This window comes from Micropterus salmoides, unplaced genomic scaffold, assembly GCF_014851395.1.
Source record: "Micropterus salmoides isolate LMB-PRFRI ecotype aquatic unplaced genomic scaffold, ASM1485139v1 Ms_hic_scaffold_1, whole genome shotgun sequence".
In the NCBI taxonomy this organism is placed as follows: Eukaryota; Metazoa; Chordata; class Actinopteri; order Centrarchiformes; family Centrarchidae; genus Micropterus; species Micropterus salmoides.
In genome coordinates, this window is record NW_024040040.1 from 15,654,868 (window position 1) to 15,799,046 (window position 144,179).

The following is a 144,179-nucleotide window of genomic DNA, read 5'->3' on the forward strand; positions in this document are numbered from 1 at the left end:
TTTGAAAATACTCTAAATGTAAGACATTAGCAAAACACAGCTAGATTCAACCTAACTCTTGGAAACAGTCCTAATGGCACCAAGACAGGAAGCAGCCTTTAAAAATGCAATGTGCAAAATTTTATCTTGAGATAGGAAGTGTACTGTCATTCCTGCCTTTCGATTGATAATGCTCCCCAACAGTGTTTCTTCTTGACGCATTTCCTATACTGTAGCTTTTAACCACAAAGTTGGCCCTCTGGATAAAAGGGGAGAGAAAGTTTTTCATCTTGTAGCAGCTGAAGTGACTCACCCCTGCACCCCTTCAAACCGTCACCCACTTCCCCCTCCTAACTCCCCTCAAGTCCTTTCTGCTCGTTGTGCTTTTTTTCTGTACTGTATTAACACACCCGTGGTGGGGAAAGCCAGGCGTGCTATTGTCTGATTGGGGGGCACTGTTGGCCGTGGACAACAGCCGACCAATAAGAGGACCCCCTGCTGCGACAGCTGCCGTGCTGTTTCACTGATCTGTGGGCATTCCTGCTCATTAGCAGCCTTTGTTGTTCATTCTGTGTGTATGTGTGTGTGTGTGCGCATGCATTGATGGGTGATGAACTGACTGTGGCAGGTAATGTAAGAGGAAGAAAATTAATATGCATGAGACTTCCTGGACAGCCAGAAAATATGTGTGAGGGCATCTTTGTGACTGGAAACAAACTGCCTGTTTGTGCACAGCAGGTCCACCGAGCATAAACTTATCAGCACCTTTTCAAATGTCATTGCTTTGAGGCTCTACCTGGGGTCAGGCGTTTGCTCTCTTGTTTTCACAGCATGGGTGCTGAAAAATGAGCTTTTGACTTTTGGGACGTCCATGTGGAACACACACACACAGGCCCAAATCTGTCCCTCTTACCTCACTTTTTGCTCCTCGCCAAGTGCCAGCATGCAGCCATATTTGGACACAAATTAACTCCTGTTTTCTGTTCAGGAATTTACCCAATCTGGCCCCTTATCTCCGGTAATCGAGGCTATGATAAAAGACTTTACGCTCAGAAGTGCATCGTTCAGGGAAGAGAAAGAAGAAGAAAGTGAGAAATAAATGATGAAACATTTTGTTCTCCACGTAGCTCCCAGAAACAGACACTATCTGCTGCACTCTTTTGCAGAAAGGAAAGAGGAACTCTCATTAAGATCTTATATATTATATATTTACTTAGTGCTGAACTCCATTCATCTTTAACATTTTTTTGGTGAGATTCTGACTGAAAGTTCCTCTTATCAGGTGCTAAGAATGTACCAAGAAACAGTAATTAGAGAAAGTTTGTGTTGCAACACATAATCCACCTCAAACTCTGCTGGTTTTTGGATTTACACTCAACTTTTAGGGCAGGTATAATAGTTTTCAAACGTGAGGTCAGCTCTAAAGAATGTGGGCTGTCCCTTCCTTTGTTACACTGAAACCAGTCAGATAACCTTCCCATTACAAGGACAATATGTTACCACATCAAGAGGGTTTTTTTCTCCACTGTCCCTGAGCTGAAGAACCACAGTTTGTTGTACAGAGAGCAGTCATTGTTTCAGGAATGTGGAGGGATGGTGTGTTTATAAAGGCGAGGACAGCAGCCTGAGAAGTAAGCCAGCAGCATCTAACTTGTCAAGAACAGGGTTTTATTTCACTATCCATATAATATATCAGCAACTACATGTATTGCTTCCACATATTTACTTTAAACCCTTGCTTTTCATTAAAATCATATCCTATTCACTAGATATCTCTGTTATATCATTGTGTTTATTACTACTTTATCATACATCATTAAAAAGAAAGAAAGTACACCTCCAAATGTGTGCTGTTTTCACAGTAATATGTCACCCTGTTTGTTGTCAGTGTGTGGGCGCATTAAGAGTCGAGGTAGTTTCAATGCTGCTGTGTTTTGCAGGGTAGCTTAATAGGCAGCCAATCAAAAACCTGCTTGACACTGAGCTGTGGTTGTTTTGTTTTAATTGGCTCATGGTCAAAGAGCATGCTCAGAGACCCTAGAGACAAACACTAAGAGCAAACAAGTTTTGCTTCTGTATAACTGAGGCAAGTGTAATATTGTACTTTTATTATTATAAGATAAAACTTTTATGATATATTATACTTAAAGGTTACCAGTAAAGTGTAGCAGGTGAGTATTTTAACCACTGAGAGCAATGCATTGCGTGTCAGACCCATAGACTGTGTATAAAAAGGTCAGACCTTGCTTGACCATCTGACAAACACTTCGATTGAAGCTTACTGACTGACACCTTAAAGTCTTAACACTCTCTCAGCTAGGTGGCATAGTGGTGCAGCAGTTAGCATTGATACTTTGGATACTTTTGGTCCGTTTTACATAATTCTCTGAAGTACAGTGCATTGTGGGAGTTACACTTCTAGTAAATTACAGTAGGCTTCCTGTCCACCTGGTTGTCTTCAACGTGCCTCATCTTCCTCGGTCCTTTTATCTTATCTGCACTGTATTTTGGACTCTTGAATAGGTGCAGAAATTGATATCTTAGCCTCCTGTATGGTGCATTTTACAGCACAAATTACTGACTTTAGAAATAACTTGTCCCACTGGCACAAAACCCAAATGCTACTGCAGCTCTTTAATGTTTTATCCATGTTTTGTTATGAATGGCTTTGCTAAGGTCCTGTTGTGTTGTGATAATTAATGCTTTGCCAGTTCTCAGTGGGAAGGCACCAGGCAACAAAATGGGCTGAGAAATGATAACAGGGAGGAAGAGGACAACAAATAGGTGCAGATAGAGAAGTGAGAGCGACCTTTCTCCTGCCTAAACCATCTACACTTCTGCATTCACTCTCCCCCGAAGAGGAAGTGGGAACGCTGACTTCCTGCTGCATGCAGAGGTGGGCGGGCCTTTCTGTACCTCCAGTCCTTACCCAGAAACCCTTGTGCGAACACATACAGCAGAAAGACAGGAAGTGTGACCCAGGTTTGATAACGGGGGGCGGCTATTTCTGAAAACGGCGAGCACAGAGCAGACAAGGAGGTGTCTGTTCTGTTTCCTGTTGGTTGTTTTGTCAGATGTGAGCGGCTGAATGTGTCTTTATGTGTCAAAATGAACTGTTTGTGCTGTGAGGTCGCAGCGCTGAATCAGTGACAGACAAAGAACCCTCTACATGAGCTCAGAGATGATTTTCGATGTGTGTTTTTTGCAGCTAAAATCCTTATTCCTTTTGTTCTTATCACCCAGCAGAGCTCCAAATCATTATTTCTTTGCATCTCTGCAACTAAAGAAGAATACAGCTCAGTAGAAAGCTATTGGAGGCCAGAAATGTGTCTGTGTTTACTTGAAGGAAAAGACTTCAGGCCTCAAAATGGCTGATCTGATAGCCTCCAGGTACTGTTATTCAGCTTTTGTTGCAGGCAAGCCGAGGCTGCTGCCGTCTCCACATCAGTCTTGGTTTGATAAAAACCTGATGTGGAATTTTGGCCCTTGCCACCTCCTTCCTTCCTTTTTGCTTCCCTGGGATGCCAAATAAGGCCAGTTTGCCACATCTGCTGAAATTCGAGGTCTGCACTCGCTCAGAGTTTTGGCATCTTGCTCTGACTAAAAGAATGAGAGAAAGTGTGTGATTGCCCTGCTGACTTGATCCCCTTCTCTTACTATGAAATGCATGACATCATCTGGTTTCTCTCCCTCCTCCCCTTTCTCTCTCTCTCTCTCTCTCTTTCTCTCTTCTAACTTTCCCCTCTTTTTTCTGTTTCCTGCCTTTTTTTAATTCGCATGTTCGCTGTTATGTAACCATGTTGAGGCAGCCAAAGTGAGATTGTGAACCTTTGCACTGCGTGGAGAAACATTTCCCCTTTTCCACCCCTGGCCACAGCTGCTGTGTCTCACCGACTGTCAGTATCAGAGTACACACAGTTAACCCAAGAGTCTCCGCGCTTCTTTTCCTCCTTAGGAGGAGGTTGGGTGCATAAGAAGCAATTTATGCTCACAAGAAGGTTAATTGCTTGTAAAATTAACCATGTGTTTTTGCTTTTATAGATAATTATGAAAAGACACTCGCTAAAAGTCATTAAGTCAAGCTTTTGGGCATCAAATCAAAAGTTAAAAGTTATTGTTAATGCAAATCAATTTTATTAGCTTTTATTTTGAGGAAAAGTAAAAAAAAAGTCCCAAAACAAACATGTGGGTTACACTATTTCAGCCCTGCTAGTAAGTGTTTCCACTTGATTTGAGTAAAACATGCTTTCATGCCAGACTACATGACTGCCATCTTCCTGTTAACTGTTACTTCCTCTAAGCTGTGAACCAGCACATTGTGTGTTTTTGTTTTGCTAAAGTTCCCCTTTTGGAATGAGACTAGTGATACATGTTGGCTGAAAGCGAGGAAGTGAGATGCAGCGTTGCGGTTTACCTCAGATCAACCAAGTAACAAAGGACTTCAGTTCAAAGCCAAGGGGGAATGAAAAGATCATGACCTGCACTCTGTCTTTAGATGTCCCTGCTTAAGAGTGTGTATGTGTTTCATCATGCCAGCCTCATTGTAAGAGCAGCTTTTACCCTCCGAATCCACTGTTAGCTGCAGAAAGGTTTGAAATTCAGTGACTGCCACCTCCGTAGTTGTTTGCGTACCACACCACAGATCTCACATGTTCAGCGGTTGAGAGGTTAACTATTTGCAGATATAACATGACTGGTGGACAGCACCAGCTTTCAGACCGCCAGTCATCACATGTGTGTAGGGTGTGTGTTCATACTGAGCAACCAAAGCTGAAATTTGAGTTAAATTACAGAAAACATTGCATCCTTTTTAGCGTCCTCCTTTGCTAAAGTTAGAGGGACTGAAACTACGTTTTGGCTCTGGTTCTAAAGAATGCCGAGACTTGAGTCTATAGCCATGCTAGCAGCTACTGAAGCTGTACTTAGGCACAGCTTTGAGCTAAATGCTAACATCAGCTAACATGCTCACAATTACAATGATGTTTAGCAGATATTATGTTTATCTTGTTCGCCATTTTAGTTATGTATGTTAGCGTGCTAAGATTTGCTGACGAGCATTCTTTGATCATAAAACAAAATTACAATTTTGAACTGATGATGGTGCTAGATTTCATGGCATTGCATAGTCTCGCTTTAAACCCTGCTTTGCTTACGTGTTAGCACTATGAAGCTAATGAAAGCTAAGATTTTTCAGTCTTTATTTTTGTTTAGACCAAAGAACTGTTGGTGTGATTGCACCCTTTTTGACACCTAATCTGTTCATAGCTTTTTCTCATAACACAATTTACACTAAACAGTGTGTGTTTGTGTATGTGTGTGTTTACTGAAGCATAGAGAGGTGGTGACTCCTGCTCTAAGTTGGCTATTAATATTTTTTTGCCACATGACCAAGCAGGAATTTGAGGAAGCGTGTGAGAGCATGCACATGAACACATGCAGTAAATGTGTCTGTACATTCCCATGGCTTGTGCCCAATCACAGTCTGCACACACACCTCATCCCACACCTTTTCTCCCTTTTTTCTCCCTTAAACTCCCTCTTTTCAGATATGTCAGCCCTGCGGCTAACAATTCTGATTATCCTTATCATGAGTCCATCAGACAGCCGAAGTAGAGGACGAGGCGCCGAGAAGAAATATGGAGGATGAAAGGCGGGGGGGAGGTTCTAGTTTATAAACCCTTGGTAGATCTGCAGGGAAATAAGAGGAGCAGTGACGTGGGGGAGGAGAAAGAGAGAAGAGGAAGGTGAAGATGGAAAAAAGCACAGGAGAGGTTAGAAGAGAAGAATAAAAGGTAGAAGGGGTTAACAAGTGTCCTGTCCGCACACACTGCAGGCCCATGAATCTTAACTGTGGGATATCTGGAATTCAGACTCAATCACCCAACGGAAATTACCAGAGAAGTGGGGGAAGAGAAGGGGGAGATCGCAGGCCAAAAATGTAAAAAGGAGGGTACATACTGCCTCTGTCCTTTCCGTTTTGGAGAAAGGACTTTGTGCACAAGTTTGATTGTACCATTGTACAGAGATGAATCCTTTTCCTAGTCTTAATTCTCACACCAAAACTTCAAAATGCGAAAGAGATTAATCATTATCTAATGCAGGGGGCCTTTCTCGTGTTAAACAGCAACAGAATCATCTCAATTATGTTTTAGAGGAATTTATACCAAAGTCGATCCAAAAAGACTTGATCACTTGCTGCTGCTTCATTTCTGAGTGAGAGAAGATATGGTACAAAACAGGTCACATTAGACAAAAGGGTTCTCTTACAATGGTAATTTACACACAGGTCGACGCCTTTACAGACTAAAGCACTTTCAGCTTTTATCTTCAATATTCTTGATCCCACCTTTTTAAACCTTGTCATACAGGCAAATATTTAACTATGTGTACACAGTGTGGTTACAGCTCTTTATGAGGTAGGAGGGAAGCTATTTATGAATTTATATGAGCTGGAATCTTTGTGGAATTGTGATTCCACCAGGGTCATGGGCAAAAATCAAAGAACGCACTAGCATGTAAAGTTTGGTTTGAACCGTGTTTGTTTTTGTATTTGGTTCAAAAGTCACATGACTCACAAGAAGCTTGTTTCCTGCACAGAGAAGTCTGGTAACCAAAATTAAGGGAGATCTGATTCCAGTAGTAGTAACTGTGTTTGTGTTAATTTCACTTTCTTATGCTTTGTTCTTCAAACATGTTGCTGGCTGCCAGGTGTGAGCGTGTGTATTTTTACCCATAAATCCTTGCATCATGGGGGTCATTTTGGACATATTTTTCAACAATGCTCACTTAGAAGGACTAAGACTGTTGTTGGAGTTACTTGGTGCCACTTTACTGCTGTCGCCTTTACACACAGCTGAACCAAACGAAAGAGCAGTGAAGAGCCTCTCACACCTGTGCACATTTTGCACTGTGATCACATTACAAATGTCCACTAGATGCTGCACAACTGTGAGCAACTTGGGAGGAAGTGGTTATTTGTAACCAAGGTCCGCTGGTGGTGGATTTCCCATAAGGTAGAGCATGTGTCCAGTTGATGTACCCTTGTGTGTGTGTGTGCGTGTGGGAGAGAGAGGGGGTTTCATGGGAAAACAAATGTGGTGATTCACTGTGGATAATTATTGCACCAAAGGAAACATATGGTTGTAACCACAGAGGATTGGTAAGTCACATCCTTCAGAGCAAAGCCATATGTGTTAGTATTAAAATCAATACTCATGCTTTCTTTTTGTGTATTAGGTCACTGCCTTTGGTATAATTGGGTTAACAGAGCTCATTAGTTGAAGATAAACTCAATAAAATGATTTCAGAGCTTACGGTTGGAGGATGCAACTTTCCTTTGAACTATTACCAATAGAAATGTTGCATCACATTACCAGAAGCGTTTTGAAATTCAGACACCAGAAGCAACATCAACTGCACTGTTTCCCCATAAACAGTGCAGTTACTGTATCTCACGATATGACTCCACTGCAGAGCAAATCGCAAACAAGCTGATATCAGTTGTACTTCCTTAATGCTTACGCCTATAAGAGCTTTATCAGAAAAGGACAATATTATGATCAACCAGAGCAGACACTCAACACACTAGTTTTTGTGGTTGCATGTTTAATAAGTGTCATTTCCTACATGAGGCGGTGCAAGACTGTTGGTAGATACTTTGTCTAGTTTATAAACCCTAAAATAGGAACACGAGATACACAGAAACCTTTCAGAGTGTCAGTCAAAACAGAATGAACATTGTGTAAAAAAATACAGAGGAGTGAAACAATACAAAAACAAAAAACTCCAGTCATGTGTGATCACACTCAAGGTCATGATCGGTGGGAGTGATGGGTAGAAAGCAGCCAGGCAACACGCCTTCCCCCACCCCACCCTACCCCCGTCACACACAAACTGTCTCACGCACACACACCCTGTCAAGAGCATTAAACACAGATACAAACCACAGCCTTCAACAGTCTCTCACGTGTGCTTTTGCAGCAGCTGCGCCATCCTGAACCTCTGATGTGTTAGACAACATCAAGAAAATCCCCATCAGCATCATACCTAATAACATCCAATTGAATAGAAACACAGTAAGGGACTGTACAAAATTACTGGGGTGGGGAGCAAGGTTAAATTATATACTTCTTTTTTTATGTTGCAAGATCCTCCACAACATTATTAATATTTCATTCCGACCCTACCCTTGACTTTGTTAAAACTGCAACACCTTCCCCCCAGAAACTCAAAATAACACAATACTTTGTGATGATGATCAGAGACAAGGTTGTTGTCATCTGCATATGGCAAATCACTTTCATGAACCATCATTTGTAACTGTTTTATTCCTTCCTCCTTATTCCTCCTTTGTCAATCATGCAATGGAATGCTGAAATATAGGTGTTAAAAAATAAAAACACTTTCAACTCCCCTTATAATCCTCCCCCCTAATAGCTTGTATACAGTCCCCAAGTGGGTTGAAAATTGCACTCACAGAGCAACAATGAGAGACAAAATGTTGGTACAACTTATGCCTGACCATTTGTGTGAATACATTTTATCCTTTTGTGTTGCTTGATGTGCACACACACGCACATTCATACAGCACAACACACCGGGGTGGCTGGGTGTGTGTGGGGGGGTGGGCTTGCAGGGACTTACCATGTTGTCATGAATGTCTGCCCATGAAGAAACTGATAACTTAAACAAGAAGGCCTCCCTCCTCAGGATTTCTCAAACTCAGGGCGGGGTAGTGCGTGTGTGTGTGCGTGCTTTTGTGTACACGCCATCAAGTGTGGTGTGGTCTGCAAAAGAGGCGGGGACAACAAAAGCAGGATGTGATACAGCAGGACTGAACTTCCTCATACAGCCCCAGTGGAATCAGCACAGTGCAGAGAGCGCCACCTCTTGGCGAATGGGCGACACGGTTGTGCGTGCTGGTAAAATTCCATTCCCACAGATAAGGAGCGTACAAGTGCACACAGGCCGCAGTGAAATTATTTGATAAGATCCCAAGAAGCCTTGTAAGTATTTTCGGGAATTCCAGTCTTGTGTGGTTGGAGAAACAAAAGGCAAGGGGCCTCTTGTGTCGACTCCTGAAAGAGGAGATTTTATGTCTTTTTTTTTGTCTCTTACATGTTGCTGGACCCCACCCCTCCCAATACACACACATAGAAGGAACACACAGTTTGAGGTGGGGGACCCCTCACTCCACAAAATCCACTTAACAACAGCCAAATAAGCAAACAAAGAACACCACAAACAAAAACATGAATGTCCAACATTGCACATAGCCGGATACACTGACAGTAAAACTCCTTAAGCCAGCACACTTGTGTTCGGAAAGAAAAGTTAAACATTAACGTTGCTAAAAGCCTCCTGTAAGCTTTGACTTCCATCTGGGGTTTTAAAAGCTGCGGTTTGAAGACTTGAGAGCCAGAAGCTATTATGCGAAGAGACACCATATCAATTTTCCCCCAGGACATCCACCACCATGCCCCCGGCTGCATAAATCTTGAAAGCACATTTTTAATATAAGATTAGGGTGATGTCATACCTTAGGTTACATAATGGCACACTGCTCATCTATTTATATGTCACAAAGGTATTAGTGTCTGAATAATAAGATATAGAATTTGACTGGGTGTACTTTAAATTAGGGTGCTTCTATTAAATGTGCTTCACTGAATAAAATGTAATTTTGATATATATATATATATATATATATATACCTCATTCATACACAAAGGCAGCCAGCTTTCTCAGTGGAGTCTTGCCAAAGGGACATTTGTATCATAGATTACAAACTGGACACCAACGTGTCCATGTTGACAACTATTGGCAAATCCATCAGAAACTTCAGCGTAGATTTGAAGACAATGCATCCTACATAGGCAGATTAATTTAATCAAAACGTCTTTTAGCGTAAAAGCTCTCCTAAGGGACTGTATGAAAATGTTTTTAGGGCGGGGTCAGAAAAAGAGGAGGGGTGTGTATCTTTTCCGTTTGCTCAATGGAGGAGAGTAGAGCTAAAATGAGTTGATTAATTGATTAGTCAATTATACTTTAATTATAATTTCAGTCTTTATGCTGATGCTGTAATACCCGGCGTGAGCGATGAGTGTTGTGTGAGTGAGGGGCATGGCGTGAGCGGTGCTACTGTATGCAGCTGGACGTTATTGGAAAAACGACCGTATAGATCTATTATTAGATTAATATGACCCATATTTAAGTTTTTTGAAAGGCCGTGACCCCTAGTGGTTAGAGAAGCCAGGTGACGTAGTATAAAGAGCGACAAAGTCAATGTAAGGATTGTGGTGGGGTGGATGGGTGTGTCAGGTAAACTCAGGACTTATGTACTTATTTTAACCCAAACCCAAATGGTCTTTTATGATGTTTTGGGACAATGGACAATCTAAAAAAACTATTTTGTTGTTTATTTATGAGGACGTGTTGGAAGGAAACCCACTGAGGAAGTTTTTAAAAAGTGAAAACATAAGCCCCCCATTACAGCCCCCCTCCCCACCTTATTACTTTTCATACAGTCCCTAAACTGTAGTCAGTTTTTGCTGCCATATTCAGTGACATTCAAATGATGTTAAATGAATACATGTGTAACTTTTCTACCACCCAGAGTTTCAATATTTTCATCCACACACGTCGCTCTCAAGTGTGTGATTATATCAAAGTATCTCATTGGCTCTGAGGACATAATAACAACTACCTGCACACTACTCTGTCCACTGTAGTGGTTTTGACGCACGGAAACATTTCTTGTCGTAGATCCACAACCATGAATTATCCTAAACACTCATTCATCTTCTTCTGTCAAAACATATAATTGCGCAACAGCTGAAAGGCTTGCCTCATCTTGTTGTGAATTCCACTCTTGAATTCTTGTCTGGAGGCCGTATGGCTGTTTGTATGCAATGACTGCGTGTTTCTGCATGCCGAATCCAAACATCTAACTGTGTAGCTCCCGCAAATCCTCCATCAGTATCACAATCATCCAGAAAAAAAGTGAAGTATAGCCATAATCACACAGATTAATCCATGAACACTCTTGAGATTATCTATTTATTGTATACTTTAATCCCTAGGATAGTAGGTTACACCCTCGCCTCTTCCTATGCTTTGATACAGACATTAATCCATCTTTGTTGTTACTGTCAGCACAAAGAAAAGAGTTGTGAAAATACACAGAAGTCCAGCCTGGTTTCTGAATTGGAAACAACCTGAAAAGCCAAATGCACACATAAATCCTTACATAAAGAGCTAATCCAACTGTACATTTTAGACAAATTGCAGAGCACAGCAGCAATTTGTCTATTATATTAGTGGTGATACAATGCAACAGATTTAACACACCACAAAGTACCACAGTGCAGGGACAAGGACAAGATTCAGCATGACACTCCTTTACTCAGGCTCATATTTGAAACTTTGCATTAATCACCATTCCTTAAAATTATCAAAATAACTTTTAGAAAAACAAAAATGTAATAAGAAAAAGTGTTATACATGTAAAAGTCTGTGCTCAGCTTCAAGTACATGTACTTGTGACTACCTCAAACCCCTACTGATCACACTGAGCGTCTAATTCTGTGAGGCTACACCACCATCTAGAGGTGAATTCAGGCAATGTCCCGTTTTGAAGACAGATTCAACATGGCTGCTCCCTTGTCGACGTTTTTAGGATTACTGTCTGTAGCTGCAAACCATGAGGAAGTTCAGGTAAACCAACACAAAGACAAAGAAATTAATATTTTAATATGTTGAATGCTGCTAACTGACAAGTAGCAAATCAGGAAAACAACACAGTCACTATCAAGGGCTTGTGCATTAAGTTACACATCTTTATTGGTATTTTTCTTAGGTCTGATAGTTAGGTGTTAATTTACTGTTAAATTACCTTCCATCTTTCTTTGCAGCCACCATGGATGTAAAAGAAATAGTCCACTGTGCTCTGCAGATAGAGAAATGCTGTGCAGACAGAAGCTATGGGAACATCTTGACCCTCCTCAGTGACCTTGATAAGTTGCACGTCACAGCAGAGCAGCTAGAAGCGACGGACGTTGTTAAAGTTCTTTACAGGCTCCTGAAGACCTGCTCTGATGACGGCGTGAAGAAAACCGCAAAGAGCTTGTTGTCCAAGTGGAAGAGACAGTACAGCAAAGATACACAGGGTGTGAAATGCACAGAGGAAAGCAAGGATCCTAAGCTGAGTTGGGTCTCTGTACCAGACAAGGCTGGGGATGGAGGAGTATCCAGGCAGGGGGATTCCCACTCTGGTTCAGCACAGACATGTGACAGTAAGGTGAAGTGTGTGAAGTGTGCAGATGAAGAAGCATCCTCCTCATGTGCAAAAGATGAGCTCCAGACTTTGTCTGTCACTGCAGAGAGCGCCTCTGCATCCTGTAGTTTCTCATCTGTAAGATCCAAATGTGTTCAGCTCCTTCTTACTGCTCTCATCCCTGAACTTTCTGATAAAGACAAGGCTGCAGAGCTGGCAAGAGACATTGAGGAGCAAATCCATGAGCTCCACAAGTCCAGCCAGGTCAAATTCAAAGCCTGTGTGAGGAGCAAGGTGGCCAACTTGAGGAATCCTAAAAACAAACATCTTCGTCAGGGCCTCCTGAGCGGCTTGCTGTCACCTGAGGCCTTTGCACGGATGTCAGCAGAGGAGATGGCCAGCGCAGAGCTCCGGCAGCTGAGGAAGGAGTACTCATCTCGTGGTGTGAGCGAGAGGCAGCTTCCTGAAGGGGTAGAAGGGACCCAGACGCAGAAGATCCGCTGCAAGAGATGTGGGGGATCAGACTGTAGGGTGACTCAGGTGTCCAGGGGGGCCCTTTTCTTGCCTGCGTGGGTGAGGCAGGGCGGCCCTGATGAGGACGCATTGACTTTTGTGACCTGCAGCACTTGCGGGCAGCAATGGTACCACAGCGGCTGGGTTTGCCTCTAAATTCGGTTTATCGCTCGGTCTAAAAAATGCCAATAAAATGGTGAAAAAAGCACTCACGTTTACAAATCCATATTGCTTTTATAGCTAAAACTGTTAGTCGATTAATCAATCTGCAATATTTTTGATAATAAATTAATCGTTTAAGTAATTTTCCAAGCAAAAATTACAAATATTGACTTGTTCCAGCTTCTCATATTAGAATATTTGTTTGTTTTCTTTCTTTTTTGATACAAAACAGAATCAGTTTGGATTTCGGACTGCCAGTCGGACAAAACAAGACATGTAAAGGCGTCAAATTGCATTCTGGGAAACTGTCAGGAGCAGTTTTTTGCATTTAAGTGACCAAACATGTGAATGTTTAATTGAGGAAATTATCAACAGATTAATCAGTAATTAAAATATTTGAAGGCAGTCTGACTTTTTATTTTTGTTTTCTGATGCCAGATTTATAATAGAAGGATTAAATTGTTACAAATGATGGATTGGATTAGAGGGTCATTTGTCGTATTTTCTCGATTAATTGATTAATCATTTGGTCTATAAAATGTCAAAAATGGTAGAAAAAAATGCCAATCACAATTTCCCAGTGCCCAAGTTGACATATTCATATTGCTTGGTGTGTTCCAGCAACTGTCCATATCCCATGAATAAATAATAAAACGGTTTACTGTCATAGAATACAACAATAAACCAACAAATATTCACTTTTAAGCTGAAGCCTGTCAATTTTTGGCATTTTGGCCTAATAAAATTCCAAAATGCCGGTGGAGTAAAAATCATTTTAGCTCCACTGATGTTGTGCTGTTTTGTGTCGCGTATTTTCTATAACACTGAAACAGGAGTAATGTTGAGAGGAATGCAGAGTAGAAACAAAGGGCAGAGCGTTCTGACAGGATGGACAACGTACTTGTGATTTAACCAAGAAAGGTTTGAGGATGTATCTAGCATGCTATGCTTAAAGTGCAGTACTGTGTGACTGCCTACTGAAAAGCTGAAACGCTGCCTATTGCAGTCGGATACTGAAACCACAACTTTTACAGAAGTAGCTCTCGTCATCTTCTTCCCACTGAATCATTTCCTGTCCAGTTCATCTATACTTACAGTGACTCAATTAACTGCTTTTCCTGGTGTCGTTTTCTGCCCTTACACCTGGCTCCTCTTTCTTATATGAACATTTTCCACTCAGAGGAACAACGTAAAACCACTGACATCATTAACTTTGCCCTCAGTAATCATCATTTTGATATTATAGAAGAAAGTGTTTCCGTTCCACTTATTGTATGTCATACTTGATATGAACACTTAAATTAGAAGACAAAAAAGAAGAAGAGAACATGCCCCTAGCCACCTATGATATCCCAGTCATTTGAAGCAATCTAGTTCAAGTGGATGAGACATGTGATCTTAGAAAACAGTGAGCATGTGAGTCAGTAATCTGCCCTCCTGAGCAGCCTCAGGCGTGGATATCCCATGATCCTTCACTCAGTCGATGTGGCAGAAAGATTCATTTACACATCAGCGTGACATCATATTGGTGGGCGTTAACTATACAGGCCAAAGTTTAAATCAGTGATTTTTACTATCAGTTGGAGATAATTCAGGAGAAAGTAGTCTTCTAAAGGCTAGTTGTAATCTTGTGACTGTGTGAAACCAAAATATGTGCAGTGTACTGTAAGATGTGAGTTCTGCTTTTATGACGCATTTATGTGGGTCCTCATTTTTTAATGAAACCTTTCGAGTGAGACGTGCATTTCATTGTTTCACATGACAGGATTTTACCTTTTATTTCACCATCATGCAAAAAAAGCTGCTTGAAGTGGACATATTTGATTCTCTTTTTTTCATGTTCCTCCTGTGCTAATTTTGTTTAGTGAGAACATTTCCTGGTTCAACACAACCTTCTGTTCTAGTTTTAAAAGGGCAAATCGAGGATATCCAAAGATGAAATCCCCTGTAATGGAAGTCCCCCTCTCCTGGTTGTTAATGGTTGAGCTGTGATATCTTGTCAGTCATATACAGTAAGAGTGTGGCTGCTTGGTATCTCAGCACCGTGGCTATTCTCTGTGTTGTGTCTCCTTTTACATGTTCCCTATCTTATGAGTGTTGTGTTCCACTCTTCCAGTCATGGTTGCCTGGCAAATCAGTGCTCTGCAGCCATTTGTCTTTTCTCTCTCTCACATACACACAGATACAAACAGACACACTGCAGACAGAGATTTGGGAAGTTGGAGTTAATTTGGGCTCTTTAGGTAAATCTTAAATGACTTTTAAACCTGCAGAAATGCATAAATTCAGATAATCTTTGCTCATTTATGCAGTGACAGTGCACAAGGAATATTGTAATATACAGGAGGTTACATTTCTAGGTTGCAGCAGGCTGTCAGGTCCTTTAAAATGGTTTCTAACATTTTTGACCTGCTTTTGACTCCTTAGAAACACATTGTGTGCATTTGTGTGAGCCATATGTTTGGAGGGTCCCAAACCCATGTTAGGAAATATTTTCAATTTTTATAGATGGGCGTTTTTAAACGTGTGCTTACTTGGTCTCTCATAAACAATAGGAGAGACAAACAGAGTAGGCAAGTGTTTCCAAAAAGATGGACAATGCACTTTAAAATACGCGCTGACCGCATCGCAGAAAGCGCATGATGAGAGGAGGCGTCAGTCGGGTCATGTGAGCGTCATCAGCGGCTCTGGGGCCGGAGAGCAGTGGGGACTCCTCAGTGCCATGTCACCGGCTGGCAGCAGCACCCTGTTGGGGTGGATGAGGGGGTTTTAACCGCAGCAGCCGGGCAGTGACCGCAACACAGACAGGTACGGTTAGTGAGATGGCAAAAATGTAATTTCAGCTGCACAAATTCTCACTTTCTGTCGTTTTAACCGTTCAGTAAAGTCGTGAGTGTTTAACTGTTAGCGCGCCCATTATCGGACAGCTATAGTTTATGGGAATGCTTCCATTATTATTGCCTATTGACGGAGACTAAACACAAGTAACCAGCATTCGGTATTCAGCCATGTTAATGAAAGTGCAAGCTAGTTTTGAGTCATAAACGCATCTGTAACGTTATATAAGTTAATGTATGCTAGCTAGGTAACTGAAATCGATCAGGCGAGTCTCCTGGTTTTGCTTGAGTAACTTGAGTCACGGTTAACTATTTATATTTTCTAGTGTGTTGTGTCACCATCACTGTCATGCTCGTCCTTAAAGCTTTACATTTTTAATAAAAGTGGTGAAAGACACTAAAGTGGTTGGTAAAGAAGAATAAGTGGTAAAAACATGGAAAATGGCAAAATTGGACTAATGACTGTTTACTAGCTAGAAAGAAGTTTCCAATTTAACTGAACTGTAAAAGGCTGTTTTCGACTGTTATCGTGACAACTGTTGTTTCCATGTTGGCGGTGCTATAAATCTCATTTATTGATAAGGAATATTGGCTCACACAGCTCAGTTGGTGTGTCTCTGAAAGGGCAAATTATTAGCTTATTGGCTTTTAAACGTTAATGGACAAATTATATTTTGTAGGTTTATATTAAATGTGGTTGTTGAAAAAAATATAAATTATTTTACGGGAAATAACCATAGACTGTATATAAAAAGGAAATAACCCAAAGAGCAGCCTTGGCCTTAAATAGTAGCATTCTGCTGAATGAAGCACATGACTTTTGTGTGTGTGTGTGTGTGTGTGTGGCCATTCATTGCTGCTTTTTTTTTTTTTTTTAAAGTTACTTTCTCCAGAAGAAATGACAGGAGCAGCAGTACAGTCTGTGTTTAAAGGTCCCAGGACAAAGACATCATTTAAAGTAGAATAACGTTTCCTAACTAGCAGTGGGTTTGGCCAGTTGTGTCCTAATTGGCTGCAGACTGCATGCACAGTGACAATAGTAGTACTGTATATTGTTTTTGTAACATAGATACATAATCCTGAAGTTAGGGAAGTAAGACTATGGAATGATATCTTAAACTTTCGGTCTTAATGTTGAATATTGATTTATTTAAACATTTCCAGCTTTACTCAACATCTTTATAGTAATTAGTTTGAATGTAACCAAGAAAAGCTTCAGGCATTACTAAGGCATTCATGGAATTTTTAATTTAAAAGTTACTAGACCTTACAACTAGAACTGCATGGATTAGTTGATTAATCAATTGACAGAAAAATAATCTATGAAACTATTTTGATTGTTGATTAATTGTCTTAGTTATTTCTCATGAACAAAATGCCAAATGTACACCGCTTCCAGATTCTCAAATGTGATGATTTCACGCATTTCTTTGTCATACATGATAGTAAACAGAATATTTTTAGGTTTTGTACTGTTGGTTGAATAAAACAAGACATTTTTAAACCTCAGCTTGAACTGTGGGAAATTGTAACGCAAATTTTTCAATATGTCTGACATTTTATAGACTAAACCATTAACCAAGAACATAATGTAGTGCATCTACTGCAAAAGGAATAAACCACAAATGTTTTACAGCCGTGTTTTATACATTGACGTACATATTTGGTGGTATTCCTTTAAGGCAGTTTGTCTGCACACTGCTGTAAACTTGGGCATAGACGCATAACATTATTATCAAAGTTTCATTCAAAACCAGTAGTTGTTATCCAGATACTGCATGTGCCCAAACACTCTTGTTGTGGTGACAGCCAGTGACAGATGAGGTGATCTTGGTCATTTAACAAAGCTACTCCTCGTTTCCCATTTAAACCTCGCTCTAGGGAAGACTTTACTACTTTTTTTTTGTTCTGCTTTGTGGGTGGAATGCCTGCCATTTAGCTTAACACTGGCATGTTAAGTATGCAAGTGTGGTACGTGATTACATTTGTGCTCAAATCCTCACTTTTCTTTGCAGCTAAGTCTGTGAGTGGGTGAACTGCTTTGGCCACTTTATGATCTGCAAAGTTTAATTCTCTCTCTCTCTCTCTCTCTCTCCTACAGATTGTTGACAAAATGCTGATATAACGGTGAGGAACCTGTTTAAAATCTTCTTTCTGTTGACCATGTCGAGTTGCATCCCTCATGGACGACTCCCTGGTGATTGGTGGCCACGTGATGTAGAGCACCGATCATTTCATGCACAGCACGTTACACACAGTGTAGGAAGTTAATTAGTTGCAAAGTCTAGTGAGTGAGCTGTGGCTTTTTAATAGGATTAGCTAGTCGACTGACTTTAATTAGCTCCCCTCACTGTCGAGTGTGAGGGAACGTGTAGTATTATATGCGGTATGAGCTGCCTAGAGGAAGTGTGTGATGAAGTGAAAGTTGATTGAGAGCAGTTTGTTCTTATCTCAAGCTCGACCACGTCTGCGACGCCAAAGGTACAAAGCAATTCCTGAAGGAATACCGACACACCCAATCCTTCAGGCCAAGTTATTTTATTATGTTGGCTCACAGTATTTTCATATTGTATGATAAAGACCCGTATCCATTCGAAACCATTTGCAAGTAAAATCAGTTATTACGTCTGCTTAACTTCAGTAGCTGTGTCCAAAGTTCAGTTCAATTTTATTTATATTGCTCCACTTCATAACAGATGTGATCTCATTGCACTTTTCATAGAGCAGGTCTAGATTGTACTCTTTGTAATATCATTTGAGTCCCACCATGAGCAAGCACTTAGCGACAATGGCAAGAAGAAAAAAAAATCCTTTTAGGAGAGGTCCTCACACAGTACATACTCATACTCATGAAAGGCATTAGTATGCAAACAAAATATATTGTAACTGCACTATTATAACTTTACTGTTCGTTATTGCCAAATACTTGACTCAGTCAGAAAGTTCTTCATTAATTTTGTTGTGCTATTCTATTATCTTGAGTAGATTTGTTTATGTAACTAGAGCAGGGCTGCAACCAAAGATTAATGTCATTATCAGTAATCTGCTGATAATCTTTTCTATTGATCCATAAAAGGTCTGAAACCTTATAATGTAATTTTGCACATCCCGAGGTGATGTTTTCATATAGCTTGTTTTATTTAAATTTAAGAATCCAGGATATTGGTTTGGCTTACAACTATTTTGATAACGAATGAATACATTTAGTAATTTTTCAAGTGGAACCCCCCCCCCCCCCCCCCCCACTCATTACAGCTTTTTGAAAGTGATTATTTGCTGCTTTTCTCTGTTTTTTTCATTGTAACATGTTTATATTTTAGTTATGGACTGTTGGTCAGACAAAATAAACAATCTGTAGACAGCTGTACTGTTGTATTGCGCTCTTGCTTTTTAAGCTGAGCTTTTTTGTGCTCCTCAGGTGAAACTACTTTCTCTATTGCTGGTGTCTCCAAACGTCCCGTGCTCCAAAGTTGGCCTGACCCGGCTCCCTGCAGCTATGATGTCCCAGTCAACTCTGCTGAAGGTGATCCTTCTGGGTGACGGCGGCGTGGGTAAATCATCTCTCATGAACCGCTACGTCACCAACAAGTTTGACTCGCACCTCTTCCACACCATCGGCGTGGAGTTTCTCAACAAGGAGCTGGAGGTGGACGGCCACCACGTCACCCTGCAGATCTGGGACACGGCGGGCCAGGAGCGCTTCCGCAGCCTCCGCACGCCTTTCTACCGCGGCTCTGACTGCTGCCTGCTCACTTTCAGCATGGACGACGGACAGAGCTTCCACAATCTGGCCAATTGGAAGAAGGAGTTCACTTATTACGCTGACGTGAAGGACCCTGACAACTTCCCCTTTGTGGTGCTGGGCAACAAACTGGATGTGCCTGAGCGGCAAGTGTCAGGGGAGGATGTACGGAAGTGGTGCCGCGAGAATGGCGGCCACCCGTACTTTGAGACAAGCGCCAAGGAAGCTATAAATGTAGCGTCTGCCTTTGAGGAGGCGGTGCGTCGCATCCTGGCGTTGGATGACAAAGTTGATCACCTCATCCACACCAACACAGTGGACTTGCAGAGGAAGAGCCCCCCTGACCCCACCTGCTGCTGAGCTGAGTGCTCAGTGTGAACCTCCGCATGTGATGCTTCTGCAGTTGCCACATACTGTATGGGCTTGAGTGTGATTTGTAACAGAGGAAATGGTGTAATGATGCATTCAGCTAAAGTTTGACAAGGATCAGTATTTGCCATCAAATGCTGATACTTTTAAGACCAAAACTGACAATATAAACAATAAGTTTTTTTTCATCACACAAGGGACACAGAACTCTCCACCTGCCATTTCCCAACCCTTATCATGATTGCAGTTGGTCCTTTAGAGGGATATTATTATTATTTTATACAAAGCATTGTAAATTAATAAAATGACATTTCTGATACTGTATATCTTATTAGCCTTAATAGTTATAGATTTGTTTGAGGTCCAATGCCTTTGGGGTTATGTCATCAAATGGATTTCTTTGATAAAAGCTAAACTACGTCAGCTCTAAAGTAGTAACATGTCTCTAAAGGTCAAAAAACTGTTTTCACATTACTGACGCAGCTGTGGCTAGAAGTTGAAGCCCACAAAAAGAGAAGTCCTGAGATTGTTTTATGCCTCTAGAAGCAGATGCAGCAGAAACTATATAACCACGGTTACAGCTAAAATATTGTGACTTAACATGTGACTGTCCTTAAACACTCCAGTAACCCACAACTTCAACGTTAGAAATACAGGATTGGAATGTGCTAACACTCCTAATTTATCTTCCTTTTTTAATAAACAAACTAGCATTTGGAAACAACTAAATCTAAGTTATAAGTGATGTTAAAAGGTTTATATTTCACTATAGATTCATATTTGCAGTTATTATAGGTTTAAAAACACAAAATTAAATTTTCCATCAATAACTCAACCTCTTGACATACAGCATAAATGAAGGTGCTTAAAAATGTATGTGGTTAAACTAATTACAGGAACCTCTGTCTTTCTGTGGTGCAGATTTTATAGGGTTAATCATGTGATCAACTAGATTTATTAGTTAAAAATGTTGATTTTAAAATTGGTAATACCGGTGATGCCATGATGTAATATAGTGTTTCTCTAAGGAAGAAAATGAGCAACTCAAAGTTGTTTTTATGTAACTAGATAGCTGTTGAACTTGCTGAAGTTGTTTATTTTTGGCATTTAAATGAAAGTGGAGCACACTGCTGAACCTGAAATTGAAGATTTGAATAACTAATTACTCTGTGGCCTGTATGATCTTCATTAGCACTGCCTTCCTATAAGGCAAATGACTTGCACCATTTTTTACACTGGAAATAAAACAACTGCCAACAATGAAACTGGATAAAAATGTGTCCTTTGTGTTAGTCACATTTTTTTTTATTTGAAACACAGCACCCTCTTTGTCCACTAGATGGCGCCCACATATCAAAAGTCAAAGAAATTAACCAGTTTGTGGCTTCACAGTAACAGTGGTTATCTGTTCTATCCATCTAAAATATAATTTCTGTACACAGAGACAGCTGCTTTTACTTATTGGCCAGGTTGAAGTTGGGCAGATCTTTTCTGGGAATAATGTCGGCTCATCAAATCAAAAGTTGAATAAAAAGTATACTGTGTTTCTACAGAAGGAGCAAAATTGATTGGAGAATGAGGGAGCTGTCAATCAAATACAGTCTGCCCACACATTTGTGATGAGGTAGAAAGTGAAATCACCTGTGTGGGTGTACAGTACAATGGGTTTTCAAACGTCCTCAGAGAAGTTCAGTCTGCAACTGTGAGTACTCAGTAGTTTCACAAATATTAAGACCACATCTTGATTATTTATGTCAAACATCCTGTAGAACTTCTAGTGACTTTTTGAGAAACCAACATCCATTTCCTTGGAAGTGAGTTGACTAATTTGTCTATTAAAAGTTTGCTCCATTGTGTCGACACAGGTGGCATCTAATTAAGACCATTAGCATCAGCTATTGCAAAAGTTGCCTCTTGATTACAGAAGACAAAGGGTGCCAAACTTCCAAACTAGGGTTACAATAAAAATGTGCTTATATAAGAAATAAGTTTTGCGAGCTTAATAATAAGTTGATTTATACATTTTTTAGGTAACTATTTACCAAGCAAGTAGAGCTGAAAAGATTATGTGGTTTCCAAAAAGTCAGTCAACAGACAATGTATCGGCTAATATTTGATTAAATATTTCACGCAACTTCTTGCATTTAAAAAACTGCTGCTTTTCCCTGTCTTACATTATAGTAATTTGTAAAATCTGGGTTTTTTTGATGTTTCAATAGGTATTTTTCACTATTATATGATGTTTTAGAAACCTTAAATAGATAATTCAAGGAAATCCCTAGTTAGTTCTACAGCAATACATTGTATATTATAGCTTTGATTTGAATTATTGGAGTGTTAGCATAAAAAGGAAAAACCAAAGTTCAAATCACTTCAGAGACCCAAACACAAGAACGAGACAGGAAACAACGGTGTCACGATAATAAAAAATATCGGTTTTACTAGAGAAGGTTACAAAAATCATCACTATATAGGAGTCATAGAACTATTTCCAACTTAAAAAATAAAACCATAATGAAACACCTACAGGGACTACAATGCCATCAAAGTACAATGGAGTTTTCTTTAGAAAAGAGTGGATGGAAGGGGGGTGGTGGAGGAGGGGGGCAAACACCGCCTACCATAGTTGTCAGTACAATTGACTACACATCACCTGAAAAACTGCAAAGACACAGTCATGTCTCCTTCATGCAAATAACGAGGAAACAACAACACCCTGACACGCATTGTCTTATAGGAAATTGAAGTTTGCCTTTACATCAACCTGCTGGCAAAGCACGTATATTTATCAAACATAACACACATGGCAATATAGTCCTTTTTTATACAGAATAGACAGCTGCACACATGGACAATACTGACATGCTTCATCTCATCAAGTTAAAAAATGTGTCTTCTTCAGTGTTTTTTTTTTTAGGGTAAACTAACCAGTGATGATCAATATAGAATATAGTTCATGATACTTAAACAATACCTGATTATAAAATTAATGTATGAAAATTCCTGACTTGTGTTTATCCAGAGTGTAAACATCCAAAACAGTCTCTGTGGCTCATATGAGAGGCATGATGTTAAAAAGAAAATAAAAGAAAAAGTGACTTTTTCTTCTCAACTCACAAGTTGATGAGTCACTCATTTGGCTGGTCATCGAGGAAAAAAAAGCACAAACAAATTCCATAAAATCATTATTACTGAATCACAAGAAGAGCTCAGTTGCCTAAAACTGATAAAACATTAAAAGTCCATCCATTTCCATATTTATTTTCACATTTTGAAATGTATACATCACAAGCACCTCAATCCATCATATCATATCATGACTGCACTGTATCCCTCTCACGACATATCATTTAAGATGTTACATTACAATTATTATATCAAATGCAGAACTAGTATTTGAGTGCTAAACACATATCTCAAAGGGTACATTTACATATTTGTGGAAAAAAATAATATAAGAGCATGGCGAAACACTGATTGTGTTCTCCCCGTTTTGGGAGAGGTGTAATTCGAAATCTTTTAGGGTGATTCAGCTATTTACAGGTGAACTTCATCGGCAAAAGGAGGACTTTTAGCAAATGACAGAACTGTTTTTTACTGTATAATTCATACAGGACAGCGTACCAATCTGGTAAGGATTAGTGTTCAGATGGTGAAGCTTTGGAAAAGAACACAACTGGCTAAAATCAGATTTGGTTTGATACCTGAGGTGTGTCTTCTTGAAGTTAAAAGACCGTGACAGATTTATCTTTTATTTCTGCTGCCGCTGGTGATGAGTGTAACAAAAACCATAAAGGTCTTAATAGAAATAGTTTGACATATTGGGAAATGTACTTATTCAAGTTAGATGAGAAGATTGTTACCAGTCATGTTCGTGCGGTAAACATCAAGCTAACACAGCTGGTTAGCTTAGCTTAGCTTAAACACTGGAAACAGCTAGCCTGGCTTTGCCTGCAAAGCTCATTATTTAATACAATATATCTTATGTGTTTAATTTACACAAAAACCAAAGTGTAAAAACAACAAGGTGTAGTTTGACATGGGGGTTATCGTTAATGGAGCCTTTATAAAGAAGCGGCGCAAAGAAAGGTGTGGCTGATAACCCCTCATAAAACAGCAAATTTTTGTTTTGACACATCAGTTTTTGTGTGAATTAAACAAACAAGACATAAAATGTTAATTGGTGAGTTTAGATGTGGTAATAGGCAGATTTCATTACATATAAACAGAGCAAGGCCAGTTTCCCCCTGTTTCCAGTCTTTATGCTAACCTAAGCTAGCCTGCTGCTGGCATTAGCTTATCTATATTTATCTTAATCTCCTCATTTAACCCTTGACAAGAAAGCAAATAAGCGTATTTCCCAAAACTATTCCTTTAATAAAAGTTTGCTACACCTCTGGTCTTAAATGAACAGTTAATTACTCTGCAGATAAATAAACTTTCATCATGTAAATGCACAATAATCCTTGAGATACCACATGATGACTTTTAGGTATTTCTGTGAGAGAGGGTTGGCTGGGGTGCTTTGTGTTTTTAAGGGATTTTCATTCTCCCTTATTTTTTTGTTTTGTAATAGTGCAACAACTTATTGAGCATTAGCAATAAAAAGTTTAAAATGGAGAAAAAGTAAAGGAGAAAAAACCTATGAGCGCAAAAACTTTAAGAAGAAATCAATAATCATAATAATACCTGGCATACTTTTCAGAGTATTAAAAAAAAACACAACATTCGTACAAATTCGCACAATATATTCATATATATATGCATATAAAACACCAAAAACGAAGGAAGTTGGTCGCTGCCTGGCTTCCCTGTGGCTGAAGCAGACGTGAACAATGTTTTTTTAGGCTGTTAGGAGCTGTGTGTCGATAGGCTGTGCTGGCTCAGGGCGCGAGGCCATCACAGCCGGGCCATGTTCACATGAGCCGCCGGCCAATAGCACGGGGCAGGAGACGCTTCTGAACTGATCTACCAACCTGAGCTCCACCCACAGCGGACGAGCTCTCCCGATCTGAAGCAACTGCCTCCGTCTGGGCCTGTCGCTTCTCCTGATCTTCTATTCTCTTCCCTTCTGGTGGGAGCCCACAACTCAAACATCATGGAAGGGAAGAGGATGGAGAATCAGGAGGTTGGGGGACTATCAAACATGACCGAGGTGGTTTGTTTTAACGGAGAGAAGGACGGGTGCTGGGTGTTGCAGGGTGGGGGGTTGAGGTGTGGAGAGGAGATGGGTGTTGGCGGGAGTGGATCGCTTGTCCTTATGAGTAAGAGGAGGAGTTCTGGCCCTCCTTGGAACGTGCCTCGGCCTCCAGGTCCTGGTCATCCTTGGTCTTGATGTCCTGGTACTCGTGCGTGGAGACAGCACTCTTCAGGTAGGCCCAGTTGGCCGACAAAATCATCAGGTAGTGGATCTGAAGAGAAAGCAAGATGTTTTCTTCATTTTAATGCAGTGGATGACTCGTGTCCCAATTCGATACTACATATCAATATAATGCAGTATGTTGTATATACTAATTGTCACAGTATGCCGTTGCAGTTTTTATAGAAGAAATCAACAGACTCAACTGTTTTTCTTACAGAAAATTGCAATACAAGCATAATGTACCCCATTCAAACTACTGTTATGTCCCAGTTCCATACTATGTACTAATTTTAAGCTGGTTTGAAGTATGTGGTGTGTTCACCCTGGAAAAGGGACTAAATGTATTCTCAAAACAGAATCCATGATGCTTTATTTTCTTTGTGCTTTTGATGGAAACTATACTCCCACAATGGAATGCACAAAGCTGCTAACAGATGGAAAAAATTAGAACCAATGGTGGATGGTGTTCAAACAACTCCACAGATACTTCCAGGAACATTAAATAACTATGGAATTTTTGGAAAATTGCTTTCTCTTTGAAGTTCAATTGGAGTGACTTTCCAACGTTGCAGTTTGATTGAGGTCTGCACATATTATATAATTTCCTACTAGTATAAAACAATAAAGTGTGTTGATTCTTTGTACACTAACTGCAATAACAGTTTACTATAATGATTAGCATATAGTACATACAGTTACAGAAGGCAACTTTTTATTACAAAAAAGTTATACTTTTCTATGATCTTCCTTTATTCATTGACTTGTGGGACGAGTGTTTTTAGTGTACTTAATACTGACCTTTTTGAGTATACTTAATTTAGTCACCGTGACTCATGCTTCCAGGTGATTCCACTAATTATCTGTTAATGAAATCACCTGGTAGTCTTCGTTTGGGATGAAAACCTGGGTTGAATTCAGCAATGCTCAAATTTAACAAAATAATTGTTGAATAAAATAGGTTGTCTAATGGCACAAAACTGCCTTTTTGACTAATTGACTCAATCACAGCCAAAATAGAAGAGGTGATTTCACAAAGTTATAGTCCTACTGAAATCAGGGTAACAATATGGGTACAGTTAGCAATGCTCAAATGTAGCAAAATAGTTGTTAAATATAAAGCATATGAGAAAACCACAACAATCAGTTTAAATACACATTTAATGGTGCTAAATATTTTCATTGAAATGCTTGGGGCAAATATAGCAATGGTCAAATGATCCAATTTGACAAAATGACAAGTTTATTCACCGTTATGAACAAAAATGACAAAACAAATCTCTTTTTCTTCTCCTAAATAAGTTAGCTGGAAAACATCACAGTGTAGTGGGCTGCCAGGTGACCCAACACAACATCTGGAGTGGTGTTTGAAGCTTTTTTTAGTATCTCCATTTCCCTGGACATGATACAAAACAGTCCGCCTCTGCAGCAGAGTAAAACACTGACCCCGTCTACACACACTCACACAGCAGAGGCAGGCTGGATTTCAGCCCATAGGATGACATACTGACAAACGTGAGAGGCGGGGTTGCTATGGAAACAGATAAGCACACCATGGCAACGTGCATATTTTGAGAAGCACATTATCGGTGGGATCATGAGCAGCTTACCAATGCGATGACAGTGGCACCAGCGCCGGCAAACGCAACGATGTAGAGGTGGTAGGACAGGTAGAACTGTGGAGGAGAAAACGAAAATTAGTGAGGGAGGGGAAGATAAAACAGAAAAGAAAAGAAAAGGTCAGTGTCCTCTCACCTCGCTGGTGTTACAGATATCTCCCAGTGTGGACCCACAAGCTTTTCCCGGTGTGGCGTTCCAGGGAATAATACCTACAGGATCAGAGAGATGAAACATCACAGGATGGCCGCTTTCTCATCTGAGACAAGAAGCTTTTTCCTCCCCCGAGACTATGATTGAAGGCATTATGAATTAGGCTCGGATAAAGATTAAAGGAAACAGGGCTGCTGCTGTCCAGGCCTGTGAGCCTCTACTACAGGAAAAGTATGAGTCAATTTCGATTTACTTCTTTGCAGTGATGATGAACATTTTTGGTTAGCATAGACTTATTATAGGCTATATTTGTTCTTTTCTTTTTATTCTTATCATTAATATTGTCATTATTGCATATTGCATAAACCTATCTAAACCGTTCACTCATCAACTGTATTAAAATAATTTGATGACTGCTAGTAACTGGTGTTAATATTTCATACAGTATAGTACACTGCCAATGAAGCATATGCGATCCTGATCCTACTTTGTAAGCGGGCCAGCTGTCCTTCAAATGTGGGTCACATACTGTACATTAGGCTATCAAACAGATAACCAGATATGCAATTACAGGAGAGCATTACCGTGCTGTAATACTTCAGGAAGGTGGATTTTCATAGAGATCCAATCAGGCTCTCAATAACCCAAATGTATATATGTTTGACCCCTTCCTGTTTAGAAAATTATATTTAAAGCAAACCTGAGATAGTGATAAATATCTTTTAAGAATTTATAGGGACAGAGGGCAGAGAAAAGCCTTTTGAATCATACTGTAATATAAGTGTATAATGGGTGTATTTATAATGTGCTCAGTTCAATACACTCAGCGTTTTTTCTGCTACAGCCTTTCTGGTACAAGCACTATGGTGGCTAATGTTAGTTAACTTGAGAGTAGCTTATGTTAGCTTATGGCTAATGTTGGGTAACTTTACATGGATATAATCATTAGCTTATGGCTAATGTCAGCTAACTTTTGAGAGACATGGCACGTAGGATGCCTAAAGATGGCTGTAGTTTGTAAAATGTGGGCTTCTTTCTATATTTTGCTTTCCTGCAGTAAAACCTGGGTTACATGTGACAAGCACCAGGAAGTTTTTTTATGTGCGAAGTCTAAAGCTTTTATTGCCGAGGCTAGCCTTCATGTTTGAGCTGATTTGCCGTGATCAGGGGAATTTCTCTTAAACTTTGAAGACATGTAACACAGCATGCAATCTGATCCCTGAAAATAAAAATGCCTGGGGGATATGCAACATGTTATATTTAATATTATTTATTATTTTTTGTGTGGTTTTACACTTCTATAATTATGTTTTGGCAGCTAATTTTAAAAACAGCTTTGTTAGCAAATAGTAAAGTGCTTCTCACTTAACGGTAGACCATTCAAAAAATCTAAACCAGTGGTTCTGAAGATAAAGAATGGTTTGACATTACACAAGCAGGAAATTGAGCCTCATAAATTTGTGTATAATCCATTACTAATATTTTACTGTAAAACGGTGGTTTTGTAAACCCATTTATCAAGGCCCACCTGTCCTCCTAGTTCCTGCACACCTGATCCAATTAAACTCTGATGAAAATGTGTCATCTTTAATTATATCAGGTGTGCAGAATCAGAGCAGGGGCAAAAATAGAAAGGACAGGCTGGCCTTGATGATTCAAGAATGAGCTGAGAAACACTGCTTTGAGGCTACCAATCTTCATAACAATAGTTTGTGGTATTTATTAGAATGAAATGATAAACACTTAACACTACTAGGGAAAAACCTACCCCGTGAGACCGTATCACTGTTCAGAAACAGCTCTTGATTCCTTAGATTTCGCAACATGACATTATGTTTGCCATATTTCTAATCCTTATTGAAATGTGATAGCCGAAGAAATGAATGAACCTTAATGATAATTTTCAGCTTTTGATGTTGTCCCCTACAGTCATTTTGTGTTTGAAGTATGCGAACAATCATATATCGACAAAAACAATTTTTGATTTCTGATTCGAACAAAATTTACTTGTTCGAATCAGCCACAACTTATGTGTCAATATCTCATGTTGGTTTTGTCAATAATTACTTGAGGAAACATGGTATACAGAAAAGGTAAATTACAACACTGCTGGAATGAATTAAATGTCGCAAACTCAAACTAATCAATGACTGTACTGGGATGTAGGGGGGACAACTCACCGTACTGCCTGACATCCACACAGATGGAGTCAGGTGAGGTGATGTTGGCGTCAGGAGACTTCATGGCAGCACAGGTATTCCACATGTTGAAGAAGAGGAAAACGGGTATCGCCGTGAAGCCGAATATGGCGAGGAAGGCCAGAGCCAGGATGTAGGTCAGGAACATGAACTGAGGAGAGGTGAAAAGAAAGGAGATTTTTATTTTGTCTTGAGTTGCATATAGGTTAATATTATTCCTTTAAGACCTTCACCCACCACATACACAATACACACCCAGAGTCTGTGTTTGAGCTAATGTTACTGGACATCAGCAGCAATTAGACTAATCAGGCTAGAAAGGACAAACTGTGCCAGAGTTACCCTCAAGGGCTCAAGTGTGTGTGTATGTGTACACAAGTCATTGCACGTCTTTCTTATGAGTCTGTGTGTGTCCATAAATGTGAGGTAGAGGTGTGTGAATGTGCCTCTGCAGCATTTTCATGATGTCCCTTGTTCTGGCTTCTAAAGCATTATGAATGACTGTTTAGTGTTAATTTTTTTCTAAGCCTGTAAACACTATTTTAAGCAACAACATTATAAAATACACATCAAAGTAATTAAAATCTCATTTTTAATTTGGCGTGTAACTGGGTCAGTGGGTGTGATGATTTGCCGCAGCTGCATGTAGTTGTGTGTGTGTGTGTGTGTGTGTGTGTGTTTGTGTTTGTGTGCGTGTGTTGACATACGAAGGCAGTAATGCAGCGACCACAGGCGGTGGTCTTAAAATCGCTCTGCAGCTCCTTCTTGATGGCGCTGGTGGTGTAAAAGCCCTCAGCCAGCAGGATGATGGCGTAGACGAAGAAGAAAGAGGCGATGCCGTAGATGATGTACTGAAAGATCTGAATCCTGAACACGCACAGAAAATAAAGGACAATGTTAAAAATCAAACCAATTATACAGGGCTTTTAAAGCTGAATGTGGCAAAGTTGCATTTTCAATCTAAATTCAATACACTCAGTGTTTTGTGTTTGTTCTGGTATGAGCAGTAACTGTACAAGGTGCCTAATGTCAGCGACGTATGACCGGTAGCTTATTTTGGCTAATGTTGGCTAACTTTAAAGAGATATGACTGGTAGCTTATAGTAGCTGTTAGATAACTTTAGTCAAAATAATGCAAACATCTTATGGTAAATGGTGGTTAACGTTAGAGAAATATGAACAGTAGCTTATGTTAGCTAACATTAGCTAACTTAACAGAAAGATTTATAAGATAAAAAGATAATTTATGATTTGTTGAACAGCAGACACTTATGGTCCGTGTCTGCTGTTCAACAAAAGTTACTTAGCGTTTCTTTAACATAACAATCTCACATTGTGAAGCTTTAAATTATTTAATTGAATAGATCCTTCATCCAGTATGGTTTACAGTAGCTCAAACAGTGTCTCGTTGGGAATCTTCCCTGTGACTGCAGCATCCATTTTGAAATAAATGGTCCAAAAAATATCCTTTTGACAGATGACATGTTGTAAACGCCTCCTTACATTATTTTATTTTTTCAGAATATCTGTACTATTTCTGTAAATGCGCACTTGAGAGACATTTACTAGTTTAAGGCGATTCTGAATCATCATAGAAGATAATGTGGGTGGCTCTTCTCCACAGATTTAATAACTGCAGGGGTAGTAGGCCTACCAAAGCTTTCTACTGAAACCATTAATAGTCTCATCAGTGACTCATCTTTTAAACGTTTATTGAGACATCATCCTCCTTTCAGTCTTTTCGAAAACTTACTGTAAAGCATGTAAGCTGTTATGTGTTTTAGTGCTTTAGTGCTCTATTTCATTGATAAGGAAAGATTGTGCAGTGTCATATGTTGTCAACTGGCCCACAATGAACTTACACCATGGCCAGGTTGGCATGGTCGCTTGTGTCCCTTGAGAAGTGGTTCTCCACCATGGTCAGGGTCCCGGTCAGGGCCACGTGGCCGCAGCCGCAGAACAGGGCCACGCCTGAGAAGCAGAGGATGGTGGCCACCAGGGAGGCGTAGGGCACCCCGCCCAGACACTTGATGCAGCACTCGAAGCATCCTGCAAAGGGAGGCAGAGAGAGAAAGCTTAGCTGTAGGAAACTAGAAAAAAATGCTTTAAGGAAGATATGAGAAAGTCAAATTTAAAAGTGCAAACCAAATGTATGATGTAAACCAAGCAGGAGCAGAAACAGAGCAGACTGCTGCAACGTGACACCTCATAAAGTGGCTTGATCGGCTCTGGTGATGACACTCACTGCAACTCATAATGGCCTTCTGTCCACTGCTGTTTAACTATTGCTCATGTCTAGAAACCTGTGTAAATGTTAGTACTGTTTGGGCTGAATCAAGCATGTGTGACCTGTGTTAGCGTCACCCTTGTCTCACTTGGGTCTACAAGAGAAGACAACACTTCTCTGTGTCAGGCATGTCGAGTGGCTAATCATAGCATCTTCTACAGTTAGTGTGCATTCAGTTTGAGCTCAGCTAGGAGTGCTAAATATTATATGTAAGCTGTGCTACATGCTCACATCACACTGCTCCAAAAAACTACTCTACTCTCCCTATTGTCCCAAAAGAAACATTTCAAAACCTTTTTTTCTGAGATTGCATGAATAACTTATAACATAAACAAATAACTAGCTATTGCTAGGACATTTAAGTGGCACCGTGTTTAGATCTGTAGCCTACCTCTAAAATACTTAAGACGCCTTTACTGTTAGGTGGTGTTACTCTTGCAGATGAAAGTAAATATAAGACATGACATAAGATGTTTTGCCTAATTTATTCTTAGTTTTAGTGAAATAACAAATCCAATGCAAATGTCAGATAAGATGAGAAACTGAAAGAGGCTAAAACTGGCCTGCACACCTTGCACATAGTTTCATGTTTCTCATTTTTCACAACTCCAGAATGATGATGACTGATGGAAATTTATCCTTTGTGCCTGAGCAGTTTCTACAGAATGATGATTATGATAAATTTGTACATTTGTTTTCCATTAACTGTGGCAGCGCGTGAAGCTTCCCAAGTGAGTTTTGAGCTATATGTGATACAGGTACAGGAAACTGCACATAGTCAAGAGTATGAAGAGGAATGGGAAGGAGGGAAGATAACACATTGTATTGAGCACAAGAGTCGCATCTTATATAACACCTGTTTAAAAATAGCTCCTCCAGCAAAGCAGGAAGTTACTTTGGAAAAAAAAGAAGACAAAACTGTCTTGTGTGTGCTACTTTGCTGTTTCCATAACAACCCGCTCCAAGTGCCAACTCTGAAGCATTTTTATTAAATCTTCAGAGCTTTTCTGAAACTGAACATCTCTATTTGTAAAGCCTTGAATACATTGTTGACCGTGTTCAGGCCAGGTAGTGTATGCTTGTGGACAGCTGTTATTGATGAGTTTAAAAGAGCAGATTGATTTCAACCCTACTGAGGGGAAGGAGAATCATCAATATCATCACTGCTGGGGAAAGTCGGTTAGCTCACCACGTTGGTACAGAATTAAATTTCTCAACAATTTAATGGATTGCCATGAACATTTTTAGAGACATTCATGGATATCAGGCGATGAATTCAACCGACTTTGGTGACTTTTTCTAGTTTTTTTTCCTGTAGCGTCACCATGAGGTTGACTTTAGTGGTATTTAATGAAATGTCAACTATTGGATGGTTTGCCATGATGTTTGGTACACACATTAATGTTCTCCTCAGATTCCATTGTAATAGGTGCGTTTGACTTCATGTGGGAATGTGATGTATGCTGGACTCAACATAAGGCATTCCAGTTAAAATTATTGTCTGACTTTCGCCAGCGCTGCAAAACGTCACAATGTCACATGACATAAAAACCTTGCGCAAACAAGGCGGCTGCAGTTTTCTAAGTCTGGCGTCCCCAGTTGCTTTTCTCAGTCATTGTTTTGAGCTCACAGTAAGCTCACCCACTCTGCTGGAAGTAAAATGTGTCAGACTCGACGGCAGTGTTTTTATACCTTTTATCAGACTTAATACAGAACTCTTTTATCCGATAAGAACTGTTTTGTTCTGTTTACTTGTAGTGCCCTCCTTTTGTTGTTAAGGCCAGTTTTTTAGGTTTCTGACCGCACTGCGAGGTCATGTGCCGACACATATAGAAAACACCTCTTCTCCGTGTCTGAATGAATGAAAACCCAAGCCATACATCTAAGATGACACTGCTCCCCTCCAAAGTGTGCTGCTACTGCTGAAGACGGTGTTGCGTAATCGAGCGGAGGCTCGTTGCATAATAGATCCAAATCCTATTAATGTTAATGAAGGAAGCGGGCTGATGGAGAGGTGGAGCTGATAAGGCTAGATGGCTCTAAAATCCTGAGCCGAGAAACAGGCCAGGCCTCGAGGGGGGCAGCAATGGTCGATACAATGATGACTGGGAGGCTGTTTAAAAGCTGCTCTGCTCTGACACTCCATCCTGCTATAAAAGGTCAATCTCAACAGGTAATTTAGACTGTTAGTCTTCCTGTCCTCTTTTTTTAATTTAGAGAAGATAATAAAACCTGCCACTGAGAAGTAATAATCCTGCTTTTTCAAATGCAAATCAAGAATTTCCAGGTGACGTTATCTTGACATTCATGGACTTGGACTATAACTCCTTTCATATTGGGGAAAGGAGCCTCTTAGCTTAGCTAATTTGTTTTAAGAAAAAAATGAACTTGAATTTCAGATACATTCCAACAGTGAATGAATGGTTTATATTATTTCCGCTGTTAACTCTTCTCCCTGGCCCCATGCAGCTTCATGGATGAAATAACAGGTTTCTTTTAAATATTGAACACTCCCCTCATCTGCTTCGCCTGTGGCTATGACTTTTTATCAGCCTCCGTTTTAAAGTGTGCTAATGGGCAACAGACAGACCGAAGTGGTCAGCTCCAGCAAGCCCTAATGGAAATCAATGGACTATTCATTAGAGTAGAATTTAGGTGACACACCGAGGCCGGCCCATCTCTCTCGTTTCACAGCTCGCTGCATCTTGCTACCTCTGCCTTCTTCTCTGCTTGAAATATGATTGCATGCCCACTCTGTACTTACAATAAGCCAGCTGGAGTTTAGACAATATGTTATGCTCCTGTTACGATGCTGTATCATATATTATCTCAACAAACTCAGACCAAGGACGATGTATCAGGTTGTGGGAGCGTTTTTCAGGCGGTCTGTGAAGGCACATGAACACCAGCTAGTCAATATGAAAGAACAAAAGATTTGGGGATTTCTGTTAATTCTGTCAAGCGACAGAACAGCAAATAATTTGACAGACAAGAGCTGCAATTAAGGATTAACATCCCCTGCTGTGAAAGCTTGTTCTCCTTCCAAAAACACTATTGCGGCCTGTAGTACAAAACTAGAAAATGTTCCCCAGCTTAAATTAGGATTTCAATTTGCGGCTGAGAGTGACAGTTTTCATAATGATAATAGATGCCTGCTCTTTTTGTTTTTTTTTCCACAGCCAAAGACAAAATGGAGGGATGAGAGGAGGAGATGAAGTAAAACTGAGAAGGAACGAGCGAGGAGTGCAAGATAGAAAAAGGAAAGCAGAGGTGAATGGAGAGACCGAGCAAGGGATCAATAGAAAGCGTGCAGAGGGACAAAGGTAAGAAAGAAAGAAAGCGAAAAGCAGTTCTTGGCCCCAGGGCCGGCAAATAGCAGTTGCCATAGCAACATGTTACCCACGACCCAGTTCAGCAGTAGTGTAGTCATTCGCAGCCGCTTCACACATAAACACACATCGAAGTATAGAGTGATGTAACCTCAATAAAAACCTAAAGATTGGTGCTAATTGGTGACAAAGGTCTGGAATTTGAAATAACAAACACAGTGATAAGAAAAATGGAAGGAAGAAGATGTTAGTATCTCTATCCATATTCCGCTGGTTAGGTTTTGGGAAGTGGGTCAAACAGATATTGTGTTGTTTGACATGAAAATAGAGATAAATGAGGGCGAGAGAAGAAAATTGTCTTATATTTTTGGACTTCAAGGAATTCATGACACAACGGAAAGTGATGCAGACCATTGAGGCACAAAAACAACATCATCCAGCTGGATTTCTGTGCTGTCATTTGTAAAACTTGAAGGAAAGTAAAGATTTGCTACCTCCCGGGTCCCCAGCATCTCCCGATTAAGCCCTAGGATCATAAACACAGATAATTCCATTGTCAGTGTATCTATACAGCGCCATACTGTTTTTGCTGTGGTAGATATAGCTAGCCCTAGTTTCACTGAGGTGAATATCTGGCTCTTTAGGGGTTTATCTGAACTCTTGTGCTGGGAACACAATGCTGATGAGAGTGACAACAAGAACAGTTGTAGTTTAACAGGCTGTTAAACCAAAACTATTGAGCTGAAAGACATAAAAAAAGCTCAGTAAAGCTGAGTGGAACTGCAGAGTCTGGTGATAGTTCATCATAAGAGTGACCTCTTAGACTACGTTCAGACTGCCAAAGTGTCCAGCGCCAGAAACTGTAATTAAAAGAACATAAAGTTGTGAACACTTGTCATAATTCATGAAAATGTGACCCATGAGAGAACAATAAAAAATGGGAGTCTCCCGTGAGCTAACTGGAGCTAACCTCTGTTGCTCCTTGTTTACTTCTGTAGCGTAAGACAGCGTGCTGTGTGATGTCGTGTTATTCTTCTGCGCATGCGGGTCACTTTCAGGCTGTGGACAGTTCACACTGGAGTCTGATATGGGCCACATTTAAACAACAATGTGAAAAAAAAGAAGCAGATCTGAGAAAAAAAATGGGAATTGAGCATTAAGGTCTGCAGTCTGAATGTAGCCGTATTTATTTCATCCACTGTTAATATACAAATATTGATTATAGCAGCTTTAAGTTCAGGTTACAGAGACACACATGCTTTTTCAGTTTAAATCTTTCTACTCTACTTGATACATTTCCAAAGTGATTATGCAGTCACAGTGACATTATGTAACATTACACAACAGCAGGCAGTTAATGATTTATCAGAAGCTGTACAGCACAAAGTATGAAGAAAAATAAAGTCTTTGTGCAATATAACTTGTCCAGGGTCTGCTCATTTTTATTCATCGTTTTTACTGGTTTTCTGTAAAAAGAAGCAGTGTATGCCATCTCAAAAATATCTTTGACATCTTCCAAGTCTTCTTATTGGATACGACAACGTTTCAGGCTCTTTGATTGGATGAACGAGTCACGGCAAGGAGTAGACATGGTTGGAGACAGAACTTGTCACCGATTGCTGACATCCTTTGTGATTATGCTCCGCTGCCTGTCAATCACTTGACACCCACGACACGAAATGAGTGAGTGTTCACCGTGAATTAATCCCTCGCCTTACAAACTTCACTGTCAGTTCATTGTCACTTGGTTTGAATTTATAGAGTTTGCATTTTTAAAATAATTTTCAGAACCTATGCAAAGCATGCAATACATAATAATAATAATAATTGCTACCATGCCTATAAAGCAGATTTGAATATAAACTGAGAGTAAAGGAAAGAGAGAAGATTACATTGATGTCCTGATAGTTAATAATAATTTGCCATAAACTGTACAACCCAGTGGCACAGTATGATTATCGCCAACTGTTCGTACGCACAGTGCATCTGCCAGGAATAACAGCATTAATAAAGCTTTGTGAATATTTCAGCAGCCGGTCTGGTCCCTGCCTGCGGCTGTATTCCAATTTAGAAGTGCTGTATTCATTATGGGGCAATTTCCTCACAGTGCATTATGGGTAGATTCCCACAAGAGTTGAGGAGGACCACGGAAAGAGAGAGGAAGAGAGGTGGGGTGTGGGAAAGTAAAGGAGAAGGGGGATGGATGGCTGTGTCTCCCCTGGATGAGATGAAAAAGAAGCCCCATCTGTTTGATGGCAGCAGACTTCAGCCACAATAACACACACACAAACTCGTAATCTTATAACTTCAGCTTGGGAGATTTCCGCTTTCCACTTGAGTTGAAGGATAAAATGCTTCTCTGAGCTTTTATGGAACCCTTTGAGAGAACATCAAAACCGCATCATCATGAAGTTACAAACAAAGCTGTTTTTCCTTAAAGGATAATTCCACTTTTTTACCACTTGGGTCTTGTTTTTGGAGTTTTTCTCATTGTTTATATCAGTAGTAATTGCTTAAATCTGGGAACAGAATGATATTGCCGCAACAATGTCCAACAGGGAGAGAAACACGAACAGTTAAATGATCAGATTGTATAAACCAATAGTGAGCAAACTCAAAATGTTGATAATAATCCCTCTTTGCACAAAGGTGGCAAAGCAACTAATGATTTTCATGATCAATTAATCTGCCAGTTAATTTTTCAGATAAAGTATTTTGTAAAAATTGCCCAAAGTGATGTCTTTAAATTTCCTATTTCGCCAGACTGACAACTTCTAAACAGGTGGTTTATTGAAAGCAGCACATTAGCAGAGTAGCCACTTCAGTCCCCCATCAGTGTCTACATGTGATGCATTCAGGAAGGTCATACACATTTTGGCAGTGTTCAGAGCCCAATACACAATCGTTATAGTTACACGCGTAATACAAAAGAAAATAAATAATTAAAAAACACAGACGTACGTCAGCTGCATGTGAGTGAAAGACTAAAAATGTGGCAGAAACTCCTCCTGTGTAAAGAAGCGTCCACAGTCCAAAATATAGAGAAAATAAACATACTTTCTTACTCTCTCCAACTGTGATGGATGTTTAAGGTAATCATTTTACCGCTTTCATTTTGTCTTAATATTTTGCCTAAACTGGGGGATTTGTTTCTGGACTGCTGTTTTTTCAATCAACTTAGTGATGTTATTATTACAGATAGGAGCGAAAGGAAGACCCAAGTTGTAATAAACTGGAATTCTTATCCAAAAGCTAGTAGTTTGTTGGCACAAAGATGTGAAGATCCACCTTTTGCCGCCAGTAAATCATATTCATAAAGTATTTGTGTGAAGATATAACTTTTCATTTGCTGTTCAAATAATCTCAACCTCTTTTATACCTCCTGCCTCATCTCAACGCACATTCATCTGATAACCAACACATTATCAAAGCAAATATTTTCAGTAATCGGCTTATTTGCCACAATCAAGAGGACACAATATGCTCTGAGCCAGGTAAGAGGATGACGCCAGCGGCCATCCCCATTCCCAACCAGAGACGTTTTTTCTTTTTTTCCACGGTACGTAACTGACCCTAATCTTCTTCGTTTGTGAGAAACGCTTGGCTGAATATGCAACATTATGAGTGCCACAAGGTCAGCATCTAGCCGGGTGTAATTGAGCATGATGGACTGTATGACCCTGAGACTCTGTTCTCGGTGCTCTGCTGTGTGATCAGTACTTCTATCCTGCTGCATGTTGGTTCCCTCCATCTCTCCCTCTCCTAAACTCTGACAGATGTCCCAAGACACACACCGAACACACCCACCTATACTGACACGTGCAAAAAATACAGAAACCCATACACAGATGCATACACACAAGAGTAGATACTCCCAGATGCAGAGAAACACAAACTGTTCATCTGGTGCAAATTACAATCAGCTTGTTTGTATCTGCATCTGACCCACCGTGTTTAGCACTGACACTTCCAACATGTGCATGCCAAAAACAAAAATTGCAAGCAAGTCAATATTAGAAAACACAGGAACAAATCAGTAAAGCATCACATGCAAGCACCCCAGAGAAAATGTAACTTCATATATAACTGCATTATGCTCACACACTCTTAAACATCAAATAATCTGCTCTCTGGGTGAGTTAAGATGCTTTTGCTTACTTTTTTGTCTCTTGTTGAGTGAACTGAGCTGCAGGTGGAGTGCCTTCACGCTCGCAAGCTGCGTGGGAGGGAGAGTACAGTGTAACATACTACACATATTGACCTGATGTTCCCCTGTCATGGTCTACCAGGGTCAACAACATAGATAGCAGACTGCAAGGCTGTGACGGGCCACCGGGTATTTCTTACTGTATGTCAAAATTACAAGGTACTAAGTCCAAACTATGAGATAGTAACTTATCATAAGCATTTTCATTTATTTTCTTTTCATTCCTTTTTGTCTTTTTTTGGTGGGAATTAGTTTCCATAAATGAAATGAGGTGCTCAAGTTATCAAGAAAGCTTAGAAATCCTGGTTTATCTTCAAGCAGTGTCATCTTTTTGAGTGTATTATCACACAATTTGATGCAAGAAAGCCACATTTGTGTCCTTTAGGGATATTTTGTGTAATGAAGCAAGTACAATTAAAAGCAGAACATTAAGCATGTTTATTCAAAAGTGCCTGGCTGTAGGGTGCATTGACTAGACCTAAACAGAGATGGCAGATAATCCACTGACCGCCTACACTGTGTGAAAACGTCTCGGGTTACGTATGTAACCCTGGTTCCCCGAGAAGGGGAACGAGACACTGCGTCGGTTACGACACTATGGGAACGCCTCTAGGCGAAGCAGGTCTGAACGTGAATGAAATCACTCCAATCCTATTGGCTTGTTGCTAGAACGGTAAGGTGTGACGGAATAACCGGAGGAGTATAAAGCACACCTGTACACACTCATCATTAGCTTAACTATGAAGCAGGCTCTTCAGGCGGGGAGAGAGGTGCGGCGGGCCGACGCAGTGTCTCGTTCCCCTTCTCGGGGAACCAGGGTTACATACGTAACCCGAGACGTTCCCCTTCGAGGGAACTCGAACTGCGTCGGTTACGACACTATGGGAACGAGATACCCACTAAACCGTGCCGAAAACCCCGCCTGCCCCTGTGTGCAATAAAGTGGCACGACTAAGAGGAGAGCGCACGAGTGCCAGGTGCCGAAGGAAGGTCAAGACTGTAAAACCGAATGAATGTGTGCGGAGTGGCCCAGCCAGCCGCTAAACAACATCCTGCAAGAGGCCTGCAAGAGGCCCCGGAAAGGAGGGCTCGAGAGGCCGCCTTGCCTCTGGTAGAATGAGCCCTCACAGCCACAGGTGAAGGCAAACCGCGCACCTGATAGGCCAGGGAAATAGTCTGAACAATCCAGTTGCTAATAGTATGTTTGGATGCAGGGAGCCCGGCCCTGGGAGACCCAAAACACACTAGCAGCTGGTCAGCCTTCCTCCAACGGGAGGACCTCAGAGTGTAAATACTCAGTGCTCTGACAGGGCAGAGCAGATGAAGTCTCCCGTCCTCCGCCGTCACATGAGGTGGAGGATGAAATGCCTGCAGCACTGTGGACCCTGCCGCACAAGAAGGCACTTTAGGGATGTATCCTGAACGAGGGTGCAGGATAGCCCTAATATTCCCCGGGGCAAACTCCAGGCTTTGCGGGGAAACCGAAAGCGCTTGGAGATCCCCCACCCTCCTCAGAGAGGTGATAGCAAGGAGAAAGGCCATCTTGAGGGTCAAGTGCTTAGCCTCAGCTGACTCCAGGGGTTTGAAGGGGGCCTCAACCAACACCCCAAGAACCACTGCCAGATCCCAAGTGGGAACCTTGGACCGAGTCGCAGGTCTCATCCTCCGGGCACCACGGAGGAAACGTACAACCAAGGGAAGTTTCCCCAAGAACCCCTCCCTCAGAGGGGTGTGGAAAGATGAAATAGCTGCCACGTACACCTTGAGGGTGGAAGGGGAAAGACCAGCAGAGAACCGGTCCTGGAGGAACTCAAATACCTGAACCACCGGGCAGGTAACAGGGTCCACCGACCGCTCCCTAAACCAAGTGGAGAAAACACTCCACTTCAGGCCGTACATCCTCCGTGTGGACGGGGCCCTGGAGCTCAGGAGGGTCTCGACTGCTCCGGCTGTTAGACCTGCCTCTAGGTACTGTGCCCCCTCAGGGGCCAGACCCACAGTCGCCATATGGCGGGGTAAGGGTGAAGAACCCGGCCCTGCGCCTGGGACAGCAGGTCTCTCCTCAGAGGGACCCGCCACGGCGGGCCGTCCAGGAGCGACATGATGTCCGAGAACCACACCCGGGTTGGCCAGAACGGGGCTACGAGCAGTAGGCCGACATAGTGCTGGCGGACCTGCTCCAGAACCCCGGGAGCAGAGCGACTGGGGGAAAAGCGTACAGACGTAGCCTCGGCCACGAATGTACCATGGCGTCCAGACCCAACGGGGCTGGAGGAATGAGAGAAACCATAGCGGGCAGTGCGTAGTCTCTTGAGACGCAAACAGATCCACGTCTATGGGGCCGAACTCTTCGCAGAAGAGCTCCACCACTTCGGGGTGAAGTCTCCATTCCCCGGGCCTCAGCCCCTGCCTCGACAGCAGGTCTGCTCCCTGATTCTGCGTCCCCAGGAGATACATCGCCCTGAGCGATAGTAACCTCTGCTGGGACCACAGGAGGATCTGCCCTCTGGACAGACTGGCGCGAGCGCAGACCGCCCTGGTGATTCAGATAGGCCACCACCGCTGTGTTGTTCTCTTCGGAACGAACCAGGACGTGGTGGCCTTGGAGATCGGGCAGGAAACTCCTTAGAGCCTGGAACACCGCCAACATCTCGAGACAGTTGATATGCCACTCGGATCGATGCACCTGCCAGGATCCCCTTGCAAAGCAGCCGTCCATGACCGCGCCCCAGCCCGTGAGGGAGGCGTCTGTCGAAATAACCAGCCGGCGACAAGACCCTCCCAGCACGGGCCCCTGGGACAGGAACCAAGTTTCCTTCCAAACTGATAGGGAACGAAGACACTTGCGCGTAACCCAAATCAGACGGAGAGGATTTCCCCTCGGGGAAAAACCCTTGTTCCTTAGCCACCACTGCAGGGGTCTCATGTGCAGCAGTCCAGATGGTATTACGCTAGACGCAGCCGCCAGGAGACCCAACACTCGTTGAAAATGTTTCATAGTGATGGCGTGGCCTAACTTCACCCCTTTCACGGCAGCCAATATGGTGTCGACACGTGCCGGAGACAATTGTGCCCGCATCGTTGTCGAATCCCATGCAACCCCTAGGAACGTAGCCCGTTGGGTGGGCGCCAGCACGCTCTTCTTTGCGTTGAGCCTCAGCCCTAAACGCCGCAGACGAGCCAGAACGACATCTCGATGCCGAACCGCCAACTCTCGAGACTGGGCTAGGATGAGCCAGTCGTCGATGAAGTTGAAATCCGGATGCCCTGGAGCCTCAGCGGGGCCAATGCTGCATCCATACACTTGGTGAATGTGCGAGGGGAAAGTGCCAGGCCGAATGGAAGAACCCGATACTGGTAAGCCACACCCCCGAAGGCAAACCTCAGGAACTTCCTGTGAGAAGGACGGATGGAGACCTGGAAATAGGCGTCCTTTAGCTCTATCGTGACGAACCAATCCTCAGATTGGATGTGCGTCACGATGGCGGGGATGATGAGCATCTTGAACCTGAATCTCCTCAGAGACTGGTTAGAACCCACAGATCCAAAATAGGGCACGCAGCCCTCCGTCCTTCTTGGGGACTATGAAGTACCGGCTGTAGAACCGGCGTCTCTGTCTGGGGGGGAGACACGTTCCACGGCCCCTTTCCTCAGCAGAGTACGAACTTCCTGTCCCAACACCGGACCTTGCTCCGGGCGGACCACAGTCCAAACCACCCCCTCTCTTTTGTTGAATTTGGAGGGCGGGTTTGAACTGTAGTCGATACCCATCTATGGCAGTGCGCAGGACCCGCGGAGAAATGTTGGTCAGGCTCCGCCAAGCCTCTGCAAAGTCTGCCAACGGAACCAGCCCCTCGGGGCTGGTGGTCGGTGTCTCGTGTGATCTTCTGGTGGACCCCTGAAGCCCCAGAACGGCAGGGGGGAGCCGCCGAAGATCCACGGTGAGTGAGTCGGGACACCGCCTGACTGCAGACCCTCGGGGCAGGCCGATACTGCGTGGACTCGATTGTGGCAGGTGCGTCCTGAACGTGTAAACGGCGGGATAACATCACCTGTTGCCACGGCGGAGGGGACCTCGGTCGGCCTCCGGGGGGGTGGGGGGGTGGGGGGTGCGGGAGGGGAGAAAGACTCCCCTACCCCGGTCTTCCCTGAGCTCCGTCGGGACTGGATGACGGTCCTCAGATTGCGTCTCTCAGATGGCTGAGGGTGAGAGCGCCGTCTCGCTGCCCCAGCTCCTCGGGGGGGCCCCCGAGAAGTGACACTCTACTTCCTCTCCTCTCCGTAGGAGCTCGTAGAGGGAAGGGACCTACGCCTGGCAGCCTCAGCTGCCTTGGGTCCAGACCGGCGAGGGAGGTACCGGCGGAACACTTCGCCCTGCGTCTAACGCTCCGTGGTTCTGCGAAGCTCCGCCAGATCTTCCCTAGAGGGACCCCCCCTCTGAACCATCTCCTGTAGCAGGTCGGCTTGGTAGGCTTGAAGCACCGCCATGGTGTGCAAGCTCGCACCTGCCTGGCCCGCTGCCATGTACGCCTTCCCCACGAGCGTGAATGTGGTGCGACATGGTTTGGATGGTAACGCCGGCTTCTCCAGGGAGGACGCAAGTCGAGGGGAGAGATAGCTCGCAAGCTCATCCTCCACCCGAGGCATCCTCCCATAACCACGGTCCCTAACCCCCATCACATTACTGTAGTTCAGTGATCGGGGTGTGGAAAGCCATGTAGAGAAGGGTCTGCCCCATGATTACTCAGTTCATCATGTACTTTCTTTTCAGGAAAGAATGGCAGAGACCGGCGTGGAGGTGGCGTGTGGTGCTTAAGAAACCTTTCATCAAGCTACCACTAGCCTGTGGTGTCTGCTCCTCCTGTGGCCAGTTGATGTTGAGCTTAGCCACGGCTCTAGTCACCACCTCCAGCAGCACGTCATAGTCGGGCGCGGCCAGATGACGCCGCCCCGACACCCGGAAGTCATCTTCCACTACGCTGAGCAGGTCCGCCTCCTCGGAGTCGGATTGCTGCAGCGTCTCCGGATCCAAACCGCGAGCGGGAGAAGCCGAGAACGGGCTCCCGAACGAGGAAAGGAAGCGTCGGAGCCAGCGGATGAAGGTCGGGAAAAAGCCTCAGCCGTCCCGAAATCCTCCGACAGATCACGCTGTGAACCCATGAGTGAAGCCGCCGGGCCGCCTCAGCGGCCGCAGGGCCCACGCCACGGGGAAAACACATCCGGCCATCCTCGGAAAAGAGAGCCATGCTGTACCTCAGTACCCGCACGGAAAGGGCTCCGCAACGGGCGCAGGCAGCCCCCTCGAGAGCTGCCCGGGCGTGCTCCATCCCCAAACATGAGACACACATCTCATGAGAAAAAACACACCTTCTGTACATCTGGTTGCCGGACATGCTGGTAGACTTCTTCTTCAGGTAAGACACACTGCTTGTAGGACTGGAGCTTTCTTCAAACAACATACAGAGCGCCTGCTGAATAGAAAAAAGCTAATGATGAGTGTGTACAGGTGTGCTTTATACTCCTCCGGTTATTCCGTCACACCTTACCGTTCTAGCAACAAGCCAATGGGATTGGAGTGATTTCATTCACGTTCAGACCTGCTTCGCCTAGAGGCGTTCCCATAGTGTCGTAACCGACGCAGTTCGAGTTCCCTCGAAGGGGAACTATCTTAACATCTCTCTCTTGTTTCTAATCTTCTCCATTTCAGAAGCAGGATCACCTGTCCTGAGCTGCAGTCTGCCGGCCCAGTGGAGCAGAGGGAGCGCTATTAATTTGAGACTTGTTGCACCAAAATTTAAAATGGCCCCTCTGGCCAGAAGTGCTGTGCCATTGAACTGAATGGCTCAGCGGTTACGCAACCAACTTGGCTAATGTCAATTTCCCTCACATGTCAAAGAAGTCGGTGGCCCTCTCCTGGCCCCTTCGCCTTCACTCAACCCTCCTCCCCCTGATGTGATTATGGAGATTCACTTTCCAGCAGCCTCAGGGGGTCGGTGAACACTGTGTGTGTGTGTGAGAGTGTGTGTGTGTATGTGTGTATGTGGTTGGCACAAGCACTTAACTGAGCATGTTACTGCAGTCTCATTTATTGTAACACAGATGCACTTCATTTGACTTAACATAGTTTGGTCTTTATTCTTATTATTCGACAAATATTAAGGAAATAATGAATATGACAAAAGAAACCAATATCTTGGAGTTCACACTGAATGTATATAATTTACCAAAGCTAAAACACACATTAGATTGAAACTGAGACACAGAATGAGCTAGTCATCATACAGGCCCATTCATTTATCGATATGGCTAATGATGACGAGTGCTAATCAGCATCAGGCACTTTATGGGCTATGGATGAGAGGAGCAGATTGGGCATCAGTGGGCGATGGAAGAAGGCCAGCGGAGGTTGGCATCACTCAGGAACAAGGCATGCTGCGTCAACCTGCCACTTGCTGCTATTCATATACTCACTGCAGACTGGGGTTCAAACATAGATGCAGTTTTGGAGGATGATGCATTCAGATTTTCTGACAACTTGTGCATTTGCATCCAAAATATTGTAATCTGTTTCTCAATTAATCAACTCATTTAGGCTGTAAAACATGAAATAGTGAAAAATTTCCTGAAAAGCCCGAAGTGACGTCCTCAAATGTCTTGTTTTGTCATACCAACAGTCCAAAAAAGTTATTCAATGTACAATGACATAAAATACAGAAAAGCAGCAAATCATCTGAAGCCCAAAATGCTGAGACATTAAATTTTGCTTTAGTGACTAAACTATATGTAACTTTGAAAGAATAACAAATTCATTCCAGATGAAAAGTTTAATTATAAGCAATAAAACACTCCTTACTCAGTTCACTACACTCAGGGTTTGTGCTGCTACAGCTTGTTGTTGACCAGTAGGTTTAGGTGGCTATTAGTACACTTTATATATGGTGGCTAATGTTAGCCATTGTTAGCAAACTTTATATGGTGGCTAATGTTTGTTAATGTTATCAATCTTCAGGTATGGTGGCTACTGTTTAATTAATAATGTTAGCTAACTTAAGATATGGTGGCTAATGTTTTCTAATGTCAGCAAACTTTATGGTGGCTACTGTTTAAAATGTTTTGCAAACTTTAGATCTGGTGGTTGCTGTTCAATTAATAATGTTAGCAAACTTTAGAAATAGTAGTTACTTTTAATATATTGTGGCTAATTAATTAATAGTTAATTTTAGCAAACGTTAGATTGCTGTTACTGACATTACTGTTCCAGTTTACTTACTTTATGACTCTTCTCTGATTATGCTATTGTTACACAATATTTTAGCAGCTAGAATTTTATGTAATTGTGACCAGGGACCCCCAGCCAGGAAAAGTAACTTAAATTCCCTTAAAATGACAAATCAACAATTTCTTTAAATTAAGTTTCAATTAAAGCTCTGATTCTTTCATATTAACATTTAAACATGTTTTGATTTATTTTTCTTTTATATTGATTTATTTGTTGTTAGTGGAAATACTTTTAGTTTAGTTTAACCTTCATCTCAAGTTTTTTAAGTGGGTAACACATAGTTCTAAATACCATTTTTAAAAAATCATGTAATAGCCTATAGGCCTAAACTAAATAAACAGTTGCTTTTTAGGATAATAAACAAAAATGCTATTTTTGCCCCCAACTGCATTCATGCGGAAAAAAAATGGCAACAAAACAAATCCATACTAAATACTGCTTGTTTTGTTGAAAATGCAAGCAGGGAAAGGACATTTATAAATATATATAAATGTGACCGCAGAGTGGGGACTGAGAGGGCTGAGTAAGAACACAATGGTATACCACACGGTCTCAACCACACTTATGCAAAAATAGAGCTTTTTCTTAAGTACAAGACACAGACATTCCCCTGAACCATTCTTGGTCATTGACACGTAAACAAACACAAACGCACACACACCGACCCTGACACACATACACACACACATATCCAGATGGAGGCTGACAGCATGCTTTGGGCAAATGGCTTCAAATGAGGAACACATGAGCCTCTCCCTGTGTGACGGCTTTCACATGCTCCCACAACCTCACACACCTCCGGGGTGAGAGGAGAATAGGCGAATAGGTGACGGATGTGTGAGCATGAGTGTGTGTGTGGGAGAGAGAGATAAGCAGGAGAATCAGGACAAGATGGAGAGTAGAAGAGAGAAGAAGACTTTTAGAAGAGAGGAAATTAAAAAAGAGGATTTTGGCAGTTTATTTCCAACAAATCAATTAAAGACAGTTTTCAGGGCATGCAAGGACAGAATCATGAGCGTAATAAATGTTTAAAGAGGAGTATAAGACATCCTTTCAAATTTGGCGGTTTGGATTCCTCGCATGCCAACTGAAAGCACTGCAAAACTCATCGGATTCAACCTGAAGAGTCACCCTGACACAGACTCTACTCCCAAATACATCCCGTCATATTGTTGTTTTTGCCTGTGACTAAATATGTAATTGTAACAGCCAGAAAAAGACAATGTACAATTGAGGCCTGTGAGTAAGTATCTTAAAGTCCTCACAATCTGAAAAACATTTGCAGAAAACAAGAGTGCACACTTTAAAAGTGAATGTGTAATACGTTGTGGTACATTTTAAATTGGCAGCTCCAATTTGTTTGGTGCTCATTGAAATACTAATTTAGGTAATTGACGCCAGCGCTCCAACTGGGATTCACACATGGGTTTAATCAGGTGAAGTCTATACATGGTGATTCTTTTTTGAGGGAGGAGCATCAATCCCTTTTCTTCCCATGATATAGTCATTGAAAAAAAAATACCATTAAGAGATAAAACTGAAGAGAGAGTTTCAGCACCAGAGGTGGTTATATGTAACAAAGTCAAGTAGGAGATGGATGCCAATAACAGCAAGTCTATGCATCACAGTGTATGTGGGCGTGTGTGAAAGAAAAGCAGCAGAAGAATGATAGTTCCAGCTGGAAATGTCCAAATCAGCTACTATTACAGTCACTTGTAACATTTGTTGGTCCTGGATTGACATGCAGGTTGTAAGTCTGGCATGGCTCTTTGCATGGCTCAGAAAAAGCCATGTGGTTTAAAAAATCACAACAGATCAAAAATAAAATCAAAATATGTACTTTTCTTGTGCTCATCAGCATCAACCAAACCAAACTGTTATCAATTAATGTTTGAATGGAATTTTACCTATTTTGTACCCTGAAGTTAGTACACACATACAAGAGGTGAATAATGACTGACTAATAATAACTCTCACTACCCTAACACTAAACAGTGTGAAGAAGATGCTCCCTGGGATTTGTGTGCCAGCAGTTATTTGCTTGGGCCTGCAAAGGACTTTACAAGACATAACGACACTGAACATGTTCATTCAAAAAAGGAGCTGGAAGTCCTCACATGCCTTTGCAACAGCAAGAATGATCCATAAAGTATTAAAATGTTATATTTGACATGAAACAAATTATGCTTGATCTACTGTAAGGTCAAGAGAGCAGGGAAGGTAACCTGTCCAATATTTTTCAGCAACACAAACGTCAGCTGTCAGCTCTTCTCCTGTCATCTGATCATGAAACAGGGGTCGGACTTTAGATTCAAGGTTTCAACCTGGGCTCAGCTGGACTGTGTTGCTGGTGCTTTTTCCCCCTCTCAAATGATGCCTGTTATGTGGTACAAAATTGCCAAATTGATATCAGAAGAGGTATCAGAGGTTTTGATCAGTTTATGATTATTTTCACTATGAGCTAATTTTTTGTTCAATAAAATAAGGCCTGCACCTATTCACATTTGCCATTCATGCTTTTAAAAAAATACTTTAACGATTGCCTATATGCCGTTATGTCTTATTGTGGGCGAGTTCAAAGTCTAGATTGTTTCATTTGAAGGATTTTCAGAGGCCCAAGGAGGTAAAGGTATTTCATAAGACAAGCAAAAACTTGTGTGACAGAAATCTGTTTTATCCTATTTCTTACACATTTAATCGTCTTGCAACTTGCAACTCCTCAGATATGGACTGTTCTGCTGAATTGTCTCCTAGCACATCCACCATCTGTGGCTGACTTCTTAGAAAAGGCAACAAACGGTCTGACCCGCTTTTAGTGTTTCAGTCACTCATTTGTGAGAAGGCGATTAAGCTAGCCCCACCTAAATTTGGCGTGCGCGCGTATTCAAGCCTTTATGGTAAATCCAAGGGACCAGAGCGAGCTGACCTGCAGGTTAGTGACTTTATCCTGTCAGTTTCGCGATAAGAGAACCACATACAACATTATTTATCAAATTGGGTCAGACTTGATGAATTTGGCACGAGGATACATGTGTGACAATGTCCTGTATTCAAAATAAGGTGTCTATAAAGTATGGAAATAAGATTAATTGGATAATATTCACAGTGTCCATGTGTCCATTAAAAGTAAATGGACACATGTAATTTACTTTACCGGACCCTCTCGGGCCTCAGACCCACCCACCATAGTCTCTCCAAATCCAGTGGGAAACACTGAGTATAAAGCACATTTTGACTATTTAATTTATGCAGTGATAAAAAAAAAATTGGGAAAATAAATAGAAAAACCTTGTTCGGTATTCAGTATTTTGGAAAGTTTTTCATTATATTCGGTTTCGGCTTTGGCCAAGAATTTTCATTTAGGTGCATCCCTAATCTAAATGTGTATATATAAATAAATACTAACTCAAGCACTGTCAAGGTTTCCGTACATGTAAGGAGCAAACTGCACAGCACACTGTCAAGTGGGAAAAAACAAACAAAAGAAACGACCAAACCACTGATTCATATTCCCTTTCCTTTATGACAGCTACTTTTAATCCTCTCAATCTCAACCAATCACTGCCAAAATGTAAACGTGGTATGAAGAAATGCAGAAAACGATGGGTTTATGCTATTTTAGAGTCATACTGGTTAACAGTGGGTAGTAGTGGCTGCTAAGCTTGATCATGTAATGCAGTTACATGACTTTTTGGGAAATACACTTATTTGCTTCCTGAGACTTAGATGAGAAGATTGATATCACTCATAGCTGCACATTAAATATAAAGCTACAGGCAGCAGACGTTTAGTTAGTATAAAGACTGAAAACAGGGGGAAACAGCTAGCCTGTCCTCTGTCCAAAGGTAAAGCCACCTGTAAGCACCTCTAAAGGTCAATAATTAACAAGCACCTCTAAAGTTCAATAGTTAACAGTTTATCTTGCCTGTTTAATCCATACAAAAACTTATGTGCAATAACAATAATTCGCTATTTCTTGGATGTGTCCAGTAACATCCTGGAGTTTCTGCTGGTTGAATGGTAATTGGCCCCAATCTCCTCATTGATCACCTTTACTTGATTTCCAGCCACACATCCTTTTAATTCTGTCAACGTTTCATCTGAAAACACCTTGCATTAACTCTGTCTAGCTCAGAATCTTAATATCCGACCCTGCTCTGGCCAAACATCACAGATTTTACCGGGAAAAAAAGAAACTTGAAAGACAGATTAAGAGGAACTCTCTTTGTGCTTCAGAGGCTGCGCCAAGCTCTGCCCTTCCATGCAGAAAATTCAACAAAACCTGCACCCCTCTAGACGACGATGATGTAATCTCTTACGGTTCTCATCTAAACATCACAACCAAAGTCGGCGGGCTACTGACGCGTTATGTAAGAGTGACACACACACACACACACACACACACAAAAATGGAGGGAAGAAAGGTGCGTGTAAACAGACCAGTCATTTACAACAAAGGGGAGGACAGACAGACACAGTAAGAGTGACTTAAAATGCACTCAGGGCCACTTTTAAACCCTCAAAGCCGCTTTAGGGAGCCACATTAAAGGTAAAAACAAAACCTTTCCTGTGGGAGGTGCTTGCTTTGTCTAATCAAACTGTCTCACTAATGGAATCAGATATAATTGTACCTCAGAGAGCGTAGCTGACATCTCGTTATCCCAGTCCTGAGCACAGTGTACCTCTGCAGACATACAGATTAGAGATTATAGGACGCAATCAAGCAAAAAGATCAATCCATACCCACAGACGCCACCACCACCCCGTCCCTCGGATTATAAACCCTGCCTGTGTTCTGTGTTCATTTTCCAGTTTGTAATTACTCTAAGCTCAATGCCACGCAGAGACACTGTGCAGAGACACAGTAGTGGTGCAATCAAGAACATTAACTGTTTACCATAATTAAAATATCTAATTTAGTCACAGCTAATCAACATGCTCTTTACATCAAAACTGTGAACGTAGTACCTGATGCTAATGCATCCTGTGAAGACAAATTACTCTATATAAATCATACTTGTGTATATCAAAGGGGCTCAGGTCCCATTTCTTTATAATATTTATGACATGGTAAAGAAAAGATTTAGCTAATAAATAATTGTGGCTTAAAGAAACAAAATATAACGTAATAGCTAGCTGTATCCCTTTTCTCTAGTCTTTATGCTACGCTAAGCTAACCATCTCTTGGTTCTAGCTTCATTTTGAACAGACAGGTGTGTGAACAGTATCAATCTTCTCATCTAACTCTCGTCAAACTATTCCTATTCAATGTTGCCTGATTCAGGAATTTTGAGGGTCTAAAAAAATGAAAAAGCTTTTGTTTTTTAACACATAGATCAAAGGGATCATAAGGATCCCTTAAATTTGTTTTTTTTAAGAATTATAACCAAGATAATATAATGAGCAACATATTTTTAGTTGAAAAATTAATAGCTTTTTGATGGACAACATGACTCAAACACATTTTAGTCATTTTTCTACTGCAATCTCTTGTTACTTACTGGCCATCGCATATGCTGATGCAGAGATTTATGCGATTTGCATGTAATGGCCCATGTATGGGGATGGACCATTTACCAGTCTGGCACTAAAATACAATCCTTAGCTTACAGATCAGCATCGATAGCTTACATAACTGAATTGGATTGAATTGGCCACAGTAGAGGAGGAGACTCAAGTCAAAGTTTTGTATCAAATATACTGAAATGGACCTATTTTGTTAGATATAAACCTAGACATATGTCTTGACTTGATTTTTCCACCTTTACATACTAGTACTAAAGACAAAGAGTCTTTAAAACTTAGCATGACTTGTCAGATGAAAGGTTCAGATGTCGCAGTAAATACAAGATGATTCTCTAGTGCATCATTTTATACAAAGTGTTTGATTGTCACATCATGCATCTGAGAGTAATAATTTTGTATTTCTTCCAAAACTTCCTACATCTGCTTTTACAATCAGAAACGTGTTGTACTGAAGCAGTAGTGGCCGCGCTGGCACACACCAACACAAGCTCCTTACATGACTCGCCTTCTTGCCCCCACTGTAAATCTCCAGCTTCTTAACGGATGCTATAAGCTGATGGTCACATTCCAGATGTCAAAGGCACACACAGATGATTACACCGACAAACAGGCCATTCCCCAACCAAGTCTATTTTGGTACGTTGGTGTGGGTGGATTTGGTTGTGCAACATCACACCTGGAGCACAACAGTCCAGGCAACAGTGGTGGAACTGGGTGAACGCATACATACAATAATTTCACTCGACTTCAATGTGATTAAGAATTTAGAGGGTTAATTGCTAACTATAAATATGGTCGCCCTCTTGCTCAACTATCCTCAGGGTCAAACAGACTTGCCCACAATGTGTGAATTTAAGTTAAATGGTAAAGGCTCTCATTGGACATTGGCCTGTGTGTTACACCATGCCCCAGGAGAAGATGATGTAATGTCTTTTTAAAAACATCACATCAGAGTGGGACACCCCACTCTCTTGCACCTTACGTCATAGACAGACTGTGACCCAGCAATATTACTGTGGCAGTGCTGCAGGGACTACAGATAATGTTGTCTAAGAGAAAGTGTGTTGGCACTGAAGTCACAAAATTATAATATCCAGACTTTTAAATCAGGATAGAAACTGTATTGTTAAAGCTAAAAATCTGATTATTTGCTCCCAGAATTCTAACATTTCCTGCCATTTTGTAAATCTGAAACAAAAAAAATTAATATCTGCTTCCAAATTAGTAACATTTTTTAACAGTGGAGCAATTTGTTTATATATTCGCTTCCAAAATTTTAACATTTCCTGTAATTGTGCCAATGCTGAAGCTAAAACTGTGAATATTTGCACCTGAAATAGTAAAATGTCATGCCATTTTCTAACACTGTAGCAAAGAAATCTGAGCGTCTCTTTAGAAAATGGTGAAAATTCATTCCATTTTATATATACTGAAGCTGAAAAACCCTTGGAAACAATAGAAACCCTGCACATTGCTGTGAGGTGAGTGTGCGTAATGCCCCTCCAGGCCCATGCACTTGGACTTGGTATCAACTTTCCTGCTCTCCAACAGCCATCAGGGGAAAAAGGCCAGATCAAATGCAACATTGATTTTTAAATAAAAACTAATTGACCCTTAATTTCCTACATTATCATTATTTACATCAGACAAAATGTGGGTAATCTGTGTATTCACATTCAAGTGGGTCTGTAAACAAGATGACCACAACTAACAAACAGCCTGTTGTCAGAGTTCCTTCACTAACAACAGTGCTGTCTCCAAACTGAACGAGGTGATTTTACTACCAAGCCACAATGAAAACAAATCAGTCCACATCCACTCTGGCGTGGGCGTTGAGTCCCTCAGTGCACAAAGACACACCTACACTATTCCCACAGCAGATTAAAGAAAGAATCAGCAACAGTTTGGTTGGATAAAATCGATTAATTTGAAGCTGCTCTTTGGTGTGCACGTAAAACATCATTAACTATTTAGCCTACCTATCTTCATTTATTTTGCATGCAAGGACGCCTGTTGGGTTTAAAGAGCATTTTGTGATACTGTGGGATTTAAAGGATGCTTGTTACAGAGTCATCTTACTATATCACATAGAGCATCTTTAATAAAGCCAGAATTGAACGTGTGTGCACCTTACATAGGCTCCATTAACATGTCTCAGCTGCTGGGGTTGTGATGGACACAAGCATCAGCCTGTGCCAAGTGCACCGCTGCTCGCTTCTTTTCCAGCCTATTGCTCGACCGATGGACAGGACTACTGCGGTCACACAAGACACATAGGCTTCGAGTGTTGCAGCGTCGTCGACAGATCAGACACCGTGCTACTGTGTGCGGGAATCTGCGATAATAATCGGAGCGGATGCGGCGGGAGGATCCTAAAGCGGCTGCTTCACACCTGACGGAAAACAATGCAGCCGTGCACAGAGCGCAGCGCACCGCCTCCACAGCCTCCTTTATTAGCCGCTCATTAGGCAGAATTAAGATCGCCATGGTGCAGCAATGCAAAAAACAAATTGGCATTAATGTATGCACCATAAAACCAGACGTGCACCTTCCACAACCCATTAACCCGCCCACCCTCTTATTCTCCTCCATCAGCCTCCAAATCCTTTTGCAGGCGCAAAATAATACACAAAACGTCAAATTGCTCTCGGGATTGAGGATATATTCTCGTTATCGCCCCTCAAATAGGTGAGAGGCTAAACAAAAAGGCATCGCTATTGTGTCGCGCACAAGCGAGAAGCCATTGCAAGTAGGTTAAACCACTCAGGCTGGCGCAGACGCAAATGTCTCCAAAGAAAATACACCAAACGCGCAAATGTCAGCGGCTGATTGAGCGTACCTTTGCTCTCTTGTCCCTCGTCTTGAGTCTCCTCCGCGTTGGACTCCATGGCCGGCTTTGTCCCATCCATTATTTTAGCAGAATATAGTCTCCTTGTGGCACTTGTACCTTACAGTGTGTGGACGGTGGAGCCTATCCTGGTGACTTGATGCTCTCTCTCTCTCTCTCTCTCTCTCTCTCTCTCTCGCCTCGTACACCCCCTCCTCCCCGTTGAAGCTTAGCACTGTCTCTATATGTATATTAACAATCCAGTTTCAAGATGCAAAGGCGCTGTCAGATTGGATTTATGTCGCACATGCGGATTAGCGGCCCCCGAATGATGCCAGATAACGCCTTTTGGCCCCTAATACCACTCTTGACTGTGGAGAAAATGATGTTCCTGGTGTTATATACTTCTTCATAGGGTCTATTCTTCCACCATTCACTTTTTTTCTTCACTAAATGGCATTTGCATTTTGTTGCATCAATGGTTTCCTCTCTCAGTGAAGCAGATGAGGATGTAAGGACAAAATGTGAAGGAAATGTAAATATGCAAACTCATGGGTAACCATGCATGCATGAACAACACACACACACACACACACACACACACACACACACACACACACACACACACACACACACACACACCACTCTCACCACCCCCTCTCCATCTGGTGAGTTGAGAGAGAGTCAGGGAGGGAAGAAAGGAGAGAAGAAGAAGATCTAGTGCTATAAGAGAGAGTGTAAGTGTATGACAAATCTGAGAATCTGGGTGAGAGGCGGAGAGAGGACTGACTGTGGTTTTTAGTTTTCTCGCTCACATAAAAATTTAAATCTGATGATGAAAAACCCATTATAGTTAATTAAACACTGTTAGATATTTTTAGGCGTCCAATCAGCACTCAAGAGGACAGATGTGTTTGTCTATGATGATGTTTAAGTCACACCAAGCTAGTGAGCATGTTGCAGCAAGATCCAACACTCATTCCCAGTGCTGTAAAGATATTGCTATTAGAATAAAGAACACACACACACACACACACACACACAGAGGAGGATGCTTAATTTCCTACTTTAGCATGTGTGTGTTGCATATTGGTTTCTTATTGTGGAAAAACAGCTTCACTTAAATTGATATGATTGAATCACCTTTTACCAGCCACGTGCCTGGCTTTATTTAAGAGGGGACCCTTTGTTTGCCTCTGGGGATGCTGATTGGCTGAGTGCAATATCCCACAATCCAATGAGAAATCACTAAAAAATATTTAAAAGTGGGTGTGGTGTGTTTAACCAGAGAAGGGGGGAGGAAGAGGGACTGTTTCCATCATTCACCCTATTTTCTAATAATAAACACATCCTCAAACAATGGGACGCCATCTGTCCTGAATCCTCTTAAATAAGGTTTTAATTCAGGCCCACGTGGCCCTGTTTCAGACAAAGCTCAGTCCACACAACAGTCCAGGAAATCCCCACCCCACCTCACACACACACACACCAGGCCCTGATGTTTTCATCCAACAAAACGTCAGACACCAGAGCAGATTACATGACATATATGTCATTTAATAGCTCCATTTACTCCAAGGGTGAAATTAACACCCACTCTGCACCATATGTTGGTCAAAGACGGTGACCTATCACATTGACTTTTTGGACATTTGAATGACTCTCTGATATTGAGCCACGAGAAAACCTGTGTGAACACAGAAACAGAATCAAAGACAGGACATACATAGTACAGTAAGAACTATTATTTCCTTGAAAGACAGCAAACTTTGGAAACAGAGCCAGAATGTTAGCGCTAGCTGCTAAGAAACTGTTGTTTTATCACGTTACCATTGCCTGTATCTGATCACAAACTTATTATGTTCTTCTGTGATATGGTGACAGCTAACACTGTCAAACCCCAGCCAAAGTACACACGAATTTTAAATCAGCACAGTGCAGCGAAATTCTGTACGCAGTTTAACTCAACTAACAATTCAATCCCAATTGACTGTGATACAAATAACCTAGTTAATTTATTTAATTCTTCATCCTCGTCCACCTTAGATTTTATAGCCCCCCTGAAAGCTAGACCTAACACAAAATCTGTTCAGCAGCCTTGGCTAAATGACACTATTAGAAATTGTAAACAGGAATGTAGAAAAGCTGAGCACAGATGGACTAATTTATTGGAACTCACTGAGACTGTCAAAGATGAGGCCATCCACCTGCCCCTTGGATATTATCCCTACAAAATTTTTTATTGAAAATCATGGATAGTTTAGGTTCCTGTTTGCTCTTACAGTTTTTCTCGATTGCTAAGACACATTTCTTGAAAGCTGCCTTTTCCCGAGTAAATCAAAATTAAAAACACTACTGAACAGTCACTAAACACTACGTAGAAAAATAGAAAACACGATGCTCAGGACATAAAGCTGGAGAAATAAATGTTTATTGTTCACTGTAGGCTAAATGCATGTTGCAAAACAAAAAAAACCTGTGCATTTAGCACTTGTACAAAAGACAAAACAGAAATCTTGTGCATTTACACGTAGCACAAACAGAAATCTTATGCGTTTGCCACTTGTGTACAGTAAGCCCATGTAAAAATAAAGTGCAAAAATATACAAATAAGTGCATTACCCGGCCACAGCATCATGTCTCCGTATTGGATCAGGCCACAGGACTTCATCCACATCACAGGCCACATTTTGTCTGGCCAGGCAACGGGGGAAAGAAACCCCTAGCATGCCATATCCAGGCTTGGCATGCCTCCACACCTATGTCACTACAGGCAAGTCCCATGGCTTGCAGGAGATTTACCCTGGTGTAAGATTGGCGTTCATATACCTTCCACCGCCATGAGGAGAAGAATTCCTCAATGGGGTTTAGGAAAGGGGAGTACGGTGGAAGGCAAAGATTGATAAAACCTTGGTTCATATTGAACCACTCTCTAACCTGGAGGGCTCTGTGAAAACTGACATTGTCCCAAACAACAACATAGATGGGATGCTCATCCTGCTGCCCTAACAGAGCATCTCACATGTGATTGAGGGAAATGAGGAGCTGGTGAGTGTTATAGGGCCCCAGGTTGGCATGATGGTGGACAACCCCATGATTGCTGATGGCAGCACATAATGTGACATTGCCACCACGCTGCCCAGGAACATCAACAATGGCCCGATGGCCAATCACATTACGGCCTCTCCTTCTCCTTTTGGTGAGATTAAACCCAGCTTCATCCATGTAGATGTATTCATGGGGTCTTTCCATTGCATCCAGTTGAAAAACCCTCTGTATAAATAGATATAGTTTTGTAAGTGATACGGAAAAAGTGATTTAGGCCACTACAGTAAATCACTACTTAGAGTAATCAACATTGAATGTGTCTGGATATATGCCAACCTGCACATACTGGAATCTTTGCTCTTTGACTCTGTCTGAGTTGCGATCAAAGGGCACACTGTATAGCTGTTTCATGCGCAGTCTGTTGCGCTTGAGGACACGATCAGCAGTAGAGAGGCTGACACTGTTGATACCCTCAAAATATACATGGTCTTCAATGATCTTCTGCTGAATTTCACTCAGTTTAATGGCATTGCTCTCACGGACCATATCAACAATTAGGGTCTCTTGGTGTGGGGAGAACATACCTGTCCTCCCACCCCCTTGTGGCAGTCTTTCAATTCTACAAAAAGAGAACATGGAGTTACAAAAAATATACATGGAATACTAGGCCTACAAACAGTTAGACCAACCCTCCATTACAATACTACAGTACATTGGTACAGTGATGTACTGAAACATATATTTACTTACAGTATACTGTGGTACAGTATATAGTATGTCATACAGTAATTGCTGTCAACATTTACATACTGTACTATAACGTCAAAAAAAGGTAATTACCTGTTCTTACCTTCTCTAAATCTTCAGATTATGGTGGACACAGTGAATCTACTGATGTTTGGTTGTACCCTTTGTCCAGCCTCCCTCATGCTCATATCATGGACAAGAACATGGTCAATCACAGTAGCTCTGATTTCATCAGATATTACTGTTCTTTGTCTTCGCTGACCACCTCGACCTCCTCTCATACAAACTCTTCCTCTCAGATTTCTATCCATTGTAGGGCCTCACTAACCAGTGCTCTCTGAACTGGCTTACTGTATATGTTCCCTCACATCATTAGCCACAAGTGTGATCAATTTTGAGTTGTTGTGTTCAAGTGGTAACACCTGTGCTTTAATTGTGTTTGACTTTTGTCACCTGTGCTCACCATTATGCAGCACGGGTGCATCACAATGAAAATGTGTTGGCAATTTGTGTCTAAACAGGTGAAAAGTGCTTATGGTTTTGCCAAAAGAGTGATTGATTCAATCAGTGGGTTCAGGCAACTGAGCATTTGGTTCAGACAATAGGGTTTAGTGTTTTAGCAATTGAGAAAAACTGTAATCATAATATAGCTCACTGTCATCTGGTTGTCTTCCAGATTATTTTAAATGTGCTTGTGTTCAACCAGTCCTCAAAAACAATCCCAGGCCTTGATCCCACCAACCTCGAAAACTTCCTTTCATTTCCAAGGTTCTGGAAAAAATTGTTTCTAAGCAGCTCCTTGAAGTTATGAAGAACAATGACTTTTTCGAAAAATTCCAATCTGGTTTCCGCCCTCACCACAGTACAGAGACTGCTCTCTTAAAAGTTACTAACGACCTGCTATTGAATGCGGACGCTGGCATGTCTTCAATTCTGGTGCTGTTAGACTTGTCCTCAGCGTTTGACACAATAGACCATGGCATCTTGCTAGATAGACTGAGTCGTTGGGTGGGCATCTCTGGCACGGTATTGGAATGGTTTACCTCGTATTTATCTAACACGAAGCACTGTGTGTATATTAAATCCACCTTTTCTCCTGTTTATTACGGTGTTCCGCAAGGATCAATTCTCGGACCTATTTTGTTTTCCATTCATATGCTCCCCCTGGGTGACATTATCCGCCGATATGGTATTCCCTTCCACTACTATGCGGTTATACCTCCCGGTAAAGCCTACTGACCTCAGTTTGCGGTGTTCCCTCCAGGCCTGCCTGACTGACATAAAAGCCTGGATGTCATTAAACTTTTTACAACTCAACTCTAATAAAACAGAAATCCTTGTAATTGGTCCCCAGCACACGGCTACACTACTAATCAGATTATACCCTCTATTGGTCATTTGTCTACCTACATTACGCTTGTTGCCAGAAATCTTGGTGTCCTATTTGATAGCAATTTTTGCTTTGAAGAACACATTGCTAAGCTTGTCCAATCATGCTTCTTTCACCTTAGAAATATTGCGAAAATAAAACCTATCTTAAATGCCAGAGATGCTGATGCTTTTATTTCGTCTTGCCTAGACTACTGCAACAGTCTGTAAAAAAACTTTGAACCGCCTACAATTAGTGCAGAACTCAGCTGCTAGGTTATTAACCCAAACTAGGAAGTACGACCATATCACCCCGATTTTATTCTCTTTACATTGGCTCCCTGTTTGTTTTAGGATTGATTTTAAGTTCTTATTGATTACTTTTAAAGCTCTTAATGGCCTGGCTCCAGAATATATTCGTGACCTCTTCACCCCGTACGAACCTGTATGCAGCCTGAGATCCTCCAGCAGGGGTCTCCTGTGCATCTCTGAGGCCAGGCCAACAAAAGTTAGCAAAAAAAGATCATAGTAACAGATTGCCTGTTTTGTCTGACCAACACTTTAGGATTAAAGATTAAAGCAGAAAATTAATATTCAGATAAGACAAAGAAAAGCAGCAAATCATCATAACTGAGAAGCTGGAACCAGAGAATATTTCCCGCTGCTGCTTAAATAATGGTCTAAATCAATCAGTTATCAAAACAGTTGCAGGTTATTTTTTCTGTCGATTGACTTGATTTATTGTTTAAACTGTAATCAGCATTTTTACTGAAATCTGTATGCAAAATGAACCTGTATTAGAGTCATACCGTTCAACAAGATCAAAGGAAAAACAGGAGTTTGCACATAAAGTAGTTTAAAAGCTGAGATAGTACAATGTTTTGTTAAATAAGGACAAATAAACATTTAGGCTCAAGTGTCATTAGCCAGTCATTAGTGCCCAGTGTATTTCTTTAGCTATAGAAGTGATGGACCACCTCATCTTTGATTTATTTTGCCATGCGAATGATTTTTATTAATAAATATGTATGTGTATTTATGTGAATACATATTATTACAGGTTTGGTGGTATCATCTGGTTGGATAATTCAGCTTTAAAGCAAATGTGATAAATTACTTTACCACTGTCAATTAATGAATTGCTTTGTTCTGAGTTAAAGTTGTTTTGTTTTTTTCTATTATGATTACTTAAACACAATTTAATACAGAGAATGGTCTTTTCAATTTATTTTCATGTGAAATACAAATATGTACAGGAGGGATTATATATATCTATATATATAAAGATATATATAGATATATAAAATTTCTGATCCAATCATCCTTACTACATTTCCACTAGTCCTATACTGGTTTGTGGTGCCCTTCTTACATTTACTATGATGTGCAGGAAGAAAAAGTCTTAATTTGTAGTAAGAATTATTCACAAACACACATAAACACGCACAAACACTATAAACTGTCAGTTATTAGGCTTGAATGGTGAGTTTCAAGTCCCATTTCTACCCCAGTACCCCCATAATCCCTTGCTGGGTCACACAGATTAAGGACTTGTCCAGAAGATGAGATACAGTGCTCGCTGGCACTCTTCACCATCACCCAGTCACACACACACACACACACACACACACACACACACACACACACAGACACACACAACCCCCCCCACACACACACACATGTTTAGTACTTGACCTGTGGCCCAAACATTTATCTAATATTGCATTCCAAAGACGTCAGAAAGTCGGAAATCTCATAGTTTCTACCAAAAAATGCAACAAAATGTCTCTTTAAGTTGGAATTCCAAGAAGGATTTCTCAACCCATATTCAGTTACCTCGCAACACAGCTAAACTGACAATATCTGTGCATAAAAAGATATCACAGTGGTTGGCATCATCTCTGGGAAATTGAGAATTACTACAGCTCAAACACCAAAGAGTTTTGGTGTTTTTTTCATTTGCTAACCTGCGTTGGTCAAAACTGAAGTCATATTGTCAAAAATTAACACAGTCAGCGCAACTGAAGTGTATGTGGACCAAACTGTGAATCATTTTTCAGTGATTTCACACAAAATGCATTCAATGACCTCTTTCTCCAAAATTCATGAACTCTATTCTCATTACTACTTCACCACCTGCAAAACACTGTATATCTGCAGCACACCTTTCAAATGCTAACACACTGTGTCCAAAACTGTTAAAAACACATTCAAAACAGATTGATGGTAAATGTACTGCATTTCTGCAGTGACCAGATTAAAGTAAGTAGAAAATCTTAGAAGGCAGGCAATATCACTTTTGGAAATTTAATTCGGTCAGCACAACGACAGTTGCCAGAGTCTTGGAGAAACATAAAATAAGGACGAAGCAGTTGTACACTGTACCATTCGAGAGAAACTATGAACGTGTGAAAGAACTCCGTTATCAATATGTCCAGGTAAGATGTCTGTTCAATAATCAATCAGAGAACATACCCGGTGATGCATAATGTGAAGTCCTGTAAAGCTGTGTATTTACTGTATTTTAGAGAGTAATGGAGCTGGAAGCCAGGGAAACTGCACATGCATTCATCTTTGTGGATGAAGCTGAATTCAACCTGGCAAAAACACGCCGCAGGGGAAGAAATGTGATCGGACAGAGAGCAACCGTGGATGTCCCAGGGCAGAGAGGCGCTAACATCACGATGTGTGCAGCACTGTCCAATGATGGTTTGCTGTTACACAAACCACTCATTGGCCCCTACAATACGGAGAGGCTCATGTCTTTCCTGGATGACCTGCTTAATCGCCTTGCGCCAGCGGAGGAGAGAGGAGCAAGAAACTCCCTTATCTTTGTTGTTGTGTGGGATAATGTGGCATTCCACCACTCTGCTGCAGTTACAAACTGGTTCGCTGCACATCCCAGGATGTCAGTACTGTTCCTGCCTCCATACTCCCCCTTCCGAAACCCCATAGAGGAGTTTTTCTCTGCATGGAGGTGGAAGGTGTATGACCACCATCCACATGACCAGATAACCTTACTGGATGCCATGAATGCGGGATGTGGAGACACTTCTCCTGAAGACTGCCAGTTGGATTGGTTGGATTAGACATTCCAGAAGATACTTTCCAAGATGCATCGCCAGGGAAGACATAAGATGTGATGTTGGTGAGAACTTGTGGCCAAATGCGGCAGAGAGGGAGGACTAGCACCCTCAAGTAGTGTACATAATGAGTTTTTGAGGTGTTTCTTATTTGTATTACTGTTCGCAGCCCTGGAATTCCAGAAATTTGTGGGGGGGTTTGTTTAAATTTACAGTAACATTTTTCACAGTTTACAATACTATGCAGAGATATGGAACAAATAAAGGATATTGAAGGAAATTGCTGCATTTTCAGATGCATTCTTGTTACATATACTTTAGTACCGTCAAAGTTAAAATAAGTTGTTGTTATTGTATAATGAAAATCTAATTTATTCGCTCATGCTTCAAAGATAAAAGTTCTTCATTTATGTAATGCTCCCTGTTTTTAGTGTTTTGTAGGTCAGTGTGTTATGAGTGAGACTGTATGCTTTCTAAATGAGAATTGTTGCCAGTGTTTTGGTTGAACGAGTCTATTTTGAGACTTGTACGAAGTGTTTTGGTGGTTTGAGTGACTTTTGGAGGTCAGATTAACTGTTTGGCCAAGATGCATGTTGGTAATGCAGACTGTGTGAAGAGTTTTGAAAAAGTGGCTTCAGTTGTGACCATTGCATCTTAGCAATTGAAAGAAACTGTAACATGAAAAATCTACCCGTCTATCTCATTTATTTGCACACCATCTACTCTTTGACTCGTCTCATGGATCTCTTTTGTCCTTAAAGACAGAAGAAGTCATCCAACAAAACTAAGAGTCTATATCCATGCTCACAATGCTAACACCCTGATCCTTAGCAGGTATAATATTTATCATGTTTACCATCTTAGTTTATCGTGTTAACATGCATTTGCTGAATCGCACTTAACACAAAATTTTAGTTTGGCTGGTATTTGGTCATAAACAAAGTTGTGAACAAACTGTGGATTTGTGCATTTTATATCAAATCATTTGGGGACTCAAAATTCCTTCTCCCTCTCTGAGAGAAAGAGGAGGGGGTTTGAGATATCAACCCTCAACAGACAGCTGAAGCGACTCCAAGGAGGAGGTGAAAGGTACTTTCCCTAAGTGCTGTTTCTGGGCAGTTCGATCGTAAAATTTGCCACCTCTGATGCCGCAGCCAGATAACGCTTTGTGCCTGACTGTTAAAATAACAAAGAAACACTAATCAGAGATTACAAACAGCCTATCAAAACTCATTTGGGAAGAGGGCAGGAAACCCTAAACTGCCCCCCACACACGTAACCATGGCAACTGACCTCCCTCTTTGTTTAATTACCTCACATCAAAGGATATTCTCCTCTTCACACCCAGTTTGAAATTGGTGAGGAACTCCAGGACACCAGAGGACAGCCCTGAACTCCTCTGTGTAAACAAAGAGTACTGTCTCCTCAAAACTCAAAGCATTAACTTGTTTAATTAAATAATCTTTTAGTTACTTGACTAGGTCTCTCCACTCCATTTGAGTAGTTATGTTATCATGTTGGTGTTATTTGTTGTTGAAAAAGAATCTAAACAAGTTAATTTTGCAGTGTTTAATTTTCAGCAAGGATCCCTGACCTTTATTCATTTCATGTTGTAACAAATGCTTTGTTCCCAGCACTTTATGACACTTCCTTTAGAAAGGATATGATAAAGAAATGTCATCAATAAAATAAGTATTACAGGCCATCGTCTGAAATGCCGTTTAATGTATAAATGTCACTCTGTATTTATCTTGTCCTTAATCTGATGCCATTCGTGTATCTTGCTCATATTCTCTAAGAACGTGTAACAGCCAATATATCCAGAAAGCTAGTTAAGTTCCTCTCATCTGATGTGATTCCTAGGAAATGCTAACCTCAATTGTTTTCCCTTTTATCAAATGCTTAAAACTAAGAACAGTAAACCCGTTTGACAATTAAGGTTTGATTGTGGGAAGATATTTGATTACAATACGCGCAAATCGATTTTTTGAATAGACATATTAAAAGTTAAAGAAAAGACCTCCCTCAGGGGAACAAAGGACTGCCCTCTGGGAACCACGCCCCAACAGACAAAAGCAGCGACACACGCTGTCTCGCTGTTTCTTGTTCGCTCTTGTCTGGCTCTCTCCAGCTGCTCATCGGCACACGCCCAGCGTGCCCCCTCTCCTGGCAACGCCCTAAGAAGTTCGACCCGGCGCAGAGAAGGCCCTTTGTTAGTTTTCAAGCCACACATGCGAAGCGCTGCGACCTTGATTTTTCCCTCGTTTAGAGCACCTTTACTTGCTTTTTCTTTTTTTTCTTTTGTTGTTAAAAAGTTATCAGACCGTTAAGTTACACTAGTTTAATTCAAGAACGACCAAGTTCTTTTTAAGCTTTATTCGTTGAAGTTAACTTACACTGCTCCCACTGAAGCCGGAACTACCACGCGGGCCTGCCAGCAGTAACAAAGGCCATCCAAACAGAATGGCCTAATTGCCAGACCGAGGATGGTCAACACTTGAGGGTTTTTCTTCATTCAGACGCGGAGAACCCCCGGAAGATTCCCTAGCAGAAAGCCAGGAATCGGGCAGCTAGGGTGGGGACCCGTGCAACAGGCCAAAGCAGGCTGACGACCCACAGTAAGGCAAACCAATTGGCATTCTCTGATCAGTGATGTCCAATAGCCTGTTAATCCATTATCTTTAGTCCTTAAAACTTCTAGACAAATTTAACAGTATCAACTAACTGCTTTCATTAGTTCTCTTCTGCCCGTGTGAGTCAAATTCTCCCCACAATAGAACCCCACATTCTTATTGTTTAGCCATTGTTTATTTCTTTGATGTATATTTAACCACATTTTTATGTCACCTTAGTTAGTTAATAAATTTCACTGTAATCAAGGAATTGTCATGAGAATTTACCCCTTCGATATGAGACAATTGAGAGATTTTTAACTAACTGATCACTAGTGAATAATTGTATAATTATTAACCATACCCAGGGAATCCCGAGACCCTGGGCGAACTGAATCTCGGGTGGTGCCCCGCGAAACGAGAATCTTTATGAATTAATATTTTCTGAATATTAAAATTCATAATTTGGTATTAATTCTCATAAGTTTATTAAAACATAAGTAGACATGCTACAACAACAAACATTATTATGCTAGATTAAAAGCCAGGGGATCCATATCTGTACCACATTTCATGGCAATCCATCTAATAGTCAAAGACACGAACACTGTGTTGATTCACATATAATCCCCCTTCAGCCATATGATTATGTGAGAAAGGAGAAACAATAAGGTAAGGTTTAGAGTAGATAGAGGACAGAGACAGTTCACCAGAGATAATGTACACAGCAAGTAGTTTGAACCTTAAACAGTGTGTTTGTTTTGCGTGAGCATGTGTGTAAGTGTCAGTTAAATGCTGTCTCATTCAAGTTGATGCAGGCACCCTCTGATTTTGCTGAATCATGTATCATCTTGGCAATTTTAACCAATTGCTGGACTTCAGACAAAGCTCAGTAAGAAACTTTCTTATCTGCCTCCCCAACTCTTGGCGTCCATTAATGGAAGGCCCACGAGTGCCTGTCTTCCCTCATTACAGTGAGACAGAGAAGAGAAAGTGGAGCCCAAATGGGGTCGTCTTGATGTAATGAGGACGTTGCAGCTCCTTCATGTCATCAGATGTAAACTTAATGGGAGAAAAGATGAAGAAGATGAAGATGAAGAAGAAGAAAAGGAGGGCACAGCAGTCTCTGGAAACCCCTGTAAAAATAGTCGTAGCTGGCTTCAAATTGATTTTTAAACTTCTGTTTAAAAGATTTCCACAAGCTGAGCCTCTCGTGATGGTCACATCCTCAACATCAGAGCAGACTGATCTCAAAGTGATACTGGCTCTGCTGTTGCCATGGAGACATTGAACGCCGCTGGTTAGGCTGCACTGATTTAGATCTTTTAGCGATACTATCGCTTCCTCGAAAACTTCTCATGTGGTCTCGCTTGAATCCGCCAAGAGCAAGAAACCAAAACCAAATTTATAAGATAACCATGAAGAGAGACTGACTGAAAGAAATTGTATCAGATATTTTACTCCTACGACCAGCTCAGCTGAAGGCTATGTTGTTGACATGCAGCCAGTGTGTTTAAATTTGTGTTGCTGCCTGAAAGCATCAGAGGGAGAATAATCCTGTGGACAGTTAAATTGGGGTGTAAATAAATAAGTCAGTCCCCTCTGAACAGGAGCAATCAGCAACAAGATGCATCATGTCAAGTGTCAGGTGCAGCAGTAAGTCCCCATTTAGCCCCAATAAGACTAAGCAGGATTATTTTTAACAATTTTTTCAGTCGGTCAGTCCACCATTTTGGTCCAGCCTGAAATCTAAACAACTATTTGATGGATTGCCATTCAGTTTAGTACGCACATTCAAGTCCCCAACAGGATGAAGTGTAAGAACTTCAGTGGTGCTCTGACATTTCATTACATGCTGTTATCAGCTCAAACTGTTATCCATTGTAAAATAAATATAATTTCCATCAGCCTCAGCTGTACTTTGTGTTTACTGCTCATTAGCAAAGCATGAACATTTGCTGCCTGTGTAAGCATGCTAACAGACTAAACGATGGTGAACATTATACCTGCTGAACATCAGTATTGTCAGTAAGCATCTTAGCATTCCTTTAGCTCAAAGCACAGTTGGGCTGTTATTAAATGAAGGATCCCATCAATGTGCATCAATGCATGCCTCTAAGGTAGTGTTTCCAAAACCTGTCCTGGAGTCCCACTTGTCCTTGCATGTTTTAGATCTGTCCCTCCTCATACAACCAACAAATGATCAAAGATGCATAAATTCTCCAAAAGGTGAAAGTTCAAAAAGTACAGGAGGGATGTACAGCATTAAAGAGCAATACTGCTATTTACTGTCTCTTTAGTCTTCTCCTTCATCTTCTGTGTGATGCTCAGCCTCACTACAGGCACCGCATTGACCTTTTAACACGCTGCTTAAGACCATTATGCATCCCTCTTGTGAAGCAATGACACTGACAATCAGGCTTTGAGCTCTGATCCCAGAGGTTGACCTCACCATGACCTACATATCTGGTGTCCCAATCCTTGGGAAATCACTGCTGTCCACTGAGAGCTATTTGTGTCCGTCTACGTCCAATACAGGCTTCTCGGTCGTCAAGACTGAAATGACACTGCTTCAGGGTCATGGGACTTGGTGAGCTAAATTTGCAGCCACAGTAAGCTAATGCCAATACTAAAACTGTGTGAGTTTGTTGAAAAAAAATGTTTTTTTAAAAATAGGTTTTTATATGTATATTTACATTTTTTAAACAGTAAGCATCACTTGTCTGGCAAACGAAAGGTTATGTAATACGAGTTTGGTTGAAGAAAACTTCTTTAAACCAAATAAAGAGCAGGAAGGGAGCTGCTGTTTCTCTAAACTCTGATATGTTAGCATCTTGGCTTCCATCTTGGCTTGGGTATTTTTCTGCCATACACTGAAACCCCACAAAATAATGCAGTTAAGTAATGACATGTCCCTGGCCTTAAGATGTTAAAAAGTTAACATGTGTGTGGATTTGTGGTACGATTTCTGCCTGATCACAAGTACAGGACTGGTAGACTTAAAAAATAATATAAATTCTAATTAAATGATGACGTCACTCTTGTAATATTACAACTTTTTTCTCGACATGTCAGAGGACAGGACACAGATATTTATGAGAAATTCTGAATGTGCAGAAATTTTGAACATGAGCAGAAAACCTTCTTAAACCCAGGAGCTACACTCACCTAAAGGATTATTAGGAACACCTGTTCAATTTCTCATTAATGCAATTATCTAATCAACCAATCACATGGCAGTTGCTTCAATGCATTTAGGGGTGTGGTCCTGGTCAAGACAATCTCCTGAACTCCAAACTGAATGTCAGAATGGGAAAGAAAGGTGATTTAAGCAATTTTTAGCGTGTCATAGATGTTGGTGCCAGACGGGCCAGTCTGAGTATTTCACAATCTGCTCAGTTACTGGGATTTTCACGCACAACCATTTCTAGGGTTTACAAAGAATGGTGTGAAAAGGGAAAAACATCCAGTATGCGGCAGTCCTGTGGGTGAAAATGCCTTGTTGATGCTAGAGGTCAGAGGAGAATGGGCCAACTGATTCAAGCTGACAGAAGAGCAACTTTGACTGAAATAACCACTTGTTACAACCGAGGTATGCAGCAAAGCATTTGTGCCTGGTCTGATGAGTCTCGATTTCTGTTGAGACATTCAGATGGTAGAGTCAGAATTTGGCGTAAACAGAATGAGAACATGGATCCATCGTGCCTTGTTACCACTGTGCAGGCTGGTGGTGGTGGTGGTGTAATGGTGTGGGGGATGTTTTCTTAGCACACTTTAGGCCCCTTAGTGCCAATTGGGCATCGTTTAAATGCCACGGCCTACCTGAGCATTGTTTCTGACCATGTCCATCCCATTATGGCCACCATGTACCCATCCTCTGATGGCTACTTCCAGCAGGATAATGCACCATGTCACAAAGCTCGAATCATTTCAAATTGGTTTCTTGAACATGACAATGAGTTCACTGTACTAAAATGGCCCCCACAGTCACCAGATCTCAACCCAATAGAGCATCTTTGGGATGTGGTGGAACGGGAGCTTCGTGCCCTGGATGTGCATCCCACAAATCTCCATCAACTGCAAGATGCTATCCTATCAATATGGGCCAACATTTCTAAAGAATGCTTTCAGCACCTTGTTGAATCAATGCCACGTAGAATTAAGGCAGTTCTGAAGGCGAAAGGGGGTCAAACACAGTATTAGTATGGTGTTCCTAATAATCCTTTAGGTGAGTGTATTAAAGTCCAGGAGTTTCTAATTTAAATTAAAATCAACTTATTTGTGGTGAAAAGGTTCCACATGCAAAAGACACAAAAGAGCAGGAAAGACTGAATCATGCCGGCATGTGTGCTGACTCAGTAGGGATTTTATTAAATTAGAAGAGTTGATCTGCAGGAGAAACATAGGATATTTAAAAGCAATAGCTACAGAATGCCTGAAAGCCTCACTGCATTATGTTCTGTACATTTTTTATATTTTGAATTGTCATCTGCTGCCTGAATTTTGGGTTTCCCTTTACTTAAATGAAGACTTTTTCACCATAAATTGAGGCAGAAAAGGCAGAAATTGGTGCAGAAATTTTCACCAGAATGCAGGAAATGAAGTCTTCAATGCTTACAAGACGCTCCATTTCATTTGAGTCCCCTCTACCATTGAAACAAAACCAATGCTCTTGCATTTCAAGAAATACCCTATAATACAAGAAAATAGTCTCTGGGTTGACACATATTTTATGGAGGGACACATATAGGTGTGATCTTCCAATTTAAGCTATGATGTTGCGGCTGACAAGTATGCTGATTACACTTATTCTTTGTTGACCCTGGTTACTAACTAGCCTGTTCATCTATACATGCTAAAATTGGGAGTTTGACTGCAGAATGTTTAAAACAATTCCTTAAAATAGAGCAGTGATGACTCTGCCCCCCCACGCCCAACTTTTTAGGGTTGGGCATGTGGGGGCAGCAATTTAGAATCTCACCTAGGGCTCCAACATTTGCAACACCTTTGCTCTTGAATTTTTAATAAAGCCTAAGAAATTAAACTATCTTCCGAATTCTTTGTACCGAGTACCTCTCTTATTAGATACACATGCACCATTTCAGCATTTGGAGAAATTCAAAGCTTGTCAGGCCTGCCATGTGTTTTGGGGGAAGTCGACCTCAACTATAGCCACAGTACACTGAGATTACGGTGAAAAGCGGTGAAAAAGTTTGACAAGTGCATAGTACATTATGTTGACAGCAACAAAAGTATCAAATTCCTTTTATATGTACGCTGCCGATAAAGCAGATTGTAATCATGTAAATTTTGTAGCTCCTACACAGAAGCAGTCACTTATCCATCAAGCACTCTGTCTGCAGCATAAAAAATATCTGTTTATGTCCATAAAAGTTTTTCAGCCGTGCAACCACAAGCAGGGAAAATATGTAGCCTTGAAATACAAAAGCAGAAAATACTTTCATAATATGGTCAAGTGTCTATTTTGTATATTTTTCTTGAAACAAGTCAAATTTTCTCCTGCATGCAGCACTTTAAGTGTCTTTCCTTTCCTTTTGCTTGTCTCACTCTGTTGCCTATGTTTCTATCTGTTTGGCTAAGTGTTTTGTCACTAATGCTGGAGACAGGTCATCAACTTGGGGAAACATAAACATACAAAGACGGGGATACGCTCTCACACACACACACACACACACACACACACACAGACAGAGACAAGCAGAGTGTCTCAGCGACGGCTTTACGAGTCTCCCGCTGTCGCTTTAGTCTAATCCTTGCCATTTTAATGGGCTTCTGGCTTCCTCTAAAAGGGAAACCTTTGGCTAGGAGCGAGACTGAAGCACTACATCTTGCATTGTCTTGACTCTCACCTGAGAAGTTCCTCAAATTCCTCTGCAGAGATAGTGTGTTTGTGCTTTAGCGCATCTATGTGTGTTTTTTTGGGTGTATATTGTATGTGTGTGTGTCAAGATCCGGGCCCTTAATCTGTGGTGGTGGTGGTGATGATGACCCAGTTTCCCCCTCCCTCCATTCAGCTGCCGGTCGCCAAGGAGATGCTTCCCTCTCATCACTGAACGTAACCATCGGGATGCTGACAAAATTTAGTCCATCTCCAACACACACATACACGCACTCAATCTAAAGATGACAACGTGAATACAAACACTTGTTTTTAAAGTTTTATAGCGTTATTGTGATTTGGAGTTTTAAAGGAATGCTCCCCTCCTTCGTGCTCTCTTTCTGTCTTTCCCTATGTTTTTCTCCATCCGATAGTTGAAAAAGAAAGCAGCACTTTATTGCAAATTCATGCAAACTAATCCAATCATGCTTCGTCATCATTACTTAATGAAACACCTGTTCTTGAATTTGCATGCAATTGCAAAGTTTTGCTTTAATGTCTAATGATATCGGCAAACATGTAGCACAACAAGGCAGGAGTGTTTCTGTTTTGGCCTCTATTTTCTCTCTCACACACACCTGACTGAACGCCCACCCTCTACTGGAGATAAAATCAAAGTGAGAGTGCAACTCTGATATTTCTCGCCTCATTTACAAGATCTGACTTCTGTCAGTACAGATGGCTTAACCTACACACACCTACACAAACACACATATACCCACACAGCTACACACCCATCCCCCCACCGCCCCCTCCATCCAACAATTTATCCGACGAGCTGCTAATCCCGCTGGCCCAGATTTGGTCTGCAGTCTGCTCCACATGATGTTGTGTTGTCATCGTCATCCCAACAACTGCACACACACCACACCCCAATCTCAAACACACACACACACACACACATATACACCCCCACCCCACCTCCTCCGAGGCTGCCTGCCTGGATCATGTGACCTCTTCACGAGTCATGTGACTCAGAAGCTTGTTGCACCTGTGACCTACTGTACTGAACTCCAGCACACGCCGGCAGCAATGTGGGATAAGAGCCTCTTCCATCTACAGTTTTCAAGCACACCATGAGTCACTGTGTGGAGGAAATGCAAATCAGGGTGGGCACATCATCATCATCTTCATCACCATCGTCACCATCATTGCTCCAGGGGAGACAGGTGAGGGAGAATGGCAGTCTATTTTTTTGCCTGTGTTGGCTCGTTGTCATCAGATGTATGACTGTTTGCATGTGCCGGGGATTTGAGATGACTCCCGCCTTGGAGCTTTGAGCATCGCTTGCGTCGCCATGGCAACAGGTCCTCTCGACGACGACTGACTCTGACACATCAGGGTAGCCGTTGGGCTTTGCTTATAATGCTCACATGCAAAAGGCAAGCATGCTGTATCCTAAATATGAAAGCAAATTCTGAGGCTTGGGAGGTGGGTATATTGAAGACGTGCATAGATATAGTAATAAAACAAAATAACAATGGATAACAAAATAATATTTCGAAACATTATAAAACCACCATACAAGGAGTAAGAAACATAAAATCACTATCAATAAGACAGAAAAAAGGGCAGAATTATGAAACAAAGACAAAAACAAATCATTATTTCTAGTGTTGAAGGCAAAAGAATGATTTTGCCAAGAGGAAACTGCCTGGACGGCAGGTTGTAGGTTTCTGTGATATAGTTTGGCCCCATCGCATCCTAAAAGTGATCAATAAAACCACAAAAATCTATTTAGAGACCACAGGAAGATGAAGAACAGATGCTGGAGAAGTTGGAGATGAGAGAAAACATTTTGACTCAGGCCGGAGAACAATGAATGGTTTTGCAGTTAAACTACATAAAAGCGAGGGTCACATTCTTTAAATTGCTAAAAGTGTTGATTAATGCTGGGAATATTCTCTGACTGTGAAAGTTAAGGCTGAACAATGCTAAAGAAAGATGGAAAGAAGAAAGAATTCTCCGCAACTTTAACTTCTACTTGTCTGCCAGCCTCTAACTTTCATATCATTCCAGAACCTGACCCCCCCGTACGGTAGTTGTACCTGAGCTCCACACACTGTACCTGCACACCTGCTCCCTCATCAACACCTCAGTATATAAACCTGCCCCTTTTCCACACTTCCTAGATTGTCTTTAGTGAAACTCAGCTTAAAGGCCAGGTCATACCAGCATTTAAAATGGCAAAATCTTTTCATTTGAATGGAAGCATCATGTTCAACAGTTGTAAACTTTAGCTTCTGAATTTGCACCACTGATCAATAGCAAGTTGTCTTGACAATACTGAATTTTGGGGGTACAGAGAGTCAGAGAATCCAAAATGGAGGAAGCTAGTGTAGCTTATTAGCTGTGTTGCAGCAGCAAGTGTCAATTTGACTCCTCTCATTTAGAGCATAACTTGCTCCACAACAAACACATGGTTTGTAGGCAGTTATGAGGTACAAACATGTCTTTTAAAAGAACAGTTTGAACTTATTATCCTATTAGCAACCTAGCGAACAAGGTTGCTAACAGAAGGCTCGCTAGCTCTGTGAGGGTTTTTCTCCCTTCAATAGCTCTTTGTTGAATAAAACGATGTACAGTCCTGAGAACAAAATGCTAGTACTGAGTTAACGGCACAATTCAGAGAAAACAGAATGCTAAAGACTATAGCTAATGGCATTTTAGCTTAAGGCAGCCAATTCCAAATTCACAAAATGTCAGGCTTTAACTGACTCTTAGGATGTAAAGATCAACAGCAATGTCAATGTCAGTGCTGATGCAACTATCAGCTAATTTAAAACTTTTGAATCAGCTGCCCCAGAGTCAAATCAACTGTGTGAGCGAGCAGACAACTCTCACATCAACACTTGTCAACTCCTAATAATTAACACTGAAAAATCAACACTTGTTAATGCAGCAAAATCTGCTGTGCAGTCCTGAGCTTGAAAGTTTTCTGAGGCTTTTGGCAACAAAAAGTGTGTTTCTCCTCTTGTCCAGTTTTCATGTATTTTTATCAGAGATACACAGCATTACATATAAACACACACACTGAACTGAATGTCGTGTTTATTCATACCGTTTTCTAACAAGTCTAAAAGTAGACAAAGATTTAACTAAATACTGTTTGTATGGTTTGTATTCAGCTATCCCCAGACTATTATTGTGACACTACTGCTCCAGTTTAAGTGGTATGCTGTTATTCTAATCAGGTCAGTGGATCGTTCCACTTTCGCCTCTTTTCCAGCCGAGTGATCATTTATTCCTTCAGAATAAAACAATCCTTTAAAATCAGCAGGCTTTGAAGTCTGTCTGCTCGACTGCTGTTGCACTCAGTATCCATTCTGCGGATCAACGCATAGCAAATCCACAGGAGAGGATGCAGGAGGATACGGGTTTCCACATACAGTCAAGCGAGAGACGAACAGAGCACAAAGAGAGAGAATTCACGAAGGAGGAAGCATGGGGGCGGGAGGGGGGTCAAAAGAATAATGATGAAAACAATGAGCGGGGAGATGATGAGACGAGCAGATGAAAGACGGGACGATGATGCTGATGATGATGAGACTAAAGCAGCAGTTTGGAGAAACAACAGGAAAAATGGGGGAGCTGAAAGAAGAGAAGTTTCCAATAGCCCCTGCAGAAAAACTGCTCCAGTTCCCCATCGCAGTAAATCATGTCACTTGGCTACATCTTGTCTGTTCTCAGCTTCTCACCGGCCTGAAGGCGATAAACAGCCCTGCTCTGCCTTATTGGAAACAGATGTTCTGAATGGGAGAGAGAGAGAGACAGAGACAAAGAGAGAGAGAGGGAGTGTGAGAGGGAGCTGTAGAGGAGGGAGGTAGGGAAGAAAAGTAACGGATAGAGGTAGAAATGCCTGAAAAAATTGGTAGCTTTGGATTAGTGGCCTCATGAGATCAATCTGCATGCTACTGGTTTCAGGTCATTAGATAATGCTGAATTTATGCCAATACATTCTGGTCTTCCAAAACAAATGTTTCTATGATCTCAAGCTTCACACCGGCCAATCACAACTGTAAGCAAGGACTTGCAAACTAGCCACATGACTGTGAAGTAACAACATCAACATCTGTGCACCCATTAATTTATACAACACATACACATCCAGGGTATAACCTTGGTTTTGTATATTCCTTCCTGTTCTGCTTTGAATTATATTTTTACTTTACACTTTGAAAGAGAACCAAAGCCTGTATTTAGTTTCAACATGTTGTCCGTTGCCACCCAGATCCAAATGGCATTGCTGTAAATCCCAAATAAAGGTGTAAACACAAACCTAATGTATTTTAAGATCACCTGATTTAACAAAGCTTAGGAAACACAAGAAATGTGCAAAACCCTGCATGACATGCATCCACATCTACACAGCAGCAATTGTCTTCCGTTTTCAGCTTTGTCCAGCCTGTTTCATAATACACAGTGAGGGAGTGGATCATTCCCTCTAAATCCAATCAACATCAACTCTCACATGAGGAGTTGACGTGGGGAGGATGAGTGTTTTCTACAGTCAGGACAGCTCACAGTTTACCTGGCAAGAGGAGACGTTTTCCTGAAAATATCCCAAATGACTGACCATGAAACTGCAGTATATGGCTGAATTTCTGTGCACAGACAGGTAAAACAGGCGCAACACTTTAGGAAAGGTCTGGAAACACATGTAGTAATCTGTGTAGTTTGTCAAGAGCTTGCTCCTGTCTTAATCTTTAAAAGCTGTTAACCCTGGCATGACCAGTGCAACACACACACACACACACACACAAATATATCAAACAAACGTGCTATACTTCATCTTTTTCAGGCTTGATGACAAGCTGCACTTCATAACACATATTAATGAACTGACTTATAAGCAAAACTGGCATTCTTCTGCAAAAATAAGAGATGTATTACCCAGAACTGCAGAAAGCAAATTGTTCAGTCAACTTTTTTGTACGATATGGACTATGGTGATCTAATTTATATGCACTCTCCTGCCTCTACTGTGAAACCTCTCGATGCAATTTATCATTTCCCCTTATAGGTTCATAACTGGGGATGGCTTTAGAACGCATCGTTGTATAGCATATTATATGAGAAAGTTGAGTGACTGTCACTGGAAGAGAACTATAGGTCATCTTCACGCCACACTAGGACCCAAGACTATGTGGTCCTTGAACTTGATCATGTTAGTACTGAGACTGGGAAACTAGCTCTTAAATACTCTGCTCCACACAGGTGGAACAATCTGCAGAAGGTTGCAAAATTAGACAAGTTAATCCCTTTTATTAATGAATTTAAATCTCCTTTGACATAGAGCCGTGTGAATGCATGTTTTCTTTGAATTGATGTTATCCCTTATGTTGATGCCTTTTTGTTGATGTAACTTGGTGTACTTTTATTGTTTTATATGTAATCAGATAGATAGATACTTTATTGTCACTGTATATAAATACAGTGGGTACGGAAAGTATTCAGACCCCTTTAAATTTTTCACTCTTTGTTTCATTGCAGCCATTTTCCAAAAATCAAAAAAGTTCATTTTATTTCTCAGTAATGTACACTCAGCACCCCATCTTGACAGAAAAAAACAGAAATGTAGAAATTTATTAAAAAAGAAAAACTGAAATATCACATGGTCATAAGTATTCAGACCCTTTGCCGTGACACTCATTTTTAACTCAGGTGCTGTCTATTTCTTCTGATCATCCTTGAGATGGTTCTACACCTTCATTTGAGTCCAGCTGTGTTTGATTATACTGATTGGACTTGATTAGGAAAGCCACACACCTGTCTATATAAGACCTTACAGCTCACAGTGCATGTCAGAGCAAATGAGAATCATGAGGTCAAAGGAACTGCCTGAAGAGCTCAGAGACAGAATTGTGGCAAGGCACAGATCTGGCCAAGGTTACAAAAAAATTTCTGCTGCACTTAAGGTTCCTAAGAGCACAGTGGCCTCCATAATCCTCAAATGGAAGACGTTTGGGACGACCAGAACCCTTCCTAGAGCTGGCCGTCCGGCCAAACTGAACTATTGGGGGAGTAGAGCCTTGGTGAGAGAAGTAAAGAAGAACCCAAAGGTCACTGTGGCTGAGCTCCAGAGATGCAGTCGGGAGATGGGAGAAAGTTGTAGTAAGTCAACCATCACTGCAGCAATCCACCAGTCGGGGCTTTATTGCAGAGTGGCCCGACGGAAGCCTCTCCTCAGTGCAAGACACATGAAAGCCCGCATGGAGTTTGCTAAAAAACACCTGAAGGACTCCAAGATGGTGATAAATAAGATCCTCTGGTCTGATGAGACCAAGATAGAACTTTTTGGCCTTAATTCTAAGCGGTATGTGTGGAGAAAACCAGGCACTGCTCATCACCTGTCCAATACAGTCTCAACAGTGAAGCATGGTGGTGGCAGCATCATGCTGTGGGGGTGTTTTTCAGCTGCAGGGACAGGACGACTGGTTGCAATCGAGGGAAAGATGAATGCGGCCAAGTACAGGGATATCCTGGACGAAAACCTTTTCCAGAGTGCTCTGGACCTCAGACTGGGCCGAAGGTTTACCTTCCAACAAGACAATGACCCTAAGCACACCGCTAAAATAACGAAGGAGTGGCTTCACAACAACTCCGTGGCTGTTTTTGAATGGCCCAGCCAGAGCCCTGACTTAAACCCAATTGAGCATCTCTGGAGAGCCCTGAAAATGGCTGTCCACCAACGTTTACCATCCAACCTGACAGAACTGGAGAGGATCTGCAAGGAGGAATGGCAGAGGATACCCAAATCCAGATGTGAAAAACTTGTTGCATCTTTTCCAAAACGACTCATGGCTGTATTAGATCAAAAGGGTGCTTCTACTAAATACTGAGCAAAGGGTCTGAATACTTATGACCATGTGATATTTCAGTTTTTCTTTTTTAATAAATTTGCAAAAATTTCTACATTTCTGTTTTTTTTCTGTCAAGATGGGGTGCTGAGTGTACATTACTGAGAAATAAAATGAACTTTTTTGATTTTTGGAAAATGGCTGCAATGAAACAAAGAGTGAAAAAATTTAAAGGGGTCTGAATACTTTCCGTACCCACTGTATAAAACGAAATGCAGTTTGGAGCAAACCATTGAACATAGCAGCTTTAAAAATAGTATTTATCAATAAGATAATAAGAATATCGATAAAATTGATTGCATAAAAGAATCAAATGAAGCAATAAAACAGAGATTAAAGTGCATGGGCAAGGAAAGCATGATAAGTTAAAATGAGGCAATAAATACATACAGGAATAGTGCCTGCATCACATCTTTAAATCCAACTGGTCCTGGCCTAGCTTCCTTGATAAAGTGCATTTCAGTGTGCATTGTTCAGTTTCGCATAAATGATCAGGGTGCCCTTGTAAAAGAGTTTGCCCTCAGTGGCTCTCCCTGTTAAATAAAGGTTATAAAATAAAATAAAAAATAAAATACTGCACAGGGCTACATGTTGGGTTTTTTGTTTGTTTTTTCTGCTGCTGGCACAGTTTGACATTAATCAGTCTAAAACAAGGCACACAGTGTTACAGCTGCAGATAATCGTGCACGAGCGCGCTGGCACGCTCAATTTGAATGCATAGGATCCCATGATGTCCGAAAAGGATAATGTTGCTATTAAGTGACAAAAAGGGTGCAAGGAATTCAGAGTGCTGTTAAAGTTAACAGACTGGGATGGTCACACTGCGTTTGAGATTGTTAACTGATTAGCTGACATGCAAACTCAACGACACTGCATCACACGCAGCGCACGCGACCAGAAAACGTCCTAGAAGAAAGACAGAAGACGGACAGCATCCAGATGTCAAGAAGCCAACTAAAAAGAAACGCATCTAAAAGTGACCCTTGGTGAAACGAAAATAAGCAGAAAAGGAAGAATGTAGAAAATAGTTCGCCTACCCATTTCGTCAGCTCCCGTGGAAACTGGCCCTGAGACAAAAAGTGAGAGAACTCCCAGATGATGGCCACAGGTTGTTTGAAGGGGGGCTGTGTGCAAACGACTGGACGTCCCGTTTTACAATCGGGGTGGGGGCGGGTGGAGGGTGAGGGGTGACGTCACGGCTACAAATGGATCAGACTTCATTAATCCAGAACACACTGCAAGTGTCCTTATTGCTCCTCTAAGCTTATGAAATATAAAGGACAGTATTGAACTGCAAGGACAATGTCTTTATGTAGAGGGCATTGTTAACCAAAGTGCTGTAAGGAGCTGTGTTATTTATTTACCTAATTACTAAATTTCCACATATTTGCTACAAACTTATGATGACAATTTTATATGCATAATAAGGATTGACATTAACTGAAGGTTTCAAACCTTTTTGGCTTGCCAGTCAAAAAAAACTGTCCGGGGCCCCATCTCATGTTTCACAAGTGCATGAGTTGTTAGCCAAAGAGGAGTTTCTCGTCTAAACCTCACCGATGGTTTCATTTCAAAAACAGTTTGAAGCTTAAAGAGATAAAAGTATCCAATATTTCACAAAGATTATAAAAACATCCCAAAAAAAGGTAACATATTCGTATAGATTTGTATAGAACAAGTATGATTTCTTCTTCTCCGATAAACCACCTCATGTCCCCTCAGATTTATCTGAGGACCCCTAGGTTAGGAACCCCAGGACTGAACTACTATACTGTATATGAAGTAGCTCCACCTCCAGCAGCTACAACAGTACAATTCTGATTACACATTGCTGCATGATTATTAACAATCAACAATGTCATATAGGTGGCGATAGAGCAGTGGATAAGACATGTGCCTTTGGTGTGAGAGATCCGGGTTTAATTCCCACTGTAACATCCACCAATATCCCTGAGCAAAACACTTAACCCCTAGTTGCTCCAGCAGTGTGCAACTCTGACATATGAATTGTAAGTCGCTTTGGATGAAAGCGTCAGCTAAAAGAATAATTGTAAAATGTAAAAATATATAATATGCTGTATCTCACAATATATCAATTCTTCAGAATGAGTACTTTTAATTTTAATAATTTAAAATATGTTGTGCTGATAATACTTTTAGATTTTTCACTTATGTACATTTTGAATGGAGGTATTTTTACTGCATTGGTCCTTTTTACTTAAAGGATCCAAGTACTTCGTCCACCAGTTTACACAAATGTTATGCCGACACCAGATACCATACAATATAGTACCAAATAATGTGAATACTGAATATACACTACAGTTCATATAGTAAGTACTCTCACATTTTATGTCAATGCAGGAAAACCTTTTTTGTGGTATAATTTGGCAAAGGCATCTGTCAAACTGAAACTTTCAAGTCTAATGTTACATTAAAACAGTATTTTGCCCAAAAGCTTAATAGCAGTTATGTAATCAAGAGCAAGAGTCCCATTACACAGAAAACTAAGAAATCACCAGTGACAAAGCAGGTTTGATCCAGACATAAAAAAAACTTTATTATAAACAGTTTATTTTAAAATACACATCCTCTGTCTAAAAAAAAAAAGTGCAAGATGGTGAAAGCACAACATAAAAGGGAATAGTTCCTCCTGAGGAACCACATGAACGGCTTTGAACCTGATGAAACGTCAGAATCAGAGAGGCACAGTTTAGAAGTAACAACAACAAATCACTCTTCGTGTGCGTTGAAAAGTGGAATATCAGAAGCAGCCATGCGGGAACGCTTCTAAATTTGAACAGAGGAAGTGGGGTTGAAAATGTTTCTGCGGTTAAACCAAGTTGACAGGCATAAGAGGAGCTATTGCAGCATCTAAAATCACCAAACTAGAGGGTAAACAAAAAATGGATTAGGGGGACACACGCAAGCACGTTTGAATGTATTTACATCACCTACAAGGGCGGTTTCACTGTACCTCGGCTCAGTCCTCAGTTAAAAATAACTTTCAAAAAATTCAACATTATGTGCAGCATCAAAATCACAAGTTTCCATTTGGAGCAGCAGCTGACAGGTCAGTGACATTCACGTCTGGGTAAGCAGACATTCAGTTAATTCATGCAACTTTTCTGTGCTTAAAATAACTTCTAACCCTCGGCTAACCCAAACCATTAGCTCTAACATGAGCAGTGTTGACAGCCACCATTCATTACATGACAAAGCTGTCGTCTCACCGAGAGATCAGAGCAGGGATTTCCTCCAAATCAAACTGTTTACAGCTCCGCCCGCAGCCGTCACAGCTTCAGTGGTATAACGGGCCAGTACTTGGGCTGTTTGAGGTCACAGTTTCTGTCGAAAGTGAGCTGCATTGCCGCCTCCATGGCCAGGATCTTGGCCGCGTCTTCGCCGTACAGCTTCTTCATCTCGGCCCCACGCCTCTCGCCAGGCCGCTCGGAAGGAGGAGCCGAGCTGCTTCGCCAGGAGACGGCGTGCAAGTCCTGGTCGGCCGGCACGTAGCTGTCATGCTGCTCAGCCTCCATCTGCTGCTGCTTCTCTGCAAGGACAGGAAGACAGGTTATTTTTAGCCACACAGCAGGCCGTGTCTCCACATTAAACTCACTGAAACTATGATATCTGATTACAATTGTACAGCAAAGCAAATTATTACTGATTATGTGATGGAGATGGGAGAAATTTTGGAGACTCTAGACCTAAAGTCAGTTTCTAACTGTTTCCTAACTCTACACCCTGGTTCTCTTACTCAGCTCCTCTCTGTGCTTCTCTGTCTGGGCGAAGTACTGCCGGAGCTCCTCGCTGATCTCCATGTTGCTGACGTCGCATTCTATCTCGCTGTCTGAGCTGCTCTCCTCGTCCCTGTCCTCTGCGTCTTTGCTGTCCCTCTCCGTGGCGTGCCAGTCTGCGTAGCGCCGGTGGCTGCTGGGGTACGGCTCCTGGTAGCCTGGGCCGTAGGCAGCCTCAAAGGCCTTTCGGTATGCACGCCTGTGCCTCTGGTGCCAGGCCATCACCTGCTGGTAGTGCTGCCAGTAGCGGCTGTACACAGGGCTGGAAAACCAGGACATCATGGTGTTTATGTCCTCCTGCTGATGAGAAGAATCAGTACAGTTTCATATTGTATATCATTAGTCTCACACTTTAATTGTTTGTCACGAAAGATGACGCTGGTAAAATGGTTTTATATTAATTTAACAGGTATACTGGGCACTGCAGGGATGAAAATGTTCTGTATTTTCAATGTATGTGTCTCTTTCTGTAGATATAACTGCACAACACCACAAAATTAGGTAGGTCCTTGAAGGGCTCAGTAGACGAAGATCTGCTGCTGATCTATGTTGCAGTCCCACTTTATCATTTAAGGTTATAATTTGTTACTATACCATCATGCCCAGTACATATTTAATGTATCATTAGTAGCACTGAAGCTTAAGACAGGAAGACTTCCTTACCATGATTGGAGATGCCCGCAGTTCAGTGAATGCCCCTGCTAACTTTGCTAACCTGCTAATCCAGAAAGACACGGGGTTACTAATAAGAACAAGAAGTCGGTAGGTTAAACAATATCTACTTCTGTTAAGATAAAGTACCACACTACAACACTACAGCCTAACTTCATGGGTTCAGGCACAATGAAAGACGCATGCTGACATCTTCAAAATAAAAATGGATGCGCACTAACGTTACGTGCCCGACTTCAAGCACCACGAAGAGCAACACGGTGCGACTAAACCTCCGTGTTCATGCATGTAACGTCAACGTAAAGTGTATTTACATGCTGAATCCCTCTCATTTGCACACGTTTACCTGTGTTATGGCAACTTGTTTATCGGCTCGCGGTGCTTCCGCTGACATATTTTCCCAGCATTCTTTGAGGTACAGCAACATGAACGCTGACTACGTGGCGCCACCCGGTGGACGATGTGCAGGTATGCAACGCATTCAGATGGTGGACTTGGTCAGAATAAAGACACACACCTGTGAAATAGCTTTGTAGGAGTCATGTAGGCGATGATATTGTTGTTGAGCACGCCTGTTTGGTTATTTTAGTATCACCTGTTCATCAATTGGGGGGGCAAATTGCTGACCGCTTTTTATACTGTTTATGGCATTGACTTTATTGCTGTTGGACGCTTGTATGTCTGTGAAACAGTTTGGACCTGGAATAAACAATCAAACGCAGCCACTGGATGTTGGGTTCTTGGACAGTCAACAAGATGGGCAGGTAGATAATTCTCCCCTGCTCAGCCTCTCTGGTGGGCCTACTACATTTATGTTTTTAGATAGTCTCCTATAAGCTTGAAAGAATAAAATTCTCCAGAACTTTCAGTTCTTTCTCATCCCTCTTCATTACACTTCATTTGTGTATCTTAACATTACAATTAACTCACAAACTTGACTATTAGCCTATGCAAACTTTTCATGCAACCTCCTATCCTACTCAGAAAAATGAGCGAACCATGTGATCAAAGGTGAAGTTCAGCCTCCTTATAGTCATGGAAGTAGCAAGACTTTTTTTGATTCAGGGAATTTATTTTAAATTAGTATTTAGAATGTTTATCATAGATTTTTATCTAAAGTTAAATATAAAAAAAAAGTAATTTGACTTCACAGTTAGACATCAGGCCAGACATCTCAATTCTGTTGTAAAACATTTGCAAAACCTCTTGTCCATCAGATATTTGGATATCTGGTTTTAGTTTTTGATTTCCAAATAGTCAAAATGCCAAAATGTAACATTGTGTGGGCAAGAATTGCACTGCGATATGCAAGGGAGGGGGTGTATGAGCAGAATAGTTAGGCACGAGTGTTTGAGTGCTGTGAGACATGTTTGAGTGTATATCTGGGTCAGGGTTTGGCTTCAGGCTTCAAAGCTTTCAGAGGAAACGCAAAAAGACAGATGTGCCTTTTCAAAACACATCTCCTCCTACAGTGCAGTGCATTGTTTGAATGGATGTGTTAACACAATAGAGTACAAAAATAAAAGTAGCATTTTCTCTATTCCAGAACATGAATTTTTGAAAGTATGTTATTGTTTCCTGGAATATGTCCTCAGATTGCAGTGCAAATATTCATGAAACAATGTTTTCTATGTATACATTATTTAATAATTGGATTCCCAGTGCATTGTGGACAATGTATGCTATACTTTATTATGCATCTTATATTTTCTCCAGGTATAAAATCATCTTGATGATATATGAATATGGCTGTCCTTTTCTCTTTAATATACAGATACAGAGTTTGCAATGATTGGTGATGCATGTATTGACAACAGGAGTATCAATAGACAGAGGATACACACACTTAAATACTGTTACACATCACACAGGTCACACAGTACAGTTATCTCTACTACTCCCTCTGCTGGTGGACCTCACAGAGAATGCTGTTATTCTGAGCATTCCAACCCACAGTATTCGTCCCCTATGGTGTAACATGTGTGGGATGATTGGTCTGTCACACATCTACATTATATGTGATCTAGCTCTCTACTTTCTAATAGTTGGGCTAAAGAAGTGTAACCAGTATGAGATACTGTTGTCAACATCATTACAAGGAAGCAAGAGTGAGCGCCACAGGGTTAAAACCGCAACACCCAGACCAGAGATGAAAATAAGAGCTGTTATTAAAGCTGTGGTTTCTGTTATGTACTCCCCTTCCTTATGTGGGAGTGGTTGATGTCACACAGCTCAAGTCAAAGAAATTTTCATGTCAAGTCAGACATGGGCCTCTTTAGGAGGTACATGCTGAGCACTCTGCTGATGTTGAAAAGCCAACAAAAATTATCTGTGAATAAGATCTTGAATACAATCAACATGCAAATGTGTTGGCTCAGGGTTTAACACTGCCACATCTTGTTTCCATCACTAGAAGAGTCCTTAGCCATGCCCCTGTATATGTCCCACTCTGGCGGACAGTGTCTTCTTGCTACATACTTTATATTTAACTAAATACGTTATTAAATAAAATGCAACCGTATAAAGGGTTATGTTTATCAATGGTAGCTGACCACAACAGTTGTCAGTCACCGTCAGATATATCTTCACATGTGTCTCACGACTTACAGATGCATGACCTAGTTTCATTCTCCAGCTACGTGAATCTATTGCTGCATTTTAACCACAGTCCTGAAACGTTCAGCTGTGGCCACTCTTATCTCCTTTATGCAGACGACGACAACAACATAAAAAAAAAGCCAGCATTGGTCTGCATCTTTGATAACCTGTTTACCTGGTTCCATATCTTGTAAACTAATCTCTGTCTGCCTGTCTCTGTTGTAGTTTCAGTCACTATATGACCTCTTGTTGTTGCTCTAATCGATTTGGAAAAAGTCTGGGCTCCCAGGAATCTTTCAGGACATGTCTTCATCACGACTGTTGAAATGTAGCCCAGTGCCGCGGATGGCAACACGACCTGGCCCAGATCTGGGAGGAGATCCCCCAGTCTAATATGATGCAGTAAAAGTCAGACTGATAACTGTTTACAGTTTTTTAGGATTGCTTACACACTAAAATTAAAAGTAGTACACTATTAGCAAAACCTTACACTCAAGAAGCAAAACATCAGCCCATATTTGCACAACTATAAGCACATTGTCAACCTCACACTTGTTGCAAAACCCTACACACAGTGATTTGCAAAACACTAAACACACTTAACATACATTACACACAAAAATCTATCATGAAGTCACTTCCTTGCAATACCAAAGCAATCACTGTCAAATTACCGCACCATCCAACCAATTGGTTCTACACAGTCATCAGGTGTGCAAACACTTGTTTGCTTAATTGTAGACACACCAATCAGGTGTATAAGCACAATAAAAAGCAGCAGGTGAGTTCATCGGTCTTCAAGCACAATGGAAAGAGTCAGAGAAAGAGTAAGACGAGGAGGAGGAATCAACAGAGGAAGAGGAATCAACAGAGGAAGAGGAAGAGGAAGACAAGAAGGTGCTCAAAGAGGACCGAATCTGACAAATGAGATCCGCGCAACACTGGTTGACCACGTTGTCAACCACGGCCTGACGCTGAGGGAGGCTGGACTGCGAGTACAGCCAAATCTAAGCCGATACACAGTGGCAAGTGTGATTAGAACATTTTGACTGGAAAATAGGTATTGTAAAAATATCATATCAAAAACATCTGCACGGTTTCAGTAACTGCTTACAGTCCTGTATTCTATGCACTATCAGTTGTTACCTTTGTAACAACACTCCAGCCATTACACAGAATGGGGTCCCCCACCGCCATGCCCATATGGGCCCTTACAACACAGCACTCATACTTACATTCTTGGACCAATTGCACGACATAATAGCAGCAAATCAAATCGATCATATGCAATACATTGTTGTCTGGGACAATGTGTCTTTCCACCGCTCTGCTCTGGTTCAGAACTGGTTTCAGCAACATCCACATTTCACCGTCCTATATCTTCCACCATACTCTCCATTCCTCAACCCTATAGAAGAGTTTTTCTCATGGCGGTGGAAGGTAGGTATATGATCTCCGTCTCCAGGCTGAGGTATCCCACATCCAAGCCATGGAGGAGGCCTGTGACCAGATGGAGGTAGCAGCAATGCAAGGATGGATTCGTCATTCAAGACGTTTCTTTCCAAGGTGTCTTGCTAATGACAACATTGCCTGCGATGATGAAATTCTCTGGCCAGATCCAGCTAGGCGAAGAGACAATGTCTAGTTTTTTGGGGGAGTTTTTACAGTAAACATACAGTACAATATGTAAAGTGACATTTTGTTACAGTATTATGAATCTCCATGTCAACATTTTGGGCGTGAGAAATAAATGAGTTTCTTCAGTCTGCAACATTGGTCTTGTGTAGTGTTTGGTGAATTTACATTATATTTGTAACTTGTACTGTTGATGGTAGCCTACTCTAATCATAGGGAAGTAGAAGTGCTGAAAGTGTTTTAGGTTTATCACAGCTGAGTGTAATTTGTGCAAACAGAGTATAGTAATGTGAAACGTGTGTGTTTCATATGGTAACAAAGTGTGGTTTTTAAACAGAAGTGTATAGTTTTTACAAGAGTGTTTAATTATGCAAAGGATCTGTAGTGTTTTGCTATTTGGGTGTGAGGTTGTGCTAATTGTGTGTAGTGTTTTGAAAACACGGGCCCTGTTTTGAAAATCGTGCTTAAGCAATCCAAAAAAACTGTAACATGGCAGGAAATAAAACAGCAAAGGATTAGGAAAAGTGCAAAATTAATATTAAAGATTGTCATTGTATGAGTTGTGCATGTTTTTATGAGTGCTGTATGTATATATGATTTTACTCTTTCCATTTATTGAAAACATAATTGTGTCAAAACGTGTGCTTAGTCCTGCCTAACAAAGATAGGCCTTCCCCAAATACAAAAACTTGAATATGCCAGTAAAGTTCAGAAGCTGTTTTTAAAGGACGACAAAATGATAACATGAAAGGCATAAACACACAAATCCTTATTTTTTTGTTCCTTTTCAAACCAAAGTGTCACACCCTGCAGGATGTAAAGGCCTTCCTCAAACTGACGACCAACAATGACAACACAACAGTCACCAGTAACGATCACCAAAACATTCACAGGTTAGTTAGCTGTGTGCTGAGTACCAGCTGTGTTGTGTCCATAGTGAATCAGATATATCTTAGTCAAACTGACTTTGGACTTTTCCTCTGTTTTGAACACATTTTTGAAAAGACATGTCTCAGACTTTGTCCTTAAAGTTGTCATTTATTCAAAAATAAAACTAGTCAATACGTGGATGTGTTTGGCTTCCTATACAGGCTCTATAATGCACAGTGCAAACGCTGTTTAGCCAAAATATACGTTTTTCTGTGAAACCAGTGTCAGAGATTCCACCTCGCCAACACCCCACAGTATCTAAACAAAAAAAAAAAGTAGAAGCAGTCAAGGCCTACACTTCCTTTTAAGACACGTCTTTGAGGATACATCTGCTTACAAGGTTATTTTGCACCTTTTTACCATCCCCCGTTCAGTATAGTTAACTGGTCTCTGACAGACCTCTACCATGATGGATCAATGGAAACTGCTGTTGGTCCTGCTTGTTTGTGTTTTGACACTGAAGGTACTATACAGGAGAGTTTCATTCATTACATAGAATTTATGCTGTCTGTTTTTCAATTTGATAGAATTACAAGTTGCCTGTACTAACCACTATTTATTCTACCGTGCTCATTCTCATGCACTGGTTTCATTACAGAGACTCTTGTGAAAAGTATTGGGAGAGAACCAGAATTTAGTATAATCATTTATTTTATTCTAGGCAAGTCTATGTATGTTCATGTGTCAGGCATTTGGCTGATTGTGACAAAATTCCTGTGACCATCAATTGATTGAGTGGAAATGTATGAGAGATCTGCTAAGAGACGAGAACTCACTCAACTCATTACACTTGCGTAGTAGCAGGTAGGACTTATTTCACTTCCAGACAAGTCACCAAGTCCCACCGTTCTCTTCAGACATCTTTTAAGAATATGTTTCCACTACTTTGTTTATGCTTTGGTTTTTGGTTTTCACACCATAATCAGTCGCCTCGATTCGACAGAGAATGGTGTGACAACCAATTCTTCATGTCTGAAGACGTGTCAAAATTGCAGGAAGATGGCCGTGACTGAGAAGCTACAACCAAAATGTTTTACTGTATATGTCATACTGCATTTAGGGTACATTTATTGTCCATTTGAATGTATAGACCAACTGGGGGGGGGGACTGTTCTGTCTGCATTATCATGGCAGTAAACAGAGCTAACTAGCCATGAGAAGCTACTGCAAGACTCTCAGTTTCTCCATGGAAAGACAGGAAGTCTGGAGGAGCTTTGATGATCACTAGAAGCACATTTATAGTCGTGTGTGTGTGTGTGTGTGTGTGTGTGTGTGTTTTTGACAGTACAAAGACGTAGTACTGCTGTGTACCGCAGTTAACATTACTGCTCACCAGCCCTAAATATCTTGTTTACATCTGAGTACAGGATGGTTATCAGTGGGTTCATGTGTTTACTGCCACTGAATAGGAATAAAAGGATATTGTTGTATGGTATTGCAGTTCCTCTTTAAGGCAGGATGCTTAAAGTCATGTTCATAATGAAACTGTTTTCGGTTGCTGTTTAAGAGTTTTAGTAATGTAACCTTGTCCGGTGACTTTAACTACTTTAGCTTAGTTTGGCCCACCGGCAGCAACGACATGCTCACAGTGTCACCAAGTGAAGCTGTTGATTCTGAGGGTCAGTGGTGTGAGTTAAGATGAGGGGATTTCAGTCAGAGGTGATACGATGACATGAAATGCTGAGGGTTCAGTATGACTCAGGTTTCCTGACTATAGTTAAAATGTGTCAACCTTTTTTCCTAATTTATACAGATAATACGTTACGATTTTAAATACCATTTCTAATATGGAAACCTTTTTTTAAAGGTTTTTGTTGTAATAATTGCTTGAATAATGACTGTATTAATCATATGTAGATGATTTATGATCCATTATTAATAAAAGGAATTTGAGTTTTCAGTCATGCTGTGAAGACCTTTTATTAATGACTTTCTAACATTTATAACTGCAGACTTGATAGCTTATTTGACCTCTAATAGAGGTACCAGTAAAGCCATTGAAAGTTATTTATTATAAACTATTAAAGTCAGTAGTTAGTTTATAAATCTTTACAAAGGGCTTTGTTTTATATAGGCCAAAAATGACGCTGATAACCTCTACACAAGCCTTTATCAGCCATCAAGTGATCTCTACCAGACCACCTCCTCAGTGCACCAGCAACATGACACCAACTCATATCCAGTCAGCAGCAATACAGAGCCTGTCCGTTTGGAGCAGGAAATCTATGAAAACATTTGAACCAAAAGGTCAAGATGATTGTTTAATAACTTGGACAGTGGCAAGTCAGTTGTTTTTGGAGATTTTGACCTGATCAGTATTTCCGGAACAATTTTAGAACATTCTGTAACGAGAGCCAAATGCAGACACGGGAAGATTTGTGCCCAGACTCAGAAACACCAAGCAGGGCACGATCACTTTTCTAGTTTTATTGTGAAAACACAAAATGTACAAACATATGATGGTTGGCAGGCAATGTCCAAAATAATCCAAGAAAGAAGACCAGAACAAAAGTAAACACTCCAGACACATGACACAGGCAGCAACACCAGGCACACTGACTGACAAAGACCAGGTAGCATTTTGTGGGCGTTCGGTACCCGAGTAAAAGCCTGTTATTAGGGTTTGCCAACAGAGCATGATTTGCTTGCTGTTTCGGTGTCTTAAGATGAAAGCAGAAGTCATCATGTCATGCACTTCCTTGAAAACACCTCACACCTGCTCCTCCAGCTCTACCTCTGAGAGCGCTGAGAGTTTGAGGTTTAGGTTGTCAGAGAACGATGCAAAGGGGGTCTGTCTGTCTCTGTCCCTACAGTTCAATATACTGTACACTGCCAGCAGCAACTGCACTGTTGCTTAGATGTGTTGACCAGTATGGGTAGATGGAAACTGTGGTTTGTTCTGCTTCTGCTGCTCATGTTTCATATCGACAGCAAAGGTACCGTACAGGAACGAGTTTTTATGATGTGTAACGTCTCTGTTAATCTTTCTGTCTTTGGTTTAAAGAGAGAAACTGTTTGTTTTCTGTAATTTATCTATTCTAGTGCAATTTAAAATGTAGGTCATACATTTTACAAATACAGCACATGTAATCATTCTATTTCATACTGTATTGATTTTTGATTGTAATGAATTGATTGCAGAGGTTGGGCAGCTACTTGTGAAAAACATTGGGAGAAAACCAGATGTCACTCCACTATGCACCAATGAAACACAGAGTATCCTCACACTGATAGTATGTAAGATCAGAACAGAAAGGAGCAGGGGAGAAGAGTGTCGTCTGCTGTATCAACATGGACAGGACTTTGTACACGAATGTGATTCCAGGTTCACACTTATGAAGGAGAATCATACTGTGTTTCTGCACCTGACCAGTTTAACACCAGAGGACAGTGGGAACTACACCTGTGAGTGTTCACATCTGTATGGAACCGATATTCTCCATCTGAATATCACTGTGGAAGGTAAATGATTGATTGATTTTAGAACTTTGTGTTTCATACTTGATGCATTTCTCTGGTTATTTTCCTTTTCTTTGGTGAAGTTACGAATAATATCAACATCAGTATGTCTGTAATTGTTAAATCAAATCAAGCCTGCTTTATTTTGCAGGATAAAATAAAAGTGTAGTTTGATTAAGCCAACGAAACTACGTATAAAGCAAAATGATAAATGACAGCATCTTATTGTGTGTGTGTATAAACACCATTGCTACTTTTCTTTTTTCTTAATGATCTTTAAGAGGATGAAGACGACCGCAGATTTGCAGAAATACCATTTCCAAGTGCTTTAATTGGTGTAACTACGTTTATCGTTATAACTGGATTTATCCTGGGATTTATCCACAGAAAAAATCACCACAGGTAAGACACTGATATAGAGCTGACAGGGAATAAAATAATGCTACATCAGGGCTACGTCACATTTTGTTCCTACATGTGGTATACTATCACAATATAGAGTGAAGGAATAATTTGTTTTTTCCCCAACAGAAAACAACTGGAACTACAGCACAGTCATCAGAACACGGTAGTGTAAAAAAAATGTTGTACCCACTTTTTGTCTGCCATTCATTTTACTTTATTGTGATATATTTTCAAAACTATATGCACCTTTGCAGGAACCACAGGACACTGAGCCGTGTGGCACCTTCATACAGAAAGAGAATGTGCTTTATTCAGCTTGTAGTTTTGAAACTAGTATTAATTATTTACCCGAGATGACACAGATTTAAGGATAACTTTGTAGAGTTTAAATGATATATCCGATTGTGATCTACAATGTGACGCATGTTTATAGTAAGTGAAACAGGGCCTAACTATTTCACTCATTGGAGAGCATTTAATTCTAAAACCTAGCATATAGTAATTGTTTTGTATAATTGTATTCCTTTTTAATTTAATTTTGTAAAAGTAGCATATTGAATGTATTATACTATAAATATGTTATCCAGAATAAATGTTCTAATAAACGACTGGTTAAAACAAAACCTCCTTTGTTTTACTCCTGTTCTTTTAAGTATTTTTAACTGCTGTGTGACTTTAGAGAATATATAATAACTCCCCACTGCTCTTGAACACATCATCAGCGATGTAACCTGGGGTTGTTGGATGTTTCAGGACTTTTAACATCAGACAGTCAGTTAATCAGGTGTTACTTTTACCCGACACCCAGCATCTCAGCTTCCTGCATGAACTTCCTGTCCTTACACAAATCTACATCGAGTTTTTCTCTGCTGTCTGCATGAGGTTGCAAATGATAAGCCCAGTATATCAAGCCCCATTTGTAACAAGGGTTGACTCTGATTATCACTGTTTTATATGACACGGCTAAAATGAACAAATCAAAGAGGAGCGATGCTGTACTGACCATTAGATTTTATTTCTTCATAATGGTCTGAAATGTTTTTAACATTTTAATTTCTGTCCATTAGGAACAAAGTTTGTAGGCAGACATGTGGAGGACTCTTTACTGGAAGATACTCTAATAAATTAATTGACAGTAAACGGGAAGAAACTTGGCACTTATCTGACCACAATGACACACTACCAAATAAAACAAAACCAAACTGTGGCTTCATGGGTTCCCCTTCGAGGGAACTCGAACTGCGTCGGTTACGACACTATGGGAACGCCTCTAGGCGAAGCAGGTCTGAAAGTGAATGAAATCACTCCAATCCCATTGGCTTGTTGCTAGAACGGTAAGGTGTGACGGAATAACCGGAGGAGTATAAAGCACACCTGTACGCACTCATCATTAGCTTTTTTCTATTCAGCAGGCGCTCTGTATGTTGTTTGAAGAAAGCTCCAGTCCTACAAGCAGTGTGTCTTACCTGAAGAAGAAGTCTACCAGCATGTCCGGCAACCAGATGTACAGAAGGTGTGTTTTTTCTTGCCCTCGGTACATCACGGATGGAGATTCTCATGAGATGTGTGTCTCATGTTTGGGGATGGAGAACGCACGGGCAGCTCTCGAGGGGGCTGCCTGCGCCCGTTGCGAAGCCCTTTCTGTGCGGGTACTGAGGTACAGCATTGCTCTCTTTTCCGAGGATGGCCGGATGTGTTTTCCCCGTGGCGCGGGCCCTGCGGCCGCTGAAGCCCCTATTTTGGATCTGCGGGTTCTAACCGGTCTCTGAGGAGATTCAGGTTCAAGATGCTCATCATCCCGCCACCGTGACGCACATCCAATCTGAGGATTGGTTCGTCACGATAGATCTAAAGGACGCCTATTTCCAGGTCTCCATCCGTCCTTCTCACAGGAAGTTCCTGAGGTTTGCCTTCGGGGGTGTGGTTTACCAGTATCGGGTTCTTCCATTCGGCCTGGCACTTTCCCCTCGCACATTCACCAAGTGTATGGATGCAGCACTGGCCCCGCTGAGGCTCCGGGGCATCCGGATTTCAACTTCATCGACGACTGGCTCATCCTAGCCCAGTCTCGAGAGTTGGCGGTTCGGCATCGAGATGTCGTTCTGGCTCATCTGCGGCGTTTAGGGCTGAGGCTCTACGCAAAGAAGAGCGTGCTGGCGCCCACCCTACGGGCTACGTTCCTAGGGGTTGCATGGGATTCGACAACGATGCGGGCACAATTGTCTCCGGCACGTGTCGACACCATATTGGCTGCTGTGAAAGGGGTGAAGTTAGGCCACGCCATCACTATGAAACACTTTCAACGGGTGTTGGGTCTCCTGGCGGCTGCGTCCAGCGTAATACCATCTGGACTGCTGCACATGAGACCTCTGCAGTGGTGGCTAAGGAACAAGGGTTTTTCCCCGAGGGGAATCCTCTCCGTCTGGTTTGGGTTACGCGCAAGTGTCTTCGTTCCCTATCAGTTTGGAAGGAAACTTGGTTCCTGTCCCAGGGGCCCGTGCTGGGAGGGTCTTGTCGCCGGCTGGTTCTTTCGACAGACGCCTCCCTCACGGGCTGGGGCGCGGTCATGGACGGCCGCTTTGCAAGGGGATGCTGGCAGGTGCATCGATCCGAGTGGCATATCAACTGCCTCGAGATGTTGGCGGTGTTCCAGGCTCTAAGGAGTTTCCTGCCCGATCTCCAAGGCCACCACGTCCTGGTTCGTTCCGAGGAGAACAACACAGCGGTGGTGGCCTATCTGAATCACCAGGGCGGTCTGCGCTCACGCCCTCTGGACAGACTGGCACTCCAGGGGGACCACAGATCCTCCTGTGGTCCCAGCAGAGGTTACTATCACTCAGGGCGATGTATCTCCTGGGGACGCAGAATCAGGGAGCAGACCTGCTTTTGAGGCAGGGGCTGAGGCCCGGGGAATGGAGACTTCACCCCGAAGTGGTGGAGCTCTTGTGCGAAGAGTTCGGCCCCATAGACGTGGATCTGTTTGCGTCTCAAGAGACTACGCACTGCCCGCTATGGTTTCTCTCGTTCCTCCAGCCCCGTTGGGTCTGGACGCCATGGTACATTCGTGGCCGAGGCTACGTCTGTACGCTTTTCCCCCAGTCGCTCTGCTCCCGGGGTTCTGGAGCGGGTCCGCCAGGACTATGTCGGCCTACTGCTCGTAGCCCCGTTCTGGCCAACCCGGGTGTGGTTCTCGGACATCATGTCGCTCCTGGACGGCCCGCCGTGGCGGTTCCCTCTGAGGAGAGACCTGCTGTCCCAGGCGCAGGGCCGAGTTCTTCACCCTTGCCCCGCCATATGGTGACTGTGGGTCTGGCCCCTGAGGGGGCACAGTACCTAGAGGCAGGTCTAACAGCCGGAGCAGTCGAGACCCTCCTGAGCTCCAGGGCCCCGTCCACACGGAGGATGTACGGCCTGAAGTGGAGTGTTTTCTCCACTTGGTTTAGGGAGCGGTCGGTGGACCCTGTTACCTGCCCGGTGGTTCAGGTACTTGAGTTCCTCCAGGACCGGTTCTCTGCTGGTCTTTCCCCTTCCACCCTCAAGGTGTACATGGCAGCTATTTCATCTTTCCACACCCCTCTGAGGGAGGGGTTCTTGGGGAAACTTCCCTTGGTTGTACGTTTCCTCCGTGGTGCCCGGAGGATGAGACCTGCGACTCGGTCCAAGGTTCCCACTTGGGATCTGGCAGTGGTTCTTGGGGCGTTGGCTGAGCCCCCCTTCAAACCCCTGGAGTCAGCTGAGGCTAAGCACTTGACCCTCAAGATGGCCTTTCTCCTTGCTATCACCTCTCTGAGGAGGGTGGGGGATCTCCAAGCGCTTTCAGTTTCCCCGCAAAGCCTGGAGTTTGCCCCGGGGAATATTAGGGCTATCCTGCACCCTCGTTCAGGATACATCCCTAAAGTGCCTTCTTGTGCGGCAGGGTCCACAGTGCTGCAGGCATTTCATCCTCCACCTCATGTGACGGCGGAGGACGGGAGACTTCATCTGCTCTGCCCTGTCAGAGCACTGAGTATTTACACTCTGAGGTCCTCCCGTTGGAGGAAGGCTGACCAGCTGCTAGTGTGTTTTGGGTCTCCCAGGGCCGAGCTCCCTGCATCCAAACATACTATTAGCAACTGGATTGTTCAGACTATTTCCCTGGCCTATCAGGTGCGCGGTTTGCCTTCACCTGTGGCTGTTGCAGGCCTCTTGCAGGATGTTGTTTAGCGGCTGGCTGGGCCACTCCGCACACATTCATTCGGTTTTACAGTCTTGACCTTCCTTCGGCACCTGGCACTCGTGCGCTCTCCTCTTAGTCGTGCCACTTTATTGCACACAGGGGCAGGCGGGGTTTTCGGCACGGTTTAGTGGGTATCTCGTTCCCATAGTGTCGTAACCGACGCAGTTCGAGTTCCCTCGAAGGGGAACGTCTCGGGTTACGTATGTAACCCTGGTTCCCCGAGAAGGGGAACGAGAGACTGCGTCGGCCCGCCGCACCTCTCTCCCCGCCTGAAGCGCCTGCTTCATAGTTTAAGCTAATGATGAGTGCGTACAGGTGTGCTTTATACTCCTCCGGTTATTCCGTCACACCTTACCGTTCTAGCAACAAGCCAATAGGATTGGAGTGATTTCATTCACGTTCAGACCTGCTTCGCCTAGAGGCGTTCCCATAGTGTCGTAACCGACGCAGTCTCTCGTTCCCCTTCTCGGGGAACCAGGGTTACATACGTAACCCGAGACGTTCTTCTAGTAGATCATCTTGATCTGTCGGAGCTGATTTGTAAAAATCAAGCCCGGATTTCTCCATTCTGTGTGCAGAACCCAGCAAGAAGATGGTAATTTAGGTTTTTACCCCCACAAACTCAGCATCTTTATTTAAAATCTTTATTTAAATGCTAAAATGTTTTGGAGATCAATCTTTTTTTTTGTCTCCTTTCAGACTGAATGTCCTGCAACAACCAGACAAACTAACAGCCATGAAGACATTCACATGGTGAGTTGCGTGTTTACCAGTTGCAGAAATAATCCACTGATATTTAAATAATTTACCTTTTGAACTGACTGATAACAATCACTGTGCCCATAATAAATCAACTGGGGATTTCATATGCTACTGGTTGACAAAATATGGAAAAAGGTCTCACTGATCTAGAGCTACTATTATTGTAAATAATCAAATGAGGAGGACATTTGTAGATTGCCTTGTTCACAAGTCTGCCTTAGGCTGGTTCAGTTCTCGTGTTTGCAGTTTGCACTACTCCCTTGCCTGTAAACATGCATTTGTCCGGTGGTAACGAGGTGCATGTTCAGAGAACTTGTTGCAGGAAGGAAATAAGATGCATCTTTTAGGAACTGTGCTTCACATTCTGTGGAAAAGCACTATAACTAAGATTTGTCTTGGTACAAAAAAGTGATAAGTGACTATACATCTAATTTTGATCAGTGTCATGTCTTCCAAAAAAATTGTTATTGAATTTCCTCAAAGTAAGTGCTTAAATTTGTGCTGAATTAAATTAAAATTAATAATACTGCTTCAAAACATTGGGGAATGGGGAATTTGGCACAAATTGATGCATCCAGCGAAGCCAGTGTTAAAGGTTCACCCACAGAGAGTCTTAACTTGAAAATAGAAGAAGCATACTTCCTTTTGAGGACACGTGATTTTCAGCGCATATGCTCACATGGCATTTTAGATATTTTCAGATTTAGGTAGCAAAAGGGACTTACACATTGGAAAGGAACAGATATTCACCATCTGCATATCCCTGTAGAAATGTCTGATTTATTTTCTTGCTTTCAAACGTTCAGTATATTTGCACTCAGTGTGAATAAGTTATTTCCCGGCGTGCTATCATCATGAAGAATTTCAGTAGCAGATTGACCTGCCTTAACTGATATGATATATCAAAGTGTAGTCTGTTAATTTTGGAAATACTGTACATACTGAATTTAAAAGTTGATGTCTGTAGATGTGGTTTTGAACACTTCTTTGGCTCAGGTTATTTTCTGTTAACAGATTCAGCAGCATCATGCAAAGAGCACATCAGGAGCTATTATTTTATTCTGCCCATCACTGTGATCTGTGATGGTACTGCATTCATCATGGTGACTGGAGTTCTCCTTGGATGCATCCTGAGAAAAACACATTCCAGGTGAAAAGATCTTGTGCTTTAATCCTTGTGACCTATATGTTTGGCCGGATTATTGGGATTAATTAGTTGTTACCTGTTTATCTGTGATCCACTACTCATACACTACATATTTTCTTCTTTATAGAGAAGATACCGGGTCAGGAGTGTCTGGGTTATCTGTTTGTGAACCCCCCTGCTCTTTGGTGAGTCACATATTATTTTGTTCTCTACCTTAAAATTTGGATAAAGTAGCTATTTTAATGTTCAATACATTTACTGTAGCTGAGGCCTTCTTATTTTATTTGTAATTTTTTGCATGCAGACAGGAAATGAGGTGGTGGGTAACAAATTTCCCATGCAGTATGATATCTTAACCACTAGGCCACCACAATGCATCTTAGGTAAACTCCAGACACTCCTGTGATCCACCAATTAACCTGTCAGATATGTATGAGAAAATATGCTGGGAGAAGAAAATACACTAAGTGGTATCTTTACTAATTACACACTTGTGTTTCCAGAGTAGACTAATTTAATTTCCTTGTTTTGTGTCAGTGTTTTTGGTTATAACACCATTCAGAGAATAACAATAATAATATTGTGACAACAATATTCACATGTGTTGTAAAGTGTGAAAATTGTAGAAATTGCTTTTTTTTTGCTCATTTTGGAGGATAGGTTCACAGATTTGTTTCAAGACAGCTTTTGCTTGCTGTAACAATTCTTTTTGCTGATACAGGCCATTAAAAGATCCCTTTCTAATGTGCTTCCATTTTAAGTGATCAGAGACAAAATCCACAGTCCTCTTTCTGTGTAAATATTATTATCTGAAGCTAATACAAGGTTCCAGAACTCTGAGTTAACCAATAAAGTGGGTATTTTATTTGAAGTCACATCATTTTTAAGGAAATCTCTCTTTAATGTTATCATCTTATGCTAAGTCCACAGTTCACTGCGAGGAAGAGTTAGCCATGTGCCTTCACAAGAAGATTTACCTAATCACCCTGACAGTTCAAAGTTAGGAAAGATGACAATCTCAGTCCTAGCTGTTCTCATTTGTGACACCACGATGGTGGAACGAGCTACCCAATGCCATCAGAGCAGGGGCGTCCCTCTCTAACTTCAAAAAGCTCTTGAAAACTCATCTCTTCTGAGAACACTTTCTCTTACATCTCTAACCCCTAACCTCTAACATGCACTTCCTGTGCTCTTCTTCTATCCATCCATCCATCCATCTTCATCCACTTATCCGGGGTCAGGTCTCGGGCTTCTTCTTCTATCCCCTTACAATTCTCTTGTATTGATTGCACTTTTTCCCTCAGTATTTACCCCACTGATACCATACCTGCTATTAGCTCATAGTATGTATTATCAGTTGTAGATCTCGTGCTGTATTGACTGATTTGTTGATGCTTGTATGTTGTTTCTCAAATGTAAGTTGCTTTGGATAAAAGCATCTGCCAAATGAGTAAATGTATTGACAGAGAGAACTTTAAGAATCGGGACTTAAACCTCTTTGATCAGACTTTTAAAACAGGATGCAGTAAGAGTTTGGTGTTTCCATAGGACCCAGATGACTCCTACACAAGCCTTCAGCTGCCAGCAAATGATCTCTATCAAACTATCTCCTCAGTGCAACATCAACATGACATGAAGAGAAATTCAGCCAGCAAGATCATAGTGACTGCACATCGGGATAATCAGGAAACAGATGGAAGAGAGACTGATCCAAGTTGCAAAATCTATGAAAACATTTAATTAATAACAGGAGTAAGACAATCTGGAGTTTTAGCACTAAAAAATGTTTCTGTTAAACCTGGTCTGCACATGAGCAGAAGTGGGAACACTGCTGTGAGTTTGACACCAGTTGTGAGGTCCAGTGATGACGATAACTGGCAGAGGTCACCAAAATCAAACACTAGAAAGTAAGAGTTAACTGGTATGTAAATGCTCAAATCACATTATGTCTTACTGGAACTTAACATCAGGCTACAAGCTGTGTTTTGCTGCCCTCTCTGGTTAAAGGTTTCAAGCTTGTTTCACCTCTGACCAAAGACAATATTTCAGGGGATGTTAAGTCACCCTTTCATTTTTTAACACACAAACCTTGTCATGAGTCATGTACAGAACTGTCACAATTATTCATTCATGTGTCAGTGTTATGAATTATGACTTGTAAGAATTTAAATATAAAAGCCACTTAATTAAACTAATTGCTCCTTGGGGGGTAATTTTCCAAAGGCTCATTTTATACAGTATATTGTTTGAAAAAAAACAATTGCTATAAATTCATCATTTTGTAAAAATGCACATAGGCCTATATATAATTAGAAAATGGATTATTGTTAGTCATATTTATTACTGACGTTGTTCTCGTGCATATGTAGCTGTACAGTTACTATGGCAACCGGCAGCGCTTGTAGAAGCAGCAGCCTGTAGCGCCTTCAAACTTCGCTACACATTTGTTTTTTATCAGTTTTTTCCTTCGTTACCTCTGACATAAGTACAGTCATTGGAAGATGAAGATGGGGTTTTTGGATTAAAGAGCAGCAGACGACGATCCACCCGGCCCAAACAACCTGACCAGGCGCCACGGCAGGTGCGGTGATCGCTCAGAGGAGAGGAAAGAGACCCAGGAGAGGAGCCATGCTGACCCAGCTTGTAGATGGTGATTGAAAGCCAAGATTAGTTTCACCTGCAACATTCTGTTTATGGACTCACCGTCGGACATCGCTAAAACAAATAGCCTAACTGATGTGAAAGAAACAGGCTAATGTCTATCAAAAGAAAGCGATGCTCTTTTCAACAATATATCAGAATCAATCCAGTGATCTGATTTAGATGTTACAGTGTGAAGTCTATGTTTGCTCTGCAGAGAGTGAATACTAATTTTTAATTATTTGATTGGTATTGTCAGATTGATTTATTGATTTATTAATTGCAGTGACTCTTGTGAAAACCATTGGGTGAAAACCAGATGTCACTCCACTATGCACCAATGAAACACAGAGTATCATCACACTGATAGTATGTAAGAACAGAACAGAAAAATAGGGGAGAAGAGTGTCATCTGCTGTATCAACATGGACAGGACTTTGTGCATAAATGTGAATCCAGGTTCACACTAATGACAAAGAATCAGACTTTGTTTCTGCACCTTTAATAAATTTTGAATTAATACCAAATTATGAATTTTAATATTCACAAAATATTAATCCATAAATCTCTCGTTTCACGGGGCACCAAGGGAGATCCAATTCGCCCAGAGTCTCCGGACCTCTGGGTAGAGTTTTAATAATTATACAATTATTCACTAGTGATCAGTTAGTTAATAATCGCTAAATTATCTTAAATCAGTCAGTCTCATATCGAAGGGGTAAATTCTCATGGCAGGGAATTGGAGACAGGCAATACACACACAATTCCTTTGGTTACAGTGAAATTTATTAACTAATTAAGGTGAATATAAAAATGCGGTTAAAATATACATCCAAGAAATAAACAATGGCTAAACAATCGGAATGTGGGTTTCTATTGTGGGGAGGATTTGACTCATACGGCAGCTAATGAACGCAAGCTATGAGTTTTAAGAGTTAAAGATAATCTATTAACAACTAACGTTATGGGACATCACTGAATACAGAAAGCAGGGTTTTGGTCTTACTGAATGTTGTTTCTCCCAGCCGGGTGGCCGTTGAACGGCCTCACACTGGCAGAGATCTGTGCGTTCTCGGTTACGACAGCTTAAAGCCATCGGCCAGTCGCTTTCTCTGCCAGGGAATTGCTCCAGAGGTCCATCTTTTGTTGGTGTTTGTTTCAATGCTGCGATGATGTGTTGAGAAGAATTCCGCTTGACACTGTTCTTGATCATAAAAGTTTATTACATCAAGGAGTTCAGCATCAATTACAAGCTCTGCAGCAGCTTGGAGAGTGACCCAGCCCGATGACCACTCTGTCTCTCTGTACATCAAACACAGCTTATATAGGATATGTGTAGGTATCTGCTAAATACCACTGAAGGGTTCAGTCCCTACATAAACACTAATACTACTCCCCCCTTAAGAGTTCACTGACCCTCTGTCCAGCTGCTAGAGTGTTATTTTAAACTGTAATGGTCAAATGCACATATGTTATACACCACATCGGCTTAGTGAAAAAACTCGCAGTGGGGCCTTTCCAACCCTGGCTCGGGTCAGAGGTTTGGTCGTCCTTTGACCCACGTGGTGGGTCCGACCTCAGTGGGAGCAGTGTAAGTTCGCTGCAAGAATAAAGCTTAAAAATAACTTGGTCGTCCTTGAATTAAACTAGTGTAGCGGTCTGATAACTTTTAACAAACAAAATGAAATAAAAAGCAGGTAAAGTTGTGTGGCTTGAAAACGAACAAAGGCTTCGTTGCCGAATTTCTTAGGGCGTTGCCGGGAGAGGGGACACGCTGGGCGCGTGCCGAAGCACAGTTGGAGAGCCAGGAACAAGCAGAGGACAAGAGAGCGAGACAACGTGTGTCGCTGTTTTGTCTGTTATGGCGTGGTTCCCAGAGGGCAGTGCTTTGTTTCCCTGAGGGAGGGCATGTCTTGTCTTTAACTTTTAATATTTCTAATCAAAAATATATATATTTGCACGTATTGTAATCAAATATCTTCCCACAATCAAACCTTAATTGTCAAATGGTTATACTGTTCTTAGTTTAAGCACTTGATAAAAGGAAAACAATTGTCAGTAGTTCAACTTTGAGGCTAGCATGTAATACTTATTTTGTCCACTTGGGGCAGCTCGGTTTACATGAGGATAGCTCTGATTAATCCTAAAACAATCTTCTCAGGAGCTGGGGAATTTAGTCGTTTTTAACCTTAAATTTGAGCTGGAAAATGAATCGAGTATAGAATGACATTTCTTTATCATCATTTCTAAAGGAGGTGTCAGAAAGTATTGTGAACAAAGCATTGGTTACAAATAAAATGAATAAAGTCAGGTGACCTTGCTGAAAATTAAAACACTGCAAAATTAACTTATTGATCACAACAACATGGTGACATAACTACTCAAATGGAGTGGAGAGATCTAATCAAGTAACTAAAAGATTATTTAATTAAACAGGGTAATGGCAAGTTATGAGGAGACAGTATTCCTTTGTACACACAAAGGAATGTGGACTGTGTCCTTTCTCCGGTGTCTGGAGTTTCTCACACCTGCACTGGGTTGCACCAACTATGTGTAAGTTCAAACCTAGTTTGAACGTAATTTCTAACTTAAGTCGGAGTTTACGTGCTACTAACGTTTTAAGGGTTGCACCAGCTGAAATGCGTCCAACGTAGAAATAACTTACAACTTAAATCTTACACCTAGTCCTAAATAGGTGTAAAGTCCTCCATAAAATAGTCAAGTGGTTGTCATGGCACGTCGTTTTGAAGGGGGGGTGACTGGGATCAGGAGGAGCAAATTACACCGGGCTCTTCTGCGTAACCGAGCACACACAGCCTGGATGACAGCTCATTTCGGTTAATGAAGCAAAATGCAGATCACAGACTGGAATTAAAAGTAGCGAAATTAAGAGTAGATTACTAGCCTAAAGAAAATATTGGATTAAAGAGTAAAAATATAAATAATAAAGGAACGTGAAGAGGCAATGACTTATTTTTATTTATTTATTTTGCAAATTTGCGTTACTTGTAACAGGTTACTAACCACCCTGCTGCAGGCACCCTCACTGCTGTCTTCAGGTAGGCTGTAATTATAGCAGCACAGTAGAAAAGTCTGTAATATTGAGGCACTTAGCTGAACCTGCCTCCAGCAAACTCGTATTTTTTCTCCCTTAACTTTTCTGCATCTCCTTTGCGTTGTGTCGGATGTTTTCTATAGGCCTAACTTACTCCTTCTCTCAGAGAGAGAGGAGGAATTTTGAGTCTCCAAATTGTTTAATATAAAATGCACACTGTTTGTTCACAACAATCACAACCGTTGCTTGGGAAGTGGCGTACGCACGATTCCAGCCCTGTTTTGTACATAGGCACTGTTTATAAATGAGATCCAGGTCAGCAGTAAACTGCAAGATGCTTAAAGTCTCCTAAAATGTCATCACATGACCTACAGGTAGCTCTTACCACAGTTGATGTGAAAGTACATCTACCATCAGAAAGAGACTGCACTAGTCACTAGTCTAGATTTTCATGGTAGGTGTGCAAGGAGGAAACACTTCCCATCAAAACATATACCATCAACATAAGGGCAAGACTAAAGTTGGCCAAACACCTAAAAACCAAGATTTCTGAAACCATGTGCTTTGGACATCCTCAAACAACCTTAAGTAAAAGTATGCAAGCATTATTAGCAAAATGTACTTAAAATTGCCAAGAGTAAAAGTCCTCAGATAGATAGATAGAGCAAACACGCATGAGGGAGGTTAAGAGGAATGACTTCCTGTAACTCCCCTTACTGCGACTGAAATACTTTGACTGACTGCTGCATTAATGTGTATGTTGCATTATAATGCTGTAGGGTTGTGCTAAGTTTAACTACTTTATATATTGTCACCACGTTTGGAGATACATGGTTTTCACTGGACAGGAATAGTATAGAAAATTTTAATCTAAAAAGTAACTAATAATAATTAATGTAGCAGAGTAAAAAGTAAAATACTTGAAGTATAAAGTAGCATAAAAGGGAAATAGTCAAGTAAAGTACAAGTACCTCAAATTTGTACTTAAGTACAATACTAGAATTAATGTTCTTAGTTACATTTCACGACTGATCAACTGTGAATTATGGGGGTTGATATTTCAAGGTTCGGGGCTGCTTTGCTGCAGCAGGGCCTGGCCAACTCACTATCATAGATTTACTTTTTTATTGTTTCAGAGGGTGCTTGAGGAAAATGTGAAACCATCTGTTAAAAAATTGAAGCTAAAGCAGATGTGGAGATGGCTCAAAAGAAAGACATGTCTCAAAGCCCGACTCCTATTGTGATGCTGTGGGGTAACCTGAATTGGGCCGTGCATGCAAGAACCCCCTCAAACATCACACAGCTGATATTCTGCATGGAGGGGTGGGAAGAACTTTCTTCCAGTCAATGTAAGGGACTGGTAACATTTAAAGTAAATGTCTAATTGAAGTTATTTCTGCCAAAGGGGGCAATACTGGTTGTTAATGCATAGAGTGTCTTTCTTTAGAAAGAATTAATATTTATTTACATTTTGTTAAATAAATGATAACAACACAAAGTGTGTTTGGTTCAATCACCTTTATCTATAGCCAAAGATGATCAAATATTGGTAGATCTATTTTTCTTGAAAAAAGAATTAAATATTTCACGTACTGTCCTTAATTTTTCATCTATACACACATACATATAATTTAAGCAGATGAAGATCAGCTTTAAGCCCTACCATAATTCTTCTTGTGTGTATATGGTGTTCCACTAACTCTGATATCTCTTCTTATTTAAAGACACTGATCCAAGTCAGCCACATCTGGATTATCTGTATGTAAAACTCCTGGCTTTTCAGTGACTAAGGTATTCTTCCTATCTTTCTATCTATTAGTGCTGGGCGACGATTAAATTTTTTAATCGCGATTAATCGCATTGTTACGCGTAAAATTGAATAATGAATGAGTAGTGTAATTTAATTTAAATGTACTGCTATATACACAAAAGTGTAATAACATGTGGTTTGCAAACATTTTAAACAAATAAGGTGCTTTTTACCAGCAGTATTCCCTTTACACAGTAGCAATAAAATATTTCTTGTAAATCTCAACTTAAACATTAATGTAATCAAATCAAATATTTATATATATATATATATTTGTGATTAATCACATGATTTTCTTGCGATTAATCGTTTTTACTCGTTGCCCAGCACTAATATATATTTATGTTTTAGGCCTTTAGGCTTTAGCTGCCGATTGTGTGTGGAGCATAATTTAGTTTAGACATAAAAACATGATGCATCAAGATTTTGCATGAAGATGCGTGAATATGACCCCGATGACCCCTACAGTAACCTTCAGCAGCCAGCAAGTGATATCTACCAAACTATCTCAAATCCAGCTAGCAATATAATGACTCACCACTTGGAAAACCAGAAAGTAGATGGGGGACAGACCAAGTTACAAAATATATGAAAAAATTTAAACCAAAGCATCAAGATAAGACAGCAGTGTAATATGTGGAGGTTCTTCTGATTGTATTTGGACAAAGTCCTTCAGTACTTTGAGATATCAAAATGATGACATTTTTATTCAAAGGTCTTTGTGATATAGGTTGTTTTCCTAAATATTGAGATTGCAGTGTTTGTTTAAACAGGTCCTCGTGTGAATGCATTATTTTCATAGTCTGAAAAAGCAAGATTGTGATTTTGATACTGATTGGTACAATGGCTAGTTAATAGTGGATATACAGGAGAAGGAAACTCAGCAAAGGCTGATAGTTATAATTAGCACACACTCCTTGTTTTCAGTGGTGTCCAGTCATCACCAAAGTAGAGTCTGTTCTGATTCTCACAAAATATTATGGTAATGTCATTAAAACCTCTAAATCCTTCATTACAATAATATATTTGCTAATTGAAGAGTAAATATCCCAGAAGCTTGTAATACTCACATGAACTAGGTTAAAGTTTGAGCAACATTTATTCACTTGCAACAAGTGAGATGTGCTTTTGTCAAATTATAACTGCTGTGTGAAGACGACAGGTGAGTAACAGAAAACTACAATGAGCTGCAAAGACCGTGCAGCTTTCTATTTACAAATTAAGCTCAGGTCTCTAAATATGTGGCGACCACAATAGAAAACATGTCAGTATTAGCAGGCTACGTGACACATGACTAATCTCACAAAATGTAAAACCAACACAGGCGAGACTTAACATTGGTTCAACTCCTGGTGGATCCAGCTCAAACTGTAGTCTGAACATGTGACTGTTGACCTGAGATCTCATCGTAGACACATGTAACATAGATATGAGATGTTTTTGAAGATTAGAGAGTCTTAATATGAACGCAGAAGCTTATGTAGCTGCACTTCCTTTATAGAAGTGTTCACATCTCTGAGTGTTTGAGGTTCATATAGAGCAGTGCAGTCCCTTTCTTCAGTACAGGATTTTGTTCTGCCTGTAGCAGTTGCTTCTTGACCAGTATGGCCAAATGGAAACTGTGCTTTGTTCTGCTTCTGCCACTAATGGTGTCTTCTGACAACGAAGGTAAGAAACTCATTTCCATAATGTAACATTCATGCGGGTTGTTTTTCACTAATCTTCCTGTCTTTGGTTCAAAGAGGATTGCTAACTGAGACTGTATTTTGTATAGATTTTTGAGTGTAATTGATTGCAGAGACTCTCTTGATAATGTAATTTAAATAAAACAAACACAAAGTCATTCAAAAGCACTTTCCCGTTTGCAGTGACACTTGTAAAAACAATTGGGGGAGAACCAGATGTCACTCCAATATGCACCAATGAAACACTGAGTATCCTCACACTGATAGTATGTAAGATCAGAACAGAGAGGAGCAGGGGAGAAGAGTGTCATCTGCTGTATCAACATGGACAGGACTTTGTGCACGAATGTGACTCCAGGTTCACACTTATGACAGAGAATCAGACTGTGTTTCTGCACCTGACCAGTTTAACACCAGAGGACAGTGGGAACTACACCTGTGAATGTTCACTTTGGGAAGGAACATATATTCTCCATCTGAATATCACTGTGGAAGGTAAATTAAAATAATAATAAAGTATTTTTTTTTCTATTGTCAAAGCTTTGTCCATGGCTTAATGTCTGTAAAATGTATATTTCATAAGTCAGGTGAGATAGTGTGCAGATACAAAATACTGCATGTGGTTATGTAAAGTATGTTTTCAATATTATGATGCATTTGACTCACAAATGTAAGTAATACAATAATATATTTGACTGAACAAGAACAGAATTATAATGCTTCTTTAGAGAAAACGTCAGTGTCATTTTTACTGTTTGTCTTAACGTTTTAGAGGATGAAGACATCAGCAGTTCTACACAAATGCCAATTCCAAGTGCTTTGACTTGTGTTTTAATGACTATATTCATCATTATGACTGGAGTTATTCTGGGATTTATCCACAGGACAAAAAGTAACGGGTGAGAGACCATTATAAATGTAACAGTTTTTGGATTTGGATAATTATTTTCGATAGGAAAAATGTATATGTATGTGTTTCAATGTTGCTTTTGTATCTGCGTGTGTATTTGGTGTCCCACTAACTCTGATATCTCTTCTTATTTAGAGACTGTTCCAGGTCAAACACATCTGGATCACCTGTAGGTGAAAGTCCCAGCTCTTTGGTGATTAATGTATTCTATTCAATATCGCTAAACTCAAAGCAGCCAGTTTAATGTTTGTAATTATATATAAATACATTGATTTTAGGCCTTTAGCTGATGATCTTGCATAATAAATGATGGAGCATTATAAACATAATTTAGTTTAGCTCAGAAAAACATGATGCATCATTTTTTTTATAGGGTAAAGATGATCCTGATGACCCCTACACAAGTCTTCAGCAGCCAGCAAGTGATCTCTACCAAACTATCTCAAATCCAGCCAGAATTATAGCGACTGACCACTTGGACACCCAGGAAGTTGATCAAAGTTACAAAATGCATGAAAACATTAAAACCAAAGAATAAAGATAACAAAGATGTTTAATATGTGGATGTGTGGATGTTCTTAAAGTATTTGGACGAAGTCCTTCAGATCTTTGAGATGATCAAATATATAACATTTTTATATAGCTATAAGGTTTTTGTGATGTAGAATGTTTCCATTAGACTATTGGTGATAGTGCAGTGGATAAGACACATGTCTTTAACCTGGGTTTGAATCCACTGTGTGAGACCAATGTGTCCCTGAGCAAGACACTTAACCCCTAGTTGTTCCAGAGGCGTGTGACCTCTGATATATATAGCAACTGTTACTTTGGATAAAAGCATCATTATTACATTCATTTAGCTGACACTTTTATCTAAACTAACTTATAAGTGTTAAATATATCAAAGGTTGCACGGCTCTTGCCTTTAAGTGTCTTGCTGAGGAACACGTTGATGTGTCTCAGTCAGAATGGAACCCCAGTCTGCATGTGAATGCGTTGCTTTTATGGACAAAATAAGCAAGAAGATTTTGGTTTGATATGGATAGGTACAATGGCTGTTTGTCGATAAACAGGAGAGGGAAAATACTCTCTGCTCAGTACTTCATCATACAGCAGAACAGAGTTCTGAATCGATGCTATATTTGAGCAGAAGCCTGTTTTAATACATGTTGGTGTGTTAGCCAGGTTAACATACCTTAAGCCACCTACAACCGTATCTTAATATAGAAAAAAGCCCAGTGACTTGAATTTGGTAATGGCTGCCTTTTTTAACAATTGGCCTCAGCACCTCCAGTTCTTTTAAGTTGTTGCAGGGGCTGCTAGTTTGTTCATAAATGTTCTGTATATAACTATTGAAGTGATCGACAAGTCAAGAAATGCAATGAAGTTTATAGAACATAACGATTAGCACAATATTGATCGTATGTACAATTGTTAAAATTTCAAAATAAAATGATTGGAACTGTATAATTGCTAACTGAAAAGTAAATGTCCCATATCCTTGTAATACTTTTTTCATTGCTGTTACTCAACAGATTCTTACTAGATTCATGAACTAGGCCAGGGGCAATTCTAGGATCAGACTTTTAACCCTATTGCCAACCCCTATTGGCAATGTAGCATGCATACAATGCCTTGCAAAAGTGTTCATTAATCAGTGGAGAGTATAAGTAGGCCTACTAGAGAGGAGCTGGTGCAGAGCAGAGCGGGTCAGACAAGGGCATCACTTTGTGTTGAACATTTGTGGGAACATAAAGGCTCAGATTAGGGGGGTGATGATACATGTGGGGCACGAGAACAAGATAAGAAGATTTGTAGCACTATTTAGATTATCAATTAACATCTGATGCAGAAATATATATGGTTCTTCCCCAAGAGATTTTGAGCATTAAACTGATAATTTCCTGCATTCTGGAGACATTTTCTGCTCCAACTTACAGTGGAAATGTCTATTTATATATGAGGGGAAAATATATTGCATTGCATGTTTTCTTATTGTTCAAAATAAACCTTTTCTCAAAGCATTTCCATTTGTTAGTTAACATTTCTTAGTGCAAGGCAGTTAAACTCCCCCCCCCAAACTGTCTTTTGAAAATGATTAACAGTTGAAAAACATTGATTAGAAATTTAGAAAAGTAATGAAATGTGATAAATTAAATTACTTTGCGAGAGTAATTCAAATAGTTTACCTAGGCTACCATTACATTTTGAATAGGGTAACTTGTAATCGGTAACCTATTACATTTCCAAAGTAACCTTCCCAACACTGCCCACTGTTACTGCAGTTTAATGTTTGTGGAATATTTCCATTTATAAAATCCATGTACAAGAAAAGCAGTCTACATTGTACTCTAATGAATTGATGCTAAGTAAATCCTGCCATCTTGGCAACTGGTCCCCTTGCGCTGCTGTTCCTCTTGTTTTATTAGCGGGTGCCGTTGACTTATGTGGACGTTCTTCTGATTGTATTTGGACAAAGTCGTCTAGTTCTTTAAGATTTCCAAAATGATGACATTTTTGTTTAAAGGTTTATGTGATATTGGATGTTTTCCTAAATATTGAGATTGCAGTGTTTGTTAAAACAGGCCTGCTTGTGAACACATCTTTTTCATGGACAAAACAAGCAAGAAGATTGTGATTTTGATACTAATGGGTACAATGGTTTATAGTCGTTGAGAATGAAACTCACCAAAGGCTGATAGTTATAATTAGCACACACTCCTTGTTTTGAGTGATGTCCAGTCATCACCAAAGTAGAGTCTGTTCTGATTCTCACAAAATGTTTGAGGTAATGTCATTAAACTTTACAAATAGAAGAGTTTGGGTTGTGATGTCAGGCTCTGCACAATGTTGTTTATCAGAATAAAATGTTTTCCCAAAAGCTTGTAATAATCTCATGAACTAGGTTAAAGTTAAAGTTTGATTCTTCATTTGAACGTTAATTCACTTGAATCAAGTGAGATGTGCTTTTGTCAAATTATAACTGTGCTGTGTGAAGACGACACACTTGTTTCCTTAAGATGGAGGTGAGTAAAAACTACAACAAGCTGCAAAGACCGTGCAGCTTTCTATTTACAAATTAAGCTCAGGTCTCTAAATATGTGGCGACCACAAAAGAGAACATGTCAGTATTAGCAGGCTACGTGACGTATGACTCTCACTAATCTCACAAATTGTAAAACCAACACAGGAAAAACTTAACATCGGTTCAACTCCTGGTGGATCCAGCTCAAACTGTAGTCTGAACATGTGACTGTTGACCTGAGATCTCATCGCAGACACATGTAACATAGATATGAGATGTTTTTGAAGATTAGAGAGTCTTAATATGAACGCAGAAGCTTATGTAGTTGCACTTCCTTTAAAGAAGTGTTCACATCAGCTCATATCATTGTGAAAGTCTGGGTTCATGTAGAGCAGTGCAAAGAGGTGTGTCTGTCCCTCCCTTCAGTACAGGATTTTGTTCTGCCTGTAGCAGTTGCTTCTTGACCAGTATGGCCAAATGGAAACTGTGCTTTGTTCTGCTTCTGCCACTAATGGTGTCTTCTGACAGCGAAGGTAAGAAACTCATTTCCATAATGTAACATTCATGCGGGTTGTTTTTCACTAATCTTCCTGTCTCTGGTTCAAAGAGGATTGCTAACTGAGACTGTATTTTGTATAGATTTTTGAGTGTAATTGATTGCAGAGACTCTCTTGATAATGTAATTTAAATAAAACAAGTCATTCAAAAGCACTTTCCCGTTTGCAGTGACACTTGTAAAAACAATTGGGGGAGAACCAGATGTCACTCCAATATGCACCAATGAAACACTGAGTATCCTCACACTGATAGTATGTAAGATCAGAACAGAGAGGAGCAGGGGAGAAGAGTGTCGTCTGCTGTATCAACATGGACAGGACTTTGTGCACGAATGTGACTCCAGGTTCACACTTATGACAGAGAATCAGACTGTGTTTCTGCACCTGACCAGTTTAACACCAGAGGACAGTGGGAACTACACCTGTGAATGTACACTTTGGAAAGGAACATATATTCTCCATCTGAATATCACTGTGGAAGGTAAACACGTTCTATGTATTTTACTTCTTATAATAGCTAAATTTAAGCTGTTTACTTTCCACTGTGTTAGCATTGTATTGTATGGTAATTATGTTAGTATTATGCTTACAGTACAGTAATTAGGCCAACTAAGTTCAGTTTAATTCTTAGCTTTGATTTACAGATGTCAGCAATACAGTATTACATGGTACTGTGTACAGAAGATAATTTCTCTACAAATAGAGCAAATACCAGTGTCATTTTTCTGACTTTTTATCTATAATGTTTTTAGAGGATGAAGACGCCAAAAGTTTAACACAGATGTCCATTCCGAGTGCTCTGATTGGTGTAACTATAGTCCTCATTATGGCTGGAGTTATTCTGGCATTTATCTACATAGGAATACGTCATGGGTAAGAAACTACTACAAAATTCATTACCATCATTACTATTTTTAAGAATGCTTCACAGCTCAATAGCAGTGGACGATCTTGAATAATACAACTCCATTTCGGTGAACAAATGTTACCTTAACCTTGAGTTAATGTACATGCAGCATCTTCAACACCAACTGTCTTGTCTAACTCTTTTATCACCTCAAACACAATTATCAGACATTGACTTGACTCAAAATGCACAGCAGTCATATCTATTGTGATCTGACCTCTAGCTTCAAGCAGTGACACAACACACGGTCTTTCATTTCTTGTCTTGTCTCTTGAAATAGAAATAGACTTTTCAATGTACAATTTATAAGTGAATAAACATCAAGTTTCATTGCTAATGTGTTGTTGTTTCACCACAACAGAACACGACCGAAACCAGTGAGCAGTAATCCAAATATGGTAGGCAAGTGTACAGAAAAATTTTCTTCATTCATGCAATTGATTTAACTTCAGTTGTTATTCTTTTAATACATATGTCTTTCTGCAGGAGCCACACGACATCGAGCCATACAGCACCTTCATGCAGAGAGAGAGCGGGCTTTATTCAACTGTCAGACTGCATGTCGCTAACACTAATACTAATAATTCAAACACATTTACATAAGAGGACACACATGCCAGGAAGTCTTTGTAGAGCTCCAGTTATACTGGAGTATAGTAGGTACCCATGTGAAACAGGCTTGTTGTCCACAAGGTGGCACTCTTTTGCTATGTGACAAGTTCTGTATTCTTAACAGTGTATTTCACACACTGAAATTTTAATGTGTAAAACTGAGCACAGGGCTGTACACTGATATTATATAATACTTTATTAATGAGCAGAATTAACTAATGAATAGTAATGAATAATAAAGCAAATAAAGGTTAAAACAAGTTGTTGCTTGTAAAACTTTATAAATTTTATGGGACGACAGAGTCACCAGCTGTATGTAGCTAAGAACCACTCTGCATGGATGTGACTGTTTCAGCAGGTACAGGAACCTTTAGAGTGGAGTAATTGTTTGATTTTTCCTGATAAAAAAATCATGATGGGTAACAAATCCTTGCAGTGAAACCTAAACCTTTGCTTGGAATAACTCAATATAGATGATTTATATCAATTAAGAAATTATATCAAGCACAGAATAGGTGCCTGCCTTATACCATAGCCTGATGCCCTCTTATTACCATTTGTTATTTATGCCATTGTTTTGATGTATAGGTTTGGTTTCTATGTGAATGTTGATCTTGGATTATGACATATATGACTGAATTTGTCACAGTTACAAGCAAGGTAACAGGAATGCAAGGTACTGGACCCAAATGCAGACACCAGAGGCAGAGGAGTGGAAGTTTTAATAATGAAATCAAAAGGTGCAATGTTTACAGGGATGATGGAGCAGGCAAAGGTCAAGTCCAGAGAAAGAGAAAGCAGTGCAAAATAAGCAAACAAATCCAAAGGAGCAAGAAAACAATGATTCAAAACACAGAGAAGTAAACACTAGGAATAGCTGGAACGCTGCACAGTATGGACAAAAACGATCTGGCACTGAGACAAGAGAACATACAGACTAAACACACTGGGGTGGGGGGGGGATTAATCAGGGCACCAATCATACAGGCGGGAAAACACACAAAGTAGTTAAGCATGAAACATGGGAAGAGGTGAGTATTTTAAAATGCATTAGGAAATAACTAGGCTAAAACCCAAACCATGACAGAACTGGTATAAACTACCTTAAACCCAATTAAGGGAACACATATTACTCATTTAAATAATAAGAAATTGTGTCTGATAAAACATAGACCCACACTAACTATATTTCACCACTTGTTTTGATTAAGACTAATCCACAGCGTGACCTAAATTTCTTTCATTTTAATTCTACAATATCTAAACATTTGTTGTTGTTTTTCCTCTGGTGATCCCCTGCCAACACATTATTTACAGTATTTACAGAGGAAGTAAGACTAGGTCACACGCTTGTTTGTGAGCATTGTTGTTTTCTCTTCTACGCTCTTAAGTTAAATTTCTTTTGGTTACACCAATCTGAGTTTGGGACAGGCCTGTCTCCATAGATTATTAAGTGTAGTTATAAAAGGTCAAGAGCATAGTTTCCTTTACCACCTTTTAGTGAGATTTAAGGGAAATTACTCAGCTGTCCTGACTGGAACAGCAAATTCAGCAACTGCATTACAAGGTCTGCGTTATTGTTTTTAAAGCAAGCATTAATCCAGTTGGCTCCAGATGACTTGCACCCCTGCACATTTGCTGCAATGACACCAATGTAATGAGCACTCATTTAAAATAGAACCCTTACTTAGATTGTTATGATCAAAATAACAATAACAATAATATATCTGAATGGCATATTAAGTGTTAAAAAGGTAAGAAGAGAGCGCAATCATTTGGCTTAAATGAAGTGATTTCTATATCAAGCATTCAATCAGCAAAAACACTTCTTTATTTCACTTTCCATTTACTGTACATGTCTGATAAGCATAAACCAACTGGAAATTTGAAACACCCTCTTCTGTTAAAAAGACTGGTCATCATTACACAGAATGTCTTTGAGGTGCTATTGTGGGTTATTGTTGAGTATTTCTGCTACTTTTTACTGCACTACATTTCAGAGGGAAATATTTGCGTATTTAACGCATTTTAGACGAAAACTACCTAACAGTATTTAAGGAACTAAAAGTTACCATGGCTGTCACCAGCTAGATCGTTAAATGCTGCTTACATGATATTAGTAATAATCAGACGCTGTGATGTATGATCAGGAATGGGCAGTATTTAATATACTTGTATTTGAAATACAAAATAGGTTTTGTCATTTGCATTTGATAGGGTTGATTAAAATGGCTTCATATTTTTTTTATCAAATTACTCGAGTGTTTTGTATTTTGTAGTTTAAAAATACTGTAAAATGCACTAATGTGAGAAGTCTATGTGATGATGATGATGATGATGATGATGAAAAATGCTGCCTCTGATTAGTGCTCAGTAATTTACCCAGACTTGAGATGAGTTGAGACCAGAACAGAAAATGGATCTCCATTGATTTTTAGCATAAACTCCTCCAATTCTTAACAGTTCCTGTTAGGTTTGGGTGTTTGTTTTAGTAGCCTAGGCTAAATAATTTACCAATGTATGTAATGTTCTTTCTAACTATTTGACCTGAATAACAGCCCTCACAGTTAACATTAGCTGGCTACTGTCAGCCTATGTTTTGGCCGTGCACAAACAAAATAATCAAGTGTTTCAGAGTTGCAAGCCTACAACATTAATTCATAATTTCACAAGGTGGTGTAACAACTCAACCTCAAACTCAAGGAGTGTTAGTTTTCAGGCCCGGTGCCGTAATGACAACCACAATCGCAGCCGGGCTGGATACAAAAGCGGGCCCAACAGCCTCCAGTTTGACAACAGGGAACACAATGAGGTTATGTACAGTAGCCCCAACACGCCGGGTTCAGGCGGGAACAAGAGAGGCATCAGTGAGAGATGAGCAAGTTTGTTGCAAGTTAACTTGTAAGTAACATTACACATCATCTATCGTGTTGACGTGTGTGACCTTACACTGTGTGGCTGGTTGTTCCGACACATTCTGAATAATTACTGATTGTTGTTAAGAGCTGGCTTGCTTCAGTACATCTTAAAGAGGCTGAAATTCCAAAACTTAAACAAAAATGGGTTGGACAAATATTCTCAGCCCCAGGCAGTGGAGCAGCTAGAGGGGTCAGCATTTTGATTGCAAAAAATATTTCATTCAGACTAATAGAACAAATAGTGGACAAGGAGGGGAGATATATCATAGTTTCAGGTTTTTTACAAAAGCAAAAATGCACCATAGTTAATATTTATGCACCAAACTCGGGACAAGTGGTATTTTTATCATCCATGAATGTACTTTTATCAAAGTTTGTTGGAGATCCCATACTGATGGGAGGAAACTTTAATCTGGTAAATGGTAGATCCCATGGTAGATCGTTTAAATCATCCCCTCCCATCGGATAAGGCTCTTTCAGCAGCTTTTAATGAACTGAAAGATACATTGGCATTAACTGATGTTTGGCGTCTTACTAATAACAATAGTCGTGAAAATACATTTTACTTCAAGGTACATAATTCATATTCACGAATAGATTATTTGCCTAAATCAAAGGTGTTAGATTCTCAGATTCATAGTATTATAATATCAGATCATGCACCACTGTCAGTTACCTTCTCTCCTTTAGTCAATATACACAAAATCAAACACTGGAGATTTAATAACTCTTTTGAAAGATCAAGAATTTATTATTAAAATAAAAGAGAAAATGGCTGTATTTATTACTATTAATCTTAATTCAGTCGGTCCAAGTGATATGGGAAGCTCTTAAACCTACATGTAGAGGATGGATAATAAGTTATTCCACCGCAAAGAAGAAGAAATTACTTGATAAAAAGAAGAATCTAATGACTGAACTTCGGATTTTAGAAAGAAAGCATATGCTTGACCCAAAGAATGCTACGCTCAAGAATTCTTTATTATTCGTAAGAGCTGATTTGAAAGCAAATTTACATGATGAGAAATCTTTTGCTTTATTTCAATTACGTAAGAAGTATTTTGAGTCTGAAGATAAGGCCGGAAAAATGCTAGCGTTATTAGATTACGTTAATAGAAAACAAATATTCTATTCATGCAATATATGATTGTAATGCCATAAAGGTAGGTGAACAAAAACAGATTAATTTAGCTTTCTAAGAATTTTATTCTAAATTGTATAAATCTGAATGTCAGGCCACTATTGAAGACATGAATAGCTTTCTTAATAATATATCTCTACCTACCCTAAAGATTGAGGAAAAAGAATACCTGGAAACAAGTGTTCTGGAAATAGAAGTAAAATCTGTCATTAAAGCTCTTTCAAATGGGAAAACACCAGGTGATGATGGTTACAGTATAGAGTTTTATAAAAAGTTCCAGGACATTTTGGCCCCACTTCTTACTATGCTTTACAATGATATCATCTCCAAACAGTATATGCCAAGGACTATGCGATCAGCTATTATTTCTCTTATTCCAAAGCCAGGTAAAGATCGTATGCAAATGAGTCATTTTCGACCTTAAGTCTTCTAAACAACAATTACAAGCTGTTTGCCAAGATCCTTGCAATGTGCCTGGAGAAGGTAAAAGAAGGGATTCTTTAGTACATTTGGACCAAGTGGGCTTTCTTAGAGGCCAGCTAGCCTCAAATAACATGAGGAGACTATCCAACGAAGGTTAAAATCAAGGGCAACTGGACTTGGTTGAAGATACTGGAAGACGTTTTGTCCCTCATCCAAAGGACTTCTTCAGTTTGTGTAGTGGTTTAAAATGAATTTTCAAGGATTTCAAGGATTTTCAACAAACATAACATCCCTGTGTTTTTTAAACCCAAGAACACACTAAGACAGATTCTGGTACACCCCAAAGACCGCACACCCAAACACAAGAAAAGCAATCCAGTGTATGCGGTCCAATGCAGTGAGGAATGCACAGACCTGTATATTGGGGAGACTAAACAACCACTACACAAACGCATGGCTCAACACAGAAGGGCCAACTCCTCAGGTCAAGACTCTGCAGTCTACTTACATCTGAAGGACAGAGGACACTCGTTTGAGGACCACCAGGTGCACATTTTAGACAGAGAAGATGGATGGTTTGAAAGAGGTGTCAAGGAAGCCATCTACACCAGGGTCGAGAAGCCGTCATTGAACAGGGGAGGGGGTCTACGCCACCACTTATCCCCCACTTACAATGCTGTCCTTTCATCACTTCCCAGGAAACTCAACAAACGTAACCTATTAGCCTCAGGTGAAGATACCAACGATGGTCATTCAGTCTTGGCCACAGGTAGTCTTAACGACTGTAACGACTGTCGTCACAGCAACAAGGAACACTAACGAAGCAGCAGTATCGATGACCCGGGATAACGACCCCACTGAGGTTAAATAGCTGAGTTTCCCTGCCAGTCAGTCAGAACTGAAGAAGTCCTTTGGATGAGGGACGAAACGTCTTCCAGTATCTTCAACCAAGTCCAGTTGCCCTTGATCTTAACCTTCGTTGGATAACTATGACTTGGATGACTGAGAATCTTCATAGACATGAGGAGACTCTTTTATGTGATGTCCTGAGTCTCTACTCTTCAGCATCCAGCGGTAGCAGTATCGTTGGATGCTGAAAAGGCCTTTGACAGAACATTTTTATTTCAGGTATTGTCTAAATTTGGTTTTGGACCTACATGTATACAATGGATTAAGGCATTATATCATGAGCCAACTGCTTGTGTTAAAACAAATGCTATAATATCTCATCCTTTCCAACTTTTCAGATCCACACGGCAGGGCTGCCCAGTCTCACCAGCCATTTTTATTTTAGCATTAGAACCACTGTCTTGTGCCATTAGAGCTAACCCAAATATAACTGGTATTGATCTGAATGGTTATGCAGATGATATGAACTTGATGATGAAACTCAGAGAAGCATTTGGCCAACTTTCTGGGTATAAAATTAACTGCAGTAAAAGTGAGGCTATTCCTTTAAATCAGCATACTTTTGCAGCCTACCTTGGCTCAGCATCCTTTATTTGGAAACCTCAAGGTATGAAGTACCTTGGCGTAAATATCAGACGCCCAATTACCAAGATATTTGACTTGAATGCCCTAGTATTTTAAAAAGAATTTAAGAAGATATAGGGAGATGGACGGTCTTACCTTTGTCATTTTGGGACAGAGCAGAGGTGATAAAGATGAACTTTTTACCCAGGCTCTCCTTCCTTATATCAGCTATACCATTAAAGTTTCCTCAGCAGTGGTTCAAAAAAATTGGGAAATTATTTACAAGTTTCTTATGGCGGGATAAGAGACCCAGAATTAACCATAAAAAATTGGCCATGCCAAGAAATAAGGGTGGTCTAGGAGTTCCTAATTTTTATTCTTATTATTTATGTTTTATTTGCTGAGTTGAAAAATCATTTTGGCCTGAATCACTCATTTTTACAATATGCACAATTAATTAAAAATATACACTTCAGGAAAAGTCAGGAATGTACATATTCCATATTGTCCTGTTGTATGCATATTGGGAAAGAGAGTGGAAAATGTTAATGCAGTAATTACACAACGTATTATTACACTAGCCTTCTTATCTGTAAAGAAGATAATTCTCATGAATTGGAAAATTCGTAAACCGGACTGTTTTAACAAATACAACTAGCTGAAAAATTTCCTGGACTTATTATCAATGGAGAATGCAGCCTCAAAACTCAAGGATTATGATAATGAGCTAGGTGCTCCGTGGATTTTCATGAGATTATATGAACAATAGCAGAACGGTAATTTAATTTTGGCCTGCCTTCATTCATAAAATGTTTCTCATACCAGAGTTAACTAGATAAACAGTATACAAATGGTGGTTGGACTTCTGAGTTAGTCTCGTAATATTATACCTTTTTACTCGACACGTCAGAGAACACACATATGTGCGAGAGATTCTGAATATGCAAATAAATTTGAACATTAGCAGAAATAATGCTGAAATACAGTAGTTAATTTGTCATTAATGTGCAACGGTGCCACATACACATTTAAAGAGGTTACTTCCACAAACACAGACACAAAGGAGGAGGAAAGACTTAATCATGTGTGTTGACTCAGCAGGGATTTTATTAACTGAGAAAAGTTGATCACACTGTCAAGGCCGGCCCTGGCTCTGAGCTTGGGTGTGAGTTCAAACGGAGTTCAAAAGTACCTTAGATCAGGAATAGATAATGATATCACCTGCCAGAGGCAAGAAACAAACTTTGTTTGTAAGTTGCAGACAGCTCATGACAGATTTTTAGCCCGATTTGCTGCTCGGCGAGCTTGGCGACCATCAGGCTGTGATCGGAGGTAAATCAGGGGTTGATCTGCGGTCGCCAGTCGTGTGAAATACTCAACGACACATCAAAATGGCTCCCCGACACATTTCTGACACATCATTGACGTCTGGCAGATATCTAGCATGCCAAATATCTGGCGGAGTCGGCCGACTCGACATCCACATCCAGCCAATGAGAGCAGGCAGCTACTTTTTCCACTGCAAAACACTTTTTACTCCTCTCCAGCTCTCTCTGTAGCACAGACAATCCCTGCTACCCGCGTGTGCTAATCCATTCTTTCACACAGATTTTTTGTCTTTATAATTTGTATCTTTATAATAACAAACAACAGCTGTTTTGTGTGTAGGTTCACGTCATTTCCCGTTTCACATTTCACGTGTGTTTTCTTGACAAAACGTGGTTTAGAGACCAGCATTGGGTGACAGAGCCGCTGTCAGCTCGTGTAGTGTGTGACCCCCTGTCACTGATTAGTCACGTAGTGTGAACGCCACAATGACTTCAAGACTCCTGTCACAAGACGGCAAGCTGTGTAGTGTGAACGGCACGGCCGTCAGCCGACGCTGAAAGTGTAGTCTGCACAAGCCTTAACTGGTAGTGTTTTGTGACTTTTTTCTCAACATGTCAGGGAACACAGAAAACCTGCTGAAACATAGGAGCTATTAACGTCCAGGAGTTTCTAATGGAATTTAAATTAATTAATTTATCATTGACGTGAAAAGGTGACAAATGCACATTTAAAGAGGTCTTTTCCCCAAACAAAAGACACAAATAAGAAGGAAAGACTAAATCATGTCTGCATGTGTGCTGAATCAGCAGGTTTATGAATGCGGATGAACGCCGGGACGCACATACTGTGCAGCACATGCTTTATTGTGAGCATGTGCAAAAGCGTCCTATAATCAATTTGTTTAACAAAGGAGAAAGAAATGTCCGCAGTTAGTTGGAATCAATCTTACAACCTTCCAAACGGGAACCCCGTACAGTACCAAGTGCGCTAAAAATAATGTTCACACGAGCAACCCACCAAACTTTGGCATCGGCCATTGCTGGAATTATTTGCCAACCCCTGCCCTAAAGCATACCCCACTCATCTATTTTCCTCTAAATGGGACAATCATTTACATAATGAACATCATGCTGTATTGAAGAAAATTTGGAGCTGTAGCATTTGAGAAAATAAACTTAACATTAGGAAAGTGTTTACTGAGGTAATAAATCAGGTGAGCAGGGTCTTTTTGTCACGTTTAATCTGACTTATTTTTGCGACCAGTGGAGTCGCTCCCTGCTGGCCATTAGAAAGAATGGAGGCTTAGGGCACTTCCGTTGAGGCTTCACTTTTCAGAACCTGAGGTTATTGCTTGGTATGTATGGATAAGAATCATGAAAAGACAGATCAAGCAGTGGCAAGAGAAACTCAATTGAACCCTCTCTTCCAGACACAAACAGACTCAGGAGAATCCAACTTAAACAAAAAAATGGAAGTTGTTTTGCAGCTGACTGGCAGACTGCCACTGTCTACAGCTTGTGCACAGAGATAAGTTTGAAGTGGCCTTGGTACCAAAATAGTACATAGTTTCTAGTCTGATAGATCATAAACTGGGGCTTTGTTGTTGGCACATGTAATGTAACTAAACCACAAGCTGCTAGCAATGCTTTTAGCGTTACCTTCTGGTTTAACATTACAGGTGTCAGCTGTCAGGTAGCACAGGTACTTCCCAGCTGTAGTTTGCAAGGTAATTTTTGCAAATGATCTAACTACCAGCCAATGTGTCTCTATATTTAAAAATAATCATTGCCATATCTTATCATGTAGTAACACACCTATAACCTTACTACTTTGAGTTTTTTAATCTTTATGATTCATACGTGATTCATTTAGGAGTAAATGTAATGTTGAAGATGAAAATTATATTCACTGAGCAGTTCATTTTTGTATTATCAATCAATTTAAGTAGTTTTATTTCAAACCTACATTTTTCCCCCATTGTTGATTGATTACTTACTAATTGTCACATACACTGAAATAACCTTTTTCCACAGACCAGTTAGGTTCTTTCCTGGATGCTTAAAGAGGAATTATCAAAAAAAAAAACTCCCCTCCACACTGTTTGGTAAACAAGATTTCATAAGAGATTTTCACAAGATTTCATACTGATATGGGATTAGTTATCTCACTGCACAACAAACCTACGGAGTCATGATGGGCATGATGGGTCACGCTTCACAACATCTTGGGTTCAAATCTGGTCTGAATCACTTGATAGCATGTGATCCCACCTTTTCCTGCTGTGCTTTTTTGTGATATATCAAATGAATAACACAGGAAAGACTCTCTCTCTCAAACCAAGCATGTACAGTCACTGCACATTTCCTAAAGATTCATTATTACAAATCATAAACATTCCTTGTGTGAGGATATGACAAGAGAGCGTAAGAATGGGCACTGTCACGTTTGAGTTAAGTTATGAGGATTACTGGACAATGACATCATACAACTAAAGGGAATACATTTGTGTAATTTCAATTTTAATGAAGTGAAACCAAGAACTGAATTCACATAACTGTCATACTGACCAGGCTGAAAAGTAGCTAATAGCCAGAAACATTAAGGTTAGAATGGAGGCACAGTTGTTTCCTGTTTAGGTTTCATCACAAACTAAAATACGCTGCCAAAACCTTGTTTTTTTTACATGCTGAACATTAGCAGTCATTGTCCGGAGACTACTCTCAAACCAGTGTTGTTTGTCTGAGGACAGGGAAAGTGGCTGATTGGCAGTGGCGATGGTAAAAGACCCATCATGTTACAAGTGACTCATTACTGCTGAGAAGCCTCATCTCGTTTCACAAAAGAACATTCTCATAGGGGAGGACTTCCCAGCACAACCAGCTCTAGTTGGCTGGAGCGACATGTGTCAGATATCACATGTGTGTTTTTACAATTACCACCGTGACAATTTTATCATTCTCTGTAGGGGAAATGAAGTAAAACCTCGAAACACCAGAAGCCACCAGAGCACGGCATGGGGGATTTCTTTTCACTGCTTGAGATTACTGGAGTTGAAATACAGTAAGTCGCCATTTACTGTATTTTCAGTAGTATTATTAGTGGTGATAATATTAAACAGCTAGAAAAAAAGCAGTGTGAGTTTCAAATGTGGTTGAAATTAGTCTAGGCTGACTTTTCCTTCTCTGCACTTTTGCCTGTTCTAAAGCAACATAAAAAGTTGTTATCTCCTTAATTCAAACCACTGTTATCTCCTGTAGTCTCACTGATTGATTTCAATAATAAATTAGTCCTGTTATCGAATCAATATTTAGTAAGAATATATTTTACCTTGATAGTCCAGCATCATAAATACTGTCTGTATTGATATTTGCTCTGTTGATTCATTTTAATTAGAAGTTGACACATTTCCTTTAAAGCATTAATTCATTCCCAAATTCCCAGATTTACATTTGTTATCGTCAGCCTCATACGTCAAACACTCCAACCTCCACCCACATCAACATCCCCCACACCTCCCTCCCTCTCTCGCTCTTGGACGGACTGCACGCTATCAGTTTCATTTAAGGCAGTTAAGAGGCACTGCTAACAGATAAAACTGAAAGCATTCACTGTACAGCAGTGGAGGAAGATGTTGTTCATCATGATAATTACCGGTTTGTTATTCAAAGGTAAGTGACACTCACAGGAGAGGAGAACTCCCTCTGATTTCAGTCAAGTAATTTTGAATTTATTACTGACTTTAATTGCTCTTGTATAGTTTGTTTTAATTCTATTCTTATTTTTGTTATATACTGTCCATAGCTCTAATCATTTGTTTTATTGTTTTCTATTTATCTGTACTATGCTCTATTTCTAGAGCCCCTCTGGGGATCAGTAAAAAGACTGATGTTATCTTATCCTGTTGCCTATATTCAATATATTTGTAATTTATATGCTACATTATTATATAATATTCTTTAAGTTTCAACTTAATCCATAATCACACATCATTTATTAGTTGATTTATATTTTGCATTAATAATCTGAAGCTGCAAAGTAACCAGTAACTCATGTTGTCAAATAAATGTATTGGAGTAAAAAGTGCAATATTGGATTCCAAAATGTAATGAAGTAAAAGTATAAAGTAGCATAAACTGGAAATACTCAAGTAAAGTACTCCAAAGATGTAATTAAGTACAGTACTTACATCGGTACTCGGTTACATCCCGCCACTGTTCAATGGGCTTGGAAGGATATGTAGATTGTTTTATTGAAGCTAATCAATCTGAATTATTTGTCTATAATTTACTTCAGCTTTTGTGTGTTATTTTCAGCCTCAAAGTCACAGATCACCGGTCATGGAAATACAACAGCTGCCTACGGCGGGGATGTGCAATACAGCTGCGCACTAGCTGATCCGACAGGTGTGAAAGCAACTTTTTTTTTTTTTGAGTTTGATAGTGAAGATGCTCATTATACTGTTGTCCCTCTGGAGTTAACTGTCACAGCTATTTTTATTGTTGAAATTTCTCAGTAATAATTGTCATTCAGAACATTTGCTGGAAATGATCCAACACTGTGGCGTCACTGTTTCCCCACAGGTGTGCTCCAGGTCACGTGGCAGAGGCTTTTCAAGGAGGAGTCTATTGAGAATTTGGCAACATACAGTAAGCGGTTCGGACAGCAAGTAAATGAGCCCTACCGGGAGAAAGTGATCTTCACAGAAGCGTCTCTCAGCTCAACATCCATCACTCTGAGAAACGTCACATGGGAAGACGAAAGCTGTTATATCTGCTCATTCAATGTGTATCCCGGCGGGTCCAAAAGGAAGCAGACTTGCCTCACAGTGCAAGGTAAACTGCAGCAACATCATACATATGAATGGACAGAAATAAAGTAATCACATTCAAGTGATCAAATACTCGTTATATAGCTCACAGAATGGCTGCAGCTCTCCAAATGACATGTTTTCGCTCTCTATAAAGGAATATCTGAGGTGGAAACAGGTGTGCAAGCTCCCACTGGTGGAATCGAGAATGAAAACATTGTGAAGGTTGTGTTTAGCTGCAGTGCCACAGGTAAACCAGCTCCAACCATCCACTGGTCACACTCAGCTGGCGCCATTCCCTTAGACCAACCACAGACTACTACAATAACAAACAGTGACCACAAATATACCAGCAGCAGCAACATCACTCTGGAAGTACCTCAAGGCTGGAATGGGTCTGTGGTTTGTAAGCTGAACAATGGACTGACGGGACAAAGGCTGGAGAGGATCCCCTTTTCTTTGCATCCTAAGGAGGACCCCAATGGTATGCATATAAATCATTTTGTATTGGCGTGCTTGTTATTTTACAGCCACTAATGTGTGTAATAATGCTGCTGTAGCAAGGCATGACAGTAAGAGAGCCGCCCAGGGAATACTAATATTATTCTAGTGTACTGGAAGACTGGTTTCAAGAAAATCCCCAACGGTGAGCATTTGTTACCCATGACAGGAAGTTATTCATAAACAGTGAAATCATGGACACAGGTGAGAGCCATACTGTGTCATTTACAACAAGGAAGTGAGATGCCTAGAAAGTCCAAATACCAAAGAAAGACAATTCCCTGTAGCCAGTGAGCTTGTATACTAATTGTACTCATTGACTGGAAGGGATATCAAACACCCACCACACCCTTTCTATGAAGTGATATCAAGATTAAAGCAAGTTTATAAAAACAACATTTGATTTTAGTTTGCACACTAATGCTGACTACTGTCAGAGCTTAAATACATTAAACGTAATTTCCTTTTAATTTCACTTTATAGTCCACCGAACACCAATTGAATGGACACTGAAGAGACATCATCATTATGCATGCCTAATTGTTTGTGTCCCAATCAATGTCTCATCCATGTCCCATTGTTCACTGAACCAGGAACTCAAGAAAGTCCCTGAAATCCAGTTCATGTAAAAAACAAGGAACCAATAGAGACACAGTAAAGTATACATTTAAGTACGTTATAGTAGAGAGGTCACCTGGGAAAGGCAGTGAATGCACCTTGTGAATGAAAATCTGTTCTCTGCAACCAGCAGGTTGACTTACTGCAAACAGATAGTCTTCTTAAGTCAGCTGGGCGGTGACTCATTCAATTACCTTTCAGTTTCACTTCTGAGTTAGCGTTCAAGAAAAACCCAAAGTCATGGTAAGATGAGTTGTGTTGATAAACACAAGCTCTCTGGGGAGGTCATCTGACAGATTGGGGAAGTGTCATGGTTTTAAAGTAAGAATGCTACCGTAAAATGTTTCTACTTCTCCATTTAGGGAAATGTAATTTACCTCATTCCTGTACAGACTGACCCTGTGTTGTGTTTCTCTAGGTAAGGTACTGTCCTCATCTGGGATTGCACTTGTAACTACTGCGGTAGTTTTTGTTTCCTGCATCCTTGTTGGTGCTGCAATTCGGAAAAAAAGGTGAGACCTTTTAAAAGGTGTAAGATATTTGCTAACAGTAAATATACAGTGGTATAATTCTGTGTGATGTTCTGCCCACTATCTAATCAATCTGCTTTTCTCTCTTCTTGGCAGGTTAAAGGACAGCAGAAGAGATGAAAATGTTTAATGAGCATAAGTAATGTTTGTCCGTAGTGTCACTGTGGCTGTTGAAGCATGCAAGCATTATACAAATCTGCATTTAAACTTTCAAGATGTAACAGTGAATTAAGCTAATAGCTGCTATCCAAGATATTTTTTTTGTGTGTTTTGAAACTGTCCAGTCGACATTTCTTTTACTCAGCACTTTGTCAATGGAGCTTCAAGCTAAACGCCTGTCCAGGCTTTGTAGAATGTAAAACTGCAGGAACTATGACCACTGATTCATAGGAGTAGCCCATTACACGAGCTTCTTAACTGTGAAGTGAAATGAGTAAAAGGTTTACAGAGAGTCTACATTTGAGCATAATTAACCACATGTAGAACTTTAGAGTTAATTTAAGACGTGTTGGTTTTGGCGATAGAAAGGAAAATGTCCAGTGCGAGGCAGTAAACGTCAGACTGGGGATATAGCGCCACCTAGTGGTCGTTGTGGGAAAATAAAGATTTTCATTTATTCATTTAGCTGAAGCTTTTATCCAAAGCGACTTACAGTTGCTATACAACTGTTGCTATATATGTCAGAGGTCGCACGCCTCTGGAGCAGCTAGGGGTTAAGTGTCTTGCTCAGGGACACAATGGTGGATTGAACCCAGTTTTCTCACACCAAAGGCATGTGTCTTATCCATTACACCATCACCACCCAGATAAAGTAAAGAAATGTGGTTTAAATATGGAGATAGAATCAGAATCATAAACACTGTGACACACAGATAATCACAAGTAGGCTCCCTCACACAAAGGAATATAATAGAAAATTTTATCTGTTAAATTTTTTGCACAGGAAATAGAAATTGTTCACTTGATTAAGTGATCTATGAAGTTGACATGTGGCAATAAGGTAATAATTTCAGCCTACAACAAAATGAGGAAAACTAGCCATCTATATAGTTTATATGATATATAATATATTGCATAATAGATATAATGTATCATTTTCTGCATACTATTTTCTGGAGGTAATTTTGCACTTTATTGTTCAATGTTTTTCTGCACTTTAAATGTTATTTATTGCTCATTGGACATCTCCCCTGACAGATTTACTGAATTGTAACTGTGGTGTAGTGTCTAAGGGAGATGGTAGTATTTTTTTCATTCCTGTCAAACTATTATTAACCTGTGTGTTATGTTCATGGACATTCTCCACTATTTCTAATAATCTGGGGTTTTTTTTGTTAATGCCTTTCTAATAATTTATTCTCTGACCTTTTCAGTGTATTTATTTTTCTTCAGATAATTAAAATATGATGTAATGTTATAAGTGATTTCACTTGTCTGTGTTTTTGTGGACCTGCAGCAGTGAAGACGCCTGCAGCAGGGTGGGTAGTAACTTGTCACAAGTAGCCTAATGCAAATTTGCAAAATAAATAGGCTAGCCTAAATAAAATAAAATAGTATAAGTCATTGACACCTTTCACGTTCCTTTTTAAAACTGTAGCTTTTACTCTTTACTCAGTATTTCTTTGGGCCAGTAATCTCCTTTTAATTTTCTCTACATTTTCCATTTATACCTTCATAACTTAATCAGTCTGTAATCTGCATTTGGCTTCATTACCGGCTTGTCATCTTTAACAAGCCGGTAAGTAGCCGTTTAACTGCGTGTTAGAAGCGTTATATTTTTTTTTTCTTCGGCAGAGCAATTGTAGACTGTAACATCTAAGTCTGATGATCACTGGAATGATTCTGATATATTAACAGTAGTCTATCCTGTTGTTGAAAAGACCATTGCTTACCTTTGTCTCTTTACATTGGTTATTATTTGTTTTATTCAATTCAATTCAGTTTTATTTATATAGCGCCAAATCACAACAATAGTTAGGCCTATCTCTGAGCTGTGGCGGTTTTGGGGGGGGGGGGCCTGTAACACAGACCTTGGATATGGTGAACATGAGACTGACAGCAATAGGGCAATGAGGGCAATAGCAAAACACAGTCAAAACCCGTAGAGTCCAAAGCACCAGTTTATGGTAAGATTGATGATGATATGGCTTATTTATTTATTGTATTCAAGGACTCAGCTGAGTTGATTTCTGTACTTTAGGAGAGTTAAAGAGGTGTTTCTAGTTTTTGTATTTTAAAGGCTCATTTAGTTGTGTACTAATATATAAAGGCCTCTAAAGACCCAGAAGCCCTGACAAATGCTTTGACTGGAGAGTGGGCTGACCAAGGACAAACTCCCGGGCCATTTGCTCACCCTTGTCTGTGACCATCCTTGAACTTAAAAATCTGTTACATGTCCATAAACAATTTAAAAGTATCTTTTGTAGGAAGCCTACAAAAATAATATTTATTGAATAGGATACATGAATAGGCCTATTAACTTAACGGAGTCTCAGCGTAAGACATTGCCAAGTCGTTGTCAAGCCAGCATGTGGAAGACTTTGTTGCGCCTAATGTAGAGTTATAATTGTTATTGACGGGCTTTGAGCGTGGAGAAGGTCCTGAAAGATACATGTATGGGTTTTCTGTGTTTAAGTGTTTAGATGGAAATCAACAAATTATTTGTAAAAATGTATTATTATTATTATTATTATTAGGGATCCAAGCAGCAAAGATGTTGTTTTTGTTTTCATTATTATTGTTATTATTATTTATTTATTTATTTATTCTCATTATTTTAATATCTAGATTCATCTGCATCTTTGCTCCAATGGTCTTCTGCTCTAAAAATGTCAGCTCTTTTTATCACTTTTCTCTTAAACCTATTTTTGCGAACTCTTCCCAGACGGTTCGACCTGAAATCATTCAGGGACATTGCTGATCAAAAGTTATCAAAAGACTTTTGATATGTCATTCTGTTTTTTCCATAAATTTTTAGTTTTGTGTCTTTAAGTACAATTTTACATAAATGCCTGTAAATTGAAATTGCCTGTTGTAACCAAACTTGACACGTCTGTCCAGATGCTATTCTTCAACTACAGGGCGCTACACATGCAAAAACCAAAAACTTGTAATTCGCTGCATGGATTCCTACAAAATTCGGTTTGTACAATCTAGGGTCAAAGTGGGCATGGCTTATTACAACAAATGTACATTTCTAGGCATTTGTCATTCCAAATTTTAAAAAATCTAAGAAAATCACTCGTACGTCCTAGAGAGCTTTTTTCAGCACATCCACTGATATGTGACAAATGTTTGGCTCACTGCAACCTATGGGCAATTCAGAAGTCAGTCACCATATTTTCCACAAGTCTTTATTCAAATGCTACCAAAATCAACACAGACTTTCTCTAGATGGCCGATATCAAGTGTTTCAAAGGGTTTTTAGATTGGTCACACAGTGAGTCTGCAGTGATCTTCAGTATCTTGCCATAATGCACAACATTTTCTTTTTAACTCAGTTTTGGATCAAATGCCACCAAAATAACTGACAACACATCTAAAATGATCTCACCAACATCTTGACTCTTTGTAGGTGTTTTAAGTTTAAACTGGCAAAACTATCTAGTTCTGGCACATGTGAGGTCACTACCTCAACTTGTGAGAACATGTTTGCCTCTAACCTGTGGCTCAGTCAGTAAGTCATCTACTTTGGAGAAGTTCCAGGGTTCAAATCTCCAGGTAACAATCAGACTTACTGACAATCATACTGAGCGTAACATCTCCATTTTGTTTGTATACCATGACAATTTCTTCTTCTTTTTTTCACATTAAAAGTGTTTGTGCAGCTTAAACTTTAAAACTTAGAATCATTGAATGTTCCAGGTGGGTTGAATATCACCCAGTAGTCAGGGACATACAATGACACTCTGATCTCAAGATGATGCTGTAAAAATCAAGTGGGCGTTTCTGCAATTATCTCAAAGTCCAAATTCTTTCATCTCTTAATCTCTCAAGTCGTCTTGTCTGTTCTTCTCCTCTGAAAATGTCAAATGTTGCGTTTTTCACAACTTGCTTGAATCTCGATTCCCAATCATTGCCGCTTGCGACTTTATTTATTGCAAAATGTAACTCTTCTTGCTGTTCTTTCATAAACATAAAGAAATGCTAAAATACAATAACAGAATATTAACAAATTAATAATATTATTGTATTATTGTTATAGATACATTTATATGAACTTTGACCTTTCACCAAACTAATTCCTCAGTAGCTTAATTCACAGTTGTCATAGTAATAATAATAATAATAATAATAATAATAATAACTGTACAGAACTTTTCTAAACTAATAAAATGCTTTATAGCAATGAGTATATCATCAAATCAATGTATTTCTTAAATGATACAAACATAATGGAACCACTTTCTCTGTGTGGGGCTCAAAACACAAGTACTGGTCAAAAACTACTCCAAGATTTTTGGCCAAGGGCTTAGCACAAGTTGTTTGTTCACCCAGGTTGGCCATGATTTGAGTTCTGTAGTATAGTAACAATCATTGTAGGAAGTTGTGTGACATCCAGTCATTTATTTTAGCAAGGCATTTGTGAAGGGTTGTGGTAATGGTTTTAATTATTTTTATTTTTTTTCAGGAGAGGTTCAACCAGAGCAGTTTTTAAACTAGCAGGGACAGAGCTGGAAGTCTGGAAGGGACCAAATCCTGGGGACAAATTCATGACTTTATATGGTTAACCATATCATTGAGGGCAGAAAGAGATATTAATTTGAAGGAACTGAAGGATACATGATCACATGATCTATGGGTCAAAGGCCCTGGGAAAGGTCAGTTTTGGGGCCAGCAGCTAACAGTCTGTCTAGGATCTAATTTTTTCAATTTCATCAGTAAGAAATATTTTAAACTGCTTGCAGGTCAGATGATGTACGCTAGTTAGTGTTAGGAGGAGCATTCTGAGTAATCAAGGTGGTAAAGTAAAGTGCTCGTGCATTATTAACTGCAGCATTGTATTTCTGCATTAAGGTCTTCATGTGCTCTTAGTAATACAATGCCTTGTCAAAAAATGCTACATTATTAAATCGATAGTGTTGACCTTTATCCCTACCCTTACCACTAACCTATGTACATGCACAGAACAGCAAGGTAGCACATATCGACAGAACACCGGTGCTCAAGAAAAAGACGGTTTTGGTGATTAATTGTGAAGATACTTTGGCATTGGTTAATGGCTACATACATACATATATTATCATATTCCACATAGATAAAACTTTTTAGAAAATCCGAATTCATAACAGAGTTGGACTTCTGTATTCTACTCTTTTACATACCAACCACAGTGTGATGTCTTCTCCTGAAGGTGCTCTCACAGGAACAACCTGCCTCAAACTCTATGGTAAGAACCTTTTTATGTAATATACAAACAAAATTAATTTCCATGACTCTTTGCCTCCTCTGTAATGTCAAGAAATCCTGAGTTTTAACGTATTTCACATCCAACTTCTGATGAAACATATTTACTTGCCCACTTTTTCCATGAATTGGCAACCTGCCTCCAACTCTATGGTAAGAACCATTTTGCATTATCAGACTAATTTCAATAAAACCCCTTTCTTCTGTTGTGTCAGTAGAAAAAACATTCCTCCTGCTGAATCACAACTTTACCTTTTTTCATTGCTCATTTGTTCTCCTCAGCAGCAGCAGATGACTCTTACATACAAACTAAAATACTTACTGTAGTTTAGGAACCTGAATCTGATAACCGTGGACGCAGTAAGTTAATGTTCAGATATTTTTGTTGGATCTGTTGCTGTTGAGTTCATCATATTGTTTACAGTTTTTCCTGTTTTTCTGAAAGGTAGGACTTCATTATGCATCATTTCATCATTCATGGTATGGGTCTGTTGTGCTGCTGCAGTCATCACCGTCCTGCTTAAACTAAAAAATCAAATCAGGTACTTCTTTCAATCAAAATCTGTTTTGTTAAAAGATACTTTATGGACAAAAATACTGGGACACATACATATTACTTTGTAGGTGACTTGACATCACATACTAAATCCATAGGCATTAATATGGAGTTGGTCCCCTTTGCAGCTATAACAGCTTCCTTCTCTTCAGCGAAAGGCTTTCTACAGGATTTTCTAAAGACTCACAGTCTCCATTCTAGTTCATCCCAAAGGTGTTGGATAGGGTTGAGGTCAGGGATCTGTGCTGGCCAGTCAAGTTCCTCCCCACCAAACTGGGAAAACTATTTATTTATGGACCTGGCTGTGCACGGGGGCATTGTCAAATTGAAAGAGAAAAATGCACAAACTGTTGGAAGATCTTTTGTCTAAAATCACCATACTCAACATCCCTGTGTCTGCTGTGGAATCCTTCAGGTTTCTGGGTTCCACTATATCCCAGGACTTGAAGTGGGAGCAAACACTGACACCATTATCAAGAAGGCTCAGCAGAGGGCTCCTGCGTCAGCTCAGGAAGCTCAATCTGCCTAAGGAGCTGCTGATCCAGTTCTACACAACCATCATCCAGTCTGTCCTCTGCAACTCCATCACTGTCTGGTTTGGATCTGCCACCAAAAAGGACAGGAGCAGACTACAACAGACAGTCAGGACTGCATAAAAAATAATCGGTGCCAACCTGCCAAGGAAACATCACTGCAGATCCATCTCACCCTGGACACAACCTGTTCCAGCTCCTCCCATCTGATAGGCGCTACAGAGCACTGTATGCCAAAACCAACAGACACAGAAGCAGTTTCTTCCCACAAGCCATCACTCTGATGAACAGCTGATTTCTGACTCACAGTGTCAGGAACAATTCCTGTGCAATAACCCAGTAACTCTGTCTCTAATCAGCATCTGTTTACTGGTTTCCACTTATTATTTATTTATTCACCATTCTCTATTTCAGTGCTGATCATACTATGTCATATTGTATATACTGTACTCACCTTTATGGATTCGTGGTAAAAGTGTGCCCTTGTAATACTGTCCTGATATTTAGCCTAATTTCATGGGCATCACTTTGTGTTGAAAAGTGGTGGGGACATAAGGGCACAGATTAGGGGTGACTTTTGTTCTTGCATGAATTGAGACACTGTTCTCCTACCTCATGTTGCGATATAAAAAGATGTTTTTTAAGCAGAAGACACTGCATCTCTGTTTTTCATTAATATTTACTAGTAAATCACATACCCGTAAATGCTTTTGCTCAGGAGACACGATGATGCACAATATTGGATTCACAAGAGCAAGACAAGAAGATATTTTAACACTATTCTGAAGAAGTATTCAATGCTGAAATATGAGTGGGTGGTCTGGGGGTCCTCCCCCAGAAGATTTTTAGCACTAAACACATAATCTCCTGCATTCTGGAGACATTTCTGCTCCAAATTATGTGGAAGTGTCTTTATTTTTGTAAAGGGAAATACAAAGTTCAGGTGGCATGTGACAATTCAAAATATAAAATATATAATATATAATATAAAATATTTTTGTGATAATGTACATTTGTTTCTTATATATTGAAATTGCATTACATGTTTTGTTAATGTGCAAATAAACCTTTCTCAAAGCATTTTCATTTGTTACTTAACATTTCTTGGTGCAAGCTATTAAGTAATAAGTAGGGGGGGGACAAAATCAGCCATTTCAAAAAGTGATGGGGACATGTCCCCAGCGTCCCCAGTGTAAATGACACCAATACTTAATTTCATGTTCTGATGCTATATTGTGTTAATCTTTCTGCTTGCTGACCAATGTGGCTGTGTGGAGATAAATGTTAAGTTATAAGTTTAAACATTTCAATGTAGTCACCTTTGCTAGTTAGCTCAGTTGTCAGAGTGACTTTCACCGTCATTAACGTCATTTGGACGGTAATATGGAGCCGCAGCATTTAGTGCCCCTGTTTCACCACTACCTATGTTTTAACAGGAGTGCAGGCGATGTGAATGTAATTTCCCTCTGTATGTAGGCCTACAAGTAGTTATATCTTACTGCCTTATAGTAGACTACTGTTCTGAAATATTATTAGTGTTTGTTTATTATGGTAGCATTTGTAAAGGTACAACCGATGATTATAAGTTAATTGAGTAAATTAACTACTTTGAACTGTTATGAAAACTTTAACCTGAGTGAACCCATCTACATAATAGTGAATATTCTACTATGTATATGCCCTAAACTGTAATATTTCTTTCTGTTGTACTTGTGCAGAACATACACACAAACACAAGATTACAAATCTAAAGTCTGTTTTAGTGCCCTGGAGAATGAACACTGGGTCAACAGAGTCAGTCCTCCTGCTTCCTTCATTTCACACTGTGTTCACCTCTGCATGCTGTTGCCTGTCTCCCCGGCTGGGCTTCAATAAACACTGCTTTGTGAGACATCCTGAGTTTCTGAGATCTTCTGCAATAAGAGTTGACCTGCTCCCAAACTTTTCATAACAACCTTTACCACAACAGAACTATGATGACTAAAATTACAAAGGCTGTGAAGGATCTACGTCAAAGTTATCCTACTAAAAATGTTATATTAGGAGGTGATTTTAATATGGTGCTGATGGCTTGATATTACCTCCTTCAAAATATCAGTGACACCATTACAATCCTGTAGTACCTGATCTTTGTAGTGTGTTTAAATTGAACACACATGGTGCACTGAAAATCCTTGTACCTGAATTATCCTATGGTTTAAACCTGATGGTTCAAACAAATCCAGATCAGACTTTTGGTTAGTGTCCAAACATTTCTGTAGCACCTCTAACAGATCAATGTAAACATTTTCTTAAACCTAAAGAAATTTGGAAATTTAACTGAAACCTCTTAAAGAGTGAATCCTTTTCTCAAGAAATTATAGCAACAATAAATGATGTAATTAAAAATATTATATATATATTTTTTTTTTTACAACTTATAGAGATAAATGGCGATATTTAACATACATACACTACCAGTCAAATGTTCAGACAAACCCTCTCATTCAGTGTTTTTTCTTTATTTATATATTTTCTACATTAGAGATTTGTGGAAGTATGTAAAAACAAAAAGCATTAAAAATACCAGACTATGTTTTACATTTTAGTTTCTTCAAAGTATCCACGATTTGCTTTGATGACAGCTTTGCACACTCTTGGTCTCTCAGTCAGCTTCATGAGTTTGCGATGAGTTGGACCGCAGAGCGAAGACAAAGCAGTCAAAAGTACTCAGCACCTCTGGGAACTCCTTCGAGACTGTTGGAAAACCATTCCAGGTGACTACCTCACAAAGCTGATTGAGAGCATGCCAAGATTGTGCAAAAGGAAAGCAAAAGGTGGCTACTTTGAAGAATCCTAGATAATACATTACTAAAGACAAAAATGCATATTTAAGAACAAGGGCGAAGTGGATAGAGGAAGGTGAAAGGAGTTTAGCAGATTTCTGTAGACTGGAAAGGCTCTGATCATCGATATTTAAGAATGCACAAACCCAAATAATATTTCTATAGACATCTTCCACACCCAGAGACTCTGGGGCGTTTCCAGGCTCTTGAAACATCAGGGGCTTAGCCCAGCCCAGAAGTCTTTCATGTTTTCACCTGTTTTCACCCCCCACCCCCTGTTGCTGCCTACCCAAAGTACGTCTGTAAAGCAGCAGTAAATGACCTCTACACAGTAACTCTTACATCTGTCTCATTTTCTGATAATAATTAACACTGATAATATCAACGAGGGGGGGTCTGGGGGTCCTCCCCCTGAAAAATTTCCTGCATTCTGGTGAATTTATTTGCTCCAATTTATTGAGGAAATTTCTGAGGTGGCAATTCAAAATAAAATAATTTAGTGTAATATAATGCAGTAAGGCTGTCAGGCATTCTGTATTGATGTCAGCCTGATTGATTGATTGTATAGCCTAGGCTACTCAATGGGTGGAGCGCACTGATCTTCATCAGAGGAAGAAAACCGAAACTGAAAACACTTGTGATCAGACAGCAATATCACCACAATTCCACACAAAAGTTTACTTCAGCACTTCTGATAGAGTGCAGCTCACAGCCGCTTCAGAGGGAATGAAGCATCCTGGAGACAGTAAAACAATAGTGTCTCACAGCGAGGGGGACAGAGAAAAGCAGGAGACAGACCTTCAGGTGTCATGATATTCTCTCACTGCGGGGACTGTTAACCGTTTGTGTTAATACATTGACTAGACACTGACCCACAACATTTATATTTGCATATACTGATTACAATTTTGCAATTCAGAAGTCGCGGAGAAGCCCTGAAGCTGTGAGCAATGCGCTCTCTCTCTCTCTCTCTCTCTCTCTCTCTCTACTCTCTCTCTCGCGTGCTCTCTCTAAATGCGGGCAGTGTGAGTAACTGTGGTGGGGGGGTCACATTACGTGAACTTCAAACTAAATGTATCAGTTATTGCGAGTAGCCTCCGCTCTTTGGAGACCTGCGAGACAGGCTTTGTCATGAAGATTAGGCTATTGCATATTAACATGGAAAATATTTTTGTTGCTGTTGTTGAGTTACATTCGGGGCTACAGTCAAACTATCCGGGGCTAAAGTCCCGGGAAAAATGACCTGGCGACGCCGTTAGGCCTATAGCGTTTAAAAGCAGACCTATTTGGAGGTGCATGCAATTTTCGGCAGGCAGGCAAAACTTAACACCTGTTGCCGGCTTGTAGCAGCAGCAAGCTCTTTCAAATTTTGTTACACTTTTGTTTTTTATTTGATTTTATCGGCTTTATTGCCAAAACACGTGCTACCTCTGACATAAGTACAGTCATTGGAAGATGAAGACGGGATTTTTGAATTAAAGAGCAGCAGACCACGATCCACCCAGCCACACCTAAACCAGGCGCCACGGCGGACCACGGTGATCGCTCAGAGGAGAGGAAAGAGAGCCAGGAGAGGTGCTATGCTGGCCCAGCTTGGACTTAATTCTGCTCCTAAAGATCCGGTCTTGACAAAATGGGACTCATGTCGACCAAACAACGGAAACCGCAGACTGTTGTGCCCACATCGTTACAGAGATCTGCCCTATCAACAAGCACTCGGCAGAAGTCCATGTTGTGAGCTGTGAGCGCAGGAGTCCGGCAAGATGAAAGGAAGAGGACTGTGTTTTACATCGATGATGCTTTGTGCACAGACGCAGTCAAGATGGACTCTTTCATGTTTTCATCTGGCTGCTGCTGTTTACCCCCAGATGCAAATTCAAAAATGCACTGTGTTCTATGGCCTATGTATATAAGTAGCCTAACTGTATTGTTTGTTTGTTTTTATTTTACCATATTTTAATATAAGTCTACACTTAATTGTATGTTGTATATGTAGCATGAAGGAACTGCAATTTTAATTTCGTTATGCTGCCTAGAGCTGTATAATGACAAATAAACAACCTTGTAACTTTGTAACCTTGTTTTAGTGTTTTTCTTCAGCTGAAAGTACAGCTGTGACTCCTGTTGTATGCAGCACAGGCTTTTATTTTTTAAGGCGTCTAAGGTGTTATGGTGTGAGCAGTCAAACCATGATGTTTTTCTACCATGTAATCTAAGAGAGTGTCATCAGATATGGAATTACTGTATGGTTCGACAACTTAACCGTTAAGTTGAAAAACAAGCTTGCCAACATGCACAAAACAGCCATGACAGAGCCTGTATGACCAGGCAGTTATGAAACAGGCTAGGAAAATTAAATCACTCTCAACATCCCCTCTTCCCTGAATAGGAATCCCTGCCATCAGGAAGAAGACTGTGTACCAAAATGCAATCTAATCTAATCGCCTAAAATTGCTAATATGTGCCAGCCTCTGTGTTCTCTGACATGTCCAGAAAAAAAAGTCATAATATTACGAGAATAACGACATTATTCAAGCATTATATTTTTTTAAAGTCTATCTGCCCTGCACTCAGCTGTGCAATAACCTGTGTCATTGCACTGCTGATTTGGTATAGGCTACACACCTTCAGACCATCTGCAGACACAGAACATTTGGGACTGTAGGCCTACTGGATGAGGTGGAAAAACTAAACTTGAAAACACTTTTGATCAGACAGAAATCTCACCACAAACGTTCAGTTCAACACCTCAGATAAAATGCAGCTCACAGTCCCAAACAGAACAAGTCTCAAATTGTAGATGTTTATTTTGCTAATCTCTTTCAGTTAGTTATAGCCTACTGCGACTCACAGTGTTGCAACAGTTGGGTGGAATTACTCGCCCGTTTTTATCAGTTATACCTTCCTTTGTTTTTCACTGCATGGGGAAATAGTTGTGTAACGTGAGAGCATGTGAAAATTGTCAATTGCATGTGTCCCTTGCACAATGCCTGAGAGTTGGCAGCTCTGGTGTTACATTAGGTCTACTTAAAGGTTAAGTTATAGCTAAAGCTTTATTTGCTATTCTGCCTGTTAGCTTTTCACCTTCGCCTGTCAGATATGGTGCTTCTTAACAATCTTTTTGGCCAGAAATCTGGCCTCCCTTTGATTTTATTTTTCTCTGTATGTCTGGCTTCTTTTTTGGGCCTCTGACAGGGTGCAGTGTCCCCATTAAAGCGACTGGCTTTACATTTGGAGGCCGAATGTTTCCACAAACAGCAGGGGGGACTACAGTACTTTTATTAGGCTAGTGAATGGACTATAAGATTCCATGTGCCGTTAAATTAACTGGACAATAGTCGTCTTTTCTCCCATTTGTGTTCATAACGTTAACACTGCTCATAGTTAGGGCCTACTCTTGCCAAATAAACATATAGCCTAGGTTTCTCACACGGAGGGCAACAGACGACAGAAGTGAGTTTAACTGACACAGTCATACATCGACATAGACGGTCAGCATGCAGACTTATTTTTGGCACTTGTAAATGGAACCTTAGCCTATATTTCACATCAGTCATGTTTTTTGTTTTTTGAACAGCTTTGTTCCCAGTGTTTAGGTGAAGTCAGAGTAGGCTATATTTTTCTCCGAGTTCATAAGTAGGAACTCCGCCTTCAAGTGGCGTTACATGACACTTTTTCCATTTGGAGGTTGGAAATTTCTGAGTTACCCGGAACGCAGCATTACCTGCAGCCTGGGAGTTCAATCTCAAAACGTTTTGCAACGGTTTGTCGTCGCTGAACTTGCCCCTGCTTAGGCTGCAGTACAGCTTTTTATTTTGAAATAGCCTATTAACGGTAGATTGAAAATGCAACAAAGATGATTCACGGAGCAGTTATTCATTTATTTTGTGCGTTTGGAGTCTTTCAGAGAGGTGAGACAGAGAGTTTGTCATATTTTATATCGGCCTATGTTATTTTATTGTCTTTATTTTTGCATTGGTTCATGGCAAAATTCTGCTTGAAGTGGAGAACACCACGTGTCAGCTCCCATTTTCACATGTTAGCTTGTGTATGGGTGTGTAGCATTACATTATGAATATCTACAGTGAATAAAATATAGGCTACTAAGCCATATTAGTGATGTTCACAACAAACATTTATTTAACCAGGTGGACAACATTTCAGTTATTACAGTAAAAATATTAAAATGATTGTCACGTTAATGTAGCGTAAGGTTAGGCTAGACCTCACACAGTAGGCTACTCCTATAATCCTCCTCCTTCAAAACCACTACAGAACAGAAGGAAGCCTATAAACAAATAATATTTATTGAATAGGATACATGAATAGGCCTATTAACTTAACGGAGTCTGAGCGTAATGCGAAGTCGTGGTCAAGCCAGCCGCTGGAAGACGCCTAATGTAGAGTTATGGTAGGCTACTGACAGGCTTTGAGCGATGAGAAGGTCCTGTACATGTATGGGTTTTCTGTGATGTTCTAAGTGTTTAGATGGAAACAAACAAGTAGGCCTAAATTATAATAATAATAATTATTGTTATTATTATTCAATGTACAGCCTAGACCATAGATAAGATGCTTACCTATGATGTGGGAGACCAGGGTTCAATTCCCACTGAAAGCCATCCACCAATGTGTCCCTTGGCAAGACCCTTAACCCTTAGTTGCTCCAGAGGCGTGTGATCTCTGACATAGCCTAAATAGCAATTGTAAGTCACTTTGGATAAAAGGTCAGGTAAATGTGCTCCTTTTTTTTCTGTTAGAATGGACCTTATGTGCAGTTGTACTCTAATCATATTAACCATCATATTAATCATATTACCCATAAAAGAAAAGCCCATAAAATACATACCAGTAATAGCCTAGAGAATTGAACTAGGGGAGAGTGGGGTAAGTTGTCTTGTGTGTAAGTTGTCACACTGCTCATAACTCCAACACTAGAGGCTCTATGTCAAAAATATAAATAGCCATTTTGTGTGACTTCTTTTTCTATGTTCAACTTGCTGTTCACATGTGGTCAAGGTCACTCTAATCTGAGGTGAGCACAATTTTATTATTTTTTTGCTTCAAAAGTAAAACATTTGCACTTTACATTTTATGTATTCCAACCTTATTAGGTATGAATGTTCAAAATGATAACTTTGCACAAAGTAGAGGAGACAATAACGTGTCTTTACAACAGCCAACATTAGCACACGTCAGTTTGGGGCAAGTTGTCTCAATGACTTTGGAGCAGGTCGCCACGTGATTAGTTGCCCCTGTACAAATAAACATAGAACCTTCTCAAAAAACTATGTGAAATTGTGTAATTACCTCTGACACAAGTATTAAATGATACTGTAAACAGAATATTATGCACTGTAGTTTACAGCAGCAGCCATACACCTGGACAAGACTGAATTCATGACAGAGTATATATGGTCTTATACCGTAGGCATGTAGTATGTTAGTAGATACAAACACACACACACACACTACATGATCCAGTTATTAATGTAGTTAGGCAACAAGGGTAATAGACAAATAAGCTTGTAATTGATTTGTAATTGGAAGTAGGAATGTGTTTTTGAAGGAAAGAAGAAAATTATCAACAGAAGACAGAGAATGGCAGTACACCACCTGACATAATGTTAAAGGCAGTCAGGCAGGTGAAATCAAAGAACAAATCAATCATAAGTACAGCTAAGAATTTTGACGTAAGCCGCTGACATCTCTTTTGGCCTCATCTATGTGGAGCCATTTTCATGCAGTATTCCAAAGAAGACGTGGTTTAAGTTTGTGAAATGCAACAAATGGGCCTGCTATGGTTGCACCACAGGCCAGGCAGGTATGTGTGCCAGAACTGTGAACTCTAAACACATGTCTGACTAGTCAGATACATATGTACGTCATACAAAAATGCACATTGTTGCATTAGTGTGTTTAAACACCACATCTGTTTAGTTAAGAAGTTACACATTTAATAAAGTTATCTGAAGCATTATATTCAATTAGCATAGATCTATTTGCACTCCAGAGAACGTTTGATTTTGAAGTTCAAAGAAAGACGTCCCACTTAGTGTGTGCTCTGCCAACATTTTTGTTTTGAATTAAATTATTGATTTTCCAAATTCTCTAGGCTTGTTTGCTGATTGATTTTACTTTTAGTTCTGGTGACAATTTGAAATTGAAATCAATATTCACAAATAAGTGTTCTAACCAGTGTGACAACTTACCCAATACAGTGTGACAACTTATATGCCGATGGGGCAAATTGTCACAAGTGCACACTCTCTATTCAGAAGTCTACAGCTCTATAATGAGATAAGATATGAAGATGTAATGAATACAACACTTCTGTCCAAGACTTTATTCTTTCATTTGGTATGACATTTGTACCATTGTGATGTACAGTGCTCAGTAAATATTAGATGGTGTGAAAAGTGTGACAACATACCCCGTTCTCCCCTATAATAAGAACACTGTAAAGATAATTAGGCTACAAATTTACTCCATGCATGCCAACAAGCCTCCCTGGCTTTGTCGGCCGCCACGATATTAGATTTAGCCATTAACTTGTCTTTACATTCATAATTTCCTGGCACTACCAATGTGCATTCCTCTGGAGAAATACGGAGCATGCGCCGTTGCAAAAAAACTCTGCCTGCACGGCCGCGCACCAACTCCAATTAAGTTAACACTGGGTTAACACCATAGACTGTATATAAAAAGTCGGTTAACACCGACTCAACCAACCAACATCTTATTCGCCTTCGTAGTAGGCTACCGTTTAACTCCAGAGTAGGCATTCAGACTTTGTCAACCCTGATTTTGCCAGATAACCCCGAGTTAACTCTGAGTAGGTTGAACTCACTTGGCCACAGGCCACTGGTAAGAAACTACTCCAAGATTTCTGGCTAAGGGATTAGCATAAGTTTCCAGTTCAACCAGGTTGCATGATTTGAGTTCAATGAGCTGAAGAACCAAGTAGCAGTAACATCCGATTTTGTAAAATTTTATTGTAGGATGTTTTGTGGCATACAGTTATTTCTTTTTGCAATGCATTTGTGTAGGAGCCATTTATGTTTATTGTTGGCATGATATTTTATTTTGTTTGAATATATTTATATTAGCATTTTGGACACTGGGTGGCAGTGATTAGATGCACATGGTTGTATATAGAGGGCACAGGTGACAGGAAGTGGTAGGCACAGGTAGGGGGAGCACAAACAGTTCTCACCAGACCACAGAGCCATACTACAGAGCAGAATACACGCAAACAACTGGAAACAAGATAAGAAATCAACCGGTATGTTCATCTGTTTGTACTATTTACCACTGCAATAAACCACAAACCTCAACTGCAATAATCTCTCTGGAAAATCTTGTGTGTCTGCGTAAAAACTTCACTCCTACCTGTGCATGATGGCAAAGAGATTGGAAATAAAGCTAAAGGTAAAGCAAGGAAAGATTGCCATTACAAATTTGTGAAGAGTTGTTGTAATTGTTTGAAAGCCACTTTATCTATATGATTTTGGATAAATAATAAAAATGTTGATTATAAACAAATAGAATTAAATTTTCTTATAATTATTCAAGATCTAAATTTTATTTTTATTTTTTTTTCAGGAGAGCTTCGACCAGAGCAGTTCTAAAATGAGCAGGGGCACAGCTGGAGGCCAGGGAGCTTATAGTCAAGATGAAAGGTCCAAAATTAGGCTTAAAATTTCCGTCAATAGTCTGGAAGGGACCTCATCCAGGGGACAAGTTGATGACATTATATGGTTAACCATATCATTGAGAGCAGTAAGATATAGTGATTTGAGGAACTGAAGGATAATGACCACATGATCTATGGGTCAAAGGCTCTGGGACAGATTGGTTTTGGGGCCAGCAGCTAACAATCTGGGATCTAATTTTTTCAATTTTATCAATAAGAAATCTTTTAAACTGCTTGCAGAGGTCAGATGATGCAAGCAAGTTGTTGTTAGGAGGGGCACCAACAATCCGGTCTAGTGTTAAACAATACTTTTGGGTTTGGGG

At 40.5% G+C, this 144,179-nt stretch overlaps 8 protein-coding genes and 1 long non-coding RNA gene across 22 annotated transcripts in view; 7 read left to right on the forward strand and 2 right to left on the reverse strand.

Annotated features, from left to right (window-relative positions):
* The first annotated feature begins 11,536 nt into the window (after positions 1–11,536).
* LOC119903762 (transcription elongation factor A N-terminal and central domain-containing protein) lies at positions 11,537–13,701 on the forward strand. The gene is made up of 2 exons (XM_038720008.1): positions 11,537–11,694; positions 11,892–13,701. Exon 2 carries the CDS (start codon positions 11,897–11,899, stop codon positions 12,920–12,922), a length of 1,026 nt encoding a protein of 341 aa, XP_038575936.1. The 5' UTR covers positions 11,537–11,694; positions 11,892–11,896; the 3' UTR covers positions 12,923–13,701.
* Positions 13,702–15,585: 1,884 nt separating this feature from the next.
* LOC119903788 (ras-related protein Rab-9A-like) lies at positions 15,586–21,152 on the forward strand. The gene is made up of 3 exons (XM_038720032.1): positions 15,586–15,736; positions 17,867–17,892; positions 19,184–21,152. The coding sequence occupies exon 3, from the start codon at positions 19,262–19,264 to the stop codon at positions 19,865–19,867; it is 606 nt and encodes a 201-aa protein (XP_038575960.1). The 5' UTR covers positions 15,586–15,736; positions 17,867–17,892; positions 19,184–19,261; the 3' UTR covers positions 19,868–21,152.
* A 1,138-nt stretch (positions 21,153–22,290) lies between these two features.
* Positions 22,291–79,402, reverse strand: LOC119903772 (neuronal membrane glycoprotein M6-b-like). 2 transcript variants are annotated; one of them, XM_038720024.1, is made up of 7 exons: positions 79,313–79,402; positions 31,066–31,252; positions 29,911–30,070; positions 29,186–29,354; positions 26,991–27,064; positions 26,846–26,911; positions 22,291–25,287 (listed from the first exon to the last, which is right to left on the reverse strand). In XM_038720024.1, the coding sequence occupies exons 1-7, from the start codon at positions 79,314–79,316 to the stop codon at positions 25,135–25,137; spliced, it is 813 nt and encodes a 270-aa protein (XP_038575952.1). In that variant the 5' UTR covers positions 79,317–79,402; the 3' UTR covers positions 22,291–25,134. The 2 variants fall into 2 exon arrangements, with proteins under 2 accessions (XP_038575952.1, XP_038575944.1); XM_038720016.1 differs by lacking the exon at positions 79,313–79,402 and adding an exon at positions 54,671–55,016.
* A 1,472-nt stretch (positions 79,403–80,874) lies between these two features.
* Positions 80,875–83,178, reverse strand: gemin8 (gem (nuclear organelle) associated protein 8). 7 transcript variants are annotated; one of them, XM_038720071.1, is made up of 4 exons: positions 83,094–83,178; positions 82,739–82,790; positions 82,036–82,375; positions 80,875–81,828 (listed from the first exon to the last, which is right to left on the reverse strand). In XM_038720071.1, exons 2-4 carry the CDS (start codon positions 82,739–82,741, stop codon positions 81,569–81,571), a joined length of 603 nt encoding a protein of 200 aa, XP_038575999.1. In that variant the 5' UTR covers positions 82,742–82,790; positions 83,094–83,178; the 3' UTR covers positions 80,875–81,568. The 7 variants fall into 7 exon arrangements, with proteins under 7 accessions (XP_038575999.1, XP_038575985.1, XP_038576032.1 ...); XM_038720057.1 differs by having other exon boundaries at positions 82,739–82,793; XM_038720104.1 differs by having other exon boundaries at positions 82,036–82,372; positions 83,094–83,108.
* A 7,511-nt stretch (positions 83,179–90,689) lies between these two features.
* LOC119903854 lies at positions 90,690–92,393 on the forward strand. The gene is made up of 5 exons (XM_038720117.1): positions 90,690–90,846; positions 91,052–91,372; positions 91,651–91,771; positions 91,901–91,937; positions 92,029–92,393. Exons 1-5 carry the CDS (start codon positions 90,783–90,785, stop codon positions 92,140–92,142), a joined length of 657 nt encoding a protein of 218 aa, XP_038576045.1. The 5' UTR covers positions 90,690–90,782; the 3' UTR covers positions 92,143–92,393.
* Positions 92,394–97,764: 5,371 nt separating this feature from the next.
* On the forward strand, positions 97,765–99,973 carry LOC119903861. Its single transcript, XR_005444621.1, has 3 exons — positions 97,765–97,902; positions 98,027–98,084; positions 99,448–99,973. It is a non-coding gene; the product is annotated as an uncharacterized LOC119903861 (long non-coding RNA).
* Positions 99,974–111,440: 11,467 nt separating this feature from the next.
* Positions 111,441–113,450, forward strand: LOC119899557. Its single transcript, XM_038714167.1, has 5 exons — positions 111,441–111,557; positions 111,751–112,062; positions 112,334–112,454; positions 112,850–112,886; positions 112,975–113,450. The coding sequence occupies exons 1-5, from the start codon at positions 111,494–111,496 to the stop codon at positions 113,089–113,091; spliced, it is 651 nt and encodes a 216-aa protein (XP_038570095.1). The 5' UTR covers positions 111,441–111,493; the 3' UTR covers positions 113,092–113,450.
* A 9,843-nt stretch (positions 113,451–123,293) lies between these two features.
* On the forward strand, positions 123,294–128,264 carry LOC119903879 (OX-2 membrane glycoprotein-like). 2 transcript variants are annotated; one of them, XM_038720156.1, is made up of 7 exons: positions 123,294–123,444; positions 123,826–124,052; positions 124,698–124,787; positions 124,965–125,216; positions 125,349–125,675; positions 126,729–126,822; positions 126,937–128,264. In XM_038720156.1, exons 2-7 carry the CDS (start codon positions 124,013–124,015, stop codon positions 126,968–126,970), a joined length of 837 nt encoding a protein of 278 aa, XP_038576084.1. In that variant the 5' UTR covers positions 123,294–123,444; positions 123,826–124,012; the 3' UTR covers positions 126,971–128,264. The 2 variants fall into 2 exon arrangements, with proteins under 2 accessions (XP_038576084.1, XP_038576092.1); XM_038720164.1 differs by having other exon boundaries at positions 123,294–124,052.
* An 11,643-nt stretch (positions 128,265–139,907) lies between these two features.
* Positions 139,908–144,179, forward strand: part of LOC119903891 — a 10,026-nt gene continuing 5,754 nt past the window's right edge. The window contains exons 1-2 of one of the 6 annotated variants that reach the window (XM_038720176.1): positions 142,757–143,591; positions 143,766–144,179. The exon at positions 143,766–144,179 is cut by the window's right edge and continues 155 nt beyond it. Coding sequence is in view for 2 of the 6 variants with exons in the window: in XM_038720197.1 (XP_038576125.1) it covers positions 140,017–140,071 (55 nt within the window). In the remaining 4 variants the exon portion in view is untranslated. Of the gene's footprint in view, positions 140,072–142,756 lie in introns of those variants that run through there. The other 5 variants (XM_038720187.1, XM_038720208.1, XM_038720197.1 and 2 more) reach the window with 5 other exon arrangements.

Bases quoted from the DNA above. Each gene is read 5' to 3' on its own strand.
- LOC119903762 (XM_038720008.1), top strand. From the start codon at position 11,897: ATGGATGTAAAAGAAATAGTCCACTGTGCTCTGCAGATAGAGAAATGC.
- LOC119903788 (XM_038720032.1), top strand. From the start codon at position 19,262: ATGATGTCCCAGTCAACTCTGCTGAAGGTGATCCTTCTGGGTGACGGC.
- LOC119903772 (XM_038720016.1), bottom strand. From the start codon at position 54,740: ATGGATGGGACAAAGCCGGCCATGGAGTCCAACGCGGAGGAGACTCAA. The intron at 31,253-54,670 runs GTACGCTCAATC...CTCCCTTTGCAG, and splicing joins CGAGGGACAAGAGAGCAAAG to GATGCTTCGAGTGCTGCATC. The intron at 30,071-31,065 runs GTAAGTTCATTG...GTGCGTGTTCAG, and splicing joins CATGCCAACCTGGCCATGGT to GATTCAGATCTTTCAGTACA.
- gemin8 (XM_038720071.1), bottom strand. The intron at 81,829-82,035 runs GTAAGAGAACCA...CTGTCCTTGCAG, and splicing joins GAAGCACAGAGAGGAGCTGA to AGAAGCAGCAGCAGATGGAG.
- LOC119903854 (XM_038720117.1), top strand. From the start codon at position 90,783: ATGGGTAGATGGAAACTGTGGTTTGTTCTGCTTCTGCTGCTCATGTTT. The intron at 90,847-91,051 runs GTACCGTACAGG...AATTGATTGCAG, and splicing joins GTTTCATATCGACAGCAAAG to AGGTTGGGCAGCTACTTGTG. The intron at 91,373-91,650 runs GTAAATGATTGA...ATGATCTTTAAG, and splicing joins TCTGAATATCACTGTGGAAG to AGGATGAAGACGACCGCAGA.
- LOC119899557 (XM_038714167.1), top strand. From the start codon at position 111,494: ATGGCCAAATGGAAACTGTGCTTTGTTCTGCTTCTGCCACTAATGGTG. The intron at 112,063-112,333 runs GTAAACACGTTC...TAATGTTTTTAG, and splicing joins TCTGAATATCACTGTGGAAG to AGGATGAAGACGCCAAAAGT. The intron at 112,455-112,849 runs GTAAGAAACTAC...TCACCACAACAG, and splicing joins TACATAGGAATACGTCATGG to AACACGACCGAAACCAGTGA.
- LOC119903879 (XM_038720164.1), top strand. From the start codon at position 124,013: ATGTTGTTCATCATGATAATTACCGGTTTGTTATTCAAAG. The intron at 124,788-124,964 runs GTGTGAAAGCAA...GTTTCCCCACAG, and splicing joins CGCACTAGCTGATCCGACAG to GTGTGCTCCAGGTCACGTGG. The intron at 126,823-126,936 runs GTGAGACCTTTT...TCTTCTTGGCAG, and splicing joins GCTGCAATTCGGAAAAAAAG to GTTAAAGGACAGCAGAAGAG.